Source organism: Mesocricetus auratus, unplaced genomic scaffold, assembly GCF_017639785.1.
Source record: "Mesocricetus auratus isolate SY011 unplaced genomic scaffold, BCM_Maur_2.0 Super-Scaffold_100030, whole genome shotgun sequence".
Lineage (NCBI taxonomy): Eukaryota > Metazoa > Chordata > Mammalia > Rodentia > Cricetidae > Mesocricetus > Mesocricetus auratus.
Genome location: NW_024429211.1, coordinates 14,651,086 through 14,792,304, shown reverse-complemented (window position 1 = coordinate 14,792,304; position 141,219 = coordinate 14,651,086). Strand labels below are relative to the sequence as shown.

General features: G+C 41.3%; 4 protein-coding genes and 1 pseudogene across 8 annotated transcripts; all 5 read right to left on the bottom strand.

Annotated features, from left to right (window-relative positions):
• Positions 1–22,096: 22,096 nt before the first annotated feature.
• LOC121134755 (GTPase IMAP family member 5-like) lies at positions 22,097–28,755 on the bottom strand. The gene is made up of 3 exons (XM_040733329.1): positions 28,697–28,755; positions 26,640–26,658; positions 22,097–23,232 (listed from the first exon to the last, which is right to left on the bottom strand). The coding sequence occupies exons 1-3, from the start codon at positions 28,753–28,755 to the stop codon at positions 22,390–22,392; spliced, it is 921 nt and encodes a 306-aa protein (XP_040589263.1). The 3' UTR covers positions 22,097–22,389.
• A 31,380-nt stretch (positions 28,756–60,135) lies between these two features.
• LOC101833622 (mas-related G-protein coupled receptor member X2-like) lies at positions 60,136–64,388 on the bottom strand. 2 transcript variants are annotated; one of them, XM_040733350.1, is made up of 3 exons: positions 64,230–64,388; positions 61,081–61,546; positions 60,577–60,709 (listed from the first exon to the last, which is right to left on the bottom strand). In XM_040733350.1, the coding sequence occupies exons 1-3, from the start codon at positions 64,238–64,240 to the stop codon at positions 60,668–60,670; spliced, it is 519 nt and encodes a 172-aa protein (XP_040589284.1). In that variant the 5' UTR covers positions 64,241–64,388; the 3' UTR covers positions 60,577–60,667. The 2 variants fall into 2 exon arrangements, with proteins under 2 accessions (XP_021090424.2, XP_040589284.1); XM_021234765.2 differs by having other exon boundaries at positions 60,136–61,546; positions 64,230–64,387.
• A 30,203-nt stretch (positions 64,389–94,591) lies between these two features.
• On the bottom strand, positions 94,592–127,391 carry LOC101826132 (mas-related G-protein coupled receptor member B2-like). Of its 4 annotated transcripts, none has more exons than XM_040733345.1 (4): positions 127,228–127,391; positions 123,589–123,678; positions 112,159–112,252; positions 94,592–97,078 (listed from the first exon to the last, which is right to left on the bottom strand). In XM_040733345.1, the coding sequence occupies exons 3-4, from the start codon at positions 112,167–112,169 to the stop codon at positions 96,073–96,075; spliced, it is 1,017 nt and encodes a 338-aa protein (XP_040589279.1). In that variant the 5' UTR covers positions 112,170–112,252; positions 123,589–123,678; positions 127,228–127,391; the 3' UTR covers positions 94,592–96,072. The 4 variants fall into 4 exon arrangements, with proteins under 4 accessions (XP_040589279.1, XP_040589278.1, XP_040589280.1 ...); XM_040733344.1 differs by having other exon boundaries at positions 127,289–127,391; XM_040733346.1 differs by lacking the exon at positions 127,228–127,391 and adding an exon at positions 126,345–126,443.
• On the bottom strand, positions 117,448–121,297 carry LOC101834133 (annotated as a pseudogene).
• Positions 127,392–136,500: 9,109 nt separating the features above from the next.
• On the bottom strand, positions 136,501–138,465 carry LOC101834399 (mas-related G-protein coupled receptor member X2). The gene has a single exon (XM_013122857.3). It carries the CDS (start codon positions 138,363–138,365, stop codon positions 137,466–137,468), a length of 900 nt encoding a protein of 299 aa, XP_012978311.3. The 5' UTR covers positions 138,366–138,465; the 3' UTR covers positions 136,501–137,465.
• Positions 138,466–141,219: the final 2,754 nt, after the last annotated feature.

Here is a 141,219-nt window from a genome sequence, read left to right as displayed (position 1 = left end):
CCAGCAAGGCTTGATTAGACCGAAGGAGAACCAAAAATAAAACAAGCAACCATGCAACAATGATGAATTCAACTTTCCGACACTGATCAAAGTCAAAACTATTAAACAGAGATCTACAACTCTGCCCTTCCAGGAAGCTCAACAGCAGGGACAAAGCCCATAGCAGAGTACAAATGATCAGCTGGATGTGTGTTTTGGACGTCTGCACTGATACCAAAGGGGCCAAATGGCAGACATCCAGAGCTCAGCGCTAATGGCTGTGAGCATGCTCACACCTGCAAGGTAAGCAAGGGTGGGCACAGTGAACAAAAAAAGTGGGATGTGGAAGGAGATAGAGTGGAAGAAGAAAAGGACTGCCTTTAGGAAAAACAGGATGTGAGAGCAGAGGAAGAGAAAATTCGCCCCAGCCAGATTGAGGATGTAGACAGAGAAGGCATCTCTACCCATACGGAAGCCCAGAAGCCACAGCACTGTAGCGTTTCCTGCCAGCCCAACCAGGGCAATAATAAAGGAAAGCAGCATAGTGGTTCGGGATATGATGTCACAAAACGAAGCTTCAGAGTGGTTGCCTGCATGCTGTGCTCTGTCAGCCTCCCAGGCTGGGGTGCTTGAATCCATGCTTGGGAGCTCTCCACTAGTGTCCCTAGAAAGAAAAACAAGACATGAGCACATGCCATGCACTCTCTGAATCTCAGGGCCACCCTGCTATGTGGAATGAATGCCTTGTTCATAAGAAGGGGAAACAGGATTGAGGATAGAAAACAATTTATCAAAACCAGTATTTCTGGAACCTTTTTAAAATCCAGCTTGTATTTATTTGGGCATGACATGTACTGTTACAAGAGTAGTTGATACTCTAGTGTAGACATACATGCAGTGTCTCAGTCTGTGACAAGAAGAAACCAGATGTTGAACCTGTGGTGGTTTTAATTAGAATGGTCCTCATAGACTCATAGATTGGAAGTGTGGCCACCAGTTGGTGGGACTGTTTTGGAAAGGGTGAGGAGCCTACACCAGCCCCACTTTCCTTCTCTGTTTCTGCTTGTAACTTTTAGATAAGATCCAAGCTCTAAGATACTGCTCCAGAACCATGCCCAGCTGCTTAGCTCCCATCCATGATGGCCATGAATTTATCCTCTGTAACTGTAAGCAAGGCCCCAATTACATGCTTTCCTTTATAAGTTTCCTTTGTCACAGTGTCTCATCTCAGCAATAGAACAATAACTAAGACAGACCCCCAAGTTCTCTCTGTCCTGAGGCTAATTCATCTCTGCTGCAGGAACTTGGAAACCAGAACCATGTCAGATTGATGCTCTTAGTTTTGGAGGGGGTGATAGGAGGCTATCAAGTGGGGAAACATGGAGATAATGAACGAGAGACATGAAGGGAATGCCAAGTCTTATTATGACCAGTATGAAAAAAAACAGACCTATAGGCTAATGTGACCCATTCTCCATTTCATATTTGAAACTAGAAAACAAAATAGCAATTTTCTGACATCTGTTGTTATATCGTAAGTGTCCATCTCTCTACAGGTATATAATGAGTAGATGACAACTTTCACTAGATGAATAAAAGAATTGTAAATCCAAGATTATCTTTTAAATTTAGCGTAAATGTTCTTCAAATGTTTTAGAGCAAATTTAGTAGCATAAAACACACAGAAAACTAGAAACAATCACTGCCAATGATTCTGTCAGTCCTTTTAGTAAACGCTATAGATTGAATCCAGAAAAAAATGATTTTCTGAAATAGAGCAGGGATTTTCCTTGATCAACAGAAAGATATAGACACTAAAACAGATAGGCATTGCAAATGGACCTGAATAGACAAGAACTCATCGATCAAACTGAAGTGACAAATTTCAGGAGCAAATGACACATAAAGAATTCTGAAACTTGTCACTACAGATTCAAAGTCGTCCATTTCAAAGCATCCTTTCTCTTCCTTCCCCATTCACATACATATGAAACCAAACACCTGAGAGAGGCACAAATGAACCCTTTTCCAAGGAGCCCATCATCTCCTAACTTGACCCAAGTTACTGAATTGACTACTAAGACATAAACCATCTGTTTTTGCTGACTTCTTCCAATCTCCATATTTTACTTGAAATTCTAAAGTCCAACTCACTGGCCACTTTCCATCCACTAGTTCTCACCACTCATCTCTTCTTGCCCACTAGGGAAATGTTCTTTTGATACTTGTGGTCATATGTCCAAAGGATACTCAATCATCAAGGGCACTTGCTCAACAACATTCATAGTAGCATTATTCATAATATCCAGAACCTGTAAACTACCTACATACCCCTCAACTAAAGAATGAATAAAGAAAATATGGTACATTTACACAGCAGAGTATCACTCAGCTGCAAAAAAAGCAATGACATCATGAAAATTTGAGGCAAATGGATGGAACTAGAAAAAAATCATCCTGAGTGAGGTAACTCAGACCCAGGAAGACAAACATTGTATGTACTCATTCATAAGTGGATATTATATATAAAGCAAAGGATAACCAGACTAAAGTCCACAGCTCCAGAGAAGCTAGGTAACAATGAGAACCCTAACAGGGACACGTTGATTGCCCTGAGAAGTGAAATTTGATGAGATTTCCCAGGTAAACTGGGGTCAGTAAAGGGGAGGGGATAGGAGATAAGAACATGAGGGAACAGGATGGTTGAAAGGGGTGGAATGAGGAGAGAGAGAGAGAGAGAGAGAGAGAGAGAGAGAGAGAGAGAGAGAGAGAGAGAGAGAGAGAGAGAGAGAGAGAGAGAGAGAGAGAGAGCACACAAGACAAGGAAAGAGATACCTTGATAGAGATAAACACTGTAGCATCAAGGAGAAACCTGGTGCTAGGGAATCCCCAAGAATCCACAAGGATGACTGCAGCTAAGATTCCCAGCAATAGTGGAGTGGGTGCCTGAACTGGCTTTCCCCTGTAATCAGATTAGTGAATACCCCGACTGTCATCATAGAGCCTTCATTCCATAACCAATGAAACCAGATCCAGATACACACCAAGCACCAGGCCAACCTCCAGGAATCCAGTCAAAGGAGAGGTCAAAATCATGATGGAGAAATCTAAAGAGACAGATGAACTAAGCTCTGGACCAACAGCTGTGGAGCCTCTATGGGACCAAACTAGGCCCTCCTTATGTGGAAGACAGTTGTGAAGCCTTGGCTATCTGAGTACTACTATCTGGTAGTAGGACAGTATCTATTCCTGGTGCATGAGTTAGCTTGTTGAATGGAATCAATTCCCTATGAGGGAATGACATGCTCAGCCTTAATGCAGGAAGGGTTTGGTCATGCCCCAACTTAATGTGCCAGACTTTGTCAACTCCCCTGGGAGCCCTTACCGGTTGAGAGGAGTAGATTGGGGTAGCCTAGGGAGCAGGTAAGGGAGGAGAGGAGGGGTGGGAGGGAGAACTTTGGGTGAAATGTAAAATGAAATAAAAAATAAATAATAAATAAAATGTTCTTTTAATCTCTTTGACTGCCGGAACCTGCTATGCCTTCCTGGGCATCCATCATGCAGGAAGGCCCTTCCTCTCATTGACTCACTGGATTCTGCTGTACCCTTCTCTACTGTGATTTGGAGCCTCTCTCTGCTAAGGCACTTATCTGTCTCCCACTATTGGGATCCTCCTTCTGATGGAGTTCCTGTTTGCAGCCTTGTTCTCTAAGCCTCTCTCATCTTCCTATTCCCTCTTCTTTTGAAAGATGTAGTCTTTCCTGCTTGCTCTATCTCTCAGCTCACTCCGGAAGTACTATGGGTTAGCCCTGATGGTTAACAGATTCCAGAGAGAATGCAAGGAGTAGGCAAAGGAGGATTGAGCCAAGCCATGGTGGTCACGAAAAACTTGCAGCCTGACTGGCTGACTAGCAGTAAGAATACTTCTTTATTTACACCAGAATACAGTAAGCAGGGATGGATTCATGTTGTTCCAAATCATAGGTCATATAATTTCTATTTCTGGACATGTATTAGCTTTCTCTTGAATTATCTTTTAGTCATTGGTAAGCCATGACAGAAAAGTTATCTGTTTGTTGTTGTTGTTGTTCTGAGCCTAGCCTTTAATGGCTGAGCCATCTCTACAGCCCTAAGAGCAGTTATCGTTTACAATCATTTTTACTCATCAATCCCATAACCCAACTTTTAGGAATCCAGAGACATATGAAAGCTTATTTTCAGGCTGGCAGATCATGCATCTGCAAGAATGCTAGATAGAAAGAAAATCTCCAAGCTAGTCAGCGCAGCTTGCCAAGTGCTGAGCAGTGTGTTATTAGTGGTCAGTATGCCCAAGAAAAATCCTCAGGCCAAAGCTAAAGTTCTCATTCAATTTATATTACAAAATAATGTTTACATTTATAGCTTTATAGAATTTGTTTTATATGTCTAATCTGGCATTCTTCTGCTCCTTTGTCATACAACATCACAATAGCCCTGCATGAATTAAATTTCATAAGAAAAGGGAGGTCCTGATCCCACATTCCTTTATCATTTTCCATACCACTTTCTGTCCATCAATAAAGAACCCTGTGTATGGGAGAGATAATCCTGGCTAATCTAACTTTGTTGCTATGTATTTTCCTCTAGGGTACCACATGTAGTCCTCAATCTTATCTGCCACATAATTGCCCGAGTGTATAGTGTGAAGAGACTTGTAATATGATCTGCTGCCCACACTTCTAGCCATCTTGTTGACCATTTAAAGTTTACTTTGGTTTAATTATCTTGTTCCTGAATAAGTACAGAGACATCTCAGAGCCTCATACAGTGAAACCTCCAAGGTATAACGAAGACTTTCAAGTAGATAAGGATGTCTCATTAAAAACAGGAGGGTAGTATGCTCAGGACTTTCCTGGCAAAGCTTGGGGCCATTACTCCTAGAAGAAGGTATAAATGATTCATAAGAAATTCTGTCAATCAAATATCCCCAAAATGTACAAATATTAAAGGCTCCCAAATATGCAACACAGAGAGATATGAACCAAAAGTTTCATGGCTACTATCATGTGGCTCAACTTTGCTGGCTCTTTGTTAAGCAATTGTGTTGGCTTTATGACTTTTGCCCCTCCCATAAGATATGACTGCGGCACTAGAGCTTACTCCACCATGGAGTGTAGGCTCTAACAAACTAGCTCATGCACCAGGTTTGTATTGAGGTCCTGCTGGCAAGGGCCCCTCTGCTTGTCCAAACTTCACAACTATCTCCCACATATGAAGGGCCTATCACAGTCCCCTGATGTCTCCGCAGTTGTAGGTCTAGAGTCCATGAGTTTCCACAAGCTTGGTTTGCTTTCCCAGTAGATTTCTCCACCATGAACTTGAGTTTCCTTGATCATATGTTTCTTCCACCCTCTCTTTACCCGCATTCCTGGAGCTCAGACTGTTTCTTAGCTGTGGATCTCTGCATCTGGTTCCATAAATTACTGGATGAGGACTCTATGATGATAGTTGGGGTATTCATCGATCTGACTAAAGGGGTAGAATAGTTCAGGAATCCTCTCTACTATTGCTAGGAGTCTTAGTTGGGGTCCTACTTGTGGATTCTTGGGATTTGCCCTAGCACCAGGTTTCTCCATAAGCCAATGAATGTCTCTCTCTATTAAATTATCTCTTTCATTGCTTTCCCACTGCATCCATCCCCACCTAGACTACCTAATTCCTTCCTATTCTCATACCTCTTCTCTCCCCTTACCACCCTGTCCCAGTGTACCCTGTAGATATCATCTAATTTCTCTTCCCAGGGTGATCCATGTGTACCTCTTAGGGTACTCTTTGTTACCTAGTTTATCTGGAGCTTTGGACTTCAGTCTGGCTATCTTTTACATTTAGTATCCACTTAGGAACTTGTTAAAACCATATTTTGAAATGTAAGTTGTTTCTTATCTAAAATTATTTTAGAAGACTGATGTTGAAAACAGTTAGCAAGGACATAAGTGGTTAACCATACATCTTTAAATCAGTTTTGTTAGCCTGGGTAGACTTTTACAACTTTAGGAATTTACAAACCTCAATCACCAGTCATATGTTGTTAGTAAGTTCTATTTTCCATAGACAAGAATTGAATTCAAGTTACAGTATGTAGTAGTAGATATATTATTCTAGACAATTGAATCCAAGTTACATGCAAACAAATTAAGATTACCCATATATAAAACTTTTAACCATCAACTACTTTTGTTAAAAGTTTCAAGTTGAGGGGACCAGCTGTTCCACAGGGACCAGGAACAATAGGCCTTTAATCCCGGCCTGGGTTCCAGTGCCTGGGGATCGCCAAGGAACTGCACCGAGTTTCTAATCCCGGCAGGAGCCAAGCACCCGAGATCCCAGGTCTTCTCTACCACCAATGAAACCAGGAAACCAGCAGATCCAGGGAGACCAGGAGAACAGCTGTTCTGGCAAGACCAGGTACAACAGGCCCTGCATTCGGGCCTGTGTTCCAGTGCCTAGTGATCACCTGGGAAGTACACAGAGCTTCCAATCCTGGCGGGAGCCAAACACCCCAGACTCCAGGTCTTCTCTCCCACCAACGAGACCAGGAAATCAGCAGATCCAGCAAAGGGACCAGGGGACCAGGTGGGAGGCTAAGCGCCCCAGATTCCTGGTCTTCTTCACCACCCAAGGGACCAGAACAAGGAGGAGGATTAGAAGAACTACCAGATTATTGGACTTGCTAGCACACACCAAGAGGAAACTCTGGTCCCCTAACCACCAGACCAGTAAGTGGCTCTTCCTGCACCCACTAGAAGAAGATATAGGAAAGAGACAATACAAAAACACACTCAGCAACAGAAAAATAAATATGACACTGCCAGATTCTAGAGACTCCACACCAGCAAGACTCCAACATGCCATTGCAAATGAAGCAGAAGAGAATGACCTTAAAACTACTTTCATGGAAATGATAGAGGCCCTAAAAGAGGATATAGGAAAATCCCTCAAAGAAATGGATGAAAAAATAAACCAAAAAATGCAAGAAATGGAAGAAGAAACAAACCAAAAAAGGCAGGAAATGGAAAAAAAACAAACCAAAAAATACAAGAACTGGAAAAGAAAGCAAATCAAAATATGCAAGAAATGGAGGAAAAAGCAAACCTAAAAATGCAAGAAATACAAGAAAGAGCAAACCAAAAAATTTATAAAAGGCAACAAATGGATGAAAAGATGAACCGAAAATTGCAAGAAACAATGCAAACAGTGCAAGGGTTGAAAACTGAAATAGAGACATTAAAAAACACAATCTGAAGAAAGGCTGGAAATATAAAAGCTGGGCAAATGGTCAGGTACAAGCATAACCAACAGAATACAAGAGATGGAAGAGAGAATCTCAGGTGTTGAAGATTCACTAGGAGAAATGGATTCATCAACCAAAGAAAATCTTAAGTCCAACAAATCCTTAACACAAAACATCCAGGAAATATGGGACACCATGAAAAGACCAAACCTACAAATAATAGGTATAGAAGAAGGAGAAGAAAACCACCTTAAAGGGCAGAAAACATATTCAACAAAATCATAGAAGAAAACATTCCCAACCTTAAGAAAGACATGGCAATGAAGGTACAAGAAGCTTACCGAACACCAAATAGAGTGGATCACAACAAAAAGTCCCCTCACCACATAATAATAAAGACCCCAAATATACAGAATAAAGAAAGAATATTAAGAGCAGCTAAGGAAAAAGGCCAAGTAACATATAAAGGCAGACCTATCAGAATTACACCTGACTTCTCCATGGAAACTCTGAAAGCCAGAAGGTCCTGGATAGATATTCTACCAACACTAAGAGACCATGGATGCCAGCCCAGACTACTATGCCCGGCAAAGCTCTCAATCACTATAGATGGAGAAAACAAGATATTCCATGACAAAACTATATTCAAGCAATACACATCCACTAACCCAGCCCTACAGAAAATTTTGGAAGGAAATCTCCAACCCAAGGAATTTAACTATAACCACAAAAACATAGGCATTAGAGAATCCCTCTCTAACAACAGCCAAAAGAACAAAGGGGTGAAATTCCACACATAATCCCAGCAACAACAACCATTCCAAATCAAAGAAGAATGAGCAATCAATGGTCATTAATATCCCTCAACTCACCCCTAAAAAGACACAGGCTAGCAGAAAGGATTCAAAGACAGAACCCATTCTTCTGCTGCATACAAGAAACACACCTCAACCTCAAAGACAGATATTACCTGAGAGTTAAAGGTTGGGAAAAAAATTTCCAATCAAATGGATCCAAGAAATAAGCAGGGGTAGCAGTCCTAATATCTAACAAATTAGACTTTAAAACAAAATTAATTAAAAGAGATGAACGAGGTCATTACATACTCATCACAGGCGAAATCCACCAAGATGAAGTGTCTATCCTGAATATCTATGCCCCAAATACAAAGGCATCCACATTCATAAAAGAAACATTACTAAATCACATATAAAGCCCCACACACTTTTAGTTGGAGATTTCAACACAACACTCTCACCACTAGACAGGAATACCAGACAGAAACTCAATAAAGAAACAAAGAGTCTAATAGAAGTAATGCCGCAACTGGGATTAACAGACATCTATAGAACATTTCATCCACGTAAAAAAGAATATACATTCTTCTCACCACCACATGGAACCTTCTCAAAAATCGACCACATACTTGGCAACATATCAAACCTCAGAAGCTTCAAAAAATTGGAATAATTCCATGCATCTTATCAGACCACCATGCTTTAAAATTAGAATTCAACAACAACACAAATGCAGGAAAACTTCAAACTCATGGAAATTGAATAATGCACAACAGCACCATTCCTGGGTCAAAAAAGAAATTAAAGACGTCCCAGAATTCAATGAGAATGAAGACACAACATACCCAAACGTATGGGACACTTTGAAAGCAGGGCTATGGGGGAAGTTCATACACTAAGTGCCCACATGATGAAACTGGAGAATAGTTATACTAGAGAATTAACAGCACAGCTGAAAGCTCTAGAACACAAAGAAGCAAACTCCTCAAGGAGGACTAGACACCAGGAAATAATCAAATTGAAGGCTGAAATCAATAAAGTAGAAACTAGGAAAACAATACAAAGAATCAATGCAACAAAGAGTTGGTTCTTTGAGAAAATCAACAAGATAGACAAACCTTTGTCCAAACTTACCAAACAGCAGAGTGTGAACATGCAAATAAAAAAAATAAAAATAAAAAGGGGGACATAACAACGGACTCTGAGGAAATTCAGAGAATCATCAGGTCATACTTTGAAAACCTGTACTCCACAAAATTTGAAAATTTAAAGGAAATGGATGACTTCCTGGATAGCTATCACTTGCCAAAATTAAATCAAGAACAGATAAGCAATTTAAATAGACCTAAAACCCCTATGGAAATAGAAGCAGTCATCAAAAGACTCCCAACCAAATAAAGCCCATGTCCAGATGGCCTCAGTGCAGAATTCTACCAGAAATTCAAAGCATAGCTTGTACCAATTCTTCTCAATGTATTCCACACAATAGAAGCAGAAGGGTCTTTGCCAAACTCTTTCTACGAGACTTCAATAATCTTGATCCCCAAGCCACACAAAGACACAACTGTGAAAGAGAACGTCAGACCAATATCACTCATGAACATTGATGCAAAAATACTCAATAAAATACTGCCAAATCGGATCCAAGAACACATCAAAACAATCATTTACCACGATCAAGTAGGTTTCATCACAGGGATGCAGGGATGGTTCAACACACGAAAATCCATCAATGTAATCCACCATATAAACAAGCTGAAAAACAAAAATCACATGATCATCTCACTAGATGCTGAAAAAGCCTTTGACAAAATCCAACACTCTTTCATGATAAAGGTCTTGGGGAGATCAAGGATAACAGGAACATACCTAAACATAATAAAAGCTATATACAGCAAACCAACAGCCAAAATCAAACTAAATGGAGAGAAATTCAAAAAGCAATTCCTCTAAAAATCAGAAACAAGACAAGGATGCCTACACTGTCCATACTTCTTCAATATTGTACTTGAAGTTCTAGCGAGAGCAATAAGACAACAAAAGTAGATCAAGGAGATATAAATTGGAAAGTAAGAGGTTAAACTTTCACTATTTGCCAATGATATGATAGTTTACATAAGTGACTTGAAAAACTCTACCAGGGAACTCCTACAGCTAATAAATAACTTCAGAAAAGTGGCAGGATACAAGACCAACTCAAGAAAATCAGTAGCCCTACTATATACAGACGATAAAAGGTCTGATCAAGAAATCAGAGAAACATCACAATTTACAATAGCCACAAACAACACAAAATAACTTGGGGTAATGCTAACCAAACAAATTAAAGACCTGTATCACAAGAACTATAAGCCTTTAAAGAAAGAAATTAAAGAAGACACCAGAAAATAGAAAGATCTCCCATGCTGTTGAATAGGTAGGATCAACATAGTAAAAATGGCATTCTTGCCAAAAGCAATCTACAGATTCAATGCTATCCCTATTGAGATCCCAGCACAATTCTTCACAGATCTTGAAAGAACAATTCTCAATTTTATATGGAAAAACAAAAGACTCAGGATAGCCAAAACCTCCCTTTCCAGCAAGGCAATGTCCAGAGGCATCACCATCCCTGACTTCAAGCTCTACTATAGAGCTATAGTCCTGAAAATAGCTTGGTATTGGCACAAAAATAGGCCAATGGAATCGAATTGAAAACCCTGAATTTAACACGCACACCTATGAACACTTGATTTTTGACAAAGAAGCTAAAATTATACAATGGAAAAAGGAAAGCATCTTCAACAAATGGTGCTGGCATAACTGGATGCTGGCATGTAGAAGACTGCAGACAGATCCATGTCTATTGCCATGCACAAAATTTAAGTCTAAATGGATCAAAGACCGCAACATAAATCCACCCACACTGAACTTGTTAGAAGAGAAAATGGGAGGCACCCTTTAAAGAATTGTACAGGAGACCACTTCCTGAACATAACACCAGTAGCACAAATACTGAGATTAACAATTAATAAATGAGACCTGCTAAAGCTGAGAAGCTTCTGCATGGCAAAGGACACAGTCAACAAGACCAAAACAAGGCAGCCCACAGAATGGGAAAAGATATTCACTAACCCCATGTCTGACAGAGGGCTGATCTCCAAAATCTACAAAGAGAACAAGAAGCAAGTCTCCAAAGCACCAAAGGAACCAATTAAAAACTGGGCTATAGAACTACATAGAGAATTCTCAATAGAAGAGACTAAAATGGTTGAGAGACACTTAAGAAAGGGCTCAACATCCCTAGAAATCAGGGAAACGCAAATCAAAACAATTCTGAGATACCATCTTACTCCTGTCAGAAGGGCTAAAATCAAAAACACCAATGACAGTTTATGCTGGAGAGCATGTGGAGAAAGGGGAACACTCCTCCACTGCTGGAGGGACTGCCAACTCATACAGCCACTATGATAATCAGTATGGAGATTCCTCAGGAAAATGGGACTCAGTCTACCACAAGACCCAGCAATGCCACTCTTAGGCATATACCCAAAAGATGCACATTCATACAACAAGGATATCTATCCCTCTATGTTTATAGCAGCACTATTTGTAATAGCCAGAACCTGAAAGTAACCTCAACTGAAGATTGGATAGATAAAATGCGGTATATTTACACAATGGAGTACTATTCAGCAGAAAAAAACAATGGAATCTTGAAATTTTCAGGCAAATGAATGGCACTAGAAGAAACCATCCTGAGTGATGTAACCCAGTCACAAAAAAACAAACATGATATGTACTCACTCATATATGGATTTTAGACATGAGTCAGGGGATTGCCAGTCTACAATCCCACTGCCAGAGAGGCAGGGAAACAGGAAAGATCCTAAGAAAGATATACATGGTACCCCAGAGTAGGTGGAATGTGGCAAGATCTCCTGAGCCAATTGGGATCACAGGGTGGGGGAGGTGGAAGGGAGCCAGGAAAAAGAGAGGGAGACAAGTGAAAAGTAGAAAAGGACATCGGGGAGCAGGAAAGCTGAGTTGGGGAAAGAATAGAGGAGAGCAGGTTGAGAGATACCATAATACAGGGAGCCATTCTAGGTTTGTGGGGAGTTCTGGCAAAAGTGAGAACTCCAGAGATGTACAAGGATGACACCAACTGGCAAACTAAGCAGTAGTGGAGAGTCTACTTTAAATGCTCCTCCATAATAATGATTTTGACTACTATCTTACATACCATCCTAGAACCTTCATCCAGTGACAGAGGGAACCAGAGGCAGACACCCACAGCTAAACACTGAACTGAACTCCTGGATCAATGACAGAGAGGAAGGAGTGATAAGCAATGGGGTCAAGACTGGGCTGGTGAATCCCAGAAAAAATAGCTGACCTGAACAAGGGGGAAGATCTTGGACCCCAGACTGATGGCTGAGAGGCCAGCATGGGACTGATCCAGACCTCTGAATGTGGGTGTCAGTGAGGATCCTCAGGCAATCTATGGGGTTTTGAGGTAGTAGATCAGTATTTATCCCTGGCACACAAATGTACTTTGGGGACCCATCCCACAATGAGGAATGCTTTCTCAATCTGGACACTTTGGGGAGGGCCTGGGCCCTCCCTGGAACGAAATGACAGACTCTAGAGATCACCCATGGAGGGCCTTAGTCTCCCTGGGGAATAGAGTGGGGATTGGGTGGGGGGCTGGGGGGCTGGGGAGGAAGTGGTCATGGAGGGGAGGGAGATGGAGCTGGGACTGACATGGGAAACAAGCTTGTTTCTAATTTAAATATATAATAAAAAAGTGTATTAAAAAAGCCTTCCTTGGGGAGTCAACAAAGTCTGGCATCCTAAGTTGAGGTAGAACCAAGACCCTCTCTCATATCAAAGCTAGGTAAGAAAGGCACAAAAAACAGAATGAAGGAAATGTGAATGTACAGAGGAATATGGGGGTAGGTTTACAAACACAATAGATGGAGGAATAGGTAAATTGGGCAATTTAGAGGGTTAATAAAAGTAAAGTACATAAAGAAACCTAATATCATGTAACTAAACATTTAACTATAATATATTTTTGAAAAATGAGATTTCAGTGAGCTACTTTATGTGCTCAGAGGATGATGCTTTGAAAAGCCTTTGACTGTTAAACAAAATACCCTGCAGAGACATGATTTCACTCTTTGTGGGTAAAATCTTTGGAAATATTGTCTCAAAAGGCATCTTACCTTTCCTCAAGCCTTCTTACAGGTGGCGGTAAGGTGGTCTAAGGCAAGCAGGAGTGTCCCCCGAGTCAGTCATCAATATAAGTACATCTGTAGTTCAGAGGCTGTAGAGAGAAGTATAATCAAGAGCAGAAGAAAGTCCAGTGGTTTCCCATACTTGGATCTGGGTATGAGTGTCACTCTCTTGAGCCATGCTCTTCAAAACGCTGTTCTCAGTATTTGACCTGGCTTCTATCTCTTATCTTTTGGCCATACCAATCTCTATCGCTCCTCTTCTCTGTTATTGCTTGTTGTTTTTTAGCTTCTTTCAAGGAGGAGATGAGCAATACCAAGAAATGTCAGTGCAGTAGCATTATCTGGATGTCATAACTAACTTTATGTTTAAAAAACAGACAATGATAAAGCAACCAACATAAGGATAATGATCAAATCTGATGGACTTGCAGAACAGTGACTTTTAGGCAAGAGTCTCAGTTTTGAAACTAGAATAGTTGCTTCTGCTAAATGTCCAGCATAGGGAAGACTCTAGGGAATATGTGACCTGAGGTCTCCTGAGTCATCCTCCTTACTACTAAGATGGCTAAGAAGGAGATCAACTGGTTAATCGAGGTGACCTCTGGTAGTAGATCAGTATTTATTCCTGACTATTAGGGGACCCAGTTTGTGTAGTCCCAGTGCCAGTAGACCAAACAGCTTTGAGTTTATTGTTTCCATATCCATTTCATTCTTACAAGATGGGATTGCAGAGTCCTTTCCCTATCTTTAATTATTACATTATTATACTCTGCTCTTTGATAACGTTTCCTAAGCCTTAAGGGTGATGGTACTAATGCCTTCTTTAGGACCAAGCCCTGCATCATCCTTTATTCCTAGCATGGTCTCTGAATTTCTCTCAATTCACTGTGAATGGAGACTTCTTTTATTAAGGTGGAGATCAGCCTTTGTCTGGGGATGTAAGCATCAGTATTTGAAGGTGGATTGATTACCAATTTTCTGAGAAACTGTCATACTGATTTCCATACTGAGTAAGTTGTCATCAGTGTTTTTGACCTTAGCCATTCTGACAAGTATAAGATAGTATCTCAGAGTCCTTATGACTTGAATTTCCCTGATAGCTAAGATGTTGAGCAATTCCTTAAGTGCCTTTCAGTCATTTGAGTCTTTTGTTGAGAATTCTTTGTTTAGCTCTGGTCCATTTTTAATTGGATTATTTGGTATTTTGATGTCTAGTTTTATGAGTTCTTTCTGTATTTTGGAGATCAGCCCTTGGTCAGATGTGGGATTGGTGAAGATCTTTTCCCATTCTGTAGGCTACCATTTAGAATATCTTAATTTGCAGGATCCAGTGTCTTCAGGTTCTTGAGACTATAACAAAGTGTGCAGCAGAGCTAATGATATATAGCTAGTTGAGTTGGGGGATAGATAGCTCAGCAAGTAAAGTGCTTGCTGCCTGAGAATGTGCAACTGAGCTTGGATCCCCATAACTAACATAAATCTGGGTGTGGTAGTGCATGTATGTAATCACAGTGCTTCAACAAAGAGATGGGAGATCGAGAAAAGTGAGCCCCTGGAAACTCATAGGCCAGCTGGTGAACAACATGCAGTTGACAACAAGAAACACTGTCTTATACAAGATGGAAGATGAAGACCACCACTTGAGGTTGTTCTGTGATCTCCATGTGGCCTCTGTGTACATGACAGTATACACATAAACCACACACATACACAGCATAACACAAGCATGCACACACACTCACACACACACACACGCATGCACACATGCACACACACAATGCATGAACAAAAAAAGAGCTCTAACAATTATAGTTCATGTGGGTAGGTAATCAGGGTGTGAATTCAGATGAGTGCTACTTCAGTGCTAATGGACAACAGGTATGCAATGGCCTCACTCATATAGATGCTACTCAGCCAGCAAATAGGGACAGAGCAATTGGGTCGTACTCCCCATCTCCCAGAAGGCTGCCATCAGCTGGTCTTCGGATGGAAGTAACAGGACACCTAAGAACATGAGGAGGGAAAGCTCTAGAGGTTTCACAATGGAATGTGAGCATCATGGCCAACAGGTCAGCTCAGAACCATAGTGAGAAAACTGCACTCATCCCTCACTTTAATACATTGTGACCAGTTTTGAGATATGGAATACAAGGTAGGCTGGGGTTAATGTGTTTTTTTCTTGTTTGGAATGGAATTTCTGTATATGGCCCAGACTAGCCTCAAAGTCACTGTGGAGCCCAGGTTGACCTTAGATTTTATAATCCTCCTACTTTAACTCCATAAATGAATGGATTACATTCATGCACAACCACATCCATCATGAGATTACTGTTTTGATGCTGCATGGACTCAGCTGGGACCAACTCAATCTTAGGAATCGGTTACTGTGTGTTCTTATGTGTAGCTGCCCAATTGGATCTAAACAGCTTGTACAAGACCTATTCAAGCTTGAGCTAGACCAAATCTTGTCATGGAGAGGGGAAGTGATCTTGAAGTCCCACAACTAGTCAAGGAGATACCTGAAATTGATAGCTTCTAGGAGATGCACAGTCAATTTTCTTTAAGAGTATACCTCCCAATAAGTCAACCAGAATCCAGAGGATACGGTAACAACATAAAGTGAACTCTACTTGAAAGGTGTTTAAAGAAAATAGGACACAAATTTGGATGCATAAGATAGGGGGTTAGATATGGGAATGATTGTGGTAGGAGCAAATATGACCAAGCACCATATACAAAAATCTCAAGGAATTAATAAAAATTTAAAAGCAAAAAGAAATATATGTTTGATACTATGTCAAGTTAGCTACTAAACAGTAGTTGTTTCCCACAAAGGCTTAAGACCTTCTCAGTCATACGTTCATGACCAGATTTACAGTATTCTGTATAAAGTCTCTCTTGTGGATTAGACCTCAAATTCAATCAGGAAGCAATTAGTTTGTGTCACAACACTCATAAGAGTATTATACCAATAGGCACACCTTGCCTGGGAGTTTGGAATTGTACTTTGGAAGTATACTTTGGATACTTCAGTGGATAAGAAAATCACTCCTCAAGAATGCTTCAATGCAAAGTTCTGGTTATACATGAAACCTTTGTGCTTTCAGAAATGGCTAATACCAGTTACGAGTATGTCTTCCAAACAGAGTACATGGCTCTGCTGAGTTTCTAAAGTCATAATTCATGAATGTGTTAATCAATGAACTGGTTTTTCTAGAAGTATTAAGTAATTTAAAGCAAATGTGTGAATGGCAATGAAGATGATATAAGTTGAGGCAAGAAATTTTGGAGGTAATGATTTTGTACAAGCTCTTATTATAAACCAACCCATTCCTTCCCCCCAGGTGAACTGAATAGCGTTTTACTCACAATTTAAAAATTGGAGAAGTTTATTTGTTAGCAAAGGACATGGAAGGAGAAAATGGACCTATTTGTATGCTGAGCAAAGTTGTTGGTTTATTAGACAGTAACTCTAACTTGGGAAGAATGCATATATATCTTAGAAGTGAATTGAGTCCCTTTTGGAGCACACTTACGTATTTACAATTATTATTTTCATTTTATTGATAAGGAGAAAGAAGCAAAGAAGGGTTGAGAATTTGTTCCAAGGACAAACCTTTTCCCATGAGCTGTCAGAGTCATTGTCCTTCATTAGAACTGTCTGTCAATTTTCAGATTTGGGGCCAACTGAAGATGAATAGGGGGAATCTCTCTCAGCAAAAAATGATCAAGTCAAATCCAAAATGGGCTCTCAAATATGTGGGGGTTTTTTTTGAGTAAATTTCTGAAGTCAAGGAAGAGGATCCAACCAAATAAGAAGAGGAAAAATAAATAAGGGCACTAAATACAGTCAGTTAAACACATGAGCTCCTTCTTGCTTCAGAACAGTCGACTACCAATCATACACCCTGTTGAAGACTCACCTGGGCTGGGAGAATCTGAGTGGAAAGAAGTTGCATTCCCCGTTGGAGAGGAGAATTGGGCTGAAGCATAGGCGCATACTCTGCAGTGCTCCATCATGGTGGGTTAAAGACTTGAAGGAAAACCACAAAGTCTCTTTTCCACTCTCAGGCCAATTTCGTCTTCTCTTTCTGCACGGTGAACGAACTGCATCTCTATTTGTAAGTGTAGTTTTGTTCATGTCCCTTTTATTAAATTCAGTGCACTATAATATCTGAATATGTCTGGTGTTTGTAGCTGTAATCACAGGCTCCAGAACATGTGCATTAGGGAATTTGATGCTTAGATACAAAGATGTTGCTGAAATCACAAGGTTCAGAGTGGGCTCAATGGCAACTTGACTCAACTGGATCCTTCTAAGTTTATCCATTACACGAGTATGAGAAATGTGAGCTTTATGGTGTTCCTGAGAAACCCTTCACATGCATGCAGAAAATGACTGTCGAAAAAAGAGGCTTGTAGATACACCCAGTTTCTTACCAGTGTCTGTCTTCTTCGGAAACACTGTGATTCTTATAGTTTAACCTCAGAAAAATATCTAGGCCCCATGCTCAGCCTCTCCTGCTACTAGATGACAGCACATGATTTGGTGCTGACAAATACGAGGTAGATGAATTTTTTGCAAACACTCCCTGGATTTTAGGGGAAAGCTCACATACCCAAGATACTGTACACGCCCCTTTGGGGCATTTGGGGCAGGGACAGGGGTACATGGGACAGGTGAAATGAAAGGGAAGGGGAAAGTAAATCTCTCTCTTGGATCCTGGCTGCAGCTCGGAGATGATAGAGTGCTTCCCTTGTAAGTGAATCTTACAATCTCTCTCCTTGGATGCTGGCCACATTTCGGGGAGCTTCCCAGCTTCCCATGTAAGTTACTTCTTTCTATCAGAATAAATATCCTACTGCCTTTTCCAGGCATTCTTGGTGTGAGTTGTTGACCATCCACATAAGGTGTGAGGAGGGATTCACCCAGCCCCCAAAACTCAAGTTTGGTGAGGCAAGCCCCCCCTCAGTGTCCCTAAAAGGGGCAACCTCATTTATGCTTGCATCTTTGTGCCCTCCACCCTGTCGTCCTGCTTAGCTGCACAGCTCCCTCAATCCCCGCAGAGATTTGGAACATCCAGAATTGAGCACCCTGAAGAGCTGCCTAATTCATCTGTAGCTGCAGCGCAGCAGTTTCGTTTTTTTCTGCCAGTTCCCGATTTGGAGCGATTCTAGTTCCCGTCTCTGAGCTGCATGCCTCAATACCATCATGCAAAACTGTGGTTTCCCTCGGCTCTGTGCACCCCACCTGCCTGCCAACCCTGAGCACAAAAACAACGCAGTCGCAGCCACTTCCCCTGTGCTCACTTGGCTTGCCCTGCTTCCTCTGCTGGCACAGAACCATGCACACTTCACCAGGAAGCCGGGCCGTGTGACTTGCATTCCCTGTTGGGCCTGAAAATTTTTGCAGCTGTTTTCTAGCCAAGGGTCTCCCAGTCTGCACAGACTTTTCCCTCCCCAAATCTGTTTGCTAATTTTCTGTACAAGCTGCTTAGGATCTTTCAGCTGTTACTTGGAAATATACTGAGGTTTCACGGCTTATCTGTTTGGCGGTACACCTCCACCACCTTCTGGACAAGCCCAGTAACTACAGGTAAAATTCCTCTCATCAATCCAAATTTTTACAGGTGAATTTTATAACACAGTACTTAAAAATTGGTGGTAAGCATACCTATTTATGCCAGGTGGTGGTGACACAAACCTTTAATCTCAACACTCGGAAAGCAGAGGCAGGCAGATCTCTGTGAGTTTGAGACCAGCCTGGTCTACAAAAACTACTTCCAGGACAGCCTCCAAAGCCTCAGAGAAATCCTGTCTGAGAAAAAAAGAATACTTATTTATACCATGGCAGATAATTTAACTATGCAGAATGTTAGAGATCTTTTTGCCAATGTCATGGATTCAAATGTATTTGTGTCTAATGCTAACGGTCAGCTTCATATTCCATATAATAGCATGGAAGAAATATGTTAATGCCAGGGTGGAAAACAGGGAAATTGAGCACATGATGGAAAAATTAGAGTAAAAAATTCAGAACCTTCAGGAAAAGGAGGAATTGGCTGCCAGAGCAGATAGCTTGGAACTTAAATAGAACAAACAACCTTCAAGACACGATTGATTTCATACCCATTGTATTTATGGCCAAAATAGAGTCCAGTCAGGAGGAAGCTGATTTTTTTCTATTTCTTTGAAGAATTACACTGAAATTTTGACAAAGATTGTATTAAATCTATAGATTCATTTTGGCAGTATTAACATTTTCACAATATTAATTATTCCAACTCTTGAGTATGATCAACCCTTTCATCTTCTGTTTCCTTCAGTTTCTTTCTCTGTTTTGCAATTTTCATTGTAGAGTTCTTTTATTTTCTTGGATAGCTTTATTCCAACGCATTTATCTCACTGATCCTGTAGCTGCCTTTTCCACTAGAGTGACTGGCCAGAGAGGCCCTAGTGTCTACTGCCTCCCTTTCCCTCCATTTCTGGAATACAGATGTGCACCACTGAACTTGGGTTTGATATGGACACGTGATTGGCAGGCGCTATATCCACCACCCCAAACCCATCTTCCCAACCTGATATTCACATTTTTAGAACAGATTAATTTTATTTTGATTTGTGTGTGAGATATGTGTTTGTATGGAAGTGTGCACATGTGAGTGCAGTACCTGTGGAGGCCAGAAGAGGGCATTGGATCCCCCAGAGTTGGAATCACAGGCTGCTCTGAACTGCCTGGTGTGGACGCTGGGATTCAAACTCTGGTTTTCTAGAAGAGCACTATGTGACCTTAACCCCTGAGCCAGTTCTTCAACTCATTTTCACCTTTTTTTGTTGTTGCTGTTTGTTTGGTTTTGTTTGTCATGACCAGGCTGGCCTGAAATCACAAATATTCACCTGCCTCTGCCTCCCGAGTGTTGGAATTAAAGGCATGTGCCACAACTGCCTGGCCCACCTTTTATTATTTTTTTAATGGCTGAAGAATTCAGGAGAATAATGTTAGTATAGCTTCACACATGAAAATTATATGTAATTCAAAATTCAGTGCTCATCAAATTTTATGAACACATAGTCTCTTGATCATAGAGGCTTTTGCCTGCATGTGTTGTTGAGTGGCTATGCTGTCCACTATACAGTCTTACAAGCCCAAGATACTCTTCTGGCTCTTTTTATCACTGATCTTAGACTTTCTGTTTCCTGTGTTTCTTTACTGCTGACCTTGTGTTCTCTGGGGTGAGACCCACACTGTTCATATAACCTCTTCACTCAGTTCCCCACTCATGCCCAAACCTCTTGACGTCATTCTCTTCTTTACCTTCAAAACACCCTGCTTCATACACACTGACATTTTTCTTTTTGGGGGTTGCAGAGATTATGGAGACCTTACTTTCATATATATGAAACAATCTTATTTTACATATCAATCCCAGTTTCCTCTCCCTCCAATCCTCTCATGTTCCCACTAAACCCCTCTCCCTGCTACACCCCCCCATCCACTCCCCAGGGAGAGTGAGGGCTTCCATGGGGATCATCAAAATCTGTCACATCATTTGGGGCAGGGCCTAGGCCCTTCCCCGTGTATCTAGGCTGAGAGAGTAACCCTCCATGGGTTCTCAAAGTCCATTCATGGTTCCACTGTTAGAGGCCCCATAGACTTCCCTGACCTCCTAACTGACATCCATGTTCGGGGGCTTGGTTAGGTCCTATGCTGGTTCCCCAGCTGTCAGATTGGGGTCCTTGAGCTCCCACTTGTTCAGGAGACTTGATTTTCACAGCCTCTTTATTCTCTTGCTTCTGTTTTAATTCTCCTGTCTTACTTCTAACTTCTCCTAGCTTCTTCTCCTCGATTCTTCTCTCTCTAGTCTCAAAACTGTATTTCTACCAGGGAACTTGAAGCAATAAAGAAAATACAAAAGCTTCCTCTCATTGGTCAAAAGCACATTCCTGGGGAAAGGGATAGGGAGTTGATCTATTGCCATGACAACACAAAGGTCCAAGGTTACAGAAGTGAGACCATGACCAGAGGGGGAAGCTACAGTGAAATGAGCTTTGAGACATAAACAGGTCTCTTGTTAACAAGACTGGCAAGTGAAGAATTGGAATGCTTTTCTTAGTAAACTTGGTTGGACATCTATGACTCTGATCCTGAGCAAGCTGTAAAGTTTTTAGCTTATGTTCTACTTAGTCTGGTTTCAATCTGTGTTGAGGAAAAAGTGAGATAATCATGTGTGGTCAATCTGAGTCAAAAGGAACAAAGCAGGTTTTTAAGCATCTATAGTCCTCATGGGACAAATAGATCTAGTTATGAAGCATGCCCTAGTATATATTCTACATATCAAAACTATACATCTAAATGAAAAGTCATCTAACTACCCACATATATATACCCATAAAATTGAGATGCAATCATGAAATTAACGTATGTACATCACACACACTACAAAGGAGGTACTGGGGAGACATCAAGCTGCCTTAGCAAAAGCGATCAAGTTTCCAGAGTCAATGGTCCTGCAGGCCTTGTCTGCACAGGATTAACCGTTGCCAGAGTTTCTCTTGTCCTGCCAGGTTCTGCTGCAGCTTCAGCCCCAAATAAACACACAGACGCAATATTAGTCATAAAATTATTGGCTGGTGGCTAGGGCTTCTTTTTGGCTAGCTCTCTCTTAATTATTAGCCCTAACTACTAATCTATGTGTTTCTACATGGCCTTATCTTACCAGAGAACACCTGGAGCAACCGTTCTTCCCTATGTCTGCTTGCAGTCTCTCTCTGCCTACCTTTCTCTGAATTCCCCTCATATCTGCTAGTCCTGCCTATCTTCCTGCTTCTACTGGCCAAACAGAGTTTTGTTTATCAACCAATAAGAGAAGCATACATACAGAAGGACATCCCCCAACAATTAACCTCCATCAGATAACCATTCCTCTGGTGGGTTGAAATCTGAACACTAGTTGTCACCTGCTGTAACTCTCACAGCCCCTGGCAATTTACATAATGTTACTTAGAAGAAAACTGGCGAGTTTGACTCGAGGGAATCAATGAGAGTGGAACTGAGATGCCCAGCATGGACAGAGATGGTGAACACTGGGGGAGGGAGCTGATGGTGGAAATCCCCTGAAAAGACTCAGTGCCCCTGGGCAATACACAAGTTAATTAAAATGACAATAAATATCAAACGGCACACAATAAGAAGGGTGGCTGCTGTGATGTTGGAGCCCATGCAGGTGTGGACTCTGCAAAGCATCTTAGCCACCCAGCTGCCCTCGAGCTCCTTCAGCTCCTGCTTCTGCCTCTCTACCTCCTGCCTCACCTTGGCCAGGTAGCACCTGTAGGCTTCCTGGCGCTCACTGCTGTTACTACTAAGGAACACAGAGGCATGAAGAAAGAGGTCATTGCTGTGGAAAGAGCCATTACACTCCTGCTCCAGCCTTCTCACCAGGACCATGAGCTCTGCCAGCTGCCCCTGCTGCTCTTCCCCAGAAGCCCTGTTATTAAAGGCCCAGTACCTCCTCGCACACTCCTGGACCAGGCTGCTCAGGTTGTGGTTGTCAGTGTGGGTCACAAACTCATGCAAGGTCTCATTTGCCATGTCTTCCTTGTGGGTGAAGAGGACAATCATCTGTCTCATGACTCCGGCCCCAAAGATCTCCTTCAACCTCCTCACAGCTATGGTGTCCTGGGCTGTGAAGCGTCCCAGCTGTGTCACCAGTAACAGTACATGGGGTGCTGGCACACACAGCAAGTAGCAGTCTCCAATGTCCTTTTCTTGGTTCTGGGCCTTTGATTCAAAGATGGGTGGCATGTCTACCACTAAGAAACTCCTTCCCTTCCATGTGCCCATCTCTGCCTGGCTGGTCCTGGTCACTGACTGGGCTCCAAGTCTGGACTCTAATGCTTGTCGGCAGAGGATGCTGTTCCCTGTGTCGCTTTTCCCACAGCCAGATTTGCCCACAATGAGTATCCTCAACTGGTAGGCTTCACCATTCCCTGTGGGTGAGAGAACATTTGTGCCTCACTTAGCAATTCTTCAGACTGTGATATCGTGGGTCCTTGCAGAGAGCTCCTGGTTCCCAGAGAAATGGGTGTCACTCAAATGTTCCCAACTGTTTGCCTATAATTTTATGTGGTTATTGTCTTTTATTAAGTCCCAGTTGGGAGCCCATCCTACAACTCACAGGCACGGGGTGGGATTGCCACAGGAGAGAGAGGCTCTGTTCCATCTGGACCACAACAATTATGTCATTTCTGAAGAAAATTTCCCTGTGCTCGCCCCTGGAGAATGCTCAGGACAGATCCCGGGTAAATTGGTTGTGAAATAAGTATGAGTTTAGAAGACAGCAGAGATGAGAAGTCATGAATGACAAAGTAGAGTCACAGCTTTTACCCACAGTGTTCCATGCACACTGTGTGAATGTGCTCAGCATATATCCCCCAGAGGTTATTTCAGGTGGAGGAGCTGCAGCCACTCACACTCAGAGACAGCTGGGTAGCCTAGGAATAAAGTGGGCACTGGGAAATGAGATGAGGGATGGTGACAGTTAAGTCTGGGAAATGACATGGAGTGGGCTGCTGAAGAAGGGTGGAAGAGAAGATGTTACGATCACTTAGAAGTAGACATGCTAGAAAGGCCAATGCTCAACTGCACCATCCCTGGGTCAAAGAAGAAATCAAAAAAAGAAATTAAAGACTTCCTCAATTTCAATGAGAATGAAGACACAACATACCCAAACCTATGGGACACTTTGAAAGCAGTGCTACGGGGGAAGTTCATAGCATTAAGTGCCCACATGAAAAAACTGGAGAACAGTCATACTAGAGAATTAATAGCACAGCTGAATGTTCTAGAACAAAAAGAAGCAAACTCACCCAGGAGGAGCAGACGCCAGGAAATAATCAAATTGAGGGCTGAAATCAATCAAGTAGAAACCAGGAAAACACTGAGAAGAATCAATGAAACAAAGAGGTGGTTCTCTGAGAAAATCAACAAAATAGATAATCCTCTGTCCAAACTAACTAAAAGACAGAGAGACAGCATGCTAATTAACAAAATCAGGGATGAAAAATGGGACATAACAACGGACTCTGAGGAAATCCAGAGAATCATTAGGGCATACTTTGAAAATCTGTACTCCACAAAATGTGAAAATTTAAAGGAAATGGACAATTTCCTGGATAGATATCACTTGCCAAAACTAAATCAAGAACAGATAAACAATCTAAACAGACCTATAACCCCTAATGAAATAGAAGCAGTCATCAAAAGTCTCCCAAACAAAAAAAAACCCAGGCCCAGATGGCTTCAGTGCAGAATTCTACCAGAAATTCAAAGAAGAGCTAATTCCAATACTCCTCAAAGTATTCCACACAATAGAAGCAGGAGGCTCACTGCCAAACTCTTTCTACGAGGCTACAATTACCTTGATAACCAAGCCACACAAAGACACAGCTAAGAAAGAGAACTATAGACCAATTTCCCTCATGAACATGGATGCAAAAATACTCAATAAAATACTAGGAAACTGGATTCAAGAACACATCAGAAAAATCATCCACCATGATCAAGTAGGCTTCATCCCAGGAATGCAGGGATGGTTCAACATTAGAAAATCTATCAATGTAATCCATGATATTAACAAACTGCGAAAGAAAAACCACATGATCATCTCACTAGATGCTGAAAAAGCCTTTGACAAAATCCAGCACCCCTTCATGATAAAGGTCCTAGAGAGATCAGGGATAACAGGAATATACCTGAATATAATAAAAGCAATATACGGTAAACCAACAGCTAACATCAAACTAAATGGAGAGAAACTCAAATCAATTCCTTTAAAATCAGGAACAAGACAAGGCTGTCCACTCTCTCCATATCTCTTCAATATTGTACTTGAAGTTCTAGCTACAGCAATAAGACAACAAAAGGAGATAAAGGGGATACAAATAGGAAAAGAAGAAGTCAAACTTTCACTATTTGCAGATGATATGATAGTTTACATAAGTGACCCAAAAAAACTCCGCAAGGTTACTCCTAGAGCTGATAAACACCTTCAGCAATGTGGTAGGATACAAGATAAACTCAAAAAAATCAGTGGCCCTATTATATACAGATGATGAAGTGACTGAGAAAGAAGTCAGAGAAACATCACCCTTTACAATAGCCAAAAACAGCATCAAATATCTGGGGATAATGTAAACCAAGGAAGTGAAAGGCCTGTATATCAAGAACTTTGTGTCCTTAAACAAAGAAATCAAAGAAGATACCAGAAAATGGAAAGATCTCCCATGCTCTTGGATTGGTAGGATCAACATAATAAAACTTGCCAAAAGCAGTCTACAGATTCAATGCAATCCCTATCAAAATTCCATCACAATTCTTCAAGGACCTGGAAAGAACATTAATCAACTTTATATGGAAAAACAAAAGGCCCAGGATAGCCAAAACAACCCTACACAATAAAGGAACTTCAGGAGGCATCACGATACCTGACTTCAAGCTCTGTTATACAGCTATAGTCCTGAAAACAGCTTGGTATTGGCACAAAAATAGGCAGATAGACCAATGGAACCGAATCGAAAGCCCTAATTTTAACCCACACACCTATGAACACTTGACTTTTGACAAAGAAGCTAAAACTGTACAATGGAAAAAAGACAGCATCTTCAACAAATGATGCTGGCATAACTGGGTACTGATATACAGAAGACTGCAGATAGATCCATGTTAATCACCTTGAACAAAATTTAAGTCCAAATGGATCAAAGATCTCAACATAAATCCAGCCACACTGAAACTTTTAGAAGAGAAAGTGGGAGATACTCTTCAACGAGTTGGTACAGGAGACCACTTCCTAAACATGACACCAGTGGCACAGGCACTGAAATCAACAATTAACAAATGGGACCTTCTGAAAATAAAAAGCTTCTATAAGGCAAAGGACACAGTCAAAAAGACAAAAAGGCAGGCCACAGAATGGGAAAAGATATTCACTAACCCTACATCTGACAGAGGGCTAATCTCCAAAATTTACAAAGAACTCAAGAAACAAGTCTCCAAAACACCAAAGGATCCAATTAAAAGGTGGGGTACAGAACTAAATAGAGAATTCTCAATAGAGGAGGCTAAAATGGCCAAGAGACACTTAAGAAAGTGCTCAACATCCTTAGCCATCAGGGAAATGCAAATCAAAACAACTCTGAGATACCATCTTACTCCTGTCAGAATGGCTAAAATCAAAAACACCGAAGACAATTTATGCTGGAGAGGATGTGGAGAGAGGGGAACACTCCTCCACTGCTGGTAGGAGTGTCGACTCATACAGCCTCTTTGGAAATCAGTATGGAGATTCCTCAGGAAAATGGGAATTAATCTACCACTAGACCCAGCAATTCCACTCTTAGGCATATATCCAAATGAGGCAAATTCATACAACAAGGGCATCTGCTCCACTATGTTCATAGCAGCATTATTTGTAATAGTCAGAACCTGGAAGCAACCTAGATGCCCCTCAACTGAACAGTGGATAGAGAAAATGTGGTACATTTACACAATGGAGTATTACTCAGCAGAAAAAAACAATGGAATCTTGAAATTCGCAGGTAAATGGATAGCACTGGAAGGAACCATCCTGAGTGAGGTAACCCAGTGGCAAAAGACAAACATGGTATGTACTCACTAATATATGGATTTTAGACATGGATCAGGATAGTTCCAGTCTGCACTTCCACTGAGAGAGAGTCTGGGAAACAGGAAAGAACCTAAAAGATATGTATATATGCATAGTAACCAAGAGAAGAGGATTGAGACAAGATCCTTGGAATGGATGGGGAACATGGCGAGGGGTCGGGGGAGTGAGAGCTGGGAAGAAGAGAGGGGGTGAAGAGGAAGAGACTTGGTCATGGGGAAACAGGAAGTTGAGTGGATGGGGGTAAAATAGGGGGAAGAGGGAATCATAGGATAGAAGACAGATCAGGCACCAGAGTGACCTCGAGTGATCTAAAGGGATAACACCAACTGGCAAGCTAAGCAATAATGGAGAGACCACCTCGAATGCCCATTCCTGATAATGAACTTGATGTCTATAACCATCCGGGAGCCTTCATCCTGTGAGTAATGGAAGCAGAGGCAAACACACAATTAATCACTGAACTGAACCCAAGGAACCCAGTGACAGAGAGAAAGGAGTGATGAGCAAATTGGCAAAGAATGGGCTGGCAAAACCAGCAGAGACAGCTGATCTGAACAGGGGAGAGCTCTTGGACCCCAGACCGACAGTGGCGAGGCCAGCATGGGACTGATCTGGACCCCCCAAATGTGAGTGTCAGCGAGAAGGCCTGGGCAACCTTTGGGGCCCTGAGCTGTGGATCAGTGTCTATCCCTGAAATACAAACAGTCATCGTGTGCCTATAGCACAAAGAGGGATGCTCTCTCAGCCTGAACTCTTAGGGAAGTGCCTGGACCCTACCCAGAGTAAAATGACAGACTCTAGATATCCCCTATGTGGAAGGATTTGGCAATAGGGTGGGAGGGTGGGGGGGAAGGGTAGTGCGGGAGGAGGGGAGGGAGAGGGAACTGGGATTGACATGTAAAACAAGCTATTTAAAATTAAAATAAAAAATGATATAAAATTTCAAAAAAAAAAGAAAGGCCATCTGTTTGCCAGGTGTGCTGGAGGGACCCCAGGAAGCCAAGAGCTCAAATCTCCAGCATAGAAAGACTGAGGATATGGTACTGGCTTATGATTCCAAATGAATACTAAGTGCACTATAGATTCCTAAGAATCTGTCATTTGTGGAAGCTGAGGGTGTGGCTCATAGTGGAGTGTCCATCCAGCAGGTGTGAGCTCAGGGCTCAATTCTCAGGATCACAGAAAACAAACCCATTAAAACCTGTTTTACTCCTTTTACTCTGTCTCTCCCTTGGTGTTCTGGGGTGTTTTGTAAGAAATAGTAACTTTAGGGGTTCTTTCTTTCTTTCTTTTTGTACAGTTGAGAGGAGATGAGGGGAGAAAGAGAAACCATGTCACTGTTCAGTTCCAGGCCTTTCGAACTCTGGATGTATTTTGGAGTCAAATTTCCCCACATTGTGTGGAGGATGTTGTCACTATGGAGTGTGTGGGGTGGGAGACGGGGTGTGAGTATGTGTGTGGGGGATGTGCCTGTGCACGTAATTGTGTGTTCACATGCATGTGAGCATGTGTGTATGCATGTGTGTGTTTGCAAGTATGTGTGTGTGCCTCTGTTGAGTGTGTGCACAGGTGGGGTGCACACATGTGAGCACATGTGTATGCACATGGACGCAAGAGATTTGGAGACATGGGGAACAAACAGCAGTGGCCTTATTCTTCTTGATCTTAACTGGATGTCTGACCCTGTTTTGACCCAAAACAGGTGGGATAAGGAACAGTGACTCCCATTCTTAATTACTTTAGGACCTCGTTATTTTCTTACCTTCAGCTATAGTTCCATATGTGCACTTCTCAAGGCCTTCCATTCTTTTCTGGAACCAAAACAGGAAAGGAAGTGAAATCAGGTCCCTGAGGGAACTGGTAAGACACTTTGACTCAGGTAACTCAGGATAACTCTCCTTGCATGACCATTTCCATAGCTAACTCTCCCACCTATGTTTTACTTTCAAACACCTAAGTAACTGGCTGGAGTGAGGCAGGGTCATCCCAGTACAATGTGCCATTGCTTTTCCTCGCTCATGGGAAAGCAGATGTTTCACTATAGGTGAACTGATGATCTCCACCAAGCTAGAAGTATAAATATGGGAAGCATTCTTCTATGAGCAAGAACTGGACTTAAAAAACTGAACCAAAGTAGGTGAACCTGCTGGGCTGTAAATAAAATTGGTTTGTTTCAAGCACTAGGCAGTTCCAGCATGGGGAAATGTCCTTGAGTTAAACAGGCAAATAAAACATGCTCTCCCTGGGTGGATGGAATGGAGGATGGCAACTCCTCAAGAACTGAGAGGAAGGAGGACAGGAGGACTGTCACGCCTTCTTCCCCGCACCTGGAGGAGTGGGGAAGACACTGTGGTACCATGATGGACAGAGTCAACACTCAAGACAAGATAAAACTCCCATGGGGGATTTAACCAAGCATCTTCCCTGGTTGGTTCTGAGGTTCTGCTCTACCGGATAATCATGGTTTTTGTATTTTAGTACATTCAACCAGAGACTGGAGCAACCATGGCATAAATATCCTGTTCAAAGTGGTGTAATGCTGTGTCACTGGTTTGGGTGTGATGAACAGGGCAGTATAATGTAGGGAGGGCTTAGCCTGTGAATCTAGTCATCCGAGCATAAACGCTTAGCTCATGTTGTGAGCTGTTTTTTTAAAAGCTTATCATTTTAAAACATATTTGGACTTTCATTTGTACATGAAAAAATGTAGAATTAAAAAAGATAAATCATAAAAATAAATTTAAAAACATAGAGTGAAAACAAGTAGCTACCATTTGCAATGAGGAAGCATAAACGGTTTGCTGTTCTACTACAGTTGCACCACCAGATTAAAAATTAAAACATCACAGATGTAATTCATGACTGTTGATTTTTTTCTCTCAATCTCCTGTCTCATTCTCCATTCTAGCCTTCACAGTATTTGCATGTGCATTTAGATATTTAGACAATTCTCAGTCCTGTTTTTGCATGTTAAATTTCTACATAAATATCATGTTGCAACAGCTAGTTTTTTTTTTATTCAGGGACATCCAAGTTGTTCTGTAATCATTTCTTTTCACAACAAAGAGTACGATAATCCTCATAGATACCTCTTGGCACTCCTGTTGAACAGTTCATCTAGGGTACACATTTTCTGCTAATCTGGATATGGCCAGGTTTAATTCTTGAGTAGGTCCGTCCAGTCAGCTCTTGCTTACCCCAGTATCCCAGGAGAACCTCCAAATCTCTATAAATGGCACACTGCATTTTTATTACACTTATGAACATAGGGCTGGCCATTACTGAATATAAAACATGGAATGGTTTGTGCGCTACTTATAGTGCTTCTGTTATTTTGTCTTTCACAATTTTATTTTGCAAAGAAATGGCTTTTCTTGGACTTCTTCATAAGAACACATCAATTCTTTTCACATATCAGAATGTCTAAAGGCACCTCCTCTCCCCTCCTCTGTCCCCTCTCTCTTTCTCTTTCCTGTTGTACTTGTCCATCTCCTCATCCCCCTCTTCTTCCCTACCCCGTTTTTCTCCCCCTTCTTCCCTTGCACCCAGAGAAGAGCAGCCCTTTCAAAGTCATCTCTTATGTACTGTTCTTATCACTGTAAGCTTCATCCTTGTTCTTAGGAAATTCATCAAGTCATAGATACTGTTTGCACTAATTGTTCAAGATCTGAATGTGAAGGATACAGTGTCAGTTTCAATGAAGCTGAACTTCCCCACTGTGACTGTCTTCTGCAGACACACATCATGTTCAGGATTTCTGCATGCCCTTTTTTTCTTGTGTTCCCTATGCTGTTATTTACAGGCCACTTTAAAATCACATGACCTGCCCACAGTCACACATTTGCCTTACAACTAACTCTCCCCAATGGCTCCTTTTGTCTGTGTTATCTCTTAGATTTCTCAGCCAGTGTGGAGTTGGGGGAGATCATTCCTAATGAATCAATAAGCCCCCTTCCTGGAACCCTATGCATGATGCTGCTGTCCCATGCTTTGGACATAAACTAGTGCTGATTGCTGAAAGTCCCTCCAAAACAACACAGAATTGCACTTCTATATCTAAGTTCATGTTTTCACAAAACAGAAATACCACCAAGTCCCCTCAAAAGAATTTCTCAAAGATAAGACCACATGGGGGTGTCTGTTCTATTTTGAAGGATTTCAGTTAGAGTCTGACTTGGTTCTCAGTGTGTCACTTGAATGTGTGCAATGAGTCTGTCACAACTAAACTCAGCAACATTAACAGGGAAGGTTCTGAATCAGTTTCTGAAAAATCACACAGACTACAGGAAACACATGTCCCACTCAGGGATAAGAAAAAATGCCCAAATGCCCAGATGTGAGACAGACAACATGAGATACAGACACTAAAATGAGTCACAGACCAAACAGGAGAAGAGACTGACAACAGCCTAGGAAAAGAAAGGGGGGAGGGGGCGTGTGATGGACAAGAAGACATGTGGCTGTTAGTCTGCAGAGCACACAGCAGTGGAGACATTGAGAATGAACATAGATTTCTTCTCCAAAAAGGAAAATTCCGCTAATTTTCCACAGTGTGGATGCAGAGGCCATGGGATTTTGGTAGGCAGTGTGTGAGTGGCAGAAGATGATAAGGGGCAGGTGTCACCCAGGGAAAAGGCAGAAGCAAATACATAAAATGAGCATACTTGTCCTAAACCATACAAGCTGATTTATCACACTTTATTTCACCAAGCAGTGAGAATGCAGGAAGTTACTTTGTGAGAGGTAGCCTTTTTGTCTTCCTGATTCTTAAGCAGCAGGTAAATCAAGAGCTGCCCGAGCTTGGCTTTGAGATCCAAAACACGAGTAAAAAGCTGAGGATGCTCGCCTGCATCTGCAATCCCAGCAAAACACAGAGTAAAACAGTCAGTGGAGACAGAAGAATGGGTCAGAAGATATCAGGCCAGCTAGCCCATGGTGTAGCAGAAACAAGAAAGAGGCTGTTTGCACCAAGTGTAAAGGTAGACATTGCTTCAGAAATTTGTCCTCTGACATCCACAAGTGTTTGGTGGCACCAGTGTGTGCCTGTACACTCTCACACAGCTAAAAATAAACACAAACATTTTCAGTGATATCTGCTCCACCCATCTGGTCCTCCCTGTTCCTGTACTGGAGTCACAGGGCAGGTTAGTGATCAAGAGTCTAGGAAATTGCACCCTCTCCTGTAAGGTTCAGCTGCCAATGAGTGTTCATGTAAGTCTTGATCTCAAGGATGTTGACTTACCCCAGTATTGGGGTCTGTTATGGAAGAGGTAAGGGCTACCTTAACTGTGAAGAACAGAGTGGTTTTCCGACAAGATCATAAGGTGGAGTTCACTGACTGGTCTTCTAGGGAAGGACTGGATCATGAGGGAGGTAACATAGAGATTCTACTCTGGCCTGTAGAGCCTTAATACCCCAACCTGATGTCCTTGATGTGAGGCCCATCTGGTCTGTGTGGACATTGAGGGGTCTAGGGTAAAATGTAGAGGTGTGCGCCACCTGCTGTGAAACTTGGGAAAGCCTGTGGAGACTGGGACAGTTTCCCATCTGTCAAAGACAAGAGCATTCATTTAGCTTTGTTAACCTGAGGGTTTCAGAGGACATGGGTTGGAAAGCCCCAGCATTCTCATGGGCCTAGGGATGATAGCATGGAAATTTCAGGGATCTGTCCCACCATATGCTGCCCAGGGAATCCAACTTGCTAGAGCTCTCATGAGGGCCCACAGGGATGATGAAAATGTCTAACGGAAGCTTTAGTTAGACAAATTTTATTTTTTATGTCAGAATACATACAGTTAAAAATGAGACTCATCACCTTCAAGCCTTTGCAAGGCTGATGCCATGTTTCCTGTACTGCGAGCTCTGAACAGAGTTCTAAGTATTCAACTTTTAAATGATTTCCTTTCTAGTTAATACATGTAAGACCAGGGCTATCTGCTATCCTGTTACCCAATGACCATCTTTCTGTAGACCAGCAGGAAGATCAGGAAGGCCAAATCCAGGAAGATAGTCACACCCCTCCAGCCATTCCTGTAGGATTTCTGCCATTCCCAAAGCCCAGTTAGCAGCATAGTGTGCAGAAATAATCCTATAAAATAAGCAGAATCTCAGGGGTTAAGGGTTTGTTAACTAACTGTAGCAAACGAATCAAAACAGCCAGTTCCACTCCATGGGCTGAGGGAAGTAACACTCTTAAAACTGTTAGTTAAGGATACTACTACACAGCAAGGATCAAATCCATGTAATTGTTGACATCCAGTCCTCCCCTGATTTACTAATTGAGCAAGAGGAGTGAGGTAAGAAAGCAGCATTTTATGGCCCTTATGTTATACATGAATCTATTCCAAAGTTTATCCTTGTGTGATGTAATACATGTAGGAGACAATTTAGTGGGGAAAATAAGGGAGTTCAAAGGCAGTGAAAGATCCACATACTACACAGATGCTTCTTTTAGCCTGGATTCTTTTCTTGCTTCACAAGGTAATCTGAGAGGACTATCCAAAGCCATCACTCCTTCTAGAGTGTAAATAGATTACTTATATTGAAAACAGCAAGCCCAGCTCATGAGCCCATGGTGGATTTGGGAGCCAAATTTCCTCTCCCTGCTAGGCCCAAGCTTGCCTAGGTTAGACATTTAGTTTTCAATGGGTTCTCTTCAGGAAGTGGAGAGAATTCAAGATCAGATTGAATATCAAATTCCTCACCCCATGCTTCAGTGTCAGTTTTAGTCACTGGTGGAGTGTGTTTAAAGGAGGCTCCAGTAAAGGAGATGAGGCAGTTGCCAGCAACATAGTCATTGGTGGCCATGTTTTTACTTTTGATTTTACCTTGATGGGGAAAAATCTCCCTTTACAAAAAACACAAACACAGAAAAATTTTAAAGTTTGGTCATCTAGTTGATATTCATTTAAGTATTTATCAATCTTTTGCTCATGATTGATAACCTCTGTGTCATACTTACGCACTTGGATAACAGTCCAAATTAAAGTTCAGTGATCCAAAATTGAACAAGATCTTTCCTCCATGTCTGTGTGCCCTTTCAATATTCTTTCAGATTCTGTCCCATTCTTCTTCATCTAAAGTCCCTTTTTCTGGAAACCAAATATTATAATCACAAACAAATTACAAGAAATTCAATAGTTGTGATGTTAGTATGTGTGCTCCTTCTTTCATTAAAAAAAGATGCACAGGTTAAACAAAAACCAAAGCCATCCATGGTTTCTGCCACTGTATTCTCACTGACCTCCTTCTGAGTGGGTTCATCACCACTTATCTCATAGACAACTTCAGGTCCAAGTTTCAGGCACCATTTGTCATATATCTAGACCTAGGAGACAGGAGCCAATAAATTAGGTGGACTAAAGTCTGATGCAATAGCCAACTTCATTCAGAGCATCAGACAATGTACACTCTGAAAGTTAAGAAGAGTCACACGAGTACTTCTCTGGCAATGTGGCAAGGTGGATGGATGTGGGGCCGGACCTAATGGGTTTAGCTCGTTAAACAACTTCAATAAAACATTCTTTGCATTTTGAATCACACATGAAATGTCCAGTTACAAAGGAAGCCACATGTGGCTAACAAGCTCTGCATGGTGCGCAAGCCTCGTGTGGCAAAAATATGTTTTTCTGTAGAAGCATGTAACTAAATAACTATAGCCAGTTGTAATAAATAATCTGAAATAAACTCCTATGCACTACACATGGGAGGAGTATGAAAGCATGATCTGAGGACAATTTTGTGTTTTTTGAAGAAAATGAGGTCACAAGACTCTTGTCTTGGTTACCTGGAAGATTCTCCCAAGCACTCAGAAATCTCCTCACAGGACTCCATTCTTGAACTGTGTTCATCAGCAGAAAATATTTGTTTTCTGCATATTCTATGACTGAATCCTGTAGTGTTTCCAGAAATAGGGTCTTGTCATCAAGTTGTAGTGCACTATCAAGATCAATGGCAATAGTCTACGTGGTGGTTTGAATGAAATTATCCCCATAGCTCCATACGGAGTGGGACTTTGGGAGATGATGAGGTTTTGTTGGAGTAGGTATGGCCATCTTGAAGTGTGTCACTGGGAGTGGGCTTTGGGGTATCAGAAGCCCAAGGTAGACTCATTTGTCCTCCCTATTCCTGCTACCTGTGAATCCAGATGTAGAACTTTCAGTTACCTCTCCTCACCATGTCTACCTGTCTGCCACCATGCTTCACTCCATGATGATAATGGACTGAACCTCTGAACTATAAGCCAGACCAGTTGAATGCTTTTCTTTATGAGAGGTGCCCTGGTGTCTTAGTTAGGGTTTCTATTGCTGGGAAGAGATAAAATGACCACAAAAAATCTCATATATGAAAATATTATTTGGTGTGGCTCATTTACAGTTCTGGGGTTCAGTTCATTATCATCATGGTAGTGAGAATGGTGACATGCTGCCAGACATATTGGTGGCTGCATTTTAATCAGAAGGCAACAGGAAGTGAACTGAGACACTGAGTGGGATCTTGAACACAGGAAATCTCAAAGCCTGCCCCCATAGAGACACAATTATAAGAAAGCCATACTCACTCCAACAAAGTCACAACTCCTAATAGTGCCACTCCTTATGAGATTATAGGGGCAAATTACATTCAAACTATCACATGGCCATGGTGTCTCTTCAAAGAAATAAAACCCTAGCTTAGACAGTAGTTGTTATCAGAAGTGGTGTATTGCTGTGTTGGGATGGCCATACTTTTGTTTGGAGGATTGTGGACTTTGGACTAGAAAAGCAGTTGAACACTTTAAGTGGGGCTTAATGGCCTCACCAGTAGGAGTATGGAAGATAGTGGTGCTGAGAGTGCTTTGAACTGTGAGGGCCTGACTCAGGTGGTTTCAGAGGAGATGAATATTGGTATGTGGACTAGACACTGTTCTTGTGATATTTTACACTCTGGAAGCACAGGCAGGTGGATCTCTGAGTTCATGCAACATGGTCTACAGATTGAATTCCAGGACTGGTAAGCTTAGACAGTGAAGGCAACGATAAAAACAAGAATTCTGTTGAAAATGTATTTGAAGGAGGGGCAATGTTCCATCTTCAGGAAGCAATAGAACTTTTAGTTTATCACACATGGTTCTGGCTTTAGAGAGGTGGTTCTAAACCTTCCTAATACTGCAACCATTTAATATAGTTCCTTATGATGTGATGACCCACAACCATAATATTATTTTCATTGCTGCTTCATAGTTGTAATTTGGCTACTGTTATGGTTTGTAATGTAAATATCCTATGGTCTAAGGATACCCCTTGTTAATGGAGTTTTCAATTCCACCCCCAAAGGGGTCCTGACCCACAGGTAGAGAAATACAGCTTAAGAGCCAGTGATACCAGAAAAGGGTTATAGAATCTCCCTCCACAACTAAAGAAACGTGATAAGGCCAGGAAACTAGCAGGGGTGTTTGTTTGAGGATGTTCAAAGAGGCCAATGCATGAAGTCGAATAAATAAATGAATAAATAAATATTTTTATTAATTCTTTGACAATATCACACATTAAATTCTGATCTTATTTACCCCACACTCCTCTCCCTAACTCCTTACAGAACTAACCTTAGTTCCCTACCCCTTGCTTTATGTCCTCTTTCTTAAAAAAGAAAAGAACCCATGGACTCTCCTTCAAGATTTTCAAATTAATGTCTGAGCCTTACAACATGTCGAGTCTACACAGAATGCACTGTAGCCCCATGACCAGGTTGGCCAGAAGTCCCCTAGTTTGGTGTCAGTCATGATTTATGTCCAGCATCCCTTCATGAGAAACACTGGAAACCTGGTGGTTGAGAGACTGAAGTTCTAGCACAGGGGAAACACAGAGTTGACAAACAGTCTCACATCATAGCAGGGCTAACAAAGACTGACTACCACTGCATGACTTTCACACACATGGGGACAAAGGGCTTGGCACATTTCTGGACAGCTTGATCATTCCTACACACAGCTTTTTCAGTGAAAGGTCAGCTGATTTGGGACAAAGAAAAGCAGGTGCTTCCAGGAGTCTCTGTACCTCACAAGCTGGGCTCTACCTGCAAATCTATTGTGAAACATCCATGCTGTATGTAGTTATTCATTATTCATCTATGTATTTTTGTGCTGTTCATTCTAAAACCTAAAGTCAAGGGAATGCCAGGCAAGCACTAGCTAATAACCCACAACCAAACTCAAGCTAAAAGATTAATGATGCCGACAGGTAGAAAATAAGATGAGGTTACTGTTGAAACCAAGTAGAAGGGGCAGAAGATGTTACCCCACAGGCTGAGTGCCAGAAGTAAACCATGGTAGCTATGAAGAATCTGAGATGATGAGGCAGAGTGTGAGTTCAGACAATTGAGCTGAGGAAGCAGCATTGTTAACTGCATTCCTCCTCTCAAGGGTGATGGTACCTGTGGGAAGATGGAGGAATGACAGGAGAGAAATATAATGCATGCTCACGGAAATATCCCTGAAACAATTCTAGCTGCTTTCCCAAAACTAAATGCTTCCAAGGATGTTTGCACATAGGTTGGCAAAGAACAAGGATGGGTCAGGCTGGGAGAAAACTAAGGTCTGGATGACCTGGGATTCTCAGAATGAGGTGGATGAGGCCACTGTGACCTCACAATAGAACCCTGCCCTAGCAATGCCAGGGTCTTACCTGAGGACAAGCCAGAGTCCAGAAGGAGGGCTTGAATCACAGCAAGTGCATGTGATTCGGTAAGTTTGGGCTGTTTTCTGGGATGGACACTACCTGAAATTAATCATGTGAGTGACTCACTCGGTTTGAGGCACTTCTTTATTGAGATCTTAAATGGGGACACTAAAACATAGCGAGGTATTTGAAATGTCCCAGCCTGAGGAGAGCTCATCCTAAGAAGAGCTAGAAACAGCAGGAGTCAGAAGTCTCATAGCAGTGGGACTGGCCCATCAAGACCACATGGAGAGAAACCCCTCCACTCACAGAGAGAGAGGCCTTGGGATGAAGCCACACAGGTGGATCTGCACCAGGACTCCAGCCTCTGACCTAGGTGATAAGGATGGAGGGTTCCTGTTTGTGTGCCCACATTAGACAATCACATTTAGGTTGTTCAGGGAGTGTGGGCAAAGCATCCCTGGCACTGATATCTGTTCTTCCCTGATAATTCTGGTCCCTGGTGGTAACAATGTTTTCATTTATACTAAGATAGACATAGACAGCTGCCATAATTTGGGAACAGAATCCAATGTCACTGTCACAGGAAGCACCATGGCAGTACTCTCCCTTCTAATTCTGTGCTTATACATGTTTTCACTTGGATGTGTTTAGAGGAAGCTTTAGGCTCTGTGGAGGGAGAAATATACACAGGATTCCTGGGATGAAGGCATAATTTAACCTCACTGTGCTATACTGGAAGCAGGGGTGATAAAGGATATGAGCTATAGCTGTAGAAAAAGCTGCAGTAAGTATCTGTAAGATGTGTGACAAAGAACTAGTGTAACAAGGACTCAGGAAGACAACACCCACAACTCACTGGAGAATGAGGCCATGGGATGTCCACACCCAGCCTGTATCCTATGAAAAGACTTCAGTCTTCAGGCTGGTGCAGAATAAACTCTGCTAGTGGGCCCAAGCCAGGAACAACCATCAGATAAGGCAGCCCACAGTGTCAGGTCAGGTAGGGAGTGTGTCAAATTCATTACTGCAGGGGTCTGAAGGGACTTTCCTTCTACACAGCACAATCCTTATCTTTTATAACTATGCGTTGGGCCCAGCATGGCTGAAGTCAGGGACACAATAAGAAACACAACTACAGCCATCTCCCTAACCTATCCATAGTTACATTTAAATTATATGTAAAATTTAATGAAGAGAGGCCTCTGAAGAAAGTGTCAACTCAGTGCATAGTCTATCACTTAAGGATTGAGCCTACAGGATATTAAAGATAATTATTTGTACCACCCACATATTTGAGACATCCCCACAGGGAGTATATGCTTCACAGGTAGAAGTGCTTCTCATGGGCTTCTCTAGACATGAACCTTCCTGGAAATCATCTTTACATTCGGCTCATAGGCCCTTCCCAGAATGGCCACAGTCACTGATGCCATACTCTATCCAACTTATTTTCAAACTTCAGCTTTTACTTATTAGACCTGTGTTCATATAATTGTGGGTGAATCTGGGTGTATGTCTGAGTGGATTTTGTCAAATTTCTTCAACTAACCACAACCTGTATTTGTGAGAAAAGGTGACAGCTGCTGAGGCAGAGCCAGCACCTGCCTTGGAACTCCAGTTTCCAAATGACAACAGGAAGAAGCTCTGCTGATATACAGATCTCCAGAGAGACATTCTCAGAAGTCATTGACTGTTTCAAGGCAGGACCAGGTAAGGGAATTTCATGACATCCTGATTTCTGGGCAATCCTCCTGCAATCTATGTTTAATAGTGGTGATAGGAAAAGTTGCACCCCAACATTTTCCATCAGCAGGATACCCAAAATCCTGCAGATGACACACTTAAAATCTCTTGACAAGAGAAACTTATTAATAAACTGAGCAGCAGAAATGAGACACCAAGAGGAGACTGTGCACATTAGGGCAGAGTATGACCCTTCCCTCGTGAACATGCTGGTCCCAGGGGTGAAGTTCCCTGGAGGAAAAGGACTGGATGTGAGCTTGTTCCCAAGAATTGATCTTAAGAGAAGCCTTCAGGGACTTCCCCTAAATACCAGCCCAAAAGACATCTGTGCACATCAACAGCCTGTGAGTGTTCATAGACAGAGTGAGGCCTGGCCTCTGTGACCTCACATGAGGGTCACTGTCATGGTTCCGGATGTGACCCAGTTCAGAGGGCAGCAGAGTCCATTATAGTGGACCAGGATTTAGCTCAGGAGAAGGTGGGCAGAGATCTACTTCAGGTAAGTGATTGCAGAAAATTCTGTAGGTGAAGAAGTGATCTCAAACCAGTGTACTTGGCAGGGGGCTCTCTTGAAAGGGCTGACTAAGGCAGATTCAGTGTCTGAGGGGTTTTTGATGGACAAGACAGATATGACCTTGAGAAGGGTTACAAAAACAAGGATCAGAGAAATACCCTCGCTGAACATGGCCACGTAGGACATTCAGAGAGAGGATGCCATCCCCACACAGCAAAGAGATCTTGTGACGATCTGTAGAGACTTCTATGCCTTAGCAAGGCATCCTCTAGATGATGGGGGGACTAACCTCTGCTGTATCTTGTTACTGTGATATTCCATTAAAGGTTCAGATGACAGAAAGGAAATATACCATGGTGACTTGGTGGGACTCTCCTAATTGTATCTCACAACCTAGAAGCAACAGTCTTTCCAAATGATCTCACAGATACCCCTCCACCATAAACAGTCAGCTGTGCAACAGGAAGGAATTACCCAACCAGCTTTCTCTCCTACATATTTCATCTTTGTGTAGTGTATAATTATTTCATGTGAACTGTGGGCTATTTGTGTCTGTGTCTGTGCATGTTTCCCCGAGGACAGGTCAGTGATGTTCTGAGAACATTTAAGATGCAAGAATTTTCCACTATCAAAGTCCACCTGACTTTTCTTTTATTTTTTTCAGAAATTCTGAAAATAGACCAAGATTTAGTCAAACATTTGGGCAAGCATCAGATGGAAAGGATCAAGTACCTCCACCCAAATAATAATCAGGTACCCTGACACTGAAAAAGGCTGGACCCCAAATCAGAAGCTATGGGGAACCAAGGAATTCCCTTACCCTACAGAAGCCCAGGCCCATTAGAGAGGAAACATGGGCCTGGGCCAATCAAATGAAGGAAGCCAGGGCCAAACCGAGAAAAGGAGTGTGCCCACGCCAATCCTAACCCTAAAAAAGCCCAGGCCCAAAGCAAGAAGAGATGTGGGCCTGGGCTAACCCCTGACCCTAAAGGAGCCTGAGCACAATTAACCAGATAATTAGGCCTGGGCCAATCAAAAGAAAAAGGCCTTGGCCAGACCAAGGAAATGAGTGTGCCCAGGCCAATCCTGACCCTGAAACAGCCCAGGCCCAAAGCAAGAAGAGATGTGGGCCTGGGCTAACCCCTGACCCTAAAGGAGCCTGAGCACAATTAACCAGAGAATTAGGCCTGGGCCAATCAAAAGAAAAAGGCCTTGGCCAGACCAAGGAAATGAGTGTGCCCAGGCCAATCCTGACCCTGAAAAAGCCCGGGCCCAAAGCAAGAAGAGATGTGGGCCTGGGCTAACCCCTGACCCTAAAGGAGCCTGAGCACAATTAACCAGAGAATTAGGCCTGGGCCAATCAAAAGAAAAAGGCCTTGGCCAGACCAAGGAAATGAGTGTGCCCAGGCCAATCCTGACCCTGAAACAGCCCGGGCCCAAAGCAAGAAGAGATGGGGGCCTGGGCTAACCCCAACCCTAAAGGAGCCTGAGCACAATTATCCAGAGAATTAGGCCTTGGCCAATCAAAAGAAAAAGACCTGGGCCAGACCAAGAAAATGAGTGTGCCCAGGCCAATCCTGACCCTGAAACAGCCCAGGCCCAAAGCAAGAAGAGATGTGGGCCTGGGCTAGCCCCGGACCCTAAAGGAGCCTGAGCACAATTATCCAGAGAATTAGGCCTAGGCCAATCAAAAAAGAGGCCTGGGCCAGACCAAGAAAATGAGTGTGCCCAGGCCAATCCTGACCCTGAAAAAGCCCAGGCCCAAAGCAAGAAGAGATGTGGGCCTGGGCTAACCCCTGACCCTAAAGGAGCCTGAGCACAATTATCCAGAGAATTAGGCCTTGGCCAATCAAAAGAAAAAGACCTGGGCCAGACCAAGAAAATGAGTGTGCCCAGGCCAATCCTGACCCTGAAACAGCCCAGGCCCAAAGCAAGAAGAGATGTGGGCCTGGGCTAACCCCTGACCCTAAAGGAGCCTGAGCACAATTATCCAGAGAATTAGGCCTAGGCCAATCAAAAAAAGAGGCCTGGGCCAGACCAAGAAAATGAGTATGCCCAGGCCAATCCTGATCCTGAAAAAGCCGGGGCCCAAAGCAAGAAGAGATGTGGGCCTGGGCTAACCCCTGACCCTAAAGGAGCCTGAGCACAATTATCCAGAGAATTCTGCCTGGGACAGTCAAACAAAGAGGCCTGGACCAGACCAAGGAAATGAGTGTGCCCAGGCCAATCCTGACCCTGAAAAAGCCCGGGCCCAAAGCAAGAAGAGATGTGGGCCTGGGCTAACCCCTAAAGAAGCCTGAGCCCAGTTTTCCAGAGAATTAGTCCTTGGCCAATCAAGAGAAAGAGGCCTGGGCCAGACCAAGAAAATGAGTTTGCCCAGGCCAATCCTGACCCTAACAATGAGGAAATTTTGGCACAAAAACTAATGTAGTATCAGCACAGATTAATCCCCTCCCAAAGAAGCCTGAACCAACTGCCAATCTAAAGTTAAACAATACCGTGTTTGCAGTATGTACCATGAGGTTCTCTGATCAAGGCCTTAATTTCAGTTCTTATTTTATACCTAACCATGACATCAGTGCACGCAAATCCCAGCTTGTCATGGATAGCCTTGGACTAACCCTCTATACTTCCTATAATGATTGATATAAGTGACATTCTGAATACCAGATGTGTGGCTCTCACACACACATTTCATTCAATCCAACATCTTCAACACTCTAAAAAGGATGACATCATTGCCATAAAATGCCAAGGGCTCACCTAAATAATCCAGTAACATGGATGCACCTTATCAAAAAGGGTGTTACACTGCACCCTGCACCTTATCTTGACTGATTTTTTTAAAGAAAATTTCTCGTACTCAACTCTAGCCATAGATTGCTCACCAAGAATCTTGGGCAAACCCAGAACTTGATCTGATTAACTGAAATCTGGATGCATTATCTCCTACAAGAAGGGGAACTTGATAATGGCATGATTATTGACACAGGTTCAAGGCCATAAGTAGACCTGAAAGGAAACCCAGCACCTCCTTGAAACCTAAGTAGACTGGACTAATATTAAATAGTGTGTGGGCCACACCCTCTAGTCAACCTAGTACAGGATCCCACCACAAAGGAGCAAGTCTTTAAAGGGACAATATATCACCTTAATGACCAAAGGAAATGGACATACCTATGATGCCGAGCTGGTCTGAGGTCAGGCATTATCTCACTTCAATTATTTTTGGACAAATCATAGCCTCATTTGTGACCCAGATCAAACCTCACCTTAATGACCAAAGGAAATGGGCATACCCAGGACAAAAACCTGGTCTGAGGCCAGGCATTTTCTCACGTCAATTTATTTTGTTGGACAAATCATAGCCTCATTTGTGACCTAATCCATGCTATTTCATTTAGAAATTTGGACTCAACCACAACCATTCTTGCACTGATGATTGACATCACATCATAGACCATGAACTGTCATCAATGCTAATCTAGATTCTTCTTTGTGGTACCACTGTAGTTTGTGGGATGTACCTACTATTCTTCCAACACATCCAACAAAGATTCTCACAGCAGGTATATTAAGACCTCATTGCTCTCTAGTAATCTGAGCCTCACATAAACATCAAATAACAATAACACAGCTTGGGATCAAGGGTGTGTGGGCCGCACCCAGGAAATCCTCTGTGCCCATGTCTTCCTGTATGAGGACTTCCAGAGAGCAAGGATAAGAAGCTGACGTGAAGTCTGACCTAGGCCACACCTACTGCTCCAAGAAGGTTGAACACACTTTAACACCATGAGTGGGTTGTCTGAAGAATGACATACTCTGAGTACCTTCTACTACCTGGGTCTAGCTTAAATGTAGGGTATGTGGGCCGTACCCTCTCTCCATAGGACCCAGTGATAACACTCACAGCAAGGGAGCAAGGACTATGCAATGACCTTTAATAGAACAAGGAACCACTCTCCTTAATATCAAGAAGAATTAGATGGCACAGGGTCTTATTGTGATTCACCTGATCCCCACCCCCACCATTCCATCCATCAAAAATCTTGGATTCCTAAACAAGGCTTCAGAAGCTGATGACTGAAGGACAATCAAAATCAGTGTGAGCTGGGGGCTAACTTAACACCAAGAAGCCTGAGTCAAATTTAACATTGACAGTTGTAGTCCACATTCTCTCTTCATCACACCCAGGAGATTTCTTACGTTGGAGGATCAGGAGCACAAGCCATGGCCACCTGGACATCTAGGCCACACGAGATAAACAGTCTGGGCAGACACTGGCATGAAGGGTGTGTGGGCCACACCCTAGAGTCATTGTGTGCCCAACTGCTACCTGGTCTTCAAGAGATCCAGGACAAGATGATCTCATGTGTGTTAACACCAACACCTCAGAGGAAACTGGAACCACCACAAGGACCAACACAGGCTTCAAGACTGTGGTCCAAACCCTCATATCCTGACATCAAATGTTACCTAGGACTCTGTTGACCTTGACCTTCAATTTGATATGATTAAAAACATCAAATAACTTAACAATGTGATGACCCTGGAGTACAGACACAATTTTAATGTGGATGTCTAGTAGAAAACACTGAAATCCACACTCTGGTGGAAACTAGACATAGTTTCTTATGTTTCTTTAGTGTCACCAGAGCCTACCTAGAAGAAGCAAGACTTATACCCTGATTTCTATAGATCTCTGCTTTATCTTATGTACCTAACACAGTGTCATCTTACAATATTCTTTGTCAAGTATTTCCTGCCCTACCATTATGTATATAGTCTTCATTAAATATAATGTTTATTTGTGTACTAGTGTTTCAATTGCTGTGAAGAGACACCATGACCATGGCAAATGATATAAATGAAAACATTTAATTGGGGGGACTTGCTTACAGGTTCAGAGGTTCAGTCCATTACCATCATGGCAGGGAACATGGCAGCATGCAGGCAGACATGGTGCTGGGGGAGTTGCTGAGAGCCCTATATCTTTCAGGCAACTGGAAGTCCACTGACACCTAGGTGGGATCCTGAACATAGAAAACCTTAAAGTCCACATCCACAGTGACACACTTCTTCCAACAAGGCCATACCCACTCCAGCAAAGCCAATCCTCCTAAACACTCGCTATGAAATTTGGGCACTAATCGCATTTAAACTACCACAATCTTTGACTGTTTCCCTCTATTTTTGACTGACAGTTTTCAATCTTTGAATTGAACTTGAGAACAGGCTGTGATGTAGATAGATACCACAGCTCTTTCTTCCCTGTTGTCTCCAAGTGTAAGTGTATGGCATATATTTGTATGCTCAGACCTCAAGATGATCAGTCCACCTCTGACCACAGTTTGTATATTTACCTTTAGTTGGAATCTTCCAAGGAAATCTAAACCAAGGGTCGTAGTAGCCAGAACCCTCACCCAGTCATAAAATCACAGAGAAAAAAATTCTATATTGGAAGTGCAGCTGCCAATCTCTTCCAGTGCCCAAATCAGATTAGCACCAATTTTTAGAGATTTTAGGATGCGGGGGAGGAACAAGTTCAGTGTGGATCATAGGGCACAAGGAATCTGGAAAGTGTTTTCCAGCAGAGTCCACATGAACATGAATGGATGGCCAGTGAGATTCCATGCATGGAGTCTAAACACAGGTACAGATCCATATTATAGAGATGTGCCATGGGAACTTGAGCCACTGGTGTGTGTGCTAGGGGTACCTGAATTACTGGAAGAACATTTTTATTACAGCCTGTAGACTTCAGGGTTTCTGATTGATCCCTTCTTCAGAGAGTAATGGTGGTACCTGGATCACACACAGAGAAATAGTGTCCCCAGGTTCATGGTGTATTCCAATGGGACAATTGCTGTGGGTTTTATCTCACCTTATCCGTCTATAGACAACTTCAAAAAATGGTTTTCAGAGCCAAGACCGTGACACAAGTGTAAACCCAGCACACAGATGACTAAGTCAGGAGGATAGGTATAGGTTTCCTCTGGGTCTCTGTGTGTCTGGACAACTCATCTCTTTTTAGTGTCCATTGTCTGGATGTGTCACTTTATCCAGTCATCCATCCACTTACTGAAAGGTATCTGTTCTGCCTCTGCATTTGCACATTGTGAACAAAACTGACATAGATGTTTGTGTTTGGATTCTTGTGTAGCCACAGTACCATTTTATTAAACAAGGGATGAGAAAAGGGGGCTCTCTAGAGTAACACATCATAAATATGTTGAGCTGGGGAGATGGGTATTAGCTCTCAATGGGTAAGAACATTTGCTGTGCAAGCATGGAGACCTGAGTTTGAATCTTCAACACCCAAATAAAAATCTGGTGAGACCACTTGTGCCTGTAATCCCAGCACCAGGAAGCAAAGACTGACAGATCCTGGAACTCCTGGAAGCCAATCTCACAGAGAGCAATTCAGTGAGAGACCCTGTCTCAAGGGCAAAGGGTTGAAGAGTGGTAGAAGCTGCCTTCAAGCAGCCTTCTGCCCTCCCTGTGGTCACTCAGAAGCACATAAGTGCACATGGGCACACTGACACACACACACACACACACACACACACACACACACACACACACACACACACACACCAAAATCAAACAAAACTCCCAAAACATTGCTTAACGTTTCCAGACTGGGGAAGCAACACAGAAAACTCAAGAGCTAACCAGCAGGGGGCAGTGTTTGCAAAACATGGACAACAGTTACAAAGTAGTTTCCAATTGTTTAATTCCTTCACTATATTTAAGTGTTTTTGAAATTCTCTCTCCCTCCCCCTCTCTTCCTACCTCCATGTGTGTCAGAGAGAGAGAGAGAGTGTGTGTGTGTGTGTGTGTGTGTGTATTGTGATGTGTATGTGATGCATATATGTGTGAGTAACATGTGCAGTTACAGGAGGCTAGAAGCAGGTACCGGAGTTCCTGGGACTGTCTTCAGGTCCTCTGGAAGAGCAGCAAGCATTCTTAACCACTACAACATCTCTCAGATCCTATGTTTCTTTATTATTTCACAGGCATGTGTGTATCTGGAGGGGGATAAATCATCTGTTCTCATGGGATTTGTCAAGAAATCTTATGTTAAATTTGTAAGGACACATTGTCAAAGACACACCTACAACAGCGTGGTTGGGGGCAAGGACTGTTACCATGGCAGAGAGCTACAGTTTTGAGCTCCAGGCTCTCATAGAAGAGATTTGTGCTGTTTTTTCCCTGTGACTGCTGGGGCCTGGTTTGGGTTCCACACTGTAGACAGCTCCTTTGCAGCAGAATATATCTTTGCTTTGAAGGCCAGCACCAGAATTCTGCAGTGAACACTGACCAAGAAAGAGTTGCAAACAGCCACAGGCTCTGACTGAGAGGAAGACAGGGAGCTGTAGAGGTCTGGATGGGCAGGACCTGGGGCAGATGATATTTACACCTATAAAACATAGGGCTTTCAGGAACCAACCAGAAATGCCTGTAATTCAATGGGAAAAAAACAGCTATGAACACGAGCATGCTATAGGAAAGGCATCCATTTATATGCTCCAAACAGATGTCATTTCCTGTGTGTCCCGAGAGCAGTGAAGGCCCGCACTCAAGACAGCTCTATTGTGTTTCCTTCAGGGTGCCTTTTCCCTAATGTACAGATAGCTGTGGCTAATGCTGCATGGGCTTCTGTCTGTGGCTCGGACACATAAGGATTAGCCTGTAGGTGTTAAGGCTGCTGAACTCACCTTCCCTGTGGAGACCCAGTGGAAGCTCCAAAACCTTCAGCAGCTTTTCCTTCTTGGGTATGGAGTATTTATAAAAATACCTGCAGATGCAGTTTTGAATGTTGGCCTCGGGTGGGAACATGCACCCATGTATATCATTTTTATTGAAGAGTTGATCTTTATTGATTGGCAAAAATAAGAGTCTAGAAGATGTTCCGAAGCTTGTTGTGGGTTATTCTGATCTCACTCTGATGACACTCCTTGAGACTGGCCATAAAGTTTGCTTAGAAGCAGAGGGTAGAGATAACTACTAGCTGACCAAAATTAGCCATAGAGGTTTTGGAGGACAAAGGACATATAGAGAGACACAGGAAATAGTAGGGAGGGGCTTAGGAGAGTCTAGACTCTTTTGGATCAAGGAAAGAAGGAGAGAGGTCACTGGTCACTCCACAGCCACTTCTCTTATCACTGAGGTTCTTACCCAGATATCCAAATCCTGAGTTTTTATTGATAAAGATTAGTTAGAAAAACACTTCAATAGCTAAAAAGAGAAATGCCTTCTATTGGTTCAAAGGCCCCACCTCACTCAATGTAATACCACTAGTACCTCAAATTTTAAAGTTGTATTGTAGAAGGTTTGTGGAAGTCAAGACTGGCTTTCCCTGCAAAATGCTACTTTTATGTGTTACTGCACTGGAGCACCCTGCTCTCCAAAATCAAATGGGGTCCTGAGTCATTAATGTCTCACTTTCCTGCTTAGACTTTCTTAAATTATCTGAACTTGGGGCCCGAGGGATGGCCTTCCTCTATTGATAACTCCAGTTCCAGAGGATCCTGCAGCTTCTCCAGCTTCTACAAGCACTAGACATGTGCAAAGGGCACTTGCAAACATGTAGGCAAATATCTCATACACAGAAAATAGAAACAAATGAATAAAAAAAATTATCTGAACTCAAGCATACACGGAAATGGGGCACCTGAAAGGCTCTCCAGTTAGGAGACCTGGATCACCCCTTGCAATCCTGAGCCCAGCATGGCAACATGCAGAGGGAGAGGTGTTTTGGGATTCTCTAGGCGCTCGTTGCTTTGCCTAAGTCAGATCATTGCTTGGGTAGATAGCTCCATGGGTTCTGTAGAGATGAGATCGGCCCAGATGAGAAAATCTAAGCCTTGGCCTCCCTCATTCTCCCCAGAAGCCAGGGTACCATCACCTGACTCAAGCAAGATGCCTGCTGGTTTGCCCATCGGGCCCTGGAGAGCCACTTTAGTCACCGGGAACAGTGGGGGCTGGGGAGATAGATACATGCTGTCTGTCTGACCCAGAGGGGAGAAGCTAAAGGTTTGGGACGTTGTGCCTCAGGATTTCTCTAGGATCTTAGTCTTGTAGAGAAAGCATTCTTCACTAAATCATCTCAGTAGTGCAGGCAGTGAGGTTGGGGGCAGGAAAGAGAAATGGTTGTGTTTTTTTAAATCTTCCTCTTGCTGTGCTCTTCAGTCGCCCTTTGAGAACTGCTTTATGTACACATCTCTCTTTCCTGTGCCCCTGGAACACCATCTTCCTACCCTGGTAGACAGATTTTGTGAGCTGTTTTTCTCCTCTCATAGCTCTTGCATTTTCATGAAGAGATTAACTCTTGATCTCTTAAGCTGACAAACCTAATACCCTACTTGGGACTCAGGGAGGGGGATCCCTTAGGGATTTTGTTTCCTGCCAGGAGTTTCCAAGGAAGAGGAATGGGCAAACTTTCTAAAGAAATTTCCCCATGACTGACCAGCCAGACTGTGTTACGTGTCTGGAGGCTAGAGAGGAGCCAGCTGGAGGGAAGTCACTCTTCTGAGTGGGGTTTCCATACTTCCTGTGGCCTGAGAACTTAGTGTTGGCACAGAAAGATGAAGCACTGACCTCATCAGTGATTTGAGGTTCCCATATTACCTATCATCCAGAAGGAACCCCAGCCTCCCTTAGGGATATTTACTTCATCCAGTCAGGTTTAGGAGCCCATCCCTGGGCAAGAACTACCTTGAATCCATAGACTTGGGTCCTCACTGCAGGAGAGCAAAGGGACATCTCATATCTTCCTCTATCACTGCAGGAGACCAAGGGGACATCTCATATCTTCCTCTATCATTGTAGGGGAGAAAAGGGACATCTCATATCTTCCTCTATCATTGTAATAGGGCAAGGGAACATCTCATATCTTCCTCTATCACTGCAGGAAAGGGGACATCTCATATCTTCCTCTATCATTGTAGGGGAGAAAAGGGGCATCTCATATCTTCTTCTATCACTGCAGGAGAGCAAGGGGACATCTCATATCTTCCTCTATCATTGTAGGAGAGCAAGGGGACATCTCATATCTTCCTCTATCACTGCAGGAGACCAAGGGGACATCTCATATCTTCCTCTATCATTGTAAGAGAGCAAGGGGACATCTCATATCTTCCTCTATCATTGTAGTAGGGCAAGGGGACATCTCATATCTTCCTCTATCATTGTAGGGGAGAAAAGGGACATCTCATATCTTCCTCTATCACTGCAGGAGAGCAAGGGGACATCTCATATCTTCCTCTATCATTGTAGGAGAGCAAGGGGACATCTCATATCTTCCTCTATCACTGCAGGAGACCAAAGGGACATCTCATATCTTCCTCTATCATTGTAGGAGAGCAAGGGGACATCTCATATCTTCCTCTATCATTGTAGTAGGGCAAGGGGACATCTCATATCTTCCTCTATCATTGTAGGGGAGAAAAGGGACATCTCATATCTTCCTCTATCACTGCAGGAGAGCAAGGGGACATCTCATATCTTCCTCTATCACTGCAGGAGAGCAAGGGGACATCTCATATCTTCCTCTATCACTGCAGGAGACCAAGGGGACATCTCATATCTTCCTCTATCACTGCAGGAGAGCAAGGGGACATCTCATATCTTCCTCTATCACTGCAGGAGAGCAAGGGGACATCTCATATCTTCTTCTATCACTCTTGCCTGAGTATTTGACAAAGATTCTCACTTGGTTGACTGCACTCAACAACTGGTTAGATTGGGTAGAGGGATCTAGATGAGCTCCATGGATTTGCCTGCCTCTCTGCCACTTCATCCCTCCAGTGCCAGGGTTATAGATGAACCCATTCATACTCATTTCTTACGTGGGTTCTGAGAATACAAACTCAACTCCTCAGGTGTGACTGAGAGACATCTCCCCAGTCACTCTATAGTATCTATTAAAACAAAGTCTCACTGAATCTGGTGCTCACCAATTGCCTGGACAGGCTGTCCCATCTCCCCATCCCCTATAGTTTTAATCTTATTTCTTTCCCATTATTTTCCTTTTTCTATTCACAGTGCTGGACGGGAGGGAAATGGCTTTCATTTTAAAGATGGACATGGATGTCAGGGTACCACTTGGTTGATCTGTTCACATAAAGCATTTGCTTTTTGTATTTTGGATAAAGTAATACATTAAAAATCAAAGAAACCAGAATGAAGTTATAAGCACTAAAGACTGTTCCTGGACATGATCCCCATGACACTTGCACAGTGGTTTATCCTCATAGCAGAATGTCATGTTTTTCTGACCATATTTTTAAGATGGTGTGGTAAAGGATATGGGAAATAATGGTATAATTACTTTTGTCAGATGAGACTAAGATAATCTACTCAAGGCCAACGTGTACGACCATTTCACAGTGTTTCTGAGTGTGACCTGCACCTGTTTTTTCCTCCAATCTCTCCTAGTCCTGCACAATGCCAGGGAATGCATCCTAGGAGAGGCATGGGGAAGCTATCCCACTTTTGCTAGCTCTGAGGTCCACCAGGGGCAGAAATACCTGTTGAACACCCACTGATCCTTCCACTAACTATTTAAAAATGAATGGAAGAGCTGATGACTGTGAGGTGGGTGGGGTTGGTTGATGACTGGCTCCCAGGGGACAGGGAGAGAGCACAGTGCTGTCACAAGAGGGTGGTGGCTTAAAATAAGATACTCCAAAGGGGACAGAATGCAAGAGGTGTGCAACCTGGAAGCAGAAAAGGTGAGAGTCATTTTACTGGAGGTGAGTGGGTTCCCACTAGAAGATGATATCTCAGAGTTCTTTTGATTTGCATTTCCCTGATGGCTAAAGATGTTGAGCACTTTCTCAAGTGTCTCTCAGCCAGTTTAGACTCCCCTATTGAGAATTCTCTATTTAGTTCTGTAACCCACTTTTTTTTTTTGTTTTTACGAGACAGAGTATCTCTGTATTGTTTTGGAGGCTGTCGGTCCAGCCCAGCCTCGAACTCACAGAGATCTGCCTGCCTCTGCCTCCCGAGTGCTGGGATTAAAGGTGTGCACCACCACCGCCTGGCTGTAACCCACTTTTTAATTGGATCCTTTGGTGTTTTAGAGACTTGCTTATTGAGTTCTTTGTAAATTTTGGAGATCAACCCTCTGTCAGATGTGGGGTCAGTGAATGTCTTTTCTGATTCTGTGGACTGCCTTTTTGTCTTGTTGACTGTGTCCTTTGCCTTACAGAAGCTTCTTAGTTTCAGGAGGTCCCATTTGTTAATTGTCTATCTCAGTGTCTGTGCTACTAGTGTTATGTTCAGAAAGTAGTCTCCTGTACCAATTCATTGGAAGATATCTCCCACTTTCTCTTCTAAGAGTTTCAGTGTGGTTGGATTTATGTTGAGGTCTTTGATCCATTTGGACTTAAGTTTTGTGCAAAGCAATAGACATGGATCTATCTGCAGTCTTCTCCATGCCAATATCCTGTTATGCCAGCACCATTTGTTGAAGATGCTTTCTTTTTTCCATTGTATAATTTTAGCTTCTTTGTCAAAAATCAAGTGTTCATAGGTGTGTGGGTTAAAATCAGGGTTTTCAATTCGGTTCCATTGGTCTACCTGTCTATTTTTGTGCCAATACCAAGCTTTTTCAGGACTATAGCTCTGTAATAGAGCTTGAAGTCAGGTATGGTGATGCCTTCCAAAGTTCCTTTTTGTATAGGGTTGTTTTGGCTATCCTGGGTCTTTTGTTTTTCCATATAAAGTTGATTGTTGTGCTTTCAAGGTCTGTGAAGAATGGTGTTGGAATTTTGATAGGGATTGCATTGAATCTGTAGACTGCTTTTGGCAAGATTGACATTTTTATTATGTTGATCCTACCAATCCAAGAGCATGGGATATCTTTCAATTTTCTGGTATCCTCTTTGATTTCTTTCTTTAGTGACACAAAGTTCTTGATATACAGGTCTTTCACTTCCTTGGTTAACATTATCTCCAGATATTTTATGGCTCTTATAAAGGGTTATGTTTCTCTAATTTCTTTCTCAGCCACTTTATCATCTGTATATAATAGGGCCACTGATTTTTTTGAGTGAACCTTGTATCCTGCCACTTTGCTGAAGGTGTTTATCAGCTCTAGGAGTTCCCTTGCGGAGTTTTTGGGCCACTTATGTAAACTATCATATCATCTGAAAATAGTGAAAGTTTTACCTCTTCTTTTCCAATTTGTATCCCCTTGATCTCCTTTTGTTGTCTTATTGCTGGAGCTAGAACTATGGTAATTGAAAGCTTTGCTGGATATAGTAGTCTGTGTTATTGTTGAATGATAACTTTAAGGCATGATGGTCTGATAAGATACATGGAGTTATTCCAATTTTTGTACCTGTTGAGTTTTGCTATGTTGTCAAGTATGTGATCAACTTTTGAGAAGGTTCTGTTTGGAGCTGAGAAAAAGGTATATTATTTGTGTTTGGATGGAGTGTTCTATAGATTCTGTTAAACCCAATTGGGTCATAACTTCTATTAGGTCCTTCGTATCCTTGTTATGTTTCTGTCTTTGGTCCTGTCTAGTGGTGAGCGTGGGTTGTTGAAGTCTCCCACTACAAGTGTGTGAGGTTTTATATGTGCTTTGAGTTTTAGTAATGTTTCTTTTACAAATGTAGATGGCTTTGTACTTGGGCCATAGATTTTCATAATTGAGACTTCATCTTCATTGATTTGTCCTGTAATGAGTCTGAAGTGACCTCCTTCATCACTTATGATTGATTTTAGTTTAAAGTCTAATTTGTTAGATATTAGGATTGCTACCCCACTTGTTTCTTGGGTTTATTTGATTGAAAAATCTTTTCCTAACCCTTAACTCTGAAGTAACATCTGTCTTTGAGGCTGAGGTGTGTTTCTTGTATGCAGCAGAAGGATGGGTTCTGTCTTCAAATCCATTCTGTTAACCTGTGTCTTTTTATGGGTGAGTTAATACCATTGATATTGAGGAATATTAATGACCATTGATAGCTCATTCTATCTGGAATGGTTGATGGTCGTGGAATTGTATGTGGATTTCCACCACTTTTTCTTTTGCCTGTTGATAAAGTGGGATTATCTATTGCCTATGTTTTTCTAGTTGTAGTTAACTTCCTTGGTTTGGAGTGTTCCTTCCACAATTTTCTGTACAGCTGGGTTAGTGGATGTGTATTGTTTAAATCTGGTTTTGTCATGAAATATCTTGTTTTCTCCATCTATATTGATTGAAAGCTTTGTTAGGTTTAGCAGTCTTGGCTGACATCCGTGGACTCTTAATGTTGGTAGAATATCTATCCAGGACCTCTGGATTTCATAGTTTCCATGGGGAAGTGAGGTGTAATTCTGATAGGTTTGCCTTTATATGTAACTTGGCCTTTTTCCCTAGCTTTTCTTAACATTCTTTCTTTATTCTGTATGTTTAGGGTCTTGATTATTATGTGGCATGGGGATTTTTGGGGGGGTTCACTCTATTTGGTGTTCTGTAAGCTTCTTGTACCTTCATTGGCATGTCTTTCTTTAGGTTGGGAAAGTTTTATTCTATTATTTTGTTGAATACGTTTTCTGACCCTTTCAGGTGGGTTTCTTCACCTTCTACTATACCTATTATTTTTAAGTTTGGTCTTTTCACAATGTCCCATATTTCCTGGATATTTTGTGTGAGGGATTTGTTGGACTTAAAATTGTCTTTGATGGATGAATCTAATTCTCCTAGTGTATCTTCAACACCTGAGATTCTTTCTTCCATCTCTTGCATTCTGTTGTTTATGCTTGCATCTGTAGTACCTGACTATTTTCCCAGATTTTCTATATCCAGAATTCCTTCAGGCTGTGATTTTTTATTGTTTCTATTTCAGATTTCAGCCCTTGCACTGCTTGAATTGTTTCTTGCAATTTTTGATTTGTCTTTTGCTCCATTTCTTGCATTTTTTATTGTTTTTTCTTCCATCTCTTTAAGGGATTTTCTCAAATCATCTTTAAGGGCCTCTATCATTTCCATGAAGTTGTTTTTTATGTCATTCTCTTCTAGTTCTGTTGTGTTGGGGTGTTCCAGTCTTGTTTGTGTAGGGTCTTGACTCTGGCGGTGTCATATTTGTTTTTTCTGTTGCTCCTTTTGTTTTTACATTGTCTCCTTCCCATCCGTTCTTGCGGATGGGTTCCAAATGGTGCCTCTTCCTCTCCTGATGGGTGTGGGACCAGGGTTCCCTTCTGTTGGGTGTAGACAAGTCCACTGTACTGGTAGCTCTCCACTTCCTGGGTGGAAAAATGGACTCGGATTCTGGGGTGCTTTGGATCCCACTGGGATGGATGGGAGCCCCAGTGATATACCCCAGGCACAGGAGTGTGGTCTGGAGACAAGCCCTGATAGTCTCTGTCATGTGGGTGGAACATGAGACTAGGATGCTAGGGTAAGTTTTCTCCTGCCTCTGGGATGGAAACTGCTATGGCAGTCCCAGAGCACCAGCAGCTGGTCTAGTCCTAGTTCCGTGGGTGAAGTAGGAAACTATGGTACCTGGACTCCTGCCACCTCTGAGGGATGGAAGCCTCAGTGGCAGAGGCCAGGCCCAAGCAGGGGGTCCGGAAATGGGCCCTGGTTTACCTGGACCCATAGGTGGGGCAGGAGACTAGGGAGTGTTGGCTTCTTCCATTGGAATGGAAGACCCAGCGGTAGACCTCAGGCACTGGCAGCCAGTCTAGTCCTGGTTCCATGGGTGGAGCAGGAAACTATAGTACCTTGGCTCCTGCAACCTCTGCTGGGGAGGAAGCCTCAGTGGCAGAGCCCAGGCCCAGGCAGGTGGTCAGAAATGGGCCCTGATTTCTGTTGTTAATTTTTTTGTAAACTTATATCCTAGGTAATTAATAAAATCTTCTCTTTGTATTTTTTCAGAAGCAACTTATAATACTCAACAAGACAAAATTTTCTTTACTTCTTCAAACATTTTCTGTAAGGTATCTATGTTTGAATCAACTAGTAATATATCATACAAATGATGGTAAATTATATATTGAAGAAACCTATTTTATGAATTATTTCCAATGACTGTTGTACAAAATATTGGCACAGGGTGGGACTATTTATCATTCCTTTTGGAAGAATCTTCCACTGATATCTTTTCAACAGGCTAATAACTATGATAAATAGGCACTATGGAGGAAAATTTTCCTCTATCCTGTTTTTGCAAAGGCATAGTGAAAATAGATCATATTTTAGGTAATAAAGAAGTCAAGTGAATTCAAGACGTAAAGAGTTCATTAGTTGAATCACCTTATTAATACCTCTTAGATCTGATACCATGCACCATTTTCCATATTTCTTTTCAATGACAAATATAGAAGAATTCCAAGGACTACTAGGTTCTTTAGTATATTAGCATTTACCTGCTCCTGTATCAACTGTTCCAAGGTCTGTAATTTTTCTGATGTCAAAGGTCATTAACCCACCTGGACAGGTATGTCAGTTAACCATTTTAAAGATAGGTCTGTTGGTACATTTGAAAGATCAGCAGATGCTGTGCCCTGTTTATGTACATCTGAATGGTCAGTGACTGTTCTTTTTACGTTTTAGGTTCTGTAATACCTTTTAATATTTTCTCCAGAAACAAATACTAGGTTGTGGTGTGTTTCTGAGATTGGATGAATGTTTAACCTTGGTATTCCATTGCTGTAACAAATCACATCCCAAAAAATTTATGGCTATGTTAGCCAGATATGGCTTTATCTTTCCTCTCTGTCCTCCTGGCCCTTTATATTCAACCCATCTTACACTTTCTTTTACCTGAGATAAAGTTCCAATCCCTAAAATCTGAGCATTTGGCTCCTGAAGAGGCTAGTTTGGATGCCTAGATTTAGTGAAATTATTCTTACAACTTCTCCTGTATATACCAAACTTTTAATTACAATGTAATTTATTCATATTTTTAACACTGGTCTTTGACTGCTATAGAAGGTTGCCAAAATATTTGCTTTAATGTTTCTCCTGAAATTTGTGCATTATCTTCTAAAGCTGTTCTATCCCCCAGAGCAGTAAGTTTTTACAATAGGCATTAGTACTTTTAATTACTATGTGGAGGAGTTTTCTCCATGGTGACAGGGAATGACTGAACAAGATTTGACATGGGGAGGTCCCCAAAATGTTTCCCAGTGGCAAAGTGTTACCGTGTCTGTCCTTGTTTATTTGCATTTGTTGGTACATTGTCAGTTTTAGCTTCACCTTTTGCATACTGTAGAAGGCTAGGGCTTTCTATTTTTATTATTCCTAGAAAACATTGTTTCTAGGAAAGTCCTATGTACAATCCCTTTTAGGTGACCTTGTTTACCATAATTAAAACATCTGACATCTTGATTTTTCCTCAAGCCTTTGTAAATCATCTTTCCTATCCAAGTATCATCTTGGTTAAGAGATTCAACATTGATTGTATCCCAGATCCATTATCCTATAGGTGATGAACTTCCCTTTAAGGACAAATTACCCTTTGCATTGTTATTTAGCATTTTCAAAAACCAAAGATTCTATTAGTATTTGTCTAGCTTCTGTATCTGGTATCATTCTATTTATAGCTGGAGTCAATCTTTGTAAAAAAAAAATGAAGATTTCTTTTGGGTCCTGTATAACTTCCATAAATGACTCAGTTCTCTTTCCAACATCTTCAACTCTGTAACAAGTAGTCAAAGGTGCTCTATTCCATAGAGCCAAGATGTGTTCATCATAAATAGAGTATCTTCATACATCAGCATAATTGATTTATCCCAGAAGCTGGTCTTGGACAGTTTCAATACCTCTAGCCTACTTTATTGTTCAATAGCCCCTGCCTCATCTTTCCACCAGGACTTCCACCATAATTGTGAGATAATTCTGTTACTAGTTGCCCATGAATTTAACATCTGCCTCACAAAAGTTGAATGCATACCATGTGAGACTATCACTTCCTTAAATCTCGTAAAATCTACCATTTTCTTTTTTAACACTTTTTCATTATATATTTAAATTAGAAACAAGCTTGCTTCCCATATCAGTCCCAGTTCTCTCTGTCTCCCCTCCATGCCCACTCCTCCCTACCAGCCCCCCCAACACCCCACCCAATCCGCACTCCATAGTAAGGCCCTCCATGGGAATCTCTAGAGTCTGTCATTTCATTCCAGGGAGGGTCCAGACCCTCCCCCAAGTGTCCAGATTGAGAGTGCATCCCTAATTGTGGGATAGGCACCCAAAGTCCATTTGTGTGGCATGGATTAATACTGATCTACTACACAAAGCTCCATAGATTGCCTAGGTCTCTACTGACACCCACATTCAGGGGGTCTGGATCAGTCCTATGCTGGCCTCTCAGCCATAAGTCTGGGGTCCAAGATCTCCCCCTTGTTCAGGTCAGCTGTTTCCCTGGGTTTCACCAGCCCAGTCTTAACCCCTTTGCTCATCACTCCTCCCTATCTGTCACTGGGTTCCAGGAGTTCAGTTCAGTGTTTATCTGTGGGTGTCTGCCTCTTCTAGAGAAAATGTGGTACATTTACACAAGGGAGTACTACTCAGTGGAAAAAAACAACAGAATCTTGAAATTTGCAGGCAAATGAATGGCACTAGAAGAAATTATCCTGAGTGAGGTAATCCAGTCACAAAAGACAAACATGGTATGTACTCACTCATATATGATTTTTAGACATAAATCAGGAGAGTTCCAGTCTGAAATCCCACTGCCAAAGAGTCAGGGGAACAGGAAGGACCCTAAGAGAGATATACATGGTACCCCAGAGAAGGCAGAATGAGACAAAATCTATCATTTTCAAAGGAATCCAGTGACCTCTTCCATAGCTTTGGGGATATCTGTCATTTGGCAGTTGTCCTTGTATGGTGACTGGATACATTAAGATTGGTTTTTTAATGATCTTTGTTCTTCTCCAATTTCATAATGTAATGGTGAGGTTGGTTTTCCTTTAATCTGCTCTGTGTGTATGAATATCTCTATTTCCTGTTTTAATAAGTTTTTCTAAGTCTTTTATTAGTCAGAATTGCATTGTTTTTTTAGTAAGCTTTCCTAAGGACTGTATCTTATCAATTTCGCATACTTGGCACTGATATCAACCAACTTTTTAGGGATAAAACAAGAATTAGAAAGTGATAATGATTATAATTGACATTCTGTAAATACCAAATAAGTTAATTATCCACTCATTTAATTGTTCCATTTTTCAAACATACAGAGACCCAACTCCCTCCATTATAATATTTTTTCCTATTTTTAACATGGGAAAAGTTCTCTTATTTCTTTTTTAACTAAGATCCCCTTTAGGAATTCGAACTTATCTCACCAAATTTTCTGATGGTGACAGTGAAGTGTAAGACTAGCTGTTGCTGGACAGCACACCTATGAGGAGAGCATAGGCAGTGCACAGCCAGGATGAGGCCAGCTGCCATGTATCATGGATAGTTGTGAATTTAGAGTATGCGGCAGTTATCTAACTAGGCAGGTGTTGAGGCGGCTACCTTAGTGTTAGATCAGCATGAAGAGGGGGTCTAGGAGAAGCCCACAGTCTTCAGGAAAAAGGAACCAAAGAGCCAGTCATCTGAAACGTAGACACAGGGGAATGTGCAAAAGCAGCACGTATAAAGGGCAGAAAATGAGAGCATGGACCTGCCTGATGGTAGAGCTGGCTGGTGTGGGGGCTAATACTTGCAGCGTTTGGAACCCAGGCTTCTGCGGAGTTTGGGGCCTTGTGGAGACTGCTGTAGAGAGGCTGAAACAGAAAAATCCAACACTCCCCAGAGTGCTTGGGGCAGAGAAGGAAAAGCCAGCTGGTAGCACAGTGACTCCAGTAGGTGCAGATCCTGCATGCGTCTCTGGTGGGTTCCAGTGTATGCAAAGCAACAGGCAAGTGACTGTCTCGTGAATTCAGACCCCAAAAGTTGGACACCAGATGAAACATTAATCTAATTCATATTTATTAGTAAAATTTGGGAGTCAAATACTGGGGTAAGAACCTGAAGCACCAGAGAAGCAGACAATAATCACCAGTTGCCTCTGACCTGTTCTGTCCTTCCACCTAAAGACCCAAGATCTACTCTCAGCTCTACCTTACTGGCCCCTCTCTGTCTACAGCCCTCCAAACTTCTATGGTTAATTTTGACCTGCTATTGACTAGCTCTACCTTTTGACTCCAAGCAAGCTTTATTTGTCAGAACACAAACTATCACACACTTCTCTGGAGAACGTAATTTGTTTAGTTAGAAATTTAAATGAGAAAGACAATCCTTCATATATTCTCTAAAACTTACAAAATTTAATAAAGACTTGGATTATAAGATATATTTATTTAACACTTCATACTTTAAGAGAAAGGTTGTTTTAAAAAAGGAAATATTTACAAAATGTCACATGGTTTTAACCACTATCATGTTCAGTAACCAAAGAAATGGAGCTCTTTACAGGACTTTCTTAACCCTTCTGCTGAAGGAGTGAGTTGTCATAGCAGTCAACAGCTCCCATGAACACCAGAAGTCCAATGAGTCCCACCAAAAGGAGATGATGAAGCTCTGAGTGAGACAGCTACAGAAATGCTACAGTCTGTATTTGTATGACAAGTTCAGAATTGATCCGCTTTTACCAAACAAGGTTATGAGAATTTCCACAAACGAATAAGGACAAAGTTATTTCTCAAAGCTACTTCAGCCTGATCAAAGCAGCTCTGAGTCGCTGTCCAACTGTTTTCATTTCTCTAGGTCTTCCTGAAGAAGCCCCCTCTCCACATTCTTCTCCTTCAGTGGTGTCCTGCAAGGCTCTCTGCAGGAGTAGCTTTAGAGTGCTCCTCCGGAACCTACGATGCCTAATACAGCCAACAAGGAAATAAGTGATAGGATTGGCACAGCTGTTGAAACAGGACAGAAATATTGTTATTGAATAAAAATAGCAAGACACAAGGTTATCAAAACCCTCAATCCATGAAAAGAGGAACCAGTAGATGCCATAGGGAAGACCAAAGAGCAGGAAGACCAGCACTGTACACATGATGGTCATATATAGCTTGGTCACAGGAATCCTGTGTGAGCCACAGAAGATAGTAAGCACTAAGGTCAGACTGGACCCCAAGAGAACTAAAAATAAAATAATTAACCATGCAGCAGTGATGAAATCAAATGACTGACACCAACCAGGGCCAAGTGTATCAAATATGAGACCACACTCCTTCCCTTCCAGAAGGCTCAACAACAGGGATAAGACCCAAAGCAGGGTACATACGGCAGCTGATGTGTATCTGGGGCGTTGGCAGCGATACCAGATGGGCCATATGGCAGAGAGGCAGCGTTCAATGCTGATGGCACTAACCATGCTCAGGCCACAAAGATAAGCAAAATTTAGCACAACAAAATAAAACAGAGGAGTGCTGATGATATTGGAGTAGAAAGTGTCCATGATTATATGAATACAACGTGCAATTTGAAAACACATGAAGAGAAAGTCAGCACCAGCCAGGTTGAGCATATAGACAGAGAAGACATTCCTCTGCATATGAAAGCCCAGAAACCACAGCACTGTGGCGTTTCCAATCAGTCCAATGAGCCCAATGATGAGGGAAAGCCAAATCATAGTATGGGATATGATGTTACAAAATGAAGTTTCAGTGTCGTTTCTTCCATTTCCTGCTATGATGTTAGTCTCCCATTCTGGGGTGTTTGGATTTACTCTTATATTTGCAATAACGTAGCTGGAAAGAAAAAACAAGATATGAGCACATACAGTATAATCTTTCATTCTCAGTGCATCTTGCCCTGTATGAATCACCTGGTTCACATAGAGAAGAAACAGGATTGTAGAGGCTGAGTAATTTATCAAAACAAAAATATGTGAAGCCTTAATTAAATCCAGTTAGTATTTCTTTCAGCTATCTACAACCCATGTACTTCACCGATATAAGAGTAAGTGGTAGTCCTAATACAGACACTCAGTGTTTTGGGCTGTGTCAGAAGGAAATAGAAGCCTGAACCCAACTTTTTTTCTGACATTAGAATGGTTTGTGTCTGGTGCAGGAACTTGCAAGCTGCTCTTAGTCCTGGCAGGGGAGGCTATCAACTGGGAATATATGAAAATCATGAAAGAGAGTAATGAAGGGAAAAGCAAGTCGTGCTTAGTCTTGTATGAACAGGACCGGACCTACAGGTTAATGTGACTGGGTCTCCATTTTAGATTTGAGCCTAGAAGACAGGAAAAGCCTTTGAGGATGTTAAGCACTTTTCTGATGTCTGTTGCTACGTCACAAGTATTCATCTTTCCATAAAAGCACAGTGAGTAGACGAGATTTTTTTCACTAAAAAAATGATTTAATGAATCATAAACCCAATCATAGATGCAAATTTAGAACAAATGTTTTTGTCAGAATTTTAGAGTGAATTTAATACCACAAAGTGTATGGAAATGAAGAAAATATCACTGCTCATGAAGCTGTCATTGGGAAATTCTAGTGTATTTGAGAGAATGGCATATAGTGAAGAGATGGCTAAGAATGGCCTTTATCATTCTCCAAACTGGGAATGTCCAGTTATTGGCTGCAATAAGAACACAGAACATGGCTGAGTGTTGGTGGCACACAACTTTAATCCCAGCACTTGGGAGGTCTACAGAGCACGTTCCAGGACAGGCTCTAAAAGAACACAGAACAGTGGTTCTTTACATAAAGTTTGTGACCCTTTCAGGTAATTTGTAACAATGAAAATATATCCTGCATGTCAGATATTTGCATTCCATTTCATAACTGTAGCAAACTTAGTTATTAAGTAGCAACTAAAATAATTTCATGAGGAACTGTATTAAAGAGTCACAGCATTGTCAATGTTGAAAAACACTGATTTTGAAGAATTAGGCATAGGATTCTGAAATGAATTGAATTTCTAACATTCTTAAAGAGTTAAAAATCTAATATGGGGAAACAGAGATAAGGGAAGAAGTGGAAACTGTTCTAAATGGAGGATATTATGACACAGAAACATCTACAGAGATTGAAGACAGAAATGACCTCTAGGAGGAGGGTAATAGGAACTGTTCTACCATCCATGTTAGCTTACTTATTGAATACCAGCAGTCTAAAGGCTATGGCAGGAAGAACTCCTGGAGTTCAAGGCAAGTCTAAAGTACATAGTGAATCCACGAATGCCTGCACTGTGGGAGAAAGCATGCAAGCATAAAAACAAAAAATTTAAGAAATCTGAGATTCAATATAAAGACCTAACACTATGAATACTGCAGTCAAACACAGACTAAAGGACAGAAGAGTAATTTTAGGAACTAGAACAGGGTTTTCCTTGATATACAGGAGAATACGGATTTTGAAACAGAGGAGATATTCCAAGTGGACATGACAAGAAATGAACCCATATACAACAAACTTTATTGAGAAATATAAAGGGTAGATGACACATAAAGAATGCTCATATTAAGGGCTGAAGGGGCATATGCCACTTTATTTGCAAAATAAAAACTGTCAGAAAAGAAATGTTAGATTTCTAAAACTGGGAGACCATGAAAAGATATATTCCCCATGCTGAGAGCAATGAACTGCAAATCAAGCTGCACACTCTTTCTGGTATGAAATATTAAGCACTTTTCTCTTATCAGTTGTTATATTACAAACAAAACAAGTGATGAATCTAGGAAAGGGTCTGGTAGGGATGGAGGAAGAAGTTGAAAGGGATGAGATGGAGGTAAGAGAGGAGAGGGTAATCAGAGTACATTTCATACAGAAGTCAAATGATCAAATAACAAAATTAAACAAAGAATGAAATTATTTGTATGTCCGGGGCAGCACAACTGTCCTCTATCCACAGTAACATATAGCTCTCCATTCAGATTGCTATTCCTGTTGACACTTCTCTTCACTCTTTGTGCTGTTTTTGAGTTTGAGTTGGGTTTGACACATTTTGTAACTTTCCCTAAGTATATACATTACTGATAAATTATACTTTTTCTCAGCCACTCATTTTTAGACCATCTTTTTCAAACTGATGCAGAAGTACAAAGGAATAGAGAGTGCACTGTGGGAAATAGGTGACTGAGTTACTGACAGAACTGTGCTTTTAGAGAGTTTGCCTGTACCCATGTGCTTCCTAAGTCAAAGAGAGTGAAAGAATTCTCACAATAACAGAACATTTGAACAGTTGAGATGAGAGCAGAATGAGAAGAACTTGCAAGAAGTGGACCCTGATTAGATACACAGCATTCTAATCTCCCAAAATCAAGTCTGCCAGTCCACACTGCTAAAGAATGACTTTGTACCTCTTGTGTCTTCGGGAAAACCTGAGACTCTTTGGACTCTCCATCTCAAGGTGTGGTTGTGTGGTCACAGGCTAAAAATAATAGGTAACAACTTTGGGGAAAGGGTCTCAAAAGCTTCTTACCTGTCCTCCATTTGTCTTATGGGGGGTGGTAAGCTGGTCTGTGGCAAAGTGAAGGGTCCACTGAGTCAGCCGTCAGCATGAAACACTTCTGTCGCCTAGAGAATGATATGAGACCAGTGGTTGAGGAAGGCATTTAATCAAGATGGCAGAAAGAACTGTGGTTTTCTGTACTTGGATCTGCTGGCATATCAGCATCAACCCTTTGAGTCACACTTTTCACAAGACTGTTTTTGACAGTTGACCTGGCTCCTATCTATCATCTTCTGGTCATGCCAGCCACTGTGACTCCCTTGCCATGCTATTTTCAGTTCAAACAAGAACCAATCTATTAAGTTAGTCTAGGAATCCACATTTCTCCAACTACTACCAAGTTCTAGAATTACAGGCAGCATCAATGTGGGTAGTAGAGATTTGAATATAGGTCCTCACTATGTAGGCCAATCATTCTACCCACTGAGCCATCTACCAGGTGTATCCAACAATATTTTTATAAAGGAGGAAATGCACTTCACCTCCATTTTTTAGTTTTTAGTTTTTTTATTTTTAAGTTTAAATTTAGATTAGAAACAAGATTGCTTCACAAGTCAGATCCAGGTCCCCCTCTCTTTCCCTCCCCTCCTCCCGTGCCCTCCCCCCCAGTCCCCCCTTTATCCTCTCATTTCCCCAGGGAGGGTGAGGCTCTCCATGGGGGTATCCATAATCTGTCATTTCAACCAGGGCAGGGCCTAGACCCTCCCCCAAGAGTTCAGGGTGAGAGTGCATCTCACATTGTTGGATGGGAGTCCAAAGTCCATGTGTATACTCGGGTTGAGTACTGATCTACTGCCCAAGGCTCAATAGATTACCTAGGCCTCCTCACGGGCACCCACATTCAGGGGGACTTGATCAGTCCCATGCTGGATTCCCAGGCTGATGCCTGGAATTCAAGAGTTAACCTTTGCAGGTCAGCTGTTCCTGGGGGGTTAAACCATCCCAGTCTTAATCCCTTTGGTCATCAGTCCTCTCTCTCTGTCACTGGATTTCCTGAGTTCAGCTCAGTGCTTAGCCGTGGGAGTCTGCCTCTGCTTCCATCAGCCACTGAATGAAGGTTCTGCTTCCCAGACTCTCTGGCCATGGGATTGTAGGCTGGCATTCCCCAGATCTATGTCTAAAATCCATATATGAGAGAATACATGCCATGTTTCTCTTTTTGTGACTGTGTTACCTCACTCAGGATGGTTTCTTCTAGTGTCATCCATTTGCGTTTTAAGGAAAAAGGATTATTCACTGGGTTTGCATGCTTGTGTATTAGGTTGATTGGTTGGCTGATTGTCTTCATAACTAGGAAGTAGTAGGATATGAATTACAGTAGGATTTGACATTCCATAGGGTAAAGAAATTAAGTTCTCATTCAACAATTCAATGCATACTAAGTGTCAACTTCAATTCATGTACTGCATTTACTATGTCTATAATACTGTAGATTATTGCTATCCCCATGTGATGTTTTAGTAGATTTGTTTCCTAAGTACAGCTGCTGCTTGATCTTTGCTCTGTCAAAACTATGTGAACTTTATAATGCCATTGGTTATGATATCACTTTTTCCTGATTTTTGTTAAAGGGATATGAAATAAAATGTGAGAATATGTTATATATGATCTAAAACTGTGAATTGGTGGCACATATGTAAAATCTTGTCAGTACTTGAAAGTAATGGCACTTAAGGAAAATCTGCCTCCAAATGTGAAGGTGAAAATTTCTTGAAGTAACTTGACAAGAATCATAGTGTATGACCTTTTAGATTTTTTTGGTGTTGAATGAATTGACAGTTCTGAGCACCTATCAAACACATTTCAGTTATGAAAAATGCATCAGTGCTTTTTAAATCACCAAGTTCACTTATTCACCTAATATTTGTTGACTGGAAGTGTAGTGCAATGCCTGCTGATAATCAAGAAGACTATATTTTGTGGAGACAGAAATAAAATCTATAATTTTCATGAGACAGATATTGGAATAGATGAAAAGAAACTCATTAGAAACAGGATGGCCATTCTATGTGTAGTAGGTGCTGTGATCTAAAGAAACTGGAAATTTGTGTATTGCTTCCAATATTTTGTAGGTAGGAGAATGGGGACAACTCAAGGCCCAAGAGTTTTTGATACTCATACAAGGATAAGGTGATTCTAGGGACACTGAAATCACTTTTGATTAATAGGCCCTGTCATGCTTAATTCTCGAGAAGATGTTTGTTATCTTAACTATTATGAGATCAGGGGCCAAGGAGAAGAAAAGTAAAGGAAACCTTCCAAATGGATAAGAGCAACATCTCTCAAAGCACATGTTTACCCAAAGCAAAGCATTTATCACTGTTCTACTGCTTTTCTACCTCCTCAGTGTTCCTTAAGAAGACCAGATCCACAGTCACCCTCTAGAACAGTGTTCTACAAAGGCCTCTAGGTAATCAACTAGAAGTTCTATCACAGATGAGGTTGTGACATAGAATTAAGAGTCAAGGCAGAAATAGCTGATACTGTTGTCACATCTGCTGAGAAAAAAAATAGCATCAATGGGCATGAAGAAAAACCAAAGAACATGCCCAAGTCAGTCTGAACCTAGAAGAGTAGGGAACAAAAGATGCATGAGAACAGTTTATAGATGAGGAGGAACAGCACCCTGAGCATAAGAGCCACATATAGCCTTATCATGCATATCTGCCTGGTACTTCAAAGGTCCTGAGAAGCAAAGGTGGGCAAAGTCCAGAGAACTTACAATAAAATAGTCATCCAAAGGTCTGTAATGAAATAATTTGACAGATGTAATTCATAACCAACTATTTTATGTATCCAGCCATATCAGTCTCTTACAGGATGCTAAGCACTAGATATATAATCCAGAGCAGGGTAAATGCTACCTGACTGATGTTTTAGATAGAATTAGTCATCCCAGATAGGAGAAAGACAAACAGGGAAGTCTCAGAAGAAATGACACTGAGCATGATAAGGCCTGCAGTGTAGGGAAAAAGAGACACAGAAGTAACGAACCTAGAGATTAAGATAGTGTGATATACAAAGTGATGGTGAATTTATAACACGACACCAGATGATGTGGAAGTCAGCCCATAAAAATTTGCCATATTTAGACAGAGACAACATCCTTGCTTACATAGAAGCCCAGTCATAGAAAACAGTCCATTTCCTGCAGCCTCACCAAGGTGTTCATAGTCAGTAAGTTGATGATGGGAGTCTCCTCATCCTGATGTCTCTATACTTTGACAAAATCCTCTAATTACAATAGGACGTTCAATACTCTCAACATTCTAACCCAATGTCCTCAGCTCTATTATGTCTTTAAAGCAAGACAAAGGTCTGAGCATGCTGATCTCTGGCCTCATCTCTGCTTCTGTCAGGAGAAGAAAATCTGAAATTCTCAGTCAAAATACATGCCCACTTTTAGTGACTGGGTAGGTCCATCCAAGTTATAATAAGGAAATCATGATAGAGATATGTTGGGGAAAGTCCTGTGCATTTGTCAATAAAGTACTGTTGAGCCTATAGGGAACCAAGATAGGAGGGACTAGGAGTCCAGGAGAACTCTGGGAAGGAGAAACACAAGAGAGTCAAGATGTAATGCCATGGGGGTAGGAAGCCCGAAACCATTCTCCGGTAAGAGAAATACTTAGATTAACAATTATGGGGTAATTACTTAAGTCAGAGCTAGCCAGTAAGAAACAAGCAAGGCCAACAGCTTCATAATTAATACAGCCTCCTGTGTGTTTATTTGGGACTGATGCAGCTCTAGAACCAGGCGGGCAGAACGGTTTCTCACAAGGAAAAGCTTCTTTTAACAAAATGGTGATGAGGAGTGGGATCATGAATTTCCACACAAAATAACAAAAGCTTTAAAGGAATTTTAGAAACAGAAGAACAGAGAGAAGCACAGATTTTTGGTAGCAGCATTTTTCTCAGGTGTGCTCTGTTTTGCTAGCGACGAGCTGAGATTCTCATGGCGCGCTTACCGGAGTCTTCCTGACTCGGCATTAAAAAAAAAAAAAAAAACAGCCAACAAGGTTGTTTTAAGAGACTCTGCTAATGATTGAAAGGTGTGTATGAACAGCTGGAAATGGCAGCTTTTGCTGGATGTCACCATGGACTGAGGCGGTAAGCTGGAGTCACGCTTACGCCCGCCATCTTGACGAAAAACCGGCAGTTTAAAACAGCCGCGGTTTTAACAGATAAGACACGTGGCCAGAAAAACATAAAGATTTACAGTAAAGTCAGACTTGGATGAACAAAACCTTTAAAAGTTTACAGTGTGTTTAAAAATATACGTGAGATTGAGAGAAAAAATGAAACAGCAAAGTGGTAAATAAAAAAGCCCGGCTTTGTGGTGGCACACGCCGGTAGGATTTACTTCAAAGGCAGAGGCAGGCAGATTTCCAAAGAGAAACCCTGTCTCAAAGAAAAATAAAAGTAAAATAAATAAAGTAATAATAGATAAATAAATAAGCCACGTAAAGATGGAATATACATAGAGAGTCTGGATACTGTACGCTATTATGTTTTTCAGTTTTTTTTATTGCTCAGGAAGCCACAGCTACTAAAGTACACTTGATTATGAATGCTGCTAAATTAATCCAACTTCTATCTTTTAAAAATGCCTTGACTTCAAAATTTAAGTATAAGGATATGTTATTTGGGAAAGGAGATTTTATTTATGTTTCCACAGAAAATGAAAAGCTGAGGATTCCTTCAAGGCTTCTGTGGTTCGACGAACCAAGACCCCCGGAAGCAGTGGACCAGGTGTTCCAACAATCGAAACAGCTAAGATGATGCAGTTTTACAGACACCGAAAATACGGACTTATACAGGTTTCTGAGTTTTGTCATGATCCCCATGGTATGAACAGCGCCCCCTTCCAGCACGAAGCAGTTTGGAATGAGCGACATCATAATTCCCATCTTGTTTATAAACCTTTGTTTTCATTTAAATGGGATTGTTTATACTTGGCTAGTGATCACAGCCAATCTCTTTTAATGGTAAAAAGGGGAATTATGGTATGGGTATTGTTTTTGATTTATTGACACAAATTCAAGGTCAATTTTGTGATATGTATATTTCTCCTCTTGATTTAGTATTGTGCTTATACTGATCTTTTAAAATGTAATGCATAATTGAATACAGACTATAGATAGTTACTTATAATAGTTAGAATTTATAGTTAGGTAAGTTAGGTTTTCTAGATATATAGAGATGTATTTGAAACAGATAAACAGTCTTCAAACCTCTCAAAGACCTTCAGAAAATGGCATTTAAAATGGTTTAGGGTATTTCTTGACAATGAGAAATGTCTGCTCCTGGCAGCACCAATTATGTCTGAGAGGAAAATGGGCATCAAAGAAACTCGTTATGGAGTTTGCTTTCAACATGGCAAGATTAGCCATTTGGGCAAGAAACTGCTCTTACCTAGACTGTTTGACTGTTGTTGTATAATCTGGACATGCAGGACCCACAGGAAAGTGACTGCTGAACTGAGTCTTACAGGGTTCCTGCTTCATGGAAGAGTCTACGGTACATTCTGCAGGACACAGAAAAAATACTGACAGACTGCTGATGCAGATGGACAGTTTTGAAATTTCCTGCTTGGCTGAGAAATCTTCTGGATACATTGTGGCCTATGGGCTGAAGATGGATGCCCTAACGTTACAGTGGAACTTCAGGTGACTGTCCAGGCAGTAAGATGTCTCTATCAATCCTAGTGTTTATATATCATCCTTCTGTGGTCTTTGATGGAGTTGAAGACAGATAGTTATAATTATAGTTTTCCTTAGTTATGATAAAAGATAAGCTACATATAGGACTTTGGACTCACAAGGATGGGATGGATGATATTTTCTTTAAATCTTGCTAAAATATTGTAACTATGTTCTTACTTGATAACTGTTCTGTTATGTATAATTTGACGGTGTTAAAGTTAAGACCTTTCTTTTTGTTTAAACAGAAAAGAGGAGATGTTGGGGGGAAGTCCTGTGCATTTGTCAATAAAGTACTGATGAGCCTATAGGGAACCAAGATAGGAGGGACTAGGAGTCCAGGAGAACTCTGGGAAGGAGAAACACAAGAGAGTCAAGATGTAATGCCATGGGGGTAGGAAGCCCGGAACCATTCTCCGGTAAGAGAAATACTTAGATTAACAATTATGGGGTAATTACTTAAGTCAGAGCTAGCCAGTAAGAAACAAGTAAGGCCAATAGCTTCATAATTAATACAGCCTCCTGTGTGTTTATTTGGGACTGATGCGGCTTTAGAACCAGGCGGGCGGGAAGGCTCCTCTCAAGGAAAGCTTCTCTTAACAGAGATATGAAGATAATGTCACCTCTTGCTAAGACAGATGTAGGGATCACTGTACTCTGTGAGTACGAAATGGATATGGGTACATGAAGACATACATATATATATATATATATATACATATATATATGTATGTATATATATAGTTAGTTAGTTAGTTAGTTACATGAGCCTATTTCCATGTACAAGTTAGAGTGAGTAGTCATGAGATATAGACTCAACAAATGAATGATGGAAGGAAGGAACGAAGGAAGGAACGAAGGAAGGAATGAAGGAAGGAACGAAGAGAAGGAGGAAGTAATAAAGAAGAGGGAGTTTTATTGTAGTTGAAGATTTGAGCAGATGTCACAGAAATACTTTTATTAGCACCTTTTGAGAAGTTCATGAAGAGATACGCATTCTGCGTACACCCTTTCCCCACCCTCTCTCTTTTTCCCTCCCATCCTTGCCAGCCCCACCTTGTCTTACAGACATCCTTTTCATATTGATGCCTTTTGTTTCTTTGGCAATCCAGAATTAAACTAGGATGATCTTTATGGGTTTCCAACTAGCCATTTCAACCTAGTAAGTTCCATGGAGCTCGATAACTAAATACAATGATTTCCTTCTTCCAGAATCTGATATCTGTCAATAGTTCAACAGCACATGGCAAGATGATAAAAGCATCTTCTCTATCCAAATCTGACTGCTCAGTGAGCCCAACTTGTATAGGTCCAGTGCCACTACACACAATTTTTGTGACTTTATGATTCACATCTTCATGTCATGCTTATATGATGACATTTCAAAGCCCTTCTCCCTATCTTCAGTCCTTATATTGTTTCAGCCTCCTCTTTAGCAACATTCCATGAGCCTTGTAGGAGCAGGGCAAATGCATTATTTGGGACTGAGACCTGCATCATTCTTTATTCTGAATATCTTGTGCAGCCGTAGGTCGTTGGATTCCACTCCATTCACTGCAAAAAGAGACTTCTCAGATAAAGGGCCAACTAGCATTTTTAAGCTACTAAGTATCAATATTTGAAAGTGTTTTAATGACATAAAAGGAGATAGCAAACAGCAGTATGTTCCCAGCTAGGGACCAAGATCTTCTCCATCATGGATTCCTGCCTTTATTTACAAGACTATGCATAGATCTCTATTTCGGAAAGGCCTCAAATCCTACAAGGGGCCAGTTGGTTACACACATAACAGTCATGTCACTGTTGCACGAACAGGCACATCTTGCCTGGAAGTTTAGGATTATATTTCATAGAGTTCATAGCTGGATAAGAAAATCACTCCTTATGATTCCTTCAGTGAAAAATTCTTGTTGTGGGTAAAGAAATTCCTATGTTTGCAGATGGGGCTAATATTGGTCATGAGCATGTCTACCAAACAAGAGATGTGCTACATGGTGCTATTGAGATATAGGGTCATAGTTTATGAATGTGATTAGTAATGAATTGTATTTCTGTACTAGGATAATTTTAAGGTGATTGTGACAAAGACAGCGATGCAGCTGATCTATCAAGGTGAGGCAAGGCAATGTCAGGGGCAATTATTAAATAAGCCTGCTGCTTCCCCTGGGTGAAATAGGGGGTGTTTTACTCCCAATTTAAATATTGGGGAGGAAATTAGTAGAAATAAAAAACTGGGCTTATCTTCCAGCAGCATCAGGTAAACAGGCCGGCTTCCCGGCCTGTGCTCCAGTGCCGGCAGATCCCCTGTGACCTGCACAGAGCTCCCAATCCCGGCGGGAGCCAAGCACCCCAGACTCCGGATCTTCGCTCACACCAACGAGACCAGGAAAGGAGAGGAGGCTAGGAGACCAGCGAAGCGGCGGTTCTTCCAGCAGCATCAGGTAAACAGGCCGGCTTCCCGGCCTGTGCTCCAGTGCCTGCAGATCGCCTGGGACCTGCACAGAGCTCCCAATCCCAGCGGGAGCCAAGCACCCCAGACTCCGGATCTTCGCTCACACCAAAGAGACCAGGAAAGGAGAGGAGGCTGGGAGACCAGCGAAGCGGCGGTTCTTCCAGCAGCATCAGGTAAACAGGCCGGCTTCCCGGCCTGTGCTCCAGTGCCTGCAGATCCCCTGGGAACTGCACAGAGCTCCCAATCCCGGCGGGAGCCAAGCACCCAGATCCCAGGTCTTCTCTCCCACCAACGAGACCAGGAAACCAGTGGACCCAGGGAGACCAGGGGAGTAGCTGTTCTGGATCAAGTACAACAGGACCCAGCATAGGGTCCAGGGGACCAGGTAAGAGGATAAGCGCCCCAGATTCCTGTTCTTCTTCTCCACCCACGGGACCAGCATTCGGACAAGGAATAGAAGAACCACCAGATTATTGGACTTGCTAGCACCCACCAAAAGGGAACGCTGGTCCCCAGACCAGTAAGGGGCTCTTTCTGTACCCACTAGAAGAAGAGATGGGAAAGAGACAATACAAAAACACAGTCAGCAACAGAAAAACAAATATGACACCGCCAGATTCTAGAGACTCCACACCAGCAAGACCCCAACATTCCAATGCGGACGAAGCAGAAGAGAACGACCTTAAAAGCACTTTCATGAAAATGATAGAGGCCCTAAAAGAGGATATTGGAAAATCCCTCAAAGAAATGGAAGAAAAAACAAACCAAAAAATGCAAGAATTGGAAGAAAAAACAAACCAAAAAAGGCAGAAAATGGAAGAAGAAATGAAGCAAAAAATGCAAGAAATGGAAGAAAAAACAAAGCAAAAAATGCAAGAATTGGAAGAAGAATCATACCAAAAAAGGCAGGAAATGGAAGAAGAAACAAAGCAAAAAATGCAAGAAATGGTAGAAAAAACAAAGCAAAAAATGAAAAAATGGAAGAAGAAACAAACCAAAAAAGGCAGGAAATGGAAGAAGAAACAAAGCACAAAATGCGAGAAATGGAACAAAAAACAAACCAAAAAATGCAAGAAATGGAAGAAAGAACAAACCAAAAAATTCATAAAAGGCAACAAACGGACGAACAGATAAACAGAAAATTACAAGAAGCAATGCAAACACTGCAAGGGTTGAAAACTGAAATAGAGTCATTAAAAAAAACACAATCTGAAGAAAGTCAGAAAATAGAAAAGCCGGACAGACAGGCACTACCAATACAAGCATTACCAACAGAATAGAAGAGATGGAAGAGAGAATCTCAAGTGTTGAAGATATGCTAGGAGAAATGGATTTATCAACCAAAGAAAACCTTAAATCCAACAAATCATTAACACAAAACATCCAGGAAATATGGGACACCATGAAAAGACCAAACCTAAGAATAATAGGTATACAAGAAGGAGAAGAAATCCAGCTCAAAGGGGCAGAAGGCATATTCAACAAAATCATAGAAGAAAACTTTCCCAACCTTAAGAAAGACATGCCAATGAAGGTACAAGAAGCCTACAGAACACCAAATAGAGTGGACCACAAAAAAACATCCCCTCACCACATAATAATCAAGACCCCAAACATACAGAATAAAGAAAGAATATTAAGAGCAGCTAAGGAAAAAGGTCAAGTAACATATAAAGGCAGACCTATCAGAATTACACCTGATTTCTCCATGGAAACGCTGAAAGCCAGAAGGTCCTGGATAGATATTCTACCTACACTAAGAGACCATGGATACCAGCCCAGACTACTATACCCGGCAAAGCTCTCAATTACTATAGATGGAGAAAACAAGATATTCCATGACAAAACTAGATTCAAGCAATATGTGTCCACTAACCCAGGCCTACAGAAAATTTTGGAAGGAAAACTCCAACCCAAGGAAGCTAACTACAACCAGAAAAACATTTAGCATTAGAGAATCTCTCTCTACCAACAGCCAAAAGAACAAAGGGGTGAAATTCCACACATAATTCCACCAACAACAACCATCGCAAATCGAAGAAGGATGAGCAATCATTGGTCATTAATATCCCTCAATATTAATGGCCTTAACTCACCCATAAAAAGACACAGACTAGCAGATTGGATTCGAAGACAGAACCCTTCCTTCTGCTGCATACAGGAAACACACCTCACCCTTAAAGACAGACATTACCTGAGAATTAAAGGTTGGGAAAAAATTTTTCAATCGAATGGACCCAAGAAACAAGCCGGGGTAGCAATCCTAATATCTAACAAACTAGACTTTAAAATAAAATCAATCAAAAGAGATGAAGGAGGTCATTACATACTCATCACAGGTGAAACCCACCAAGAGGAAGTGCCTATTCTGAACATCTATGCCCCAAATACAAAGGCATCCACATTCGTTAAAAAAACATTATTAGAACTTAAATCTCATCTAAAGCCCCACACAGTTATAGTGGGAGATTTCAACACACCACTCTCACCACTAGACAGGAATACCAAACAGAAACTCAACAAAGAAGCAAAAGGGCTAATAGAAGTAATGACCCAACTGGAATTAACAGATATCTATAGAACGTTTCATCCACATAAAAAAGAATATACCTTCTTCTCACCACCACATGGAACCTTCTCAAAAATCGACCACATACTTGGCAACATATCAAACCTCAGCAGCTACAAAAAATTGGAATAACTCCATGCATCTTATCAGACCACCATGCTTTAAAATTAGAATTCAACAACAACACAAATTGCAGAAAACCTACAAACTCATGGAAATTGAATAATGCTCAACTGCACCATCCCTGGGTCAAAGAGGGAATAAAAAAAGAAATTAAAGACTTCCTCGAATTCAATGAGAATGAAGACACAACATACCCAAACCTATGGGACACTTTGAAAGCAGTGCTACGGGGGAAGTTCATAGCGCTAAATGCTCACATGAAGAAACAGGAGAACAGTTATACCAGAGAATTAACATCACAGCTGAAAGCTCTAGAACAAAAAGAAGCACACCCCCCCAGGAGGAGTAGACGCCAGGAAATAATCAAATTGAGGGCTGAAATCAATAAAGTAGAAACCAGGAAAACAATACAAAGAATCAACGCAACGAACAGTTGGTTCTTTGAGAAAATCAACAAGATAGACAAACCTTTGTCCAAACTTACCAAACAGCAGAGAGTGAACACGCGAATTAACAAAATTAGAAATGAAAAGGGGGACATAACAACAGACTCTGAGGAAATCCAGAGAATCATTAGGTCATACTTTGAAAACCTGTACTCCACAAAATTCGAAAATTTAAAGGAAATGGATGACTTTCTGGACAGCTATCAATTGCCAAAACTAAATCAAGAACAGATAAGCAATTTAAATAGACCTATAACCCCTATGGAAATAGAAGCTGTCATCAAAAGTCTCCCAACCAAAAAAAGCCCAGGTCCAGATGGCCTCAGTGCAGAATTCTACCAGAAATTCAAAGAACAGCTTATACCAATTCTTCTCAAAGTGTTCCACACAATAGAAGCAGAAGGGTCTTTGCCAAACTCTTTCTATGAGGCCTCAATAACCTTGATCCCCAAGCCACACAAAGATACAACTAAGAAAGAGAACTTCAGACCAATATCCCTCATGAACATTGATGCAAAAATACTCAATAAAATACTGGCAAATCGGATCCAAGAACATATCAAAACAATCATTCACCACGATCAAGTAGGTTTCATCCCAGGAATGCAGGGATGGTTCAACATACGAAAATCCATCAACGTAATCCACCATATAAACAAGCTGAAAAACAAAAATCACATGATCATCTCACTAGATGCTGAAAAAGCCTTTGACAAAATCCAGCACCCCTTCATGATAAAGGTCTTGGAGAGATCTGGGATAACAGGGACATACTTAAACATAATAAAAGCCATATACAGTAAACCAACAGCCAACATCAAACTAAATGGACAGAAACTCAACGCAATTCCTCTAAAATCAGGAACAAAACAAGGCTGTCCACTCTCTCCATACCTTTTCAACATGGTACTTGAAGTTCTAGCTATTGCCATACGACAACAAAGGGGGATCAAGGGGATACAAATTGGGAAGGAAGAGGTCAAACTTTCACTGATTGCAGACGATATGATAGTTTACATCAATGACCCAAAGAACTCTACCAGGGAACTCTTACAGCTGATTAACACCTTCAGCAAAGTGGCAGGCTACAAGATCAACTCAAGAAAATCAGTAGCCCTACTATATACAGATGATAAAAGGGCTGAAAGAGAAATCAGAGAAACATCACCCTTTACAATTGCCACAAACAACATAAAATACCTTGGGGTAACGCTAACCAAACAAGTGAAAGACCTGTATCGTAAGAACTTTGAATCTTTAAAGAAAGAAATTAAAGAAGCCCTCAGAAAATGGAAAGATCTCCCATGCTCATGGATAGGTAGGATCAATGTAGTAAAAATGGCAATCCTGCCAAAAGCAATCTACAGATTCAATGCAATCCCCATTAAAATCCCAGCACAGTTCTTCACAGACCTTGAAAGAACAATAATCAATTTTGTATGGAAAAACAAAAGACCCAGGATAGCCAAAACAATCCTGTTCAACAAGGCAACATCCGGAGGCATCACCATCCCTGACCTCAAGCTCTATTATAGAGCTATAGTCCTGAAAACAGCTTGGTATTGGCACAAAAATAGACAGGTAGACCAATGGAATCGAATTGAAAACCCAGGTATTAACCCACACACGTACGAACATCTGATCTTTGACAAAGAAGCTAAAAATATACAATGGAATAAAGAAAGCATCTTCAACAAATGGTGCTGGCATAATTGGAGACTGGCATGCAGAAGAATACAGATCGATCCATGTCTATAGCCATGCACAAAACTTAAGTCCAAATGGATCAAAGACCTCAACATAAATCCAGCCACACTGAACCTCTTAGAAGAGAAAGTGGGTGGTACCCTTGAACGAATTGGTACAGGAGACAGCTTCCTGAACATAACACCAGTAGCACAGGCAGTAAGATCAACAATTAATAAATGGGACCTACTGAAACTGAGAAGCTTCTGTAAGGCAAAGGACACAGTCAGCAAGACAAAAAGGCAGCCCACAGAATGGGAAAAAATATTCACTAATCCCACATCTGACAGAGGGTTGATCTCTAAAATTTACAAAGAACTCAAGAAGCAAGTCTCCAAAACACCAAAGGACCCTATTAAAAAGTGGGCTGCAGAACTAAATAGAGAGTTTTCAATAGAGGAGTCTAAAATGGCTGAGAGGCACTTGAGAAAGTGCTCAACATCCTTAGCCATCCGGGAAATGCAAATCAAAACAACTCTCAGATACCATCTCACCCCTGTCAGAATGGCTAAAATCAAAAACACCAATGACAATTTATGCTGGAGAGGATGTGGTGAAAGGGGGACACTCCTCCATTGCTGGTGGGAATGCCAACTGGTTCAGCCACTATGGAAATCAGTTTGGAGATTCCTCAGAAAAATGGGAATAAACCTACCACAAGACCCAGCAACTCCACTCTTAGGCATATATCCAAAAGATGCCCATTCATACAACAAAGAGGTCTGTTCCACTATGTTCATAGCAGCTTTATTTGTAATTGCCAGAACGTGGAAGCAACCTAGATGTCCCTCACCTGAAGAGTGGATAGAGAAAATGTGGTACATCTACACAATGGAGTACTATTCAGCAGAAAAAAATAATGGAATCATGAGATTCGCAGGCAAATGGATGACACTAGAAGAAACCATCCTGAGTGAGGTAACCCAGTCACAAAAAGAGAAACATGGCATGTACTCTCTCATATATGGATTTTAGACATAGATCTGGGGAGTGCCAGCCTACAATCCTATGGCCAGAGAGTCTGGGAAACAGAAACTTTATTTAGTGGCTGATCGAAGAAGAGGCAGACTCCCTTGGTTAAGTACTGAGCTGAACTCAAGAAAGCCAGTAACAGAGAGGGAGGACTGATGATCAAAGGGATTAAGACTGGGCTGGTTTAACCCCCAGAAACAGCTGACCAGACAAAGGTTAACTCTTGAATCCCAGGCATTAGCCTGGGAAGCCAGCATGGGACTGATCAAGACCCCCTGAATCTGGGTGTCAGTGAAGAGGCCTAGGGAATCTATTGAGCCTTGGGCAGCAGATCAGTACCCATCCCAAGTATACACACGGACTTTGGACTCCAATAGAACAATGTGAGGTGCACTCTCACCCAGAACTCTTGGGAAAGGGTCTAGGCCCTGCCCTATATGAAATGACACACTATGGACACCCCCATGGAGGGCCTCACCCTCCCTGGAGAAATGAGAGGATAACGGGGGGGGAGTAGGGCACGGGAGGAAGGGAGGGAATGGGAGAGGGACCTGGAACTGACTTGTGAAGCAACCTTGATTCTTATCTAAATTTAAACTGGAAAATAAAATTTAAAAAAAAAACTGGGCTTATCAGCATGCTGGAAAAGATTGTTGGTGACAAGATAAGCATTCAAAAGAAACAATAGTTCCAGCCTGTTAAGTGTAATAATCTAAGTGTGTATATTTGAAATTGAATGAGTGTTTCCCACAGTTCAGGAGGAGAATAGTGTTCATATTCTTGTTTTTCTGGCAAGGAGAATGGGTTGAAGATGTGTCCCATAAACTTGTTTCAAGGGGGTTGTATTACTTTGTTAGCCCTGCAGACACCCAGTATTTATGTATCTTGGCTAACTACACATGGAGGGGGTGACATCAAGAAGAAATGAGTGAGTCAAATCCAACACATGAGTTTTTGCAGCAAATTTCTGAAATCGAGGAAGAGGATACAAGCAAATGAGTGGAGGAAATGTAAATAGAGCCAAATGATGTTGGCAGCTAGATGCATGTGATCTTTCTTGCTTCAGAAAAGACAACTGTCAATCATCCACACTGCTGAGGACTAACCTGGCAAGCAGAATCCAAGGAGAAAGAAGTTGCATACTCTATTAGTGATAAGGACATCATGGCTGAAGCCTCCATCACATGCTCCCCCAGTCCTGCTCTGTGACTGGTTAACGAATTGAAGGAAAGCCACAAGATCTCTTATCCTCTCTCAGGCCAACTTTGTCATTTCATTCCCTGCACCGAATACACCTCACGTGTCTATTTATGAATGTGGTTTTGTTTGTGTCCCTTTCATTAAACTCAATGCACTATAAACTCCAGACTTGTCTGGTGTTCATGGTTAAACAAACAGCCTCCAGCAGCACATGTGTATTGGAGAATTTGAGACTTTGCATATAGTGATGTTGCTGAGATCACAAGCTCTAGAGCCGATTCACTAACAGTTTCAGTCGCCTATATCTATGTTCTGATTTGCCCATTACAATTGTGTCTTGCATCATGTTCCTAAGAAAAACCTTCACATGTGTGTAGAAGGTGAATGCCAACCAAAGGATTATAGACACTCCCAACTTCCCCTCACCATTTATCTTCTCCAACACAGTGATTCCTAAAGTTTAAGCTCTGAAAAATAGAATATTTATCGCCCTCTCTTTATACTGGATGACAGCATTTGCCTTGATGCTGAGAAATAGAAATGGATAGAAATATCCCCTGAATCCTGGTTGCTGTGAGAGGATCACAGATTTCTCTTCCTCATACCAGAGTCAGGTGGAAACAGGGAGATGAGACAAGTTCCCCTCAGACATGTCAATATCTAACAAACGTCTCTCCTTTCAGTCACTCTTCATATGTATAGAAACACACTACATCATGTAATTAACTTAAAACACAAATACCTATGTACTCACATTTATTCACTTCCTTCCTTTCTGGAAGTATCTATGGTGACAGAAAGATCATTCCACAGAAGTTACACTACATAAGAATACACAAGCAAACTGGTGTGAGATAGTGGGAAAGGCCAGTTTGTCATATTGGGGTAGAGATAGTGCTTGGAAAATACTTTCTTTCCAAGAAAGTTCTTACAAAAACCATTTGAAGGCTCCAGAAATACATAAAACACTTTCATTTTCCATTAGCTTCTTATATTTTCTCTTCACATTCTTCTGCATCCTGGTAAAAGACATCACTCTGCCTTGTCAATGGCTTCTCATCCAGGCTGATTTCTCATTCTACATAGATTTAGCTACATGTGAACTGTAGTCTGGAAGAGAGCAACTTGGTGTGGTAATTGATGTTTTCTTTACTTTTTTATCTCCAAATAAACTTTTATTACTAACAACCCCCTTTGCAGATTGATACAGTACTGTACTGACTCCCAGATGGGAATGAAAACAGAATTTTCCAATCCAATAACATATGTACAAATGCTAGTGGCATTCAAGTTCAAATATGTTCTTTGATTTACTTTTAATCCTATTTCTCTCTCAAACAAACTCTGTCTCTCTGTGTGTGTCTCTCTGTCTCTGTCTCTGTCTCTGTATGTGAGTGTGTGTTGGGCTAAAAATTGGCAGTGCCATAGTAAGCCTGACTAAGTAACACTACCTTCCTCGTGGCCCATTCCCACAACGATGGGTACCTGCATACAATTCTGAATTCTTATAAATTCTCTATATTTCTTCTGTCCAGGTAACAGTAGTTATTCTCTAATAAAATATGCCACATGTTTCTCTCGGCGCTTCCTTCCTCTTGGTCTCTATAGAAGAAAATCTTAGTTACCTTTTCATTTCCTGTCTTCTGTTTCTGGGGATGTAATAACAGATACTGAAGATGTCGTGGGGGAAAAAAAGCTGTGAATAGAAAGATAATCAACGAAGAATAAGGACATTGCCGCAGGTTGGAAATCGTGCTTCGCTGGCGTCATCTCTTCCCAAAACCAGCACTAAAAAAAACAAGTGTGGCCAGATTAACTATGGACAGTCACATAAGTGAATGCAGAAAGCGGAGCAATTTGTTTAAGCTTCCTGGGTGGGGGTGAAGAGCAGCCGGCGACTTCACAGAATGGAGACAAGGCAGATGTGGAGACTAAGGGAGTGGGCATGAGCACGTGGGGTCCACTATCGCCGAATTCAGGGGCCCAGAGCATCGCGTGAACACAAGTTTCTTACAGAATAGGAAACCATTTATACCACAAGATATCACGTTGGATTCTCTGGTGCCCAGGGACGTCGGATAAGACACTATTTCCCTTTACGGCTCTCCTCACTCAGAAGACAGAAGTTCATTGTAGGGTCAAGTAGTTACCCCCTGCTTCCAGGCAGCTCTGAGCTGCTTTGGTGAAGGAAGTCCCTTCTAAGTGAAACTTCTAACTTTCTTCTGGAGGAAGGAAGGAGGATCCTGAGGCTCTGACCAGCTGAAGCTGCCTGGAGAAAACTCTCCAGATTAACATGTCTTACTACCGTCAGATCCTGCAGAGAGCACCAAGACTGCAGCTTTCATGAGTTTCTTTCCCGCTGGAGTGGTCTTTTTAAGGTGCAGCTGTCCCTGAGTCTTCCATATTCCTGTAAGTAATCCTCCATCCACACTCTACAAGTAATCCTTCACTCATACTCATGTAAGACACTCCAGAAAACTAACTGGTCCACCAAGCTGAGCTTTGGTAGAAGTGTTATTTTGCTCTTCATAGGTTTCCAGGATAAGTACACGTCAATCAGCATCTCCCCTAGAAAGTTACACAGCCACCTGATGTCTAAACATGGCCATCAGCATCAAAGCAGAGTTTGAGAGGAGAGTTCATGGGCCCTGCAATGAAGACAACTAAATGCATCCAGCACTCTGAAATGCAAATGACCCTCTAGGGTCAGGAATTGAATGTTAAGGTTTGAGTATGGAAAACACTCTATGGATTTAGATGCTTTAAATACTTCCTCTCCAGATACTGGAGCGACATGTGGGAGATTATAGGGACTTTAGAATCCAGAATATACTGAATAAGTCACTGGAAGGAATGCCTTGCCCTTTCAGTCATAGTCTGCACCCTACCCTCCGTACTGTGCCCTTCTCCCTTCTGCTACATGCTCACATTTCCATTACATCTTCTTCAGGTACATAGTACCAAACAAGCATGGACCAAATCATCAAAACATGATTATAAGAAAACTGTTCATTTCCAGTTATTCTTTAAGGTATTAGATCACACTGAAGCAAAAACTATTCTAGCACATTTACTGCTCAGTATACAATGAACTCCCTTGGCACTTGTGAAATGTAAATATTGTGGTGGATAAATTTTTTAAAAACTGTTGAATTTGGTTTATTACTGTTTTAAGGTTTTGCAAATGTATTTTTAAAATGGATTAGTTCTGTAGTTACTCATGGAACTCTTGTCTGTGCCTCCTTAAATGTCATATGGAACTCTACAATGAACTGTCTGGCTCACAGATTTTCTTATTAATTTTTATTTAAATTGAAACGGTCTTATTTTACATACCAATCCCAGTTCCCTCTCCCATCCTCCCATTCCTGCTAACAGCCCCCATCCCACCCCCATCACCTCCTCATGGAGGGTGAGGCATCCATGGCAGGAACTAGGGCCTCCCCCCATGTATCTAGACTGAGAGAATATCCCTCCATAGAGAATGGGCTCCCAAAGCCCAATTGTGTACTAGTAATAAATGCTTTTCCACTGCCAGAGGCCCCATAGACTCCCTAATCCCCCTCAACTGACACACACACATTCAGGGGGCTTGGTTCCGTCTTATGCTGGTTCCCTTGATGTCAGACTTGGGTCCATGGGAGCTCACGGGGGTTCAGATATCTTTTTTACACGGGGATTTTTGTTGTGAATTGAGTATCATTGCTATTCTAAATATTCGTACACTTTGTGTATAATTCTGTGTGTGTGTGTGTGTGTGTGTGTGTGTATGTGTGCGCACGTGCGCATGTGAATCTGCATCTGTGTGGTGGTGGGGCATTGGGTTCCCACAGCCGTAGGTATAGGTGGTTGTGAGGTGTCTGGTGTAGATGCTGGAACCAAACTCAGTCCTCTGCAAGAACAGTGTGTGCTTTTAAATGGTGAGTCACGTCTCCATCATCGATCATTTTTGTGTTTCCATGAATGTATCTTGGGTGTTGCATATGTTCCAAGGACATCCATTTCTGTTATGTTGCCAACCTCTTTGCATCTGCACTCTCATAACTGTCACTAATGACCTTTTGCATTTCTGTGACATCAGTGCTAATGATATTGTTTATTTGAGTCCTGTATCTATTTTTCTAGATCTGTATAACTGGATGTTTTTAATTTTGCTTCTCCTATCTAAGAAGTGTTTGTCTGGTTCATCATCGCTGTGCTTGAATCTTCACCTACTTGTGTCTTCCATGATCTTTATCTCTATCCCCTTCTACTGATTTTGATGTGGATCTTCTTTCCTTTATTCTAACTCCTTGAGATGCCCAGATATTTTTTCAATATTTACTTATTTGTGTATGTGAAGGGATGTTGAACACATGCAAAGCCCACCTGTTGAAAAGAGAACATCATTTAGTGGTCCATTGTGCCCTTCCAATGTGTAGATCTCTGAAAAGGAACTCATGTGGTCAGGCTTGGAAGCAGTAGACTCCCACTGAGTCAGTTCATTCTCATTAGACACAAATGCTGTGATTTTATGATTGACAGTACCATGCCATGCTTATAGGGTAGCATTTCACAGCCACTCTCCAAATCCCCAGTTCTTATGTTATTTCAGCTTCTTCCTTTGTGACATTGCCTGAGCCTTAAATGGGTATCAAAATGCCTTTTTTAGGGCTGAGCCCTACATCATCCTTTATTATGAATAACTTGGAGAGACTTCTCAGAGAAAGATTTGGAGTAGCATTTTTTCTGAGTTGGTAAACATCAATATTTGAAGGTGTTTTGATAATGTCAAAGGAGATAACAAACAGTAGTAGGCTCCCACCTAGGGACCAAGATCTCCACCATGGGTTCTTGCTCTCATTCACAGGACTGTGCGTGGGTCTCTATTTTGGAAAGACCTCAAACCCAACCAGGGAGCAGTTGGTTACTCATATAACAGTCATGTCACTGTTGCGCCAATAGGCACATCTTGCATTGAAGTTTATGATTATATTTCATAGGGTTCATATCTGGGTAGGAGAATCACTCTTAATGATTCCTTCAGTGCAAAATTCTTATTATGTGTAGAGTTTCCTATGTTTTCAGATGTGGCTAATATTGGTTATGAGCACATCTACCAAGCATGGAGATGCAGTTTATGGTGCTGCTGAAATCTAAGGTCATAGTTTATGAATTTGTTTAGTAATGAACTATATTTATGCTACTATTGAGAAGTTTTAAGAGATTGTGGGGGAGAAGTTTTAAGCAAACGCAGCTAATGTATAATGGTGACCCAGGGAAGTGTCAGGAGTAATTATTAAATGATTTTCTCTAAGGTCTTATCATTATTATAAATGAACCTATTGCTTCCCATACATGGACTGAGTGGAGTTTTACTACCAGTGTAAATACTGGGGAGAAGAATTCATTAAGGAAATTAGTGGAAATGAAAAACGAGCCTATCTGTAAATAAGGGTTTCAGTCACAAAAAGACAAGCATGGTATGTACTCACTCATATATGGATTTTAGACATGAAGCAGAGGAGTGCCAGCCTACAATCCCACTGTCAAAGAGTCTGGGAAACATGGACGACCCTAAGAGAGATATACATGGTTCCCCAGAGAAGGGGGATGGGACAGGATCTCCTGAGTGGACTGGGAGGAGAGAGGGAGGGGACAAGGAGCAGGGTTAAAGTGAGGTGGAGAAGAGAAAGGGAAAGGGGGCCATGGGAGAGCAAGAAAGTTGAGTCAGGAAAAGAATAGAGGAGAACAGGATGAGAGGTACCATAATAGAGGGAGTCATTATAGGTATGAGGAGAGATCTGGTACTAGTGAGATTTCCAGAGATCCACAAGGATGACACCAACTGGAAATCTAAGCAATAGAGGAGAGCTTACCTTAAATGCCCTTCCCTGATAATGAGATTGACAACTACCTTGTATGACATCCTAGAGTCTTCATCCAGTGGCTGATGGAAACAGAGGCAGACACCCACAGCTAAACACTGAACTGAACTCTTGGAAACCAATTGCAGAGAGAGAGGAGTGATAAGCAAAGGGCCATGACCAGGTAGGTGAAACCCACAGAAGCAGCTGACCTGAACAAGGGGAGTTCATGAACCCCAGACTGATGACTGAGAGGCCAGCATGGGACAAATCCAGAATTTGGGTTACAGTAAGGAAGCCTCAGCAAGGTTTGGGGCCTTGGGTACTAAATCAGTATTTATCACTGGCATCGGAATGGACTTTTGGAGCCCATTCCACATGGAGGGATGCTCTCTCAGCATGGACACATGGGAGAGGACCTAGGTCCTGCCCTTGATGATATTAAAGACTTTGAAGATCCCTCATGAAGGACCTCACCCTCCCTGGAAAGTCAGTGTCAGGGAAGGAGGGGGGGAGAAACGGAGCTGGGATTGACATGTGAAGCAAGCTTGTTTCTAATTTAAATAAATTTTAAAAGATTAAATGAGTGCTTCCCAGAGCCCATGACTTAACTACTGCTCATATCCTTATTTTACTGGTAAGGAAAGGGGGCAGAAGACATGTCCCCAGGACATAAACTTGTGTCCGTGGAGCTCTGTCACTTTGTTAGTCCTGCAGATCCAGTATCTAGGTATCTTGACCAACTCCACATGGAGAGGGAAACAAGAAGGAAAAATGAGTGAATCAAATGCAAAACATGTTTTACAGCAAATTTCTGAAATCAAGGAAGAGGATACAAGAAAATGAGTGGAGGAAATGTAAATAAAGCCAAATGATGTTGGCAGCTAGATGCATGGGATCTTTCTTGCTTCAGAAAAGACAACTGTCAATCATCCACACTGCTGAGGACTAACCTGGCAGGCAGAATCTAAGGGGAAAGAAGTTGCATTCTCTATTAGGGATAAGAACAGCCTGGCTGAATCATCCATCGCATCTTCCTCCAGTCCTGCACTGTGGCTGGTTAACAAGTTGAAGGAAATCCATGAGATCTATCCTTTCTCGAGTCAACGTTGTCTTTTCATTGCCTGCAGTAAAAACAGCATGTTTCTGTTCATGAATGTGTTTTTTGCTCATGTCCCTTTCATCAAACTCAATGCCCTATAAACTCCAGACTTGTCTGCTGTTAGTGGCTGTAACCACAGCCTCCAGCCATTGTGCATTAGAGAATCTGAGACGTAGCCTACAGTGATATTGCTGACATCTCAAGCTCTAGAGTAGGTTCAATAATAGCTTCAGTTACTTGGATGCATGTGACAATTTACCCATTACACAGCTATAAGAAATGTTACCTGTGTGGTGTTCCCAAGTAAAACCTTCACATGCTTATGGAAGGTGACTGTCAACCAAAGGTTTATAGACCCTCCCAATTTCCCCTTGTCCTATTTTGGATTTTTATTGCTGTGAAGAGACACCATGATCTCAGCAACTCTTACAAATGAAACGTTTAATTGTGGTGGCTTGCTTACAATCTCAGTGATTACTCAGTTTATTATCATCATGGTGAGGAGCATGGTGGCATGCAGGCAGACTTGATGTTGGAGCAGAGAAGGCTACATCTTGTAGGCAACAAGAAGTTGACTGTCAAACTGAGGGAAGAGTAAGTGAAAGAAACCTGAAAGCTTGCCCCCACAGTAGTGCCACACTTCCTCCAACAAGGCCTCACTTCCTAATAATGCCACCCTCTTTAGGGGCCATTATCTTTGAAACCACCACACATCTCAAAATATGTCTTCTTCTGCAACACTGTGATTCTTAAAGTTTAGCCTCTGAAAAAAATGAACGCACCTCTCAGCCTTTCTTTATTCTAGCATGTGACTTGATGCCTACAAACAGAGGTGGATAGAGGTTTTTGCAACTATCCCCCAGGTTCTGGTTACTGTATGAGGACCAAAGATTTCTATTCCTCAAACTAGAATGCTGATGTATTTTGGAGTAAGGTGTGACCAAAGAGACGATACAAGTTCTCCTGAGATGTTACAAGGCCAACAAAACTCCCTTTATTGTTTGTCACTCTTCGTATGTATGGAAACGTATCCCACCATTTAATTAATTTTAAACACAAACACTTACATACTCCCATTTTATTCACTTCCTTCATTACACCAGGAAGCTATGGTGGCAGAAAGATCATTCCACAGACATGACACTGCTTAAAAAGACATAGAAGAAGATAATAGGAAAAGCCAGTTTGCTATATTGGGATGGAGAAAGTTCTTGGAAATACAAACTGTCTGGGGGTTCCAGAAAGACATAAAACACTTTCATTTTCCATAAGTATGTTATATTTTCTCTTCACACTCTTGTGTATCTTGGGAGAATGCATCACTGTGCCTAGCCAATGGCTTCTCAGATTTCAAATTTTACATAACTACAGCCACACCCTGACAGTAGTCAGGAATTTAAAAACTTTGTGTTGCATTTATTGTTTTCTTTACTTTACTTTTAATCTTTCTCTTTCCTTCTCTATCTCACTCTGTCTTTACCTCCTTGTCTGTCTGTCTGTCTGTCTCTCTCTCTCTCTCTCTCTCTCTCTCTGTGTGTGTGTGTGTGTGTGTGTGTGTGTGTGTGTGTGTGTGTGAATTGACAGTGCCATAGAAATCCTGCCTGCATAAGGAAACACTACCTTCCCAATGGCATGTTACCACAACCACAGGTACCTACAGCCAATCTGTTCTTATATCTTTTCTGCATCCCTTAAATCATGGTAATAATAATGCTTCTCTGCTAACATAGGCCACACATTTCTCTCGGCACTCCATACACTTGGTAAAGAGTCTGTATAGAAAATGTCTCAGTTACCCTTTTATTTCCTGCCTTCTGTTTCAGGGGGAGTGGGTAACAAATTAGAGGCATATAATGGAAAATAGCCATGAATAACAAGAAAAACAGAGAAGTTTAAGAACAGCACAACAGTTTGGAAATTTGGCTTCTGTGGCATCATCTCTTCCTAAAACCAGGACTAGAAAATCAGGCATGGCCAGATCAAAAGTGGACAGTCACTTGTGCAGCTGGAAGAAATGGATCAATTCTTTTACACTTCCTGGCTGGAGGTGAAGAACAGACACAGCTTCACAGAAGGAGAGGAGAGGCATATGTGGAGACTAGAGGAGGGCAGGAGATAAAAAAGAAACCACCACATGGTCACATGAGGGCACTGTCACTGTTTAAGGTCCCCAGGACATCACATGGGCATCAGCTTCTTACTGAGTCAGAAAATCTTTCCTGCCACAGGACAGCATATGGACTTCTGTGGTGTTTGAGGACATGAGATAAGACAACCTCTTCTATAGGGCTGTCCCCACTTAGAAGACAGAAGTCCCTTTTAGGGTCAAGTAATGGCTTCCTGCTCCGAGGCAACTTGCTGTTGTAAAGCAAGTTCCTTCTAACTGAAGCAGTCCCTCCTAGAGGAGAGAAAGATGCTCCTGAATCTCTGACCAGTGGTGGCTGTCAGGAAAAGACACTGAATTTTTTTTCATTTTTTAATCATTTTTAATTTCATTTTACATCCCAACCACAATTCTCCCTCCTTCACCACCTCCCACCCCCTCACCTCCTCCATAGTCCACCCCCAGTTCATTCCTCTTCCCATGAGGAGTCAACATAGTCTGGCGCAATAGGTTGGGGGAAGATCCAGGCCCCTCTTCCATGCTTTAAAGTTGAGCATAGCATCCCACTATGGAGAGTAAACTCCAACAAGATAGCTCATATACTGGGATTATATTATGGTCATACTGTCACTGAGCACAGCATCCAACCATAGGTAATGGACTCTAACAAGCTAGTTCATGTACCAGGTTTATGTCATGATCCTAATGCAAGCGGGCCCTCAGCTATTCCAAGCATCACAACTGTCTTCCACATATAGAGGGCATACTTTGGTCCTGTAGAGTCTCCACAGTTGTAAGTCTAGTGTCCATGAGTTTCCATGAGCTTGGTTCAGTCATCACGTTCCTGTAAGTAATCCTTCATCTACACTCCTCAATTATTAATCTCTCACTCATACTCCAGTGGGATACTCCAGTAAACTATTTGGTTTACCAAGATGAACATTTTTTTCATTCATGGGTTTCATTGGTAAGTAGATATCTATTTACATCGTCCCTGAAAAGTCACACATACTATGAGGAAAGTAGTCACTCAGAATGTACTGAGCTAACATACTGCTTTACTTCTGATTTTTGTTAACTTAAAATACACATAGTAAATCCTAGGGTGGTAAATAAATGAATATTTAAAGTTTTTAAAGTTTTATATTCTGTACGTTTCTGTATTTTTTAAACATAACCACATAGATACTGTGGTTAAATGTGTAGGTCATAAAAATACTCTCATGAGTTAATTCTCCACTGCTACCTTGTGGAATATAGAAGTAAAGTTTAGTCATCAGGCTGGATGTGAGAGTCTCTGTCCCTGAATCAGCCATAAATAAATATTGTTAAGAATGTCATGCCAGGACAGAAAATGAACTGTATTTATAAAAAAATATTCAATTAAGCCAAAGAAAAGAAAAGAAATTTGAAATGTAAAAGATGAAACTACTGAATAAGGATGATAATGTAGCTCGTTGTGCACGAGGACCTGTGCTCAATACCCACAAATACAAACACAAATGAGTGAAAGGTCCCAAACACGTAAGAGCAGTGTAGTTTTCAATAATAATCTACACATGTGATTATGCACTTAAATATGCATATTCATGAAGAAACTAAATATAGAATGTTCCTCCCTGAGAACTAAACCAGATTTTTATATTATATCCACGGATGAGTATAGTCCTCAACCCTCATTAAAGAGACTTCTCTTTTCAACAGACAGAGACCAATACACAAAACCACAGCCAACCAAAATGCAGTTGTGGAGTCCTAATAGATACATCTATAATGCAACTTGTGCACCTAAGGTATTGGTATCATTGTAGAACGGGTGAGGCAGGTGGCAGAAAGATTTTAAAAGAAATTTGCTGCGAGATTGTGTCTCCAGTTAATATCAAAAGCTACACCCGTACAGTCCTACTAACATGATTGCTTGAACATGAGCTGAACAAGGACAACAATAATACAAATGCCAAACTAGATGGGGATAAGACCAGAAGGCCTCGACCCTATCAAAGAAACTACAGACAAATAAGGAATGATGAAAATGGGAGAAACAGTCTTCCCCTAGAAATAGAACACCAGCTGGTTATCCAATAAAAAACTGTCAGCTGTGCAAACAAGTAACATATAGACAAGGCACATTGTATTTAGCAATAAATGTATATGTATATATGTAACAACAATTACTGATAAAAACAAGGAAAGAAGGGAGATATGGGAGGATTTAGAGAGGAAAGGGAAAGGATATTATGATAATCTCAAAATATGAAAGAATAATATAAAATGATAGGAAGTTCTAAATATTTTGTCACCAGATGCCTCTTTGAAAATGAAGTAATTTTTCTTTAAAATTTAGTGATGCACAAGTAAATATCATTCTACACAAAAGGTATGTATTACATGTTTATTGAATAATAATTTACAATATTCAAGGCAGAGGAGTGAGTCAGACAAGGAACATTGGAGGAAATGATGATGAAACTGCAGCAGAAACATACAGAATATGATTACTCAAGTCTTAAGAGCAAGGAGTCCTGGTCATTTGCTGTACTATGGGTAATTTAATGTGCATTATGCTATGGTATATAAGACGAATGTAAGGAGAAACATTTCGCAAAAGTAGTAAGTGGAGAGTATATTAAAGAGTCTGTATACACAGAATGACAATATGGTAACAGCTAACAAGTCTTATGGCAAGGGAGAGAAAAAGAGACATAGGTCAATAATACTGAGTAACATAAACATAGGATGAAATGACTGTCCTAGTTTACTTTCAGTTGCTGTGATGAGACACCATGAGCAAGGCAGCTTTCAAAAGAAAACATTTAATTTGGGGACTTGTAATTCTAGAGGGATTGAGTCCATGACCGTCATGTCAGAGACAATGGGGGTGGGCCAGCAAACATTCAGGCATGTCATTGAAGCAGTAGCTGGCTGCATACATTTGATCCACAAGAATGAGGCAGACAGAGCCTGAGAATAAAACAGACTTTGAAACCTTAAAGTGCATCCCCTTCATAACATATCTCCACCAGTGAGTTCTCACCTCCCAAAGGGCTTTGCCAACTGTCGACTAGAAATTCAAATGGTACGAGATCTCTAGCAAATAACTGTAAAGAGAAGCCTACCTTGAGAGAAGCCTTCCCGCCAGCCTGGTTCCAGAGCCGCATGAGTCCCAAATAAACACACAGGAGGCTATATTAATTATGAAGCTGTTGGCCTTGCTTGTTTCTTACTGGCTAGCTCTAACTTAAGTAATTACCCCATAATTGTTAATCTATGTCTCTTACCGGAGAAGTTTCCGGGCTTCCTACCTCATGGCATTACATCTCGACTCTCTTGTGTTTCTCCTTCCCAGAGTCCTCCTGTACTCCTAGTCCCACCTATCTAGATTCCTATTGGCTCAACAGTGCTTTATTTACATGAGACTTCCCCAACATCTCCTCTTTTCTTTTTAAACAAAAAGAAAGTCTTAACTTTAACACAGTCAAATTGTATATAACAGAACAGTTATCAAGTAAGAACATAGTTACAATATTTTATCTATCAACATTTAGCTAGATTTAAAGAAAACATCATCCATCCCATCCTTGTGAGACCAAAGTTCTATATGTAGCTTATCTTTTATAATAACTAAGGAAAACTATAATTATAACTATCTGTCTTCAACTCCATCAAAGACCACAGAAGGATAATATGTAAACCCTAGGATTGACAGAGACATCTTGCTCCCTGGACAGCCACCTGAAGTTTCTCTGTAATGTTGGGGCATCCATCTTCAGCCCATAGGTCACAGTGTGTCCAGAAGATTTCTCTGCAAAGGAGGAAATTTCAAGCTGTCCATCTGCATTGGCAGTCTGTCAGTCATGTCTCTGTGTCCTGCAGAAAGTCTCGTAGACTCTTCCATGAAGCAGGAATCCTGTAGGACTGTTTGAGTTCAGCAGTCACTTTCCTGTGGGTCCTACATGTCCAGTTTAGACAGCAACAGTCAAACAGTCTAGGCAAGGGCAGTTTCTTGCCCAAATGGCTAATCTTGCCATGTTGAAAGCAAACTCGGTGATGAGTTTCTGCGATGCCCATTTTCCTCTCAGACATAATTGGTGCTACCAGGAGCAGACATTTCTCATTGTCAAGAAAAACCCTAGGGCAGTAGATCAGTACTCATCCCGAGTATACACACAGACTTTGGACTCCCATCCAACAATGTGAGGTGCACTCTCACCCTGAACTCTTGGGGGAGGGTCTAGGCCCTGCCCTGGATGAAATGACAGACTATGGACACCCCCATGGAGGGCTTCACCCTCCCTGGGGAAATGAGGGGATAATGGGGGGTTGGGAGGAGGGCACAGGAGGAGGGGAGGGAAAGGGAGAGGGACCTGGAACTGACTTGTGAAGCAACCTTGTTTCTTATCTAAATTTAAAGAAAAGTAAAAAATGAAAAAAACCCTAAACCATTTTAAATGCCATTTTCTGAAGGTCTTTGAAAGGTTTGAAGACTGTTTATCTGTTTCAAATACATCTCTATATATCTAGAAAACCTAACTTACCTAACTATAAATTCTAACTATTATAAGTAACTATCTATAGTCTGTATTGAATTATGCATTATGTTTTAAAAGATCAGTATAAGCACAATACTTAATCAAGAGGAGAAACATAAACATCACAAAATTGACTTTGACTTTGTATCAATAAATGAAAAGCCATACCCATATCATAATTCCCCTTTTTACCATTAAAAAGAGATTGACTGTGATCATTAACCAATTATAAACAATCCCATTTAAATGAAAACAAAGATTTATAAACAAGATGGGAACTAGGATGTCGCTCATTCCAAACTGCTTCATGCTGGAAGGGGGCACTGTTTATACCATGGGGATCATGACAAAACTCAGAAACCTGTATAAATCCTTATTTTCAGGGTCTATAAGACTGCATCATCTTAGTTGTTTCAATTGTTGGAACACCTGGCCCACTGCTTCCGGGGGTCTTGGTTCATCGAACCACAGAAGCCTGGAAGAAATCCTCAGCTTTTTATTTTCTGTAGAAACATAAATAAAAATTCTTTTCCCAAGTAACATATCCTTATACTTAAATTCTGAAGTCAAGGCATTTTCAAAAGATATAAGTTGAATTAATTCAGCAGCATTTATAATCAAGTGTACTTTAGCAGTTGTTCCTTTCTGAGCAATCAAAAAATTGAAAAACACAATAGCACACAGTATCCAGACTCTCTGTGTATTTTCCATCTTTACATGGCTTATTTATTTATCTATTATTACTTTATTTCTTTTACTTTTATTTATTTTTCTCTGAGACAGGGTTTCTCTGGAAATCCGCCTGCCTCTGCTTCTGTAATAAACCTTACTGGCTTACACCACCACAGCCGGTTTCTCTATTTATTTACCACTATGTCGTTTCTTTTTCTCTCTCAATCTTACATATATTTTTAAACACACTGTAAACATTTAGAGATTTTTCTTCATCCAAGCCTGACTTTACTGTAAAGCTTTATGTTTTTCTGGCCACGTGTCTTATCTGTTAAAACCGTGCCAGCTGTACGTACACACCTTTCAATCCTTAGCAGAGTCTCTTAAAAGAACCTTGTTGTTTTTTTGGTTTTTTGTTTTTTGTTTTTTTGTTTTTTTTGCTTATGCTGAGTCAGGAAGACTCCCTTAAGCGAATCGCATGAGTCTCCACTTGTCGCTAGCAAAACAGAGCCCACCTGAGAAAATGCTGCTACCAAAAATCTGTGCTTCTCTCCGTTCTTCTGTTTCTAAAATTCCTTTAAAGCTTTTGTCATTCTATGTGGAAATTCATCATCGCACTCCTGATCACCATTATGTAAAGGGAAGCCTTTTCCTTGAGAGAAGCCTTCCCACCAGCCTGGTTCTAGAGCCGCATCAGTCCCAAATAAACACTCAGGAGGCTAATTAATTATAAAGTTGTTGGCCTTGCTTGTTTCTTACTGGCTAGCTTTGACTTAAGTATTTAACCCGTCTAAGTATTTCTCTTAGTGGAGAAAGGGGTCAAGACTTCTGACCCCTATGGTAGCTACATCTTGACTTCCTATGTTTCTCCTTCCCAGTGTCCTCCTGGACTCCTAGTCCCACCTATCTTTGTTCCCTATTGGCCAACAGTGCTTTATTGGCATATACACAGGACTTCCCCCATCAAATAACAGCTTGTTGCATTAAGAAATTTTGCTAAATATGAAGTTTTTGCCAAGAGGAAAAAAATTGAATATTTATATGAGATGATATATATATATATATATATATTAGTTTGTTCAACTGTGGCAATCATTTCATCACATGTAAACCAATCTTCAGGTTACAGTCTTCCAATTTGTACTCTAAATTTTAGTTCAGAACAGAAATATGGGCAGTGCTGACCTCAGAGGCAGAGTTATGACTGAAGAGAAAATGTCAATGCCCAAAGGCAAGAGACAGTTCTGTGTCTTGATTGCTTCCATGGCTGTAGCCTCACACACTGAAGAAAATTTGTTGATTTGTTCCCTTTGATGTCATATTATGCTGTCTTAATTCTACTTCAGTTGACAATATCACATACTTCAGCTTTAAAATTGAAATTCTTTTTTATAGAACACGTTACTAAAATAAGCGTAGTTCAAGAAGTAAATGCTGTGGGCTTCAGGGAATAGCATGAATTTGAAACTGCATTGGTTTCAAAGGAACATAATCTAAAGAGCCTCATTGGAAATTAGTCTTAAGGGACTAGACAGAGAGAGGGGAAGCATGGCAAAGATAATAGAGGAAGACAAATGACTATGGAAAGGTAAGCAAAGCACTCTGAAGGCAACCACATGGATGTTGATGGATCTCATTACAAAACCTGACCAGACTCTTTTGATTCACAAAATGGCAGACACAGTAAACATGAAAGTAAGGACTCCACCAGGCCATAAGAGATTTAACACAGATAACTCTTGAGAATGTATATCTGTTTACTAAACAATATGTGTAAGAAAGACTGTAGCTCCATAAATTCTTCACCTGTAGAAACTATTAAGAACTGGGATTATAAGTTATATCTATTTAACTCTTGAAACCCTGAAGAAAAAATGTATTTCAAAGAGGAAGTTTTGCAAACCATAAAATTCATTTAACCACTATAAATTTTGTGACTAAAGTCATTCAACCCTTTCCTGCACTTTCTTTCATCTTCTGATGATGGAGGGTTTAGAAGAGTAGGAGCAGTCCTTGGCCCCAGAGCACTTACAAGGAACACTATCAAAAGGAGGTGATTAAGCCCTGAGTAAGACAGCTCCAGAAATGCTGCAGTCAGTGTTTGTAGAAAACACTCTGTGTCACTCAACATTCACAAAAATGATTGTTTCAACTGATTGAGGTCAGGTGACAAACCCAAAAATGTTGAGAAGATAGTCCACACATAAGGAAATTTTCTCTCTCAAAAGTTTTTCTCATGTAAAACAAGCTATTTAAAAGTAAAATAAAAAATGATTAAAAAAAAAACAAAAAAACAAAAAAACAAAAAAAAAGTTTTTCTCTTTGATCACAGCATCTCCCAGCTGGTGTGCTACACAGTTTCCAGTTCTTGCAGCTCTCCTGAAGAACCCCTCTCCCCATCTTCCTCCTCCTCTGGAGTATCCTGCAGGGCTCTCTGCAGAAACAGCTTCAGAGTCTTCCGCTGGAACCTGCGGTGTCTGATGGAGCCAACAAAGAAGTAAATGATGGGGTTGGCACTGCTGTTAACGCAGGATAGGAATAGTATCACATAAACATCGCAAATTTGAACATAATATAAATCCCCAATCCATCTGTAGAGGTGACAGTAGATCCCCAAGGGAAGACCAAAGATCAGGAAGAACAGCACAGTGAGTGCAAGGGTCACATACAGCCTGGTCACAGGAATCCGATGTGAGCCACAGAAGATCCTCACCAGCAGGGTAAGGTTGGACCCACAGAGAACCACAAATAAAGCAATTGACCATGAGGCAATGATGAAATCAAATGTCTGACACCAAAACATGTCAAAACTATTAAACAGTACACCACGTGCCATCATATCCAGGACAGTCAACAGCAGAGACAGAGCCCAAAGCAAGGCACACATGACAGCTGATGTGTGCCTTGGGCGTTGGCAGCGATACCAGATGGGCCACATGACGGACAGGCAGCGTTCAATGCTAATGGCACTGAGAATGCTCAGCCCACAAAAATAAGCAAACTTTAACAAAACAATAGAAAACAAAGCAATATGGATGGTAATGGCATAGAAGGTATCAATGAAAACAAGAAGACAAAACACAAACTCAAAGCACAGGAAGAGGAAGTCAGCCATAGCCAGGTTGAGCATATAGACAGAGAAGGCCTTCCTGTGCATGTGGAAGCCCAGAAACCATAGGACTGTGGCATTTGCTGCCATTCCCAACAAGATAACCATGAAGCAGAGGAAAAACATGACTTGGAACATGATGTCACAATAGTTATAATGTGTATAGATGTTTCCATTTGGTGCTGTGATAGGAGTCTCCCAGGTTGAAACACTTGAATTCTTGCTTAGAAAATCTCCAATAGTGTTCCTGGATCAAAAAATAAAAAATAAAAAGACATGAGCACATGCTGTGTACTTTTTGATTCCCAGGACCACCCTTCTCTGTGATAACTGAGCTGGTTCATAAGGAGGAGAAAGAGGATTGAGAACAGAAAGTAATTTTTTCAAAACCTATATTTCTGCACCTTTAATTTAAGTCCAATTTGTATTTATTTAAGCTGTCTACAACCCATGTCCTGTACTGATATGAGAGTAGCTGGTAACCCCAGTACAGGCACTAATTGTCTGGAGTTGTGTCAGAAAGAAACAGAAATGTAAACCCAAAATTAGTGAGGAGGCCTAGGTAATCTATTGAGCTTTGGGTAGTAGATCAGTATTTATCCCAGGTATACAAATTGACTTTGGGCTCCCATCCAACAATGAGAGATGCAGTCTCACCCTGAACTCTTGGGGGAGGGTCTAGGCCCTGCCCTGGATGAAATGACAGATTATGGATGCCCCCATGGAGGGCCTCACCCTCCCTGGGGAAATGAGGGGATATTGGGAAGGTTGGGGGGAGGGCACGGGAGGAGGGGAGGGATAGAGAGAGGGACCTGGAATTGACACATGAAGCAACCTTGTTTTTAAATTTCTAATTTAAATTTAAAAATAAAATATTAAAAAAAGATGGTTCTTCTCTGGTGCAGAAACTTAGGAGCCAGAATCATGACTAACAGCTGCTCTCAGTCCTGGCAGGGGAAACTATCAACTGGGAAGATAAGAAATCATGAATAAGAGTATTGATGGGAATGGCAAATCTTAGTAAGACCAGTATGAAAAGATTTCAGGATAATGTGACCCTGTCTGTATTTCAGATTTGAAACTAGAAAGCAGGAAGGCCTTTGGGGATATTGTGCACTTATCTGTTGTCTGCTGCTAAATCATAACTATCTATCTCTCTATTGAGACACAGTGAGAAATTGAGACTTTTCATGGAACAAATGAATAGTCATAATCCCAATAGATGCCACAAATTTAAAGTAAGTGTTTTTGCAAATATTTTAGAGCAAGTTAGTACCACAAAACACTTAGAAAAGAAAGAAAATAATTCTAGTGTATTTGAAAGAATTGTTTGTGTTGTGGGCTGGTTAATGATGGCCTTTGTCATTCTCCAACACCAGAATATCCAGTAACTTACAGTATTGATGGCCTAAAATAGTTTTGGTCCAGAATTTGAGCATTGATTTGAGGTTAACTGAACTTCTAAGACTCTTAAAGAATAAAAAAGACACCACAATTGGCCAGTCTGCAATTTCACTGACAGAGAGTCTGGGAAACAGGAAAGAACCTAAGAGAGATATGGATGGTACCCCCCCAGAGAAGAAGAATGAGGCAAGATCTCCTAAACAGATTGGGAACATGGCAGGGGTTGGGGGGGGGGAGTGGGAACTGGGAGGAAGGGAGGGGGAGAAGAGGAAGAGAGAGTAGGTCATGGGGGAACAGGAAGGTTGAGTTGGTGGTAGAATAGGGGAAGAACAGGATGAGAAATACCATAATAGAGGGAGTCATAAGTTTGAAAAGAGATCTGGCACCGGTGAGACCTCTAGAGATCTATCTACAAGGATGACACCAACTGGCAAGCTAAGCAATACTGGAGAGGCTACCTTAAGTGCCCATTCCTGATAACTTGACAATTACCTTATATGCCATCCTAGAACCTTCATCCAGTGACCAATGGAGATGCAGGATTTAGCCAGGCAGGAAATCCAAACAGGGATAGAGGAAGGTAGCAGGCAAGTCAGGGAAATGCCATGTAGCAGCCAAGGAAGCAAGAGGCCTGGGCATCACCGGTAAGCCAAGACCACATGGAGATACACAGATTAATAGAAATGGGGTAGCCAATTAAGAACCTGAGCGATAGGCCAAACAACTTATAGTTAACGTAAGTCTATGTGTATTTATTTGGGACTAAATGACTGCAGTACTGGGCAGGACAGAAAAATAAGTCTACATGTGATGCACAATCCTTTGGCAAGAATATCCAAATAAAGCATGACAAAAGCTTTTAAATGGATTCTAAAAATAAAAGAACAGAGTCAACGTGACTTCTTGGTAGCAGCATTTTCTCAGGTGGGTTTTGTTTGCTAGAGGCAAGCAGAGGCTGGGCTCCTTTAAAAGAGGCTTCCTGACTCAGCCTGAAAGGCTCTTTTAAGATGCCCTGCTACCAAATAATTAAATGGTGTTCATGAGCAGCTGATGCCATGAAGTTAGACTTCCAGGAAACCAAAGAATGGGATGCACCCAGCTGCCACTTAATCTTAGCCATGCTGCTTAGCATATTAAAAACTCATGTGGTCAGAAAAAGATAGAGATATACAGTAAAGGCTGATTCACACTGGGAACAAAAAAAAACCTTTAAGGGATTTACAGTGTGTTTAAAATTATACATAGACTTGGGAGGGAAAAGAAAAAGGATAGCTGGGTATGGTGGTGCATGCCTTTAATCCCAGCACTCTGGAGGCAGAGGTAGGTGGATCTCTGTGATTTCAAAGCCAGCCTGGTCTACAGAGAAAGTTCCAAGACAACCAAAGGTACACAGAGAAACCCTGCCTCAAAAAAAAGAAAAAAGAAAATAAAAATAAAAGAAATAAGTAGTGAAAAGGCCAAGTAAAGAGAAAATACACAGAGAGTCTGGATATTTATGTTATTTTGTTGTCTTTGAGTTGTTTGACTGCTGAGGAAGTAGAAGCAGAGATCCACAGTTAAGCACTGAGCCCAACTCCTGGTTGTAGAAAGAGAGGAGTGATGAGCAAAGGGGTCAAGACCATGCTGGGGAAACCCACAGAAGCAGCTGACCTGAGCAAGTGGGAGTTCACAGACCCCAGTCTGACAGCTGGGGAACCAGCATAGGACTGATCCAGGCTCCCTGAAAGTAGGTATCAGCTCGGAGACCTGGGCAGTCTGTAGGGCCTCTGGCAATAGAACCAGTATTTATTCCTAGTGCATGAATGGATTTCAGGAGCCCATTCCCCATTGACTGACTTTAATGATCCCTCATGGAAGGCCTCACCCCTCCTGGGAAGTAGATTGGGGATGGGATGGGGGTCATTGGGGAGCATGGGAGGATGGGGGAGAGAGGGAACTGGGATTGATATATAAAATAAAATTGTTTCTAATTTAAATGAAATTTATAAAAATGTAATACACAATTAAATACAGATTATTGATAGATACCTATAATAGTCAAAACTTGGGTTTTCTTTATATTCAAGATATATTTCAAATGGGTAGGTAGGTATTCTTCAAAACCTTTCAGAGACCTATAAAATGGCACTTAAAATGATTTATTAGGGTTTTTTCATGACAATGAGACACGACTGCTCCTGGCGACACCAATTACATCAGAGAGGAAGATGGGCATCAAAGAAACTCATTATGGAGTTTGCCTTCAACATGGCAGGGATAGTCACTTGGACAAGAAACTGTTCTTGCCTGTACTAGTTGAAAGCACACTATCCAAACTGGACAAGCAGGTTACAAAGAAAAGTGACTGCTGAACTTGCCAAGTTACAGGATGGTCCTTCAAGGTTCCTGCTTTATCAAATGGTCTACCAGACATTCTGAGCCTATAGGCTAATGAGGGATGACCAAACATCACAGAGAAACTTTGGGTGACTGTCCAGGGAGGTAGATGATGTCTCTGTTAACTCTACAGTTCATATATTATCCTTCTGGGGGGGTTGATGGAGTTGAAGACAGATAGTTATGGTTTTCCATAGTTATGATAAAAGATAATTACACATAAAGCTTTAGACTCACAATTATAAAATATTTTCTTTATATTTTGCCAAATGTTAGTGGACCAAATATTGTTAACTTTCTTAATAACTTAATAACTTTCTTAATAACTGTTTTGTTGTATATAATTTTATTAACTTAAAGTTAAAACATTCCAGCCCACATAGTGCCACAGAGGGTGCTCGTGACTCCTGTTTATGTAGAAATATATGAGTCTCCTTGTACTTCCCACCTCAAGGTATGGTTATATTGTCAGAGATGGAGAAAAATCTTACGTTTCCTCCATTCTTCTTACAGGCTGTGGTAAGATAGTCCATGGCAAAAAAGAAGCACCCATGAGTCTGCCATCAATGTGAAACACATTTGTGGTACAGAAATGGTAGAGAGACTGGAATTATTCTTGAGGAATGATAATCAAGGGCTGAAGAAAGACTTATGGTTTCTTGTACTTGGATATGGGTATGAGTGTCAGTTCTTTGTGTCATGCTCTTTAGAAGATTTTTCTGAATATTTGGGTTGGCTCCTGTCTTCTATCCACTGGTAACGTCAACCCCTAGGATGCCCCCTCCCTGTTAATGATTCTTAAAGAGAGAAAGTCAGCAATGCCAAGCAACACGAGCCAGTGCTGTGTCATTATCTGGATATTCATCCTAACTCTGTGTTTACAAAACTAGACAAGGATGAAGCAGCAAAAGACAGATAATGACCCTATCTGATGGATTTGCAGAATAACAAATTGAAAAATACATAAGGTAGGAGTCTTGATTCTGAAACCGTAAGAGTTGCTTCTATCAGATACTCAGCCTAGGGAAGGACCTAAGAAATTTGAGGCCTGTAGCATCCTGAGACATCCTCCTCACTGCTAAGATGGCAGAGACCATCAAGAAGGAAGTCGACTAAGCACTCAGCAGCAGGTCTTTAAAAGGAATCAAAATGATGCCTGCAAGAGTGCTGGATAAGCATGACTTTGCAAAAGTGGAAATGAAGGAAACAAAAAAGGGAGTAAAAGGGGGATAAACCTTCAAGGAATATGGTACAACTAGAATCAAGACCAAGAAACCAGTGAATTAGTTGCAGTGAGTGGGGAACATCAATGGGGAGAGCCCTGCCTCTGGGAAAGCAGGAGAGAAAGGAGACAGGTCTGTGTGGTCTCAGAGTCACACCTCAGTAGTCCTGGCCTCCCACTTGCAACATGTGAAACACATTAACTACTTTACAAGGGCAAAATTTTAGTAGTGTTAGCAAGTTTTTCACTTTTTATTGTATTAGCACAAGTACACACATGCACATGTTCTCTGCATTTGGGGCCAAAACTCATAGTCTGGGGTCTTTTACCACTCTCCACCTTTTATCTTGAGGCAAGATCTACAATAGAAGAAGTAAATTAATGTTTCTAAACTAAAAGAAAACTAAGGACCAGATACATTCAGCAAAGAATTTGGCAAGATTTTCAAAGCGGAACTAATGCAGCTATTCCCCCAAAATACCCACAAAATAGACACAGAAGGAGTGTTGTCTAATTCTTTGAATGAGTTCACAGTTTCCCTGATATCTAAACCACACTAAGACGCAACAAAAAAAAGAGAATTACAGACCAATTTCCCTTATGAACACAATGCAAATAATCAATGAAATACTTGGAGTCGTATCACAAAATAAATCAAACACATCATCCATGGTGATCAAGTAGGCTTCATTCCAGAGATACAGGGATGGCTCAATATTTAAAAATGACTACATGATATCCACCACATAAACAAAATAGAAAGGAAAAACATAACCAACCCATTAGAGGCATGCAAGGCTTTTAACAAAATCCAACACCCTGCATGATATCTCCTGGAGAGACTAGGGATACAAGGTACATTCCTCAAAATAATGCAGGCAATTTACAGCAAGCTCATGGTAAATATCCACTGGAACAGAGAGAAACTCAAAACATTTCCATGAAAATAAGGAACAAGGCAATATTATTCACACTCTCTATACCCATTCACTATAGTATTTCAAGTCTTAGATAGAGCTGTAAGACAACAGGAGACAAAAAACAAATTGGAAAGGAACATCAAGGTATCTTTATTTAAGATGAGATGATTGTACTCAAAAATGACTGTCATAATTAGTGTTATATTACTGTAAAGAGACCATGATGAAAAGAAAGCCTTTAATTGGGGCTTGCTTGAGGTTCCAGAGGATTAGTCCATTTTTATCACGGCTATAGAATAGTGGCACATAGGCAGACATGATGCTGGAGAAGCGGCTTAGAGATCTACATCTGGATCCACAGGCAGAAGGGAGAGAAAGATACTGGACCTAAGCTTTTGAAATCCCAAAGCCTAATTTCTCCAACAGGACTAGGCCTGCTCTAACAAGGCCACGCCTTCTAATCCTTCTTAAGTAGTGGCACTTCATGATGACCAAGCATTCAAATATAAGGACCTACCTTATGAGGGCCACTCTTATTCAAACCATCTTAATTAACTGGAAAATTTTCTACTGGGAAACTCCTAATGCTGAAAAACACTTTCTGCAAAGTAGCTCAATACAATTAACCTACCAAATACCAGCAGCCATTTTTCGTACAAATGGCAAAAGACCAAGAAAAAAATCAGGAAAACAATGCCTTTCACAGTAGTCTGAAAAATAAAATAACTTGTGGTAACTGTAACTGTAGAGGTCTGAAAGAAAATGACTCCCAAAGTGAGTGGTATTACTAAGAGGTGGGTCTTTGTTGGTGCGGACGTGTCCTTGGTGGAGGAATTATGTTGCTGTGAAGGTGGGTTTTGAGGTCTTCTGTATGTTCAAGTGACACCCAATGCCTCAGTTCACTTCTTGTTGCCTGCATATCATTCAACTCATTCTCCAGCGCTGTCACACCATGATGGTAATGGACTGAACCTCTGAAATGTAAGCCACCTAATTTTCCTGAGGAACCACCATACTGATTTCCAAAGTGGCTATACGAGTCGGCACTGCCACCAGCAGTGGAGGGGCATTCCCCTTTCTCCACATCCTCTCCAGCATCAACTGTCATTGGTGTCTTTGATTTTAGCCATTCTGACAGGATTGAGATGGTATCTCGCAGCTGTTTTGGTTTGCATTCCCCTGATGGCTAAGGATATTGAGCACTTTCTTAAATGCCTCTCAGCCATTTTAGATCCCTCTATGGAGAATTCTCTATTTAGGTCTGTACCCCACTTTTTAATTGGATTATTTGGTGTTTAAGTGACTAGTTTCTTGAGTTCTTTGTATATTTTAGAAATCAGATGTGGAGTTAGTGAATAACTTTTCCCATTCTGTGGGCCACTGTTTTGTTTTGTTGACTATGTCCTTTGCCTTACAGAAGCTTCTCAGTTTCAGGAGGTCCCATTTATTAATGGTCAATCTCAGCGTCTGTGCTACTGGTATTATATGTTCAGGAAGCTGTCTCCTGTACCAATTCATTCAAGGGCACCTCCAAATTTCTCTTCTAAGAGGTTCAGTGTGGCTGGAGTTACATTGAGGTCTTTGATTCATTTACTTAAGTTTTGTGCATGGTGATAGATATTGATCTATCTGCAGTCTTCTACATGCCAGCATCCAGTTAGGTCAGCACCATTTGTTGAAGATGCTTTCTTTTTTCCATTGTATATTTTAGCTTCTTTGTCAAAAATCGTGTTTGTATGTGTGTGGGTCCATATCAGGGTTTTCAACTTGATTCCATTGGTCTACCTGTCTATTTTTGTGCCAATACCAAGCTGTTTTCAGGACTATAGCTCTATAATAGAGCTTGAAGTCAGGGATGGTGATGCCTCCAGACATTGCCTTGTTTAACAGGGTTATTTTGGCTATATTGGGTCTTTTGATTTTCAGTATAAAATTGAATATTGTTCTTTCAAGGTCTGTGGAAAATTGTGCTGGGATTTTAATGGGAATTGCATTGAATCTGTAGATTGCTTTTGGCAAGATTGCCATATTTACTATGTTGATCCTATCTATCCAAGAGCATGGGAGATCTTTCCATTTTCTGAGGGCTTCTTTAATTTCTTTCTTTAAAGACTCAAAGTTCTTGTTATACCTGTCTTTCACTTGTTTGGTTAGCATTACCCCAAAATATTTTATGTTGTTTGTGGCAATTGTAAAGGGTGATGTTTCTCTGATTTCTTTCTCATCCCCTTTATCATCTGAATATGGTAAAAGCTACAGATTTTTTTAGTTAATCTTGTATCCTGCCACTTTGCTGAAGGTGTTTATCAGCTGTAGAAGTTCCCTGGAATAATTTTTGGGTCACTTATGTAAACTACCATATCATCTGCAAATAGTGAATATTTGACTTCTTCTTTTCCAATTTGTATCCCCTTGATCTCCCTTTATTGTCTTACTGCTCTAGCTAGAACTTCGAGTACAACTTTGAAGAGATATGGAGAGCAAAGGATTACCCGCCTGCAATACACTTCACCAGAGAAGCTAAGAAACAAGGAGGACCCTAAGAGAGACATACATGGTCCCCCAGAGAAGGGGAAAGGGACAAGATCTACTGAGATATTTGGGATCATAGGGGCATAGGATAGGGAGTTTGGAAAAAGAGGGGGGGAAGAGGAGGAGAAAGGAGAACATGAGGGAACAGAAAGATTGAGTCAAGGGAAGAATAGAGTAGAGCAAGAAAAGAGATACCATAATAGATGGAGCCAGAATAGGTTTAAAGAGAAATCTGGCACTAGGGAAATGTCCAGAGATCTACAATAATGACCCTAACAAAGAATCTAAGCAATAGTGGAGAGGCTACCTTTAATGCTGTTCCCCAATAATGAGATTGATGACTACATTAAAGTCCATCATAGAGCCTTCATCCAGTAGCTGATGGAAGCAGAAGCAGACACCCACAGCTAAACACCGAGATGAACTCCCGGAATCCAGTTACAGAGAGGGAGGAGTGATGAGCAAAGGGGTCAAGACCAGGCTGGAGAAACCCACAGAAACAGCTGACCTGAACAAGGTGGAGCTCATGGCCCCAAACTGATAGCTGGGAAACAAGCATAGGACTGATCCAGACCTCCTGAATGTGGATGTTAGGTCAGAGGTCTGGTTAATCTATGGGCCTCAGATAGTGAACTAGTATTTATCCCTAGTATACGAATGGACTTTGGGAGCCCATTCCACATCGAGGGATACTCTCTCAGCCTAGACACATGGGGGAGAGCCTACACCCTGCTCCAAATGATATGGCAGACTTTGAAGATTCCCCATAGAAGGACTCACCATCCTTGGGGAGCAGAAAAGGGATGGGATAGGGGATCAATGGGGGTCAGGAAAGGAAGGGAGGGAGAGGGAACTCAGATTGACATATAAAATAAGCTTGTTTCTAATTTAAATAAGAAAATAAAAAAGGGATTTTGTGGGGGGAGGGAATTAACATGGGTTTAACTACTACCAAGCTCAATGACAAAAGTGCTGCATTTCCTTGACCCTTCTGCTAAAGGAGGCATCTGTCAATAGTGGTCAACAGCTCTCCTGTACCCCAGAGAGCTTCCAAGGAGCCCCACAAAAGGAGGTGATGAAGCCCTGACTAAGACAGCTCCAGAAATGCTGCAGTCAGTGTTTGTATAACAAATTCAGTATCAATCAATTTCCACAAGATTGACTACTTTCCCAACTGACTTAACCTCAGGTAAACAAATACACAAGATTATGAAATGCCACAAACTAATAAAGGCAAAGTTGTCTCTCAAGGCTACTTACACCTGATCAAAGATTCTCTCATTCACTGCCAGACTATTTTCATTTCTCTAGAACTTCCTGAAGGACCCTTCTCTCCACATTCTTCCTCTTCAGGATTGTCCTGCATGACTCTCTGCAGAAGAAACTCTAGAGTCCTTGACTAGAACTTAGGATGCCTAATAGAACCAATAAAGAAATGAATGATGGATTGCCACAGCTGTTAAAACAGACAGAAATGCAGGCATTGGATAAAAATTATAAGATACAACATCATTAAAATTGACAATCCTTGCTAAAAGGAACCTATAGTTCCCATAGCATAGACCAAAGGGCAGGAAGACAAGCATTGTTCACACAATGGTCACATACAGCCTGGTCATAGGAATCCTGTGTAAGCTACAGAAGATAGTAACCAGTAGGACAGACTTGACCCCAGAAAACCACAATAAACCATACATGTGATGAAATAAAGTGTCTGACATCAACCATGGCCAATATTATCAAATATGAATCCACATCCTTCAAAGGGCTCAGCATCAGTGACAAGACCAAAAGCAGGGTACATATGACAGCTGTTGTGTGTTTTGGTCATTGGGAATGATATCAGATGGGTCACATGACAGACAGGCTTCATTCAATACTAATGGCAATGAGCATGCTGAAGCCACAAAGGTAAGCAAAGTTTGACACAACAGTAGTTAGCAGAGGAGTATCAATGGTATTGGAGTAGAAGATGGCCAAGATAATATGAAGTCAATATACAATTTCAAAGATGAGTAGAGGAAGTCAGCACCCAACAGGTTGAGAATGTAGACAGGGAAGGCATTCTGTTCATTTGAAAGCCCAGAAGTCATGCCACTATGGCATTTCCAAGCAGGCCAACAAGTTCAAAGATGAGTGAAAGCAAAATCATGTCACAAAACATGATTTTACAAAATGATATTGCAGTGTGGTAGGTATCATTTGGTAGTGTGATGTTAGTATCCTAGTCTGGGATGTTTGGAACCAATCTAAAAACCCTCCCCTTTTGTACCTGGAAAGAAAATGAAGATTTGAGCAATGATGTATCCTCTCTGATCCTCAGGACACCATGCTCTGAGTGAATGGTTGACCTGGTATGTAAAGAAGTGAAACATGATGGTAGAGACTGAGTAAATTATGAAAACATATTTCTGGATACTTCCTTTAAATCCAGTTTGTATTTATTTGGGCTATATACAAGCCATGCCCTGCTCCCCAAGAAAAGCCTTAGCCCTGGTGAAGAGTGCCTGAGAGGGTAGGAAGGAAGGGAGATAGAGCTCAGGAGAAGGTATTAAGGGGAAGTGGGGTTGGTATGTAAAATGAAAAAACATTAATTAGAAAAAGGAAAAAATTTTGGTTGTGAGCCTAGCCTTTAATGGCTGAGCCATAGAGGAGAGCAGGATGAGAGATACCATAATCGATCAAGTCATTATAGGCTTGAGGAGAGAGCTGACACTAGTGAGATCTCCAGAGATCTGCAAGGATAACACCAACTGGAAAACTAAGCAATAGTGGAGAGACTACATTAATAGCCCCTTCTTGATGATAAGGTTGATGACTACTTTATATGCCATCCCAGAACCTTTATCCAGTGACTGATGGAAGCAGAGACAGATACCCACAGCTAAACAGTGAACTGAACTCCTGGAACCTAGTGACAGGGATGGAGGAGTGATGAGCAAGGGGGTCAAGACCATGATGGTGAAACTCACAAAGACAGCTGACCAGATAAGGGAGAGCTCTTGAATCCCAGATTGATGGCTAAGAGGCCAACAGGGGACTGATCCAGACTCCATGAATGTAGTCTCAGTGAGGAGGCCACAGAAATCACTGGGGCCTTGGATAGTAGATCAGTGTCTACCATGGTGTGTGAATGGTCTTTGGGAGCCCATTCCAAATAGAGGGATGCTCTCTCAGCCTGGACACATGGGGAAGGGCCTAGGTCCTGCCTTGGATGAAATGACAGACTTTGGAGATTCCCCCCAAGGAGGACCTCACCCTCCCTGGGGAATGATGTGGGGGGTGGGAGAGGGAGCTGGGATTGACAGGTGAAGCATTCATGTTTCTAACTTAAATAAAAACATATATTGAGGGAAAAAAGAAAAAGGAAAAGAAAAATATATGAAAACTATAAAACATATCTGTACCAGGCCTTCTTCCCGCCAGTCAGGACCCAGAGCTGTGTCAACCCCAAATATCACACAGAGACTCTATTAGTTACAATGCTGTTGGCCAATGTACACAACTTCTCTTTGGCTAGTTCTGTCTTAAGTATTAACCCAAGACTACTAACATATATTTCTATAAGGACTTATCTTTCTGAGGACAGCATCCTGACTCATCCTCTCTTCCCTGAGATCACATGGCGACTCTCCACCCTTGACTACATTTCCCAGAATCCTCCTTGATTCCTAGTCCCACCTATCTTGCTTCCATATTGGCCACAGTGCTTTATTTATCAACATATACACAGAAGGACTTCCCCCATCACATATTCTATACTAATATGAGAGTAGCAATAGCCTCATTATAGACACTAAGTGTCTCAGACTGTGTCAGAAAGAAACAGAACCCTGAACCCAATTTTCATCTGTCCTCAGGCTGGTACTTCTCTAATTCAGGAATTTGGAAACCAGAAGCATGATCAACAGCTTTTCTCAGTCCTTGCAAGGGGAGGCTAACAAATGGCAAAATATATGAATCGTGAATGAGAGACATGAAGGAAATGACAACTCTTACTAAAGCCAGTATGAAAAAAAAAACAGAACCTCAGGCTGAAGTTATCCTGTCTCCATTTCAGATTTGAATCTGGAAATGGAAAAGCTTTTGAGGACATTAAGCATTTGTCTGTTGTCTGTTGCTGTATCTCAAGTGTCCAACTTTCCATAGGGACACAGTGAGTAAGGCGGGAATTTTTACTAGATGAATGAATGAGTCATAAACCAAACATAGATGCGAATGCTTTGACAAATATTTTAGAGCATGTTTAGTGCCACGAAATACATACAAAATGAAAAAATATCACTGTTTATCATTCTTTCAGTGGAAAGATCTAGTATGTTTGAAAGAATAGTTTAAAATACAGAGATGGCTAATGATGGACTTTGTCATCCTCCAACCTAAGAATGTACATTATTAGCTGCAATGAGAACCTACAGCAGGGTGTCCTAATCATTTTGGGTCATTTGTAAAAATAAAAATATATGTTGTATATCAGATACATACATTGTGGATCATAACAGTAGCAAAATTATGGTTAGAAAGTAGTAATAAAAATTATTTTATAGCTGGGCGGTGGTGGCGCACGCCTTTAATCCCAGCACTCGGGAGGCAGAGGCAGGCAGATCTCTGTGAGTTCGAGGCTGGGCTAGACCGATAGCCTCCAAAACAATACAGAGAAACCCTGTCTCGAAAAACCAAAAAAAATTATTTTATGGATGGGGCAATACAACATGAGAAACTATACTAAAGGGTCGCATCATTAGGAAATCTGAGAACCTCTGGCCTTGAAGAATTAGGCATAGGATTCTGAACTGAATTGAATTTCTAACACTCTTCAGGGTTAAAATTTTAATATGGGAAAAGACAGAGAGAAGGAAAGAAATATCAACTGTGCTAAATAGTGGGTAATGTGGCACAGGTACATCTGCAGGGTTTGGAGACAAAGACAGTCTCTGGGAGAAGGATAATAGAAACTGCTCAACCAACCATGTTAGCTTACTTGTGGAATCCCAGTACTCTGGGATGAGGAAGGAAGACATCCATGAGTTCAAGGACACTTTGAGTCATATATTGAGTCCAGAAAAGCCTGGGCTGTGGCAGAAAGCAGGCAAGGATAAAAGAGAAAATTATAAGAAATCTGAGACTCACTTTAGAGGCCAAACAAATGAATCCTTCGTGCACAGAAAACTAATTCCATGAAATACAATATGGGTTTTCCTTGATCTACAGGAAGATATAAACCTTCAAACGGAGGAGGTATTACAAATGGACATGGCAAGAAATGAACCCCATACACAACAATTCTAGTGGCAAGTGTCAAGAGTCGATGACACATATAGATGGCTGATGTAAAAGGCTGCAAGGACATGTGCCACTTTTCTTGCAAAACAAAATCTGTAAGAAAAAATAGCAGATTTCTTTGTGGTGATGTATCATTTATGATTTATTAAATCTCACCTGAGGATTTAGAAGGCAAAGTCAGCCAGAAGTCATAGAAAGCAGACAAACACCTTTAATCCCACCAGCCAGCAACTAAGGGGTGGTGGTACACACCTTTACTCCTAGAACTCAGGATTAAGAAATAGATGGATCTCTGCAAGTTCAAGGCTACCCAAATCTACACAAGATTAATCCAGTCCTAAAGAGAAACAGCTCACACAAAGATGATCTCAGCACCTGGAATCACACGCCTTTAATCCCAGCATTAGGGAGGTATATAGGACAGGAGCAAGGTCTCAGTATCAGGCATGCATTCTCCAGCCACATTGAGGTGATGTTCAGTCTCAGGGTTCTCCAGTCACACTGATGGGAGGCAGCAGTTTGAGGCTTGTTGAAGAGCTAGTGGATCAGCCCTTTCAGCCTGAGCTAGAGGTGAGAACTAGTGGCCAGCTGCTTTGCTTTTCTGAATATCAGCTTGAAGTTTGAACCCCAGTATCTGTCTCTGGATCTTTTGTGTTTCACGTTACATTTCTATGAAAACATCTAAACCTAGGAGACAATAGAAAGGTGTGTTCCACATCCTGAGATCAATCAATTGCCAATGAAGCTACACACCCTTCCTAGTATGAAACATTAAGCACATTTGTCTTGTCTGATGCTGTATTAAAAACAAAAGCAAACATGATGAATCTGAAAAAGGGACTAGTAGGGATGGAGGAGGAAGTTGAAATGGGTGAGATAGAGGTAAAAGAGGGGAGAGGAGGGTAATCAGAGTACATTGTATACAGAAATCAAATGATCAAATAACAAAATTAATCAATGAACAAAGTTAGTTGTATGTCTGGGTGAGCACAACTACACCTGCATCTAGAATAACACCCAGATCTTGGTTCAGATGACTATTACTGTTGATACATCTCCACACTCCAAGTGTTCTTCGGTTGGTGTTGGGTTTAAACACCTTGTGTAACTTTCTGTAAATGTGCAGATTACTGCTAAATTACACTCATCTGTGTTCTTTTCAGTCACTTATTTTTTGACCATCTGTTTCCTACTGAGACAGAAAAACAAAGGGATAGAATCTGCATTTTAGGAAACACAGTGACTGAGTTACTGGCAGAACTGTGCTTTTATAGAGGGTGCCTGTACCCATATTGCTTGCCAAGTGAAGGAAAGTGGCAAAATTCTCACAATAACAAGACATTTGAATAGTTGAGATGAGAGCAGAATAAGGGGAAATTACAAGAAGCGGGTACTGCCTTGATTCACGGGATTCTAATCTCCCAAAATTAAGTCAGTCAGCCCACACTGCTAAAGAATGACTTTTGTAGCCCCTGTGTCTTCAGGAGAACCTGATACTCCTTAGATTCCCCACCTCAAGATGCAGTTGTATGGTCCCAGACTAAGAAAGCAGATAAAGACTATGGGAGAAGGGTTTCAAAGGTCTCTTACCTTTCCTCCATTTTTCTTATGGGATGTGGTAAGCTTGTCTGTGGCAAGGTGAAGGGACCCTGGAGTCAGCCATCAGTATGAAACACTTCTGTAACTGGAGAATGATATGAGACCAGTGGTTGAGGAAGGCATTTAATCAAGACAGCACAAGGACTGTGGTTTCCTAGAGTAGGATCTGCTGGCATATGAGCACCAACTCTTTGAGTCATGCTCTTCACGAGACTGTTCTTGACAGTTGGTCTGGCTCTTATCTCTCATCCTCTGGTCATGACAACTGCTATGGTTCCCCTTCCCTGTTAGTTCATGCACTGCATTTATTATGTCTAAAATATTTGAAATTACTTCTATCCCTATGTGTTATTTTAGTAGATTAGTTTTCTAAATATAACTGTTTTGTGTTCTTTGCCCTGTCAGAACTATGTGAACCTTGTAATGCCTTTAGCTGTGGTAATACATTTTCCAGATTTTTGTAAAACAGACATAAAAGAAAATGTGAGTGTACATCATATATGAAAAATGCGAATGGGTAAGACTTGTATAAAAACTTAACAGTACTTGAAAATAATGTCACTTAAGGAAAAAAATCTACCTCCAAGTGTGGAGGTGAATGTCCCTGGAGTAACCTGAAAAGAATCACAGTAAATGTCCTTTTAGATTTTTGGTACTAAATAAATTAAAAGTTTTGTACAGGCATGAATCAAATTTTAGTTAGAAAAAGATTGATCGGTGCTTTTTAAATCATTTTCTTACTTATCCAATTCACTTTTATTAGCTGTGATATAGTACAAGGTCTGACAATGATCAAACTACTCATTGTGGGGACCTATGAAATGAAGCCTTTCATTTTATTTTAATGTGATGCAATTTGAAGTAAACCAGTAGAAACTTATTAGAAATGTGGTATTCATTCTGTGTCTATTAACTGCTGTGACCTATGGAAACTGGGCCTTCCCTACACTGCTTTCAGGATTCTGAAGAAGAGAATGGTCAGTAGTGGGGACAGCTTTAGACCCAAGAGTGGATGAAGCTCAAACAGGGATGTTGTGAAACCCCAATAAGTTGATTAAAGGGACACTATTATGGAAAGGGTTCAAATCCAACTACAGAGCAAGTGTTTACTCAAATACCAGTCATGCCACTATTGTACCAATGGGCACATCTTGCCTGGCAGTTTGGGGTTATATTTCAAAGAGTTCATATCTGGATAAGAAAATCACACCTTATGATTCCTTCAGTGAAAAGTTTTTGTTATATTTAAAGAGCTCCTTCTGTTTGTAGATGTGGTTATGTTTACCAACCAGAGAGATACAATAGATGGTGCTACTGAGAATCAACTATAGTTTGTGAATGTGTTCAGTAGTGAACCATATTTCTGAAACTATTGAGGTGCTTAAAGAAAATGTAGAGAAGGTAATGCAGCTTATTTATGAAGGTGAAGCAGGGCAATGTCAAGGGTAGTGATAAAGTGATAATCCCTAAGGTCTTATAAACCCATCCATTGCTTCCCCTAGGTGCACTGAGTGGGGATTCATTAAGGAAATTGGTGGAAATGAAAAATGAGCCTATTGGTATGCTGAGTTAGTACCAAGATAATTATTAAAAAACAAGAGTTTCCCCCTCCTCTTTCTTCTACATTCCCCCCTTGCCCCATTCTCCCAATTTGTTCATGAACTCTTGTCCCTTTCCCCTTCTCTGGGGGACCATGTATATCTCTCTTAGGGTCATCCTTGTTTCCTAGCTTCTCTGGGGTGTGGTTTTAGGCTGGTAGGATGGTAATCCTTTGCTCTATATCTAATATCCATATATGTGTGAGTACTTACCATGATTGTCTAGGGGGAAGAACATGAGGTATCAGGAAGATTGAATCTGGAGATGGATAGAGAAGAGCAAGAAAAGAGATACCTTTATAGAGGGAGCCATTATAGGTTTAAAGGGAAATCTGGCACTAGGGAAATGTCCAGAGATCCACAAGGATGACCCCAACTAAGAATTTAAGCAATAGTGGAGAGGCTACCTTAAACACCCTTCCTGTTTAATAAGAATGATGACTACCTTAAATGCCATCCTAGAGCCTTCATCCAATAGCTGATGGAATCAGAAGCAGACATCCTCAGCTAAGCACTAAGCCAAACTCCTGGAATCCAGTTGCAGAGAGGGAGGAGTAATGAGCAAAGGGGTCAAGACCATGCTGGGGAAACCACAGAAACAGCTGACCTAAGCAAATGGGAGTTCATGGACCCCAGTTTTTCAGCTGAGGAACCAGCGTAGGCCTGAACCAGGCCTCCTGCATGTGTGTGTCAACTAAGAGGCATGAGAAGTCTGTAGGGCCTCTGGCAGTAGAACCAGCATTTATCCCTAGTGCACCAATGGACTTCCGGAGCCCATTCCCCATGGAGGTATACTGTCTTAGCCTAGATACACAGGGGAGGACCTAGGCCCTGCACCAAATGACTTGACAGACTTTGATGATCCCTCATAGATGGCCTCACCCTCCATGGGGAGTGAATGGGGGATCAGTGAGGTATATGGGAGGATGGAAGGAGATGAAACTTGGATTGATATGTAAAGTAAAATTGTTTCTAATTTAAATAAAATTTATTTAAAAATTAAACAAATGAAACATTTTTTTAAAAGAAACAAGTTTCAACCAGTAAGTGTAATGAGTCATTTAAATGTGCATTTTGGAAGGAGACAAACTCACCCAGAGCACATAATCTGCTCATGCCCCACCTTGCAGCCCCAGCCAGGGGCCTTGGAAGGCCCATTTACCCACAAAAATAACCACCCCTATTGATGGCTGATCGAGGACAGGCTCCCTTCTGATACTTCCACCCCCCTAAGTCAGGAGCTTTGACGGCTGGCAAAGTAATCCAAACGTGTAAGGCCTTTCAGATAGATCCTAAGACAGGCTCCATCACCCCTGTGGTTTTCGGATAACTTACACTCCGGCTGCACCTAATTTCTGTTTAACCAGAAAGGGGGAGATGTCATTCATACAACAAGGATGTCTGTTCCACTATGTTCATAACAGCATTATTTGTAACAGCCAGAACTTGGAAGCAACCTAGATGCCCCTCAACTGAAGAGTGGATAGAGAAAATGTGGTACATTTACACAATGGAGTACTATTCAGCAGAAAAAAAAACAATGGAATCCTGAGATTTTCAGGCAAATGGATGACACTAAAAGAAACCATCCTGAGTGAGGTAACAGTCACAAAAAGAGAAACATGGCATGTACTCTCTCATATATGGATTTTAGACATAGATCTGGGGAGTGCCAGCCTACAATCCCATGGCCAGAGAGTCTGAGAAACAGAAACTTCATTCAGTGGCTGATGGAAGAAGAGGCACACTGCCATGGCTAAGCACTGAGCTGAACTCAAGAAAGCCAGTAACAGAGAGGGAGGACTGATGACCAAAGGGATTAAGACTTGGCTGGTTTAACCCCCAGAAACAGCTGACCAGACAAAGGTTAACTCTTGAATCCCAGGCATCAGCCTGGGAATCCAGCATGGGACTGATCAAGACCCCCTGAGTGGGGGTGTCAGTGAGGAGACCTAGGCAATCTATTGAGCCTTCGGCAGCAGATCAGTGATCCATTTATTAGTTGGGTGGGACCACGGAGATGAGAGAAGTTGCCCCCAGATGTGTCAAGGCCTATCAAATTTCTCTCCTTTAAGTCACTCTTCGTATGTATAAAGACATTACCCCCTCATGTAATTAATTTTAAAACACAAACACATATGCACTCCCATTTTATTGGCTTCCTTCCATTCTCAAGGTAGCTATGGTGGCAGTGAGATCATTCCACAGATGTGACATTACATAAGAAGACACTGTCAAACTTGTAGAAGATAATAAGAAAAGCCAGTTTGTCACTGAGATGGAGAAAGCTCTTGGAAATGTAAACTTTGTGGAGGCTATAGAAAGACATAAAATGCGTGCGTTTTCCCACTAGCAACCCATATTTTCTCTTCACATGCCTCTGCATGCTGGCATAAGATATCACAGTGGGTTCTCAGTCAAAGGGTTTTAGCCAGGCCGATTTCCTATTTTATATAGGTAACAAAAAACACTAACAGTATCCAGGAAGAGAGTAACTTAGTGTTGTATTTATTGTTTTCCTTGCTTTACTTTTGATTATCTCTTTTTTCTTCAGTGACACTGTCTCTGTTTCTGTCTGTTTCTGTGTAACATGAAAAAATGCATGACCCAGAGATTGATATTGGGTTTCAACCTGAAGTTCAGGGAAGCAAAGAAGCGAAGCTACCAGAGAGCTCTTACCTCTAACAGGACTGGGACATTCCTATTCTCTGTGTGGCTGGACGATGAATGCGCCTATCTTCAGTATGACTGGAGAATGAATTCTTCTATCCTCAATGTGAATGCCTGATACTGACTACTTTTGTTTCTATCTTTCATATCCCTCTAGTGCTGGAGTTACAGAGATGTGTTCTGAGTCATGCTCTGGTAGCCCAGGGTGGTCTTTGACTCAGAGATCCATCTGCTTTTCTCCAGAGTCCTGGGATTAACAGTGTGTACCACCACTGCCTAGCTCTATGGACCTGGGATTATAGGTGTGTGGCTGACTTCTATTGCTTGTGTCTGACTTTGCTTTCCGAATCTTCAGGAAACCTTTAATAAATCATAAATATCACTACATCTCTGTCTTGCTGACTGACTCTGATTCTTACTTTCTATCTTCCTCCCCGTGTGTATGTGTGTATATCACTCTGTGTGCGTTAGGCTGTGAACTGATAGGAAGCCCACATAAACTAAGCAATACTCCATTCCCAATGGCCCATTCCAGCAATCATATGTTCCTATAGCCAATTCTGAACTCTTATAACTTCTCCCCATCCCTTCAGTCCTGTGAACAGTAAACCTTCTCTGAGAAAATATATCATATGCTTCTCAACCCTCCATACATCTTAGTAAAGAGTCTTCATTGAAGATATCCCAGTTACCCTTTTATTTTCTGCCTTCTGTTTCTAGGGGTAACCACCGATATGAGGCATATAATGGAAAATAGCTTGTTAACAAGTCTTACGGTGAGCAAGCAGGCAGGTATAGCACTGAAGCAGTAGGGGACTGCATACATCTGATCTACAAACATAAGACAGAGAGATGGGGAAATGGAAATAAACTGGGTTTTTGAAACCTTAAAATGCACCCCCAGTGCCATATCTCCACCAATGAGGTCTCACCTCCTAATCATTCCCTAAACAGTTGAAACAAGTGGGGACCAAGAACTCAGATACATAACCCTATGGGGGGGCATTGTCGTTCAAACTGCCACAGTAATAAACAGCATAAGATCACTGGGAAATAACAGTGTATTATACACAGAACTTTTGCTAAACATGAGCTTTGTCACATACTCATCACAAATTTGAACATAATATAAATTCCCAATCCATCTGTAGAAAAGGCAGTAAATCCCCAAGGGAAGACCAAAGATCAGGAAGAACAGCACAGTGAGTACAAGGATCACATACAGCCTGGTCACAGGAATCTGATGTGAGCCACAGAAGATCCTGACCAGCAGGGTGAGGCTGGACGCACAGAGAACCACAAATAAAACAATTGACCATGATGCCATGATGAAACGAAATGTCTGACACCAAAAAAATCCAAAACTATTAAACAGCACACCACATACATCCCCATGCAGGAAACACAACAGCAGAGACAGAGCCCAAAGCAAGGCACACGTGACATCTGATGTGTGCTTTGGGCATTGGCAACGATACCAGATGGCGCCACGTGACAGACAGGCAGCATTCAATGCTAATGAAACTGAGAAAGCTCAGCCCACAAAAATAAGGAAATTCTGCCAGAACAATATAAAACAAAGGAATGTGGAAGGGAGTGGAGAAAAATATGTAAATCATAAAAAGAAGGCAAAATACAAACTGAAAGAACAGGAAGAGGAAGTCAGCCCCAGCCAGGTTGAGGATGTAGACAGAGAAGGCATCCCTGTGCAAACAGAATCCCAGCAATCACAGGACCATGTCATTTCGTGCCATCCCAACCAGAGCAAAGATAAGAGAAAGAGAAATCATGCATTGGAGCATGATGTCACAATATGAAGAATCACTGTAGATGCGTCCATTTGGCGCTGTGATGGGAGCCTCCCAGATTGAGATGTTGGAATCCTTGCTTAGGAACTCTCCACTAGTATTCCTGGGGCAAAGAATAAAAATTGAAATGACATGAACACATTCTGTGTACTCTTTGCTTCCCAGGACCACCCTGCTCTGTGGTAATGACTGAGCCGGTTCATAGAGAGGAGACACAGGATTGAAGATAGAAAGTAATTTTTCAAAAGCAATATTTTTGGAGCCTTAATTTAAATTCAGTTTGTAATTATTTGGGCTATCTACAACTCATATCCTGTACTGAGAGTAGTTGGCAGTCCCAATTTAGACACTCAGTGTCTAGAGCTGTGTCAGAAGGAAATAGAAAGGTGAACCCAAAATTCTTCTGTCCTAAGACTGGTTCTTCTCTAGTGCAGGAACTTGGGAACCAAAAGCATGACCAACAGCTGCTCTCAGGCCTGGCACGACAGGCTATCAAATGAGAAAATATGGAAATCATGAATGAGAGTCATGATGAGAATAGCAAGTCTTACTAAGACCAGTATGAAAAGAACAAGACCTGCAGGTTAATGTGACCTACTCTCCATTTTAGATTTGAAACTAGAAAGCAGGAAAGCCTTTGAGGACATTAAGCACTTTTCTGTTGTCTGCTATTACATCAAAAGTGTCTGTCTCTCTACTGAGACACAGTGAGAAATTGAAAGCTTCCATGGAACTAATGAATAAATTAATCATAAACCCAACAGTAACTACAGATTGAGGGTAGATGTCTTCAAATATTTTATAAGTTGGTACCACAAAACACATAGAATAGTTCATCACTGAGGGTTCTGTCAGAGGAAAGTTCTAGTGTTTGAAAGAATGGCTTGTGCTGGAAGATGAGTAATAATGGCCTTGGTCATTTTACAACATTTAATGTTCAATAAATGACTATACTGATGGTCTAAAAGAGTTTCAGTCTCTTTTAGACATGTAGGCATTCATTTGTTGCTTACTGAACTTCTAATACTCTTGAAGAATAAAAAAAGAATATCTGAAGAAAGTGGAAAAGAAAGAAGTGACAACTGTGCTAAACAGAGTCCACTGTGACACAGAAACATCTACAGGGAAGACAGATTATAATGGAAACCATCTGCCAGGCATGGTAACTTACTTATGGAATATCAGATTCTAGACAATGGGCCAGGAAGAGATCCATGACTTCAATCGCAATACCAACTACATAGTAAAGTCTAGAAAAGCCTGGCCTGAAGGAAAAGAAAGAAAAAGGAAACAAAAATAAAAAAGAAGGAAGGAAGGAAGGAAAGAAGGAAGGAAGGAAAGAAGGAAGGAAGGACGAGAAAATAGAAAAAGATCTCAACTTTGGTGACCTCTGGGACACAATTTAGAGACCAACCCTGGGTATCCTTCCTGCAAAGGGTGGTCTGAAATACAGAGTAAAACACAGAAGACTAATTCCATGATGTTATAGCATCAAGGATTTTTCTGTATCTACAAAAATATTAGGACAATACAACAATGGTGGCCATCCAAATGAAAAAGAAAGGGCCTACATAACAAAGTATAGTGACATCAGGAGTAAATGAAACATAAAGACTGCTGACATTAAAGGGTGAAGGAACATGTGTCAGCTTACTCACAAAACCTATCAACAAAATAACAGTGTCCTCTCTAAAAATCCTAGATCTGGAAAAGCACTGGAATGCAATTTTCTACATTCTGACAGAATATATAACTGCCAATCAATTGTCACAGCCAATATGATAGAAACCACTCTCCTTGTTTATATCTTCTTAGGGCTACACTAGCTATCCAGCTAAATACCCTGCCTTGATCTTCTCTGTAGGTACTCACAGACCCCAGATAGAGAACTGCCTCTGACAAACTTTGTTTCTTTGGGATTCCCACAAAGTACACAGTTCATATTCTATCTGGGGACTCCAAAATGATGAGTGAAACATATACCAAAAGATATAACCAAGAACCAAACTCCAGGGGTCTAAATTCCATCATAAAATTACAAGTAATATGAAAAATAAAAACAATATGTTTCTCCTAAAGATCATGAATCCTGTAGCATGTATCCCAAGTGAATATAATTTAGATGAAGTTCAAGACACAGGATTCAAAAGAAGAGTTACAAGCATGTTCAGGAGATCAAGGAATTTGGAGAGGATTTGAATAAACACCTGGATGAACTTCTAGAAGACAGGAAAAAAACACCTTATTGAAGTAAAAACAGTAAAATTAGCCAGCTATACACACAGAAGAAGACTGGTGTCTATAAAACATAAAGAACTCAAAGAAGAAAACACCAAGGAAAGAAACACAAAGAATAGACTGTAGATTTGAACCAAAAATCCCCAAAGAAGAAATATGAATATCTGCTGAGATTTTGAAGTGTTCAGTGTCAGTGGCCAGGAAAATTCAAAATTAATACTGCTTTGAGATTTTATTTTATCCTAACAGAATGGCTCTCATCAAGAATCCAAAGAACAAGAAATGTTGATGAGGATGGAAAAGAGGAACACTCATTTAGTGTTGTTGGTGAAAAGGCAAATTGAAACCACCACTGTAGAAATCAGTATAGTGATTCTTCCAGAAATGAGATAGAACTGTTGTAATAAATGTACTGGCTAGTTTCTTGTCAACTTGACCCACGTTATCATTATAAAAGAGGAGGGAACCTCTGCTGAGAAAATTCCTCCATGAGATTAGGCTGTATACAAGTCTGTAGAGTATTTTCTTAATTAGTAATTGATGATGAAGGGTTCAGTCCTCTGTAGGTGGTACTATCTCTGAGCTGATAGTTCTGGATTCTTTAAGAAAGCAGGTTGAGCAACCCATAAACAGCTCTCCTCTGTGGTCTCTGCAGTAAGTCCTGCCTCAAGAATCTTCTCATGCTGTCTTGACTTCCTTTGATGATGAACTATGAAGTGGAAGTATAAGATGAAGAAACTCTTTCCCAAGATTCTTTGGTCATGGTGTTTCATCACAGCAATTGTAATTTCAACTAACACATTACCTGATTATCATGTCTTGACATGAATTCTAAAAGACTTAATATGCTAATAAAAATGACCCTTTATTATCCATGTTCATTGCTGCCATTCTATTCACAATAACTAGGATAGAGAATCAGCGAAGATGTCCATCAAACAATGAGTAGATAATGAAGTAGTGTATACATATACAGTGGGACAAATTCAGCTGTAAACATAAATTATATTCTGAAACTTTTATGCAAATGACTGGAGCTGAAAAAATGTATTTAGGGAGAAATCTCAGGGAGAACATAAATGGAAATACAGTATATTCTGCTCTATTTGTGGATCCTAGCTTCATATCTCTAAGTCTATGTGATCTACATGGAGTACTTGTGGAAGCCAGGACACGAGAAAAAGTTCCTTGGAAGGAACATGCCTCAGTGGTAACCAAAAAAAATGGATGGAAGGAAATATGAAAGAACAAAAAGGGATATGGTTTTAGAAAGAAGGAGGACAGTGATGGAGAAACAGGTAAATCAGAGGAGATTAAGTGGCTAATCAAAATGAAGACCATAGAGAAACCTCCAAACTTAAAACTACACTTTAAATGATTATTTTTGAAAAATGAGATTGTAGGGGGCTATATTATATACATTGGGGAAACTTCTTAGGAGCCATAGTTGTTAAATAAAATATCCTACCAGACAAGTTATAGCTCTTTATGAACTGTTGGGCAAGAAGTCCCTGGAAAAGCACCAAACAATAGAGATTCTTCTCATATCTTATGTTTGCTTCATCACAACTACATGTTCAGACCCTATTGTTGAAGACACTGAACCCCTTGACTGCAAAAAAATACATAGAACAAGCTAGTACCAAGGCAGAATCTTCCTCCCTGCTGGTGCTAGCTTTCACAAACCCAGGAGGTGCTATGCAGGACCCTGAAGGGAAAGCCACATCTATGTATGGTCTTACCAGCTATGAATCCTGCAATCTATGAGACCAACCTGCCTGGTCAGAATTGCATATTTGTGTGATAGTCTTAGTATGGTTATGGGGGAAATAACTGCTTTATGATTGGGTTTGAAGACCACTCCATGTGAAGGAATGCTTGCCTAGTGCTGGAAAATACAAAATTGGGGAGTTCATTTGACCTGTGGGGAAACTGAATCCAGTTGTTGAACTAAACTGACAGCATGGAGCAGCTCTTACGATATTTATGTTAATACTAATTATGGACACTGCATTCAACCTTGATGAGAGATGCTTCTATTTTAAGCCAATGGCCATAAAAGAAGAAAATTGTGGCAGCACAGGGAACTGAGATTAAGCAAAGGTTGGGAGATTACCTCTAAGAAAGTCATGCAGGCCATATCCCTTGAGGTTCAGGTTAACATTGTAGAAGGAAGAGTAGGAAGAATTGAAGAGCAGGAAAAATAAGGAGAAAAACTTCAAAGTGACATCTTAACAAGACACAGTCATTAGTCACATAGCCAATCTGATTTGAGAAGAGAAGAAATCAATGCCTTCAATCAGGTACCCACAAGTAAACAATCCAATTGTCAATAGATAGTTCAAAGAATCAAATTGGCATGCAGAATAAATGTTACAGAACAACACTGAATCATGATACCAGAAAATAACTGGCAGAGAGGGAGATCAACACAGATGGAAGGGATAGCTCAGAGAGTTGGAAAAATAATCAGAGACCATTGTATGAATAAATTAAATAACAAAAAACAAAATTGATGAATTTTGAATACCTGGAGTATAGCACAGTAACAGCCACCTCTGGGCTCAGATGAGTTCTCCCTTACTACAGTTGGTAAAGATCCACACTCCTTGCTTTTTTTTGTCTTGGGAGATGGGTTCTTGTATCTTTCCCTTAATTTTTATATCAATGGTAGATTGTACTGAATTGTGTTCTTTGTAGTCACTCATTTTTACACCATCTGTTTCCTACTTGGACAGAATTACACAAGGGAATGGAAACTTTCCATTGCAGGAAACATAGAGAGGTACCGCGGTTCATATACCCATATGTTTGCCATGTCAAGGAAAGTGGCAGAATGCTCACAATGGCAGCATGTTTGAGTAGTTGGGGTGAGAGAAGAATGGGAGAAAGTACAAGGACAGGGCACTGTCCTGGTTCACTGGCTTCAAACCTCCCACACTGCAGTCTGCCAATCCACAAAGCTGTCATGGAAGACTTTCATGACTCCTGTTTCTGAAGAACCACATGAGGCACCATAGATTCTCCACCACTAGTGTAGTTATATTGTCGGGTACTAAGAAAAACAGATAATAGTTTTAGCAAGAAAGTCTCAAAAAGCATCTTACCTTTCCTCCATTTTGTTTATAGGAAGTCGTAAGCTTTTCTCTGGCAAACAGAAGTGTCCTCTGAATCAGCCATCAATATGAAACACGAGACTGTAGACAGAATGATGTTTGAGGAAGGATAATCAATAGGGGAAGAAAGACCTGTGGTTTCCTGTACTTGGATCTGTGTATGAGTGTTACTCCTTTGAATCATGTTCTTCACAAGACTGTTCTCAATATTTGACCTGGCTCCAATCTCTCATCCTCTGGTCATGTCAAACCCTATGGCTCCTCTTCCTTGTTAGTGCTCCTTACAGCCAGAAGGCCTGTAATGCTAAACAATGTGAGTGCTGTAGCATTCTCTGGGTATCCGTCCTAACTTTATGTTCACAAAATTAGACAATGATGAAGAAAAAACTGTAAAGACAATGATCATATCTGGTGGATTTGCAGAATAGTGATTTGAAAATACATCAAGTAGGAGTCCTGATTTCAAAATTACAAGAGTTGTTTCTGTCAGATGCCCAGCCTAGGGAAGAATATAAGTAACATGTGTCCTTCAGGGTCCTGGGACATCCTTCTTACTGCTAAGATGGCCAAGAAGGTCAACTCAGCACTCTGCAGCAGAACCATTAAAATGAGTCAAGATGATGTCTGCAAGAATGCTGGGTAAGTATGATTCTGGAAACATGGAAATGAAGGAAACCAAAAAGACACAAGAAAAGGATAACCCTTCAATTAGCATGATGTAATTAGAATCAAAACCAAGAAACTTGTGATTTAGTTGCAGAGAATGGGTAGCAGCAGTGGGGAGGGCCCTGCCTCTGAGAAAGGAGAGAAAAGAAACAGTTGTATGTGGCCCCAGGAGCAACTCTCAGGAGTCCACTTACACCATGTAAAGAATGTAACAGCAGGGAAAATAAAGAGAAGAGCTTCAAAATGACTTCTTGACAAAATGCAGTTACTCCAATCACAGACTCAGATCACTCGGTAATACCCACACAGGTTATACACAAAAATATCCCCATCAACAGTCAGGCATCGATGGAGGATTGATTATGGGAGGGCTACCTCCCCAAGCTGAATAACTGACTTACAACTGATTCAAGAAAATTAGAAATCGTTGCCTTCAATCAGGTACCCAAGAGTAACCAAACAAGGTGCCAATATGTAGTTCAAATAACCAAATAAGCATACGGAATAAATGTTTCAAAACAAAACTAAGGGAGAAGAAGGCATGGGGGAGCAGGAAGGTTGAGTCGAGGTAAGAATAGAGGAAAGCAGGATGAGAGGTACCATAATAGATCCAGTCATTATAGGCTTGAGGAGTGAGCTGACTCTAATGAGATCTCCAGATATCTACAAGGGTAACACCAACTCGCAAGCTAAGCAGTAGTGGAGAGACTACATTAATTTCACCTCCTTGATGGTAAGGTTGATGACTACCTTATATGCCATCCTAGAACCTTCATCCAGGGATTGATGAAAGCAGAGACAGATACCCACAGCTAAACACTGAACTGAACTCCTGGAACCTAGTGACAGAGATGGAGGAGTGATGAGCAAAGGGGTTAAGACCATGATGATGAAACCCACAAAGACAGCTGACCGGATAAGGGGGAGCTCTAGAATCCCAGACTGATGGCTGAGAGACCAACAGGAGACTGATCCCGACTCCATGAATGTAGTGCCAGGGAGGAGGCCACAGAAATCACTGGGGCCTTGGGTAGTAGATCAGTGTTTACTATGGTGTATGAATGATCTTTTGGAGCCCATTCCAAATAGAGGGATGCTCTCTCAGCCTGGACACATGGGGAAGGGCCTAGGTTGAAATGACAGACTTTAGAGATCCCCCCAAGGAGGGTCTCACCCTCCCTGGGGAATGATGTGGGGATTGGGTGGAGGGCTGGGGAACTGGTTGAGGGACAAGGGAGGAGGGGTGGGAGAGAGAGCTGGGACTGACATATGAAAAATTCATGTTTCTAATTTAAATAAAAACATATTGAAAAAATTAAAAATCATGGTCTTAAATAGGAACTTAAGTAGAGAGGGAGATCAACAGAGAAGGGATGAATAGTTCAAAGAGTTGGACAGAGTAATCAGAAAATATTGCATGTATAAATTAAGTAACCAAAGGACAAAATTAATCAATATTGAATACCTGAGTTATAGCACAGGTACCCTGCAATCACAGCAACAGCTACCCCTGGGTTCAGATGAGTTCTCCTTTACTGCGCTTGGTAAAGCTTCACATCCCTTGATCTTTTGTTGGCTTGGAGATGGACTCAACATCCCATGTATTTTCCCTAAATATTTATATTATTTGTAAGTTACACTTAATTACATTCTTTGCAGTCACTCATTTTCAGATCATCTGTTTCAGACAGAAATGCACAAAGGGATGGAAACGTTCCATTGCAAGAAACACAGTGAGGTGCTGAGAGAACCGTACTTTTAGAGACAGTGCCTGTACACCTGTGTCTGCCAGGTCAAGGGAAGTGGCAGGATGCTCGCGATAGCAGCTTGTGTGGACAGTTGGGATGAGAGAAGAAAGGGATAAAGCACACGTAGAGGGCACTGCTCTTGCTCACTGGCTTCAGACCTCCCACACTGCACTCTGCCAACCCACAAAGCTGTCATGGAAGACTCTCATGACTCCTGTTTCTGCAGAAATGCATGAGGCACAGTGGATTCTACACTGCTGGCGTAGTTATATGGTCAAGTGCTTAGAAAAATAAATAATAGCTTTAGGGATAAGGCCTCAAAGGGCATCTTACCTTCCCTTCATTCTCTTTACAAAAGATCTTAAGCTTGTCTGTGGCAAACAGAAGTGTCCCCCTGTGTCAGCCATCAATATAAAACACGCCTGCATTGCAAAGACTGTGAAGATAACAATGGTTGGGAGAGGATAGTCAAGAGGGGAAGAAAGACTTGTGGTTTCCTGTACTTGGATCTGGGTGTATGAGTGTCACTCCTTTGAGTCATGCTGTTCACGAGACTTTTCTCAGTATTTGGCCTGGCTCCTATCTCTTATCCTCTGGCCGTGCCAACCCCTATGGCTCCTCTTCCCCATTAGTGCTTCTTGCTACCTGAAAGCCAGAAATGCCAAACAATGTGAGCCGCCAGTGCTGTAACATTCTCTTTGTATCAGATCTATCTTTGTGTTTGTAGAAACAGACAGTGATGACACAACAAAGACAATGATCAATTCTGGTGAAGAGTGACTTGAAAATACATCAAGTAGTAGCCTTGCTTTTGAATCTACATGTTCTGCTTCTGTCAAATACTCAGCCTAGGAAGGATCTAAGGAATATGTGGCCTCTGACTCCTGAGGCATCCTCTTTACTGCTAAGATGGCCAAGGTCAATTCAGAACTCAGCAGCTTCATGAAAAGATGTTACCTGTAAGAGTACTGGATAAAACTATAGCATAAAAGAACAAACCATCAAGTAACATGGAGCAACTAGAAAGAAAACCAAGAAACTGGTGATTTCACTGCAACAAATGGAGAACAGCTCTGACATGAGACATGCTTGGATTTAGAGAAAGAGAGCCACAGTCTAACTCCAAATCCAGCTTTGAATTTTACATGAATTGGGACTACCAGTGTACTGGGGGGGTGAGGAGATGTAGGTGTTTAGGTAGAGAGATTATTTTTACCCTGAATAGATATTGGTACCATAAGTCAGATTCTTCTTATTTGATGACTCTGAATAGCTACCTTTTCTTTTTTAGGCATCTACATATCCGATGTCTTTAGGTGTGAGGAGCCGCCCTCGCTATCGCTATTGCCGTTAGAAGATGGCGCTGACATCCACTGTCAGTTGGAGTTAACTGTCGCTGTCAGTTGGAGTTAACTGTCGCTGTCAGTTGGAGTTAACCGTTTAAACTGTGCCTCTCCCGTGACGTCATCTGGGGTGATGTGCAAACCACCAATCCCGGCTCTACACATCTCACTCGGAGCTCCTAGGCTTATATAAGGGGCTGGGTTTCTTAGCTTGGGGTCTCCCCTCTAAGAAGCTGATCATCTATCTCTCAAGATGCATTAAAGCTTTACTGCAGAAGGATCCGAGTGTTCTGCGTCGTTCTTGCTGGCGAGACGGTAGCGCGGGACATTTAGGTATTTTCTGTTTTCCTGTAAAGACAAGAACAGAACACTTCCCAAATCTTTGTGAGGTTTCCTTACAACTCGTGTGATACACGCTGGTGTATGACCTACCATTTTTCCCCATCAAACAGCCATGGGGATGGGTCAGCTTCTGAGAAAGCAGGAGGAAAAGGAGCCGGGTCTCTGTGATCTCAGAGAGACATTTCAGCAGTTTCTGCCACTCAGTTGCACCATGCAAACACATTATCTATTTTGCAAAGGCAAGATCTTAGTAACTCTAGAACCTTTTCTATTTTTATTTGTGCTTGTGTGTTTGCACATGTGTAGCATGCTATGTGACTGTGCTCTGCAGTTGGAGGCCAGAGATCAAAGTCTCAGGTCTTTTATCACTCTTCCCCTCGTGTCTTGAGACAAGGTCTTCCACTTGAAACTGGAACCAACCTACTCCAGTAGCCTAGGTAATAATTTTCCTCCAGAGGCTCCCCAGCGCTGTAATTATAGGAAGGTCATCACCTAACATAAATGTAGGTGATAGGAATTTGAACTCAGGTCCTCATAGTTGCAGGACAAGTGCTTTGCCTGCTGAACCACCTCCAGGGACTGTCCAGGAACACTGTATGAATGAGGAAATCCAGCTTCACATTCCCTACCTTTTAAATTATAAATGATTTTTAAGAGATTAGATTATTCCCTTGATTTGTCTATTTTATTTTTTTGTTTGTTTGGTTGGCCAATTGACTTTCTTGGTAAGCAGGAAATAGTATGGTGTGGAATAGATACAAAAGACATTCCAGCTATGACTAATATTTGTCACAAGTACGTCTTCCAAACTGGGAGGTTTGCTAGATATCTCGGCTAAGACTCTAAGCTTATAATTTAGGAGTATGCTAATCAATGAACTGGCTTTCCTAGCACCATTGAATAATTTAAAGCAAATGTGTGAAAGGCAATACAGCTGCTCCAGGAAGATGATGCAGGGAAATGTTGAGGGTAGTTATAAAGTGATTTTGTGTAAGGTCTTATTGCATGCCAACCCATTATGAGAACCGAGCAGGGTTTTGCTCTCAATTTAAATGCTGCAGAAAATAATTCATTAGTAAAAGGTATAGAAACAGAAAACAGGCCTATTAGTATGCTGAACAAGGTTGTTGGTGAGAAAATAGGAAATCAAGTGTGTCTCTGCCTTAGAAAGGATGATGAGTCACTGAAAGTGTATATTAGATGCAAACTAAATGCTTTTCAGAGCCCACTAAGGTGACTACTGGTGACATTTTCAGGTAACTGATAAGATAGTAGCAAAGGGGGTGGGGGTTGAAGACATGTTCTTAGGAAATAAACTTTAGTCCATGGGGCTGTATCATAGTTGTTGTCCTTTGTGAGTCCTCTCAGTGAATTTTCAGGGCTTGTGGCCAACTAAACATAGAGAGAGGAACCTCAGCAAAAAAATGACCAAGTCAAATCCAAAATTTGTTTCTTCGGCAACATTCTGAAATCAAGGAAAAGAGAAAGCATTCAAAGAAGAGGAAAAGTTAATAAGAGCAACTAATACAGGAAACTAGATGCATGAGTTCTTCCTTTCTTCAGAACAGAAAATTGTCAATCATCCACACTGCTTGAGGGCTCACCTGGACTGGAAGACTCTGAATGGAAAGAGGTTGCATTCTCTACTAGAAAAAAAAAGCTCGTCACATGTGTGACTGGAGGAAATGAGCAATTTGTTTAACCTTGCTAGCTGGAGGTGACAAACAGTGACAGCCTTCACAGAAGGAGAGAAGCAGCAGATGCAGAGACTGGAGGAGGCAGAAGACAAAAGCCATGTCAAGAGCACACAGTGCCACTAAGAGGTCAATTCCTCCATGAGACACCAAATTGTCATCTGGTTCCTGCTGAATGTACAGCCCTTTCCTACCAGAACACAGCACACGAGCTTCTGTGAAGTCTAAGAACACCAGACAAGATAGACTGCAGGGCTGTCCCTAGACAAAAGACTAGAGATAGGTAATGACCTCCTGCTTCTTGGCAGCCCAGAGCTGCTCTTATAAAGCAAGTTCCTTCCAACTGAAACAGTCCCTCCTAGAGGAAGGAAGGAGGCTCCTGAGGATCTATGACCATCTGAGGCTACCTGAGGAAGACTGTCAAAATAACTTGTCTTACTATCTTAAGATCCTGCAGAGAGCACCAAGACTGCAGCTTTCATGAGTTGTCATCCATGCTGGGTTTGCCTTTTTTAAGGTTCAGCTATCCAAGAGTCATCCATGGTCCTGTAAGTAATCCTTCATCCACAACCCAGTAGTAATCCCTCACTCATACTCATGTAAGACACCCCAGCAAACTGACTGGTTCACCAAGATGAACTTTGGTAGAACTGTTATTTTATTCTTCACAGGTTTCCTAGGCAAGTACATGCTTGTCCACATGTCCCCTGAAAAGTCATCCGAACACTTGGTGTCCAAACATGGCCAACAGAATCAGAGCAGAGTTTGAGAGAAGGGTGTATGAACCCTGCAATAAAGTTAATTAAATGCATCAGACATGCCAAATGCACATGATCCTCTAGGGTCAAGAGCAGAATGTTAAGGTTTGAGCATGGAGAACACTTGATAGGTCTAAACGCTTTAGACCCTGGAACGACTTGGGAAGATTGCAGAAACTTTAGAAGGCAGAATATAGTAAAGAAGTAAGTCACTCGAAAGGATGCCTTGCTCTTCCTGTCAAGTCTACATCCTGTTTTCCACAGTAAGACATTCCATCTTCTGAGAAGTTTTCTTACTTCCATTATTTCTGCTTAGGTACCAAAGGGGCATGGACCAAACCCTCAAATATAAAGATAGGTAATTCTTTCATCTCTAGTACTTCTGTAAAACTTCAATCACAGTGAAGGAAAACTAATCCAGCACACTGCTAAACATATGCCAGAGTACCTTTGCACTGTGATGAGTTACAATTAGTGCGGTGAACAATCTCTTTAGGGCAACATTTTAGGAAACACAGAAGTTTTTGTGCTCACAGATAAACAGCAGGCAAACCAGGAAAGTTGAACAGGTGTGGCTTTCTCTTTAAAGACAGAGAGAAGTAGAACTTGTTCTCTGCCCAGAAGTCTGGGAGCAGATATGGTTATTAGCCTGGTGACCATTGTGCTACCTATATGATGGATACCACGCAAATCCTCTCCCAGATCCTTATCATGAGCTTGTTTTTCTCTGTCAATCTATAAAACACATGTATGGAAGATGTCACATGTTCTATGCAATGGCATTGGATGTAGTCGTGTTTAAAACTTTCTTGTGAAGATGGGCTTGAGGTAATTAACACCAGAAAACTTTTTTCCAAATTGTTCCATTTTTTAATACACCTAAAATAAACTACCTGGTGTCAAAGTTTGAAGCAACATGGGCTACTGAATCATGTTAGACAGAATTTCCTTCCTGCCTCCCCAGAATTGGCAGGCTGCTAGCTATTGTTTGCAGAGAAGCCCACAATCATTGGATTCGCTTTACTGTTATTTCCTTGAAGGTATTTCCAAGTGTTTCCTTCAAAGATATTAGTCTGTAGCTCTTTATGGAATTCATGTCTGTTCCTTCTTAACTGTTAGGTAGAACTCAGCAGTGATCTGTGTGATTCTGAGATAGTCTTAAGACTGCCCTGGATGAAATGACAGTCACTGGAGATCCACCATAGAGGGCCTCATTCTCCCTGGGGATAGGGGTGGAAATTGGGTGGGCGACTGGAGGACCTGGTGGGGAGGGTGGGGAAGGAGGGGAGGGAGAGGGAGCTGGGATTGGCATGTGAAACAAGCTTGTTTCTAACTTAAATTAAAATTTTTTTAAAAGATTGTTTTCTTGTGGATTCAATGTCATTACTTTTTTAATATTTCATTTCATGTATAAATCTGTGTGCATGAGAGAGAGAGAGAGAGAGAGAGAGAGAGAGAGAGAGAGGAGAGACACAGAGAGAGACAGAGAGAGAGAGACTACTTCAGGTCCACATGGAAGCCAGAAGCACTGGATACTTCTGGAACTGGAGTTACAGGCACTGTGAACTACCTGTAATTTGCCTGTAAACTACCTGTAATTCACTCCATGTAACTATGGATCCTGGAACCAAGCATTGTCTTCTGCAAGAGTAGTGTGTGCTTTTCAAGTGCTGGGTCACCTCTCCAGCATCATCAGTTTTTATGTCTTCATTAATGTATGGTTGTGAGGGTTGATGTGTATGTGCCCAGGTCTTTCCACTTCTGTTTATACCAACCTTTTATCATCTACATGCTCATAAGAATCTCTAATATCCCTTCACATTTCTGTGGATTCAGCCCTGAAGTCTTTTTCACCAAAGATAGTATGCATTTGAGTCCTACATCATATTTTCTAGGATAGTCTAAAGTTTCTTATTTAGTTTCTCTTTTCTAAAAAGCCATTCTTTGTTTTGTTCATCATTGTTGTGTTTGAATCTTTACTTCACTTATGTCTTCTCTGATCTTAATTACTTTTTCCCTTCTACTAATGTTGACTTCAGTTTTCTTTCTTGTTTTCTGGCTCCTTGAGAAGTCCAGATATTTTTATGTAGGTGAGGGCATGCTGAACATATCCATAGTGTACTTGTGGAGAAGACGTTTTGTGGTCAGTTCTGTCCTTCCAAGTCTCTGAAATGGGACTCAGGTGGTCAGGTTTAGAAGCAAGAGACTCCCACTGAACCAAAGTCTGTCACATCATTTGGGGAAGGGCCTCATCCTCCCTGGGGAGTGGATGGGGGTGGGATAGGGGAGATCTGAGGGGGACATGGGATGATGGGAGGGAGAGGGAACTGAGATTGATATGTAAAATGGGATTGTTTCTAAATTAAAAAAAATAAAATATATGAAGTAACATTGTCACAGTGACTTTATATTGCTATGATTATGCCTCAAGACCAAGGCAACTCATTAAAAAATACTTAACTAGGGAGCTCATAGTTCCTGAGGGTTAGAGTCCATGACCATCATGACCAGATGCCTGGCAGCAGGTAGGTAGGCAGCCATGGCACTGGAGCAGTAGCTGAGAGCTTATATTTGATTCTCAGACATGAGACAGAGAGCTAACTGGGAATGGTACTTGTTTTGGAAACTCCGAAGTAGTGAGATACATCCTCCAACAAGGGCACATCTTTGAAACCTTCGGAAACAGTTCCCCCAAATTTGGGCCAAGCATTTTTTATGTCGAAAGGCTGAGATGGCTCTGCCCTGCCAGTTTTGATGACTGAAGCACACTCTCTCTTGGACTGGTTCCACTCCCTCTGTGCGGCTCTCCTTGGCAGACATCCCACAATTTTGGCATCTCCAACATCTTGGGGTCTCCAGAGAAATCTAGGCTTCAATTTCACAGCTTCGCACAAAACACAATATCCTCTCCAGGTCCCCACACAGGGACTCCTGCCCCACAGGCCTGGCCTCGGTGGCTTTCCTTAACCATGGAGGAAGATTCCATGGCCACTTTACTCCTGAATCCCTCTTGACTCAAATACCAGAACCATATGGCTGATGTTGCCAGATTCTGCGTTCTGCTTAGTATGGAACCTTGCCTTTTCCTTGACTAACAATTACATAAGCTTCCGTTTGTTGCTTAAATTTGTTGAATAGTTTTCCTTTATTTTAGGAGAGTTCTTAAGCACTTGCTTCTGCAAGTTGGAAATTTAGCTGGGTAATGTCTTGCCCTAAGAGCAGCACTCCTTTTATTCAATTGCATATCAGGGCTTTCTTTGAACTACTCATGTCTTTAGCACACGATTTAGCTCTAAAATTAAATTCCCCGGTGATCTTTTTCTCTGCAACTGTACATACTATATTTCTTCTCGCCCTTATTCATTTTCATTGAAGACATAATATCCTTTGCAAACAAAATTCGTCCCAAACTCTTTAACTTACCCTCTAGGCAGATACTTAGGACAAGGGCAAAAAGAGGCAATATTCATTACAAAATATACCAATAATGGTCTGTATCGCAGTTGCTGACATTGCTCTCCACTGAAGCCTCTTGAGCCGAGCCTCCAAAGTCTACAGTACTCTCAGTATGTAGGATGTAAGCCCCACTTACAACATTCAACTACTTCCCTAGTCCAAAGTTCCATAGTCTTCTGCGTTCCTGAAAAAAGTAACATGGTTAGGCCTGTTACAGAAGTAACACACACTCTGAAAGCAATTCTGTTTTAATTATGTTTATATTGTTGTGATGAGAAACCATGACCAAGGCAACTTATGAAACAAAGCATTTAATTTGAGGTATCACAGTTCCAGAGTGTTAGACTGCATGACCACCATAGCAGGAAGCATGACAACAGGCAGGCAGACAGGCAGGCTACTGGAGAAGCGATTGAGGGCTTACATCTAATTCAAGGCATGGAGTGGACACTAGGAATGGCATGGGTATTTGAAACTCTGAAGACAACCCCTAGTGCTGTACCTTCTCCAAAAAGGCCTCGCCTTCTAATCTTATCCAAATAGTTCCATCATTCAAATATACGACCTTATGGCAATTATTCTCATTCAGAACACAAAAGTAACAAACAGCATGGGATCTCTTTGTAATAACAGGGCATTGCACTCAGAAGTTTTTCTAAGTTTTTGCTACAAGGTGAAAATATGAATTTTTACATGAAATACTGTATAGGTTAATTTCTTCAACTGTAACAACCATTGAACCACATGAATATCAAGCACTATGCTACCTGTTCAATTTGCACTCTACGTTTCAGTTTAGAACAGAAATGCAGACAGCATTGACCTCTGAAGCAAAAAGTTTTGACTGGAAGAGGAAATGCAAATTAAAAGAGTAAGGGAGTATTTTGTGTCTTGATTGTGTTCAGCATCCTGTAGCCACATATACTTAAGAAATTCTATAGATTTCTTTCCTTTGATCTGTTCATATTATGCTGTCCTATTTGTACTTCAATTGAAATTATCACATACTGAAGCTCTAGAATTGAAATATTATTTTATAGAAAATGTTGCTAAGATAAGCATAATTTAAGTAACAAATGCTATGAACTCTGGGGATGGCATAAATTTGAAGCAGGGTTGATTTCAAAGGAACCTAGTCTAGAGGACCTCATTGGCAATTTGTCATGAGGGATTAGATAGCCGGGGGAACCACAGCAAAGACACAGAGGAAAGAGACAGCGACTTGACTATGGAATGCTAAGCAAGGCATTGTGGATGGAACCACTGAAGGAACCACCCTCAGATATGCATGGATGCTGATGGACCTCATTACAAAACCTGACTGTACTCTTCCAATGCTGAAAATGGCAGCCAATGTGAACTTGAAGGTGAGGACCCCAGTGGGTCAGTACACATAACATAGACTTCTCTCGAGGATATATAATATTTCCTAAGCAATTTATATAAGAAGGACTATTGCTCCATAAATTCTTTTAAAACTACAGAAACAAAGACTGGGATTATAAAATGTGTGTTTTTAATCCTTCGGACATTGAGACAAAGGTTGTTTTTTAAAAGGAAGCATTGCAAAACATGCCAGTTACATAAATCTGACCCCTGGCTTAAGAGAGGGGAGAGAGCTTCTCGACCAGAATGTTGCTACTTGGAAGGCAGTTTCTAATTACACCATTTGTTAGGTGTGTGCAGTTTATTTGCTGCACTGCAAACATACTGGTGAAACTGATTGTTGGGAACATCTAATCTTTAGACCTCTAAGTGCATAATAGACTTGTTATGGCAATGCATGCCTTTACTCCTTGGCTGAGGCAGGTGGATCTGAGTTCCAGGCAAGCCAGGCTACGTAGACTTTGTCTCAAAACAGTAAGAAAACATGCACAATGGACTAGAAGGGTGACTCAGCAGGCAAAGGTGCTTGCCACCAATCTGATGACCTGAACTTGATCTCCAGGCTCCACATGATAAAAGGAGAAAACTGATTCACAATTTGCCTTTTAGCCTCCATAAATGTACAATGGCACACTTGTGTTCACATGCGTACACTAAATCATAAATGTGCAAGGTGCACAACATGGTAAAAAGCAGAGGGATAGCACCGCCTTTTAAGGATTGTTTTGCTATTTCCAGGAACGGTTGCCCTGGGGAAATGGAATCGTTAAACTCGGTCTTTGGCCAGATACTGTTACTGGGTGAGTAGGAAAAAGACCGGTGCAAGAATGCAGCACTGTGCCTGCTGCTTAGCTCTGGTTGCCTAGCCATTGTGTAGGTGTGCATTTCAGTAAATGCTGCCAGGTATTGGAAGATAAGTTCCAGTGCCCAAAGGATGTTAGAAGTAGCAAAAATAATTACTATACATGTCCTACTAGTCTTTTGGAAGGACCCTCTTCTGGGTGTGGCCTTTCCAGTACTGTCACTGGAGTTATCCTGGAGTTATGCAGAGAAGAAGTTGGATGTGGAAAGACTCTTTGTTAGGACCGCCACATTTAGAAGACAGTTATATCCGTACCCAGGGATCTGTATGTGCATTTCAGGAAAGATACTTTTGTTTATTGTGCACAAAGTTCATTCCACAACATTGGAATTTTATAAATGTCCTGAAGGAGAGCACACACCTTTAATCCCAGCACTTGGGAGGTGGAAGCAGGAAGATCAGGAGTTCAAGGCCACACTGGGCTACATGAGATTTAACCAGTCTAAAAGAGAAACAGACCTCACACCTTTGATCCCAGCTTTTGGGATCTCACACCTTTAATCCCAGAACTAGGGAGGTAGAGATAAGATGTGATATGGCTGGATGGAGAGAGGAATATAAGGCAGAAGGAGACAGGAGCTCTGCCCTCTTTGGTCTGAGGATTTCATAGAGGTAAGAACTCTAGTGGCTAGCTCCTTCTCTAATCTTTCAGCTTTCACTCCGATATCTGGGTTTTTATTATTAAGACCAATTAGATTTGGGCTACAATAGGTGCATCTTCCAACTATTCCATAGGAATACATTTATTAAGCAGGAGCACACCTTCTTCCTCATATCTTAGTATATAGATCTGCATATAACTTAGAAATACTGTACTTAGTGAGGTCTGTTGCTCGTGTTTCCTTGTAAGCTGAATATTGAGGGAATGCAGAGTTTCACCAATACTATACAGAGGCCTGATGCCATTTTTATCTTCTATGAAATTTTTGTTTCCAAAGAAGATAGGATTACAATTTTGTCTGACAAATTGAGACAGTGTGGTGCATTCTTGGTTATCAAAATACTCATGGGTTATTAGTTGGTAAATATTTATAATGTGGGGGAAGGTGTGGTACACACTGTATAATCTAAATTGCCTATATGTATGCACATTTGCAGGATCTAGGACACATCAAGATAAGCTGCTTGTTACTGAGTGGCTTCGTTCTTGGATTCTTGTGTTTTGTTTACTAAAATGTACCTTAAAAATAAAAAGCTTAATTTTTAAGCTAAAAAAACAGGAAATGAAATTGTTGCAAATATATCAGGGATTCAACCACTATCATGTTCAATGACTAACGAAATAAATCGCTTTAGTAAATTTCCTTGACCCTTCTGCTGAAGGGGGGATTTGTCAATAGTGGTCAAAAGATCTCCTGAACCCCAGAAAGCTTCCAAGGAGTCCCACCAAAAGGAGATGATGAAGCCCTGAGGAAGACAGCTCCAGAAATGCTGCAGCCAGTGTTTGTATAACAAATACAGCATCAATCAACTTCCACAAGATTGACGACTTTCCCAACTGATTTAACCTTGGTTCGTCAATTAAATATGGTTATGAAAATGCCACAAACTAATAAGGACAACGTTGTTTCTCAGTGCTACTTCTGCCTGATCCAAACAGATCTCAGGATCTGTTAGACTGTTTTCATTTCTCTAGCTCGTCCTGAAGAAGCCCCTTCTCCACATTCTTCCTCTTCAGGGGTGTCCTGCATGGCTCTCTGCAGAAGTAGCTTGAGAGTCCTCCACTGGAACTTACGATGCCTAATGGAGCCAACAAGGAAGTAAATGATGGGGTTGGCACAGCTGTTAACACAGGAGAGAAATATTGTCACTGAATAAAAATCATAAAGCACAACGTAATTAAAATTTTCAATCCATTCTAAGAGAAACCGGTAGATCCCATAGGGCAGACCAAAGAGCAGGAAGACCAGCACTGTACACACAATGGTCACATACAGCCTGGTCACAGGAATCCTGTGTGAACCACAAAAGATAGTAACCAGTAAGGCCAGACTGGACCCCAAGAGAACTACAAATAAAAAAATTAACCATGCAGTAGTGATGAAATCAAATGTCTGACACCAACCATGGCCAACACTATCATATAGGAAGCCACATTCATTCCCTTCCACGAGGCTCAACAGCAGTGACAAGATCCAAAGCAGGGTACATATGACAGCGGATGTGTGCCTTGGGCGCTGGCAGCGATACCAGATGGGCCACATGACGGACAGACTTCGTTCAGTGCTAATGGCACTGAGCATGCTCAGCCCACAAAGATAAGTAAAGTTTAAAAGCACGAAAGAAAGCAGAGGAGTGTCAATGGTCTTGAAGTAGAAGATGTCCAAGATAATATGAAGGCAATGCACAATTTGAAAGCAGAGGAAGAGGAAGTCGGCCCCAGCCAGGTTGAGGATGTAGACAGAGAAGGCGTTCCTGCGCATGTGGAAGACCAGAAACCACAGCACTATGGCATTTCCTGCCACACCAACCAGGGCAATGATGGGGGAAAGAAAAATCACTGTACAGAACATGATGCTACAAAGTGGGCTTCCGGTGTTGTTTTCTCCATCCAGTGCTGTGACGTTAGTCCCCCAGTCTGAGATGTTTATATCCACTCTTAGGAGCTCTCCACTAGTGTTCCTGGAATGGAAAACAAGATATGATCACATGCTGTATCCTCAGGCCCACCATGCCCTAAGAATAACTGACCTGGCTCATAAAGAAGTGAATCAGGATTGTAGAGACTGAGTAAGTTATGAAAACCAATGTTTCTGAAGATTTCATTTCAATCCAGTTTGTATTTATTTGGGCTATCTACAACCCATGTCTTGTACTGATATGAGAGTAGTTAGCAGCCCTAGTATAGACACTCAGTAAGTACCTTGGGCTATGTCAGAAGGAAATAGAACTGTAAACCTAAATTTCTAATAAGACTAGTTCTTCTCTGGTGCAGGAACTTGCAAGTCAAAATCATGACCAACAGCTGCTCTCAGTCCCAGAAGGGGAGGCTTTCAAATGGGAAAGTATGGGAATCAAGAATGAAAGTCATGAAGTCAATGGCATATCCTACTAAGAACCAGACCAGCAGGTTAATGTGAATCAGTCTCCAGTTCAGATTTGAAACCAGAAAGCAGGAAAGCCTCTGAGGACATCAGGAACTTTTCTGTCGTCTGCTGCTACATCACAAGTATCCGTCTCTCTATTGAGACACAGTGAGAAATTGAGACTTTTCATGGAAAAATTAATGAATTAATTGTAAACCCAACAGTGGCTACAAATTTAAATTAAATGTTTTTGCAAATACTTTTTCCTTTTCATAATTTTTTAAATTTAGAAACAATCTTATTTAACATATCAGTTCCCTTTCCCTCCCATCCTCCCATGCCCCCCACCATCCCACCCCCATCCACTCCCCAGGAGGGTAAGGCTTTCCATTGGGGAATCATCAAAGTCTGTCCCATCATTTGTGGCAGGGCTTAGGCCCTCGGCCCTCCCCTGTGTATCTAGGCTGAGAGAGTATCCCTCCATGGGGAATGGGCTCCCAAAGTCCATTCATATTTTTGCAACTAATTTAGATCAAGTTAGTACCACAAAACACATAGAAAATGATGAAAATATTGTTGTTGAGGGTTCTGTCGGTGGAAAGTTCGAGTGTGTTTGAAATAATGGCTTGTGCTACAAGATGGCTAATGATGGCCTTGGTCATTCCCCAACCCAGAAATGTCCAGTAAATGACTATATTGGAGACCTAGAACAATTTCAGCCCAGAATTTAGCCATTGGTTTTATAATAACTGAACTTCAAACACTCTAGAAGAACTAAAAGGGAAATTTGTAGAAAGAGTAAAAGAAAGAAGTGACAAGTGTGTTAAACAGAGGCCACTGTGACACAGAAACATCTACAGGGAAGACAGAGTGTAATGGAAACCATCTACCAGGCATGGTAGTTAATAGAGGCCACTGTGACGCAGAAATATTTACAGGGAAGACAAGGTGTAATAGAAACCATCTACCAGGCATGGTAGTTAATCTGTTAAAAACCAGACTCTAGAGGTGGGCTCTGAATAGCTCACTGAGTTTGAGAACAATCTAAGCCACACAGTGCACTACAGAAAAGCTTGGTCTGAGGGAAAAGAAAGAAAGGAACAAAAAAAGAAAGGGAGGGATGAAGAAAAAGAGGAAGGAACAAAGGAATAAATGGAGGAACCAGGAAAAGAAGGAAGGAAGGGAGGGAGGGAGGGGGGGAGGGAGGAAGAAGGAGGGGGAGATGGAAGGAGGGAGGGGAGGGAGAGACAGACAGAGAGAGGGGGGATCACTTTGGATACTTCTGGAACTCAAATTAGAAATCAACCCTCAATATCCTTTGGGCAAAGGATGGGTCTGAAATGCAGAATAAAGCACAAAAGACTAATTCCATGATGTTATGGCATTAATGATTTTCTTTCGTCTGCAAAAATACAGGGACACTCCAACAAAGGAGGCATTCCAAATTGACATCAATAAGAAAGAACTTATGTAACAAAATGTAGTGGCAAGTGCCAGGAGTTGTGACACATAACAGATGCTGATGTTAAAGGATGCAGGAGTATGCCCTGCTTTACCCACAAATTAAAACCTATTAGCAAAATAACAGAGTTCTGTGTAAACTTCTTAGAGCTGGAAAAGCACTGAAAGATAATGTCCCACACCACGACAGAATATATAACTGCCAATCCATTGTCACACCCATCCTGATAGAAACCACTCTCCATTTTTATACCCTCTTAGGGCTAACTTAGCTACCTAGCTAGATACACCATCTTGGTCTTCTCTGTAGGAACTGACAGGCCCCTTATAAGAGGCTCCTTCCACCAAACAATGTTCCTTTGGGATTCCCCCAAAGTATGTAGTCCAAGACCCACTTGGGGACTCCAAAATGGCGGTCAAAAACTTAAACCAAAAGATATAACCAAGAACCAAACTCCAGATGCACAAGTTCCCTCATGAAATCACAAACAATATGAAAAGCAAAAGCAATCTGTCTCTGCTAAAGATCATGAATCCTATAGCATGTACAGGGAGTACAGCTTAGATGAAACTTGCAACGCAGGAACCAAAAAAGAACCAATTAAAAGCATCCTTCAGACTCCAAAAAATCCAAAGAGAATTTGGATAAATGCCTGAATAGACTTAAAGAAGGCAGGAGTAAACACCTGACTGAAGTAAAAACACACCATCCAGCTATACATGGAGCAGAAGACTGCTATCTAGAAAACATGAAGACTCAAAGAGGAAAACACCAAGAAAAGAAGCAACACAATCAAGGAATGGACAATACACTTGAACACACAAATCCCCAAAGAATAAATATGAATATCTGCTACCATTTTCAAAAATGTTCAATGTC

Coding starts and splice junctions, on each gene's coding strand:
- LOC121134755 (XM_040733329.1), bottom strand. CDS start 28,755: ATGGAAGGCCTTGAGAAGTGCACATATGGAACTATAGCTGAAGGTAAG.
- LOC101834399 (XM_013122857.3), bottom strand. CDS start 138,365: ATGTTCTGTACAGTGATTTTTCTTTCCCCCATCATTGCCCTGGTTGGT.